This window comes from Hevea brasiliensis, chromosome 10 (assembly GCF_030052815.1).
Source record: "Hevea brasiliensis isolate MT/VB/25A 57/8 chromosome 10, ASM3005281v1, whole genome shotgun sequence".
NCBI lineage: Eukaryota > Viridiplantae > Streptophyta > Magnoliopsida > Malpighiales > Euphorbiaceae > Hevea > Hevea brasiliensis.
The window spans coordinates 93930425-94074290 of NC_079502.1; the positions used below are offsets into that span (position 1 = coordinate 93930425).

General features: G+C 33.1%; 11 protein-coding genes and 1 non-coding gene across 18 annotated transcripts in view; 10 read left to right on the forward strand and 2 right to left on the reverse strand.

The window, feature by feature from the left end:
* LOC110651278 (acyl-CoA-binding domain-containing protein 3) overlaps positions 1-1697 on the forward strand; it is a 2208-nt gene extending 511 nt beyond the window's left edge. Inside the window, exons 1-4 of one of the 4 annotated variants that reach the window (XR_009151823.1) lie at positions 1-390; positions 707-812; positions 921-1163; positions 1367-1697. The exon at positions 1-390 is cut by the window's left edge and continues 511 nt beyond it. Coding sequence is in view for 2 of the 4 variants with exons in the window: in XM_058154445.1 (XP_058010428.1) it covers positions 1-390; positions 707-812; positions 921-1021; positions 1393-1495 (700 nt within the window). In the remaining 2 variants the exon portion in view is untranslated. The remainder of the gene's footprint in view (positions 391-706; positions 813-920; positions 1164-1366) is intronic. The other 3 variants (XR_009151824.1, XM_058154446.1, XM_058154445.1) reach the window with 3 other exon arrangements.
* Positions 1698-30182: 28485 nt separating this feature from the next.
* Positions 30183-40614, forward strand: LOC110638486 (uncharacterized). Its single transcript, XM_058154447.1, has 10 exons — positions 30183-30621; positions 30723-30867; positions 31003-31171; positions 31412-31667; positions 32702-32790; positions 34057-34239; positions 34341-34426; positions 34523-34607; positions 35309-35564; positions 40428-40614. Exons 1-9 carry the CDS (start codon positions 30390-30392, stop codon positions 35441-35443), a joined length of 1380 nt encoding a protein of 459 aa, XP_058010430.1. The 5' UTR covers positions 30183-30389; the 3' UTR covers positions 35444-35564; positions 40428-40614.
* Positions 40615-42511: 1897 nt separating this feature from the next.
* On the reverse strand, positions 42512-46965 carry LOC110638505 (probable prolyl 4-hydroxylase 9). The gene is made up of 8 exons (XM_021789086.2): positions 46649-46965; positions 46445-46567; positions 46182-46339; positions 45794-45896; positions 44852-44947; positions 43523-43588; positions 43309-43428; positions 42512-42812 (listed from the first exon to the last, which is right to left on the reverse strand). Exons 1-8 carry the CDS (start codon positions 46766-46768, stop codon positions 42726-42728), a joined length of 873 nt encoding a protein of 290 aa, XP_021644778.2. The 5' UTR covers positions 46769-46965; the 3' UTR covers positions 42512-42725.
* A 488-nt stretch (positions 46966-47453) lies between these two features.
* LOC110638504 (protein CONSERVED IN THE GREEN LINEAGE AND DIATOMS 27, chloroplastic) lies at positions 47454-50262 on the forward strand. The gene is made up of 7 exons (XR_009140480.1): positions 47454-47895; positions 48199-48351; positions 48701-48778; positions 49143-49238; positions 49494-49529; positions 49669-49856; positions 49949-50262. It is a non-coding gene; the product is annotated as a protein CONSERVED IN THE GREEN LINEAGE AND DIATOMS 27, chloroplastic (transcript).
* Positions 50263-59424: 9162 nt separating this feature from the next.
* Positions 59425-62214, forward strand: LOC110638471 (subtilisin-like protease SBT1.7). The gene has a single exon (XM_021789035.2). It carries the CDS (start codon positions 59666-59668, stop codon positions 61943-61945), a length of 2280 nt encoding a protein of 759 aa, XP_021644727.1. The 5' UTR covers positions 59425-59665; the 3' UTR covers positions 61946-62214.
* A 5156-nt stretch (positions 62215-67370) lies between these two features.
* On the forward strand, positions 67371-69484 carry LOC110638480 (probable membrane-associated kinase regulator 1). Of its 2 annotated transcripts, none has more exons than XM_021789056.2 (2): positions 67371-67644; positions 68151-69484. In XM_021789056.2, exon 2 carries the CDS (start codon positions 68196-68198, stop codon positions 69312-69314), a length of 1119 nt encoding a protein of 372 aa, XP_021644748.2. In that variant the 5' UTR covers positions 67371-67644; positions 68151-68195; the 3' UTR covers positions 69315-69484. The 2 variants fall into 2 exon arrangements, with proteins under 2 accessions (XP_021644748.2, XP_021644746.2); XM_021789054.2 differs by lacking the exon at positions 67371-67644 and adding an exon at positions 67657-67931.
* A 4685-nt stretch (positions 69485-74169) lies between these two features.
* On the forward strand, positions 74170-78894 carry LOC110638481 (probable protein phosphatase 2C 63). Of its 2 annotated transcripts, none has more exons than XM_021789058.2 (4): positions 74170-74579; positions 76420-76781; positions 78027-78263; positions 78449-78894. In XM_021789058.2, exons 1-4 carry the CDS (start codon positions 74318-74320, stop codon positions 78698-78700), a joined length of 1113 nt encoding a protein of 370 aa, XP_021644750.2. In that variant the 5' UTR covers positions 74170-74317; the 3' UTR covers positions 78701-78894. The 2 variants fall into 2 exon arrangements, with proteins under 2 accessions (XP_021644750.2, XP_021644749.2); XM_021789057.2 differs by having other exon boundaries at positions 74173-74579; positions 76408-76781.
* Positions 78895-79981: 1087 nt separating this feature from the next.
* Positions 79982-81132, forward strand: LOC110638483 (probable esterase D14L). Its single transcript, XM_021789060.2, has 2 exons — positions 79982-80545; positions 80628-81132. The coding sequence occupies exons 1-2, from the start codon at positions 80178-80180 to the stop codon at positions 81067-81069; spliced, it is 810 nt and encodes a 269-aa protein (XP_021644752.1). The 5' UTR covers positions 79982-80177; the 3' UTR covers positions 81070-81132.
* A 6349-nt stretch (positions 81133-87481) lies between these two features.
* Positions 87482-88693, forward strand: LOC110637993 (probable esterase KAI2). Its single transcript, XM_021788381.2, has 2 exons — positions 87482-88143; positions 88249-88693. The coding sequence occupies exons 1-2, from the start codon at positions 87776-87778 to the stop codon at positions 88691-88693; spliced, it is 813 nt and encodes a 270-aa protein (XP_021644073.2). The 5' UTR covers positions 87482-87775.
* Positions 88694-113600: 24907 nt separating this feature from the next.
* LOC110637991 (probable esterase KAI2) lies at positions 113601-115431 on the forward strand. The gene is made up of 2 exons (XM_021788379.2): positions 113601-114193; positions 114728-115431. Exons 1-2 carry the CDS (start codon positions 113826-113828, stop codon positions 115170-115172), a joined length of 813 nt encoding a protein of 270 aa, XP_021644071.1. The 5' UTR covers positions 113601-113825; the 3' UTR covers positions 115173-115431.
* A 2424-nt stretch (positions 115432-117855) lies between these two features.
* On the reverse strand, positions 117856-120130 carry LOC110637989 (uncharacterized). 2 transcript variants are annotated; one of them, XM_058154449.1, is made up of 2 exons: positions 118249-120130; positions 117856-118171 (listed from the first exon to the last, which is right to left on the reverse strand). In XM_058154449.1, the coding sequence occupies exons 1-2, from the start codon at positions 120017-120019 to the stop codon at positions 118065-118067; spliced, it is 1878 nt and encodes a 625-aa protein (XP_058010432.1). In that variant the 5' UTR covers positions 120020-120130; the 3' UTR covers positions 117856-118064. The 2 variants fall into 2 exon arrangements, with proteins under 2 accessions (XP_058010432.1, XP_058010433.1); XM_058154450.1 differs by having other exon boundaries at positions 118268-120129.
* Positions 120131-127053: 6923 nt separating this feature from the next.
* Positions 127054-128850, forward strand: LOC110637990 (lysine-rich arabinogalactan protein 18). The gene is made up of 2 exons (XM_021788378.2): positions 127054-127770; positions 128452-128850. The coding sequence occupies exons 1-2, from the start codon at positions 127132-127134 to the stop codon at positions 128533-128535; spliced, it is 723 nt and encodes a 240-aa protein (XP_021644070.2). The 5' UTR covers positions 127054-127131; the 3' UTR covers positions 128536-128850.
* The last annotated feature ends 15016 nt before the right edge of the window (positions 128851-143866 follow it).

Below are 143866 nucleotides of genomic sequence, written 5' to 3' on the forward strand. Positions count from 1 at the left end.
TTTAACAGAGGAAGGTAGTGAAGATGGTGCTGCATGCAAATGCGAGTATTACCCGATTGATAAAAGTCAAAAGAGAGAGATCGAGATGGAATTGATAAACGAGGAATTGGGTGTGGACGAGGGTGAAGTTAATTGTGGGATTGGTGGTACAAAGGAGGGGTTGCTTGATGAGGAGGAGGATGATGATTGGGAAGGAGTAGAAGGAAGCGAGTTGGAGAGGCTTTTTGGTGCTGCTGTGGCGTATGTTGGTTCTATAGATAATGTTGATAATATATCGAGTCTTAGCACTGATTTGAAGCTGAAGTTTTATGGACTTTACCAGGTTGCAATTGAAGGACCTTGCCATGTGCCCCAACCCATGCCATTGAAGTTCTCTGCTCGCTCAAAGTGGTACTAATGAACTCCTCCATCTTTTAAGCCTTTTAATTTTTATTGCAGAGGTCTCAATTTTTATTTCTGCGAGTTTTTGGTAACTTTAGTGTATTTCCCAATTGAGATATTGACTTCTTTTAAGTTGATTTAAACTATCAAAATTATGAACAATAATGGAAAATTTAATTGTATGCCATTGAATATTATGCAAAAATTGATTGAAGGTGAGATTATTGAATTTGAAATTAAATTACCCTTTCCTTCTTGGATATAGCTTGATTAAATTTTTGACGGTTTCTTTCTTCAATTGATTGATGAATGGATCTTGTTCTAGGAATGCGTGGCAACAACTTGGGAACATGAGCCCTGAGGTGGCTATGGAGCAGTATATCAACCTCCTTTCAAGAAACTTTCCTGGATGGATGAAAGATGATTTTGGGGTAATTAGTTCTTACAGGATATCCCTTTTTAATTTCTAGTCTCATCGTTCATTGGTTTCAACAATGTAAGAATACAAAGATTACATCTTTTGCCCTTTTTTGTTACAGGAAGATGGTAAGCAGGGATTTGCAGATAATGAAGCAACAAGGAACCTAGCTTCTGATTTAAGGCCATCTCAAGGACATCAAAAAGGGGTTCTAGTTGAGAGGTAATCTCTAAATGAGTTATCTAACAATGACTTTAGTCTGTTGTTCATTACAAAGTTTTACTTCACACCTATAATGTGGAAAAATAGGAAAACGAAAAAAGGCTTGTGGCATCTTATCATTGGCTCGGATGAAGGTTTAAATGTGAGCCCACATTCTCAATTTTGTTATTCTCCGCATAGCACGCACACTATTATTATTATTGTTTTTCTAATGAATGCAATATTACGCTTAGTAATAAATTAGAAATATAATTTTCTAGTAAGTGCAACGTTGCACTCATTAGAACTTGTTCCTTCCCACTTGATCTACTTGCACAAAATAATTATGCTCTGTTCTGAATCCAGAACTAAGTGATCGTGTTTGTGCCTAGTGCCAAATGTTATAATCACCCAGGACCCTTGCAGCTTCCAACTGCTGATGAGGAGACCAGTCATAGCGTAATATTCTATGCCAGTGAAGAATTAACCATGTGAAATGTATGAGTAAATACATTTCCTCCTCATTCTTGACTCTTGTAAATTAGTGGTTAAAGAGCATAAGATTTCTGGTTTATATTTTGTTTCCTTGGAAAAGGAAAGAAAAGGTCTCTTTGTAGAGCTGCCTGACTTAGTAATTTTCATTAAGTTGGGTTTGTATTGATGAAGCATTATTATATATGTAAATATTACTTGTGGAGATGAGCATTAATTCTTTTCTTCCCACTCCTTCCCAACTACAACCACACAGTGCATGGGTATCGAGTGCCCTAACTTTCAAGCAAGAAACATAGTCAGACGTTCTATTGGTGTGCGATCTCCAGCCTACCTAATTCCTTTCTGTTAGGTAACACATCGGTGCAATTACTTGCAATTTACAAGAGCTACATTAACCCTAATACTTTGCCAAAAAAAAAAAACCTTAATACTCCATTTGTCCCACCATCACCATGTATTTTGAAAAATATAGTTAAAATAATAAATTTTGTTAAGTTTTTTTTTAATATATTATTCATTTATATTGTTTCATTAAAAATTAAATAATTTATATTACTAAATTATTCTTGAAATTAATGAATTATATTTTTTTAAAGCATATCAAATACGGATATATTAGTAAGTAAATAAATTAATATTTAAAATAGGATAACAAAAAAAAAACTCTATACTTTTCAAATTTTTATAATTTTATCTTACATTATAAAAATTACTAATTAAACCATAAACATTTTAATCTTTATTAATTATATCCCACTATTAAGAAAACTGTTATCTTATCAACGAAAACGCCATGTAAGCGCTACATAAAAATGTAACTTGAATAATTTATAGTACTTCTCATGTTAACATATTGAAATAATATGTTCTTGCCCTAAAATGCATGTTCTCAATCTCTTCAAATTTCCTAATCTCATATGCTCGTTTCGTATTTTAATATTAAAAAACTGTTTAAGTGCATGCTTGTCAATTATATATTAATGTAAAATACTTAAATTGAATTAAATATACTTTTTTTTCTTTTTATCTAAATGTATGCCTTTTTTCTTTTATGTTGACTGCAACTAAATCATATTTATATGATACTTATATGGTATCTTACATAGCGTCTCTATTAGTGAGATAACAGTTTTCTTAATAGTATGATAGAATTGGTGATTAAGGGTTAAAAAATTTAAGGCTTAATTGGTAATTTTCATAATATATGGTAGAATTGTAAAAATTTGAAAAGTATATTTTTTTTAGCAATTATCTCTTTTTAAATAGAGACAAATAAAAAAAAAGAAGAAAATATATTTTTGTGAATTGGGTAGAGGATTATTCATCTATAACTCTGTGACTAAAGATTCTTAGTTTGCCTTATTTTTTTTTTACTAATTTTGCGTTTGTTAATAACTCTACAATTAAGGAGTCCAAGTTCTTAACGAAATTAATTTTTGGGAATAATTTATTTTCTATTGTTTAATAGTGATGTTAAAAGGCACTTGAACATTATTTTTTAATGTTTGAAATATATCAAAAATAATATTTTAAAATTTATATATCATTTATCATTGAATATAAGAAAATACAAAAAAATTGATAAAATTATCGAACACTACCAAAAATTATTGGTGATAATTAATAGACTAATAAATATACTTATATCAAGCCTTAATTTATAAGTTTATTTTTCTTAATAATTTTATTAAATGATTTTCTTTTAAAAAATAATTTTTTGTTTGATAAAAAATATTTTTTATTGATGAAATTCACTCAACTTCTTAACATCACAAAATGATCTCCTAAAACTATTTTTTTTTGGCCCTCGTAGAAGCAGGGTCCTCTAACGCATCGTTTATGGGAAGTCTGTCGGGTTCGAGTTGAAAATTTTCAAAATTGAATCCAACTTTCTTTCATTAAAAGTATGTTTGGTTTACTTGACTTGATAGTTGAGAGCTTATTATAATTGATCACTGCTGACAGTCATTATGGATATCCAATGAAGATTTATGGTCATTGTCCTTAGGATCTTCCAGGATCAGGTTGACGTGATGATGACTATGATTGTAATGACAACTACTAGGAAAATGAATATGATCATCATCTTTCTGACAAAAATTAGAAGAAGCCGGAAAGAAGAAGCAAATCATCTTGTAAGACATATCATCCTCAGCATGATGACCATCCAGACTCTGGTCCCTGGATTGGTATACATAAAGAAACTCAAGCAAAAAAGCCACTTCCCATTTATGATCTAGCTCTTGATATTCTACACAAAGAAGGATATCCACCTCCTTGTCCTCCGGCTGAGACTCCACCTACCTTACCATTAGTCTAGCCATGTATGATGATTTCCCCATCATCATATAACTCAGATTTTCCACCCCTTACTACTCACCAAGATAAAGACACTGGCATTGCCTCTCGTCCTTTTATCAAATCTACAATAATCACCCCTGAGGGTCATCCAACTTCCTTGACACCTGTAGAAGAGGTGCTCAATTGGCAAACTAAAAATGCTGCTGCACAAAATCAGACTCTGCAATGTCTTGATTCAAAAATTGACAAAGTTCTCAGTCATACCTAGTCTGTTGATAAAAAGGTTGATTCCTTCTGTCTGTTTGTACAAAATATGTACAAGGACCTTCAGACCAAGATTTCACACCTTGATAGAGACTTTCGTGCCATGATCCAATAAAGGAGATTTGGGCTAGAATTCAACCAAAAAGAAGCCGAGATTCGGCGTCTTAAGAAAAAAATAGCCCAGATTGAAGCTGATATGTAAAAACCCTCTTATCCTCCTAATCCACAACCTTACAACCCATTCTCTTTCGCAAAAAACCAGAACCCCTTTTTGGCTGCACCAGCACCAGCCTATTCCCCATTTACATTTTCTGAACCTACTCCTCCCACATATTTTCCATCACCTTTCCTCTCTAGACCATAACCATCTCCTTTTAGACCAGAACCCAGTCTCTCCTCCTCTGATGAATCTTTACCAAGAGACCCTAACAAAGGAAAATCTCCTATGACTTCTGAACCACCACCACAACATATGGCTATCCAACCAACCTTTATCCATTCAACTACTCCTTTGGAGAACTCATCCTTTAATGAGATTCTGATGGATCCTTTTCCTCATAATCTGAAAGCGAAGATCAGCTGGCTGACCTCACTACTTTGCTTATGGCAGATCCTACAGGTCCTTCTCCTTCTGAAGGATCTCATACTGGAGCCACAGAAACCATAAAACCTGCAGCAGAGACTCCACATGTCCACTATCCTGTTGATGATATTGAAGAATTGTCTTTTGCTCCTCCCAACACTCAGCGATCCACAAAACTAGCCTCTGGACGTTGGTTCACTCTTGACGATATTCCTCTATCAAAATGGAGAGCCAGGCTTGCTGAATTCAAAGCATGGATGGATGTTCAGATGCTTAAAGATGATGCAGATTCTCATGTAGTTTTAAAAGAATTTGTCTCCAGAGCAGTCGGCACATTACAAGATTGGTTTAATTCCCTAGGGGATTACCATCTTGTTCAATTTTATCATGTCACCCCTTTGGCAGCTGTTAATGCAGTTTTCACTAAATTCCTTGGAGATGCCTCTCTCTACAACAAACAACTTCGGCAAGAGTTTTTTGACATGAAGTGTTGTTATCTAAAAAGGAGTGATATTAAGAAGCATTATCAGCGCATGATCTAGCAATACCATCTTCTCAATGGATTCCATGATGTCAATCTTTGTCACACTTGTATTGCGTCTCTCCCAGAGCAACTTCAGCTAGAGTTGCATCGTTCCCTCACTTCCATTTGTAGAGAGCTTAATAAAATTTCCATTGGAGAAATTCATCAGATTGTTCTAGCCTGTTTAGAAAAAATGTGTGACCAACAAATATTATTCCGAGACATTATTGACAACAGCAAGACTCTAAAACATGTTTGTTAAAAATCTCATATTTCCATTAAATGCAAAAAAAAGAACTGTGTTTGTAAGCCCAAAAAGAAGAAGCATCACCGCCAGTTCTTCCTCTCCAAACCTTCTTTAAAGCAAAGAGGCAAGAAAACTATCAGATATTTCAAAAGACAGAAGTGAGGGAAATATGTTCAAAAGTCTGATAGGTGTTATATCTGTGGAAACAAAGGGCATTATGCAAAAAATTGCCCCAAGAATCCCAATAAGGCAGCCAAACTCATTCAGCAGATCTAGCAAGTCAGTCAAATGTCTATTGAAGACAATGATGTAGAATCTCTATTCTCTGAACAAGATGAACTAGATGAGGATACAGTTTTTACACTTGAAGGATATGAGCCAGAATGGAATGATCTTCAACCCATTTCAGACACAACTTCTGACTTAGAACCTGAAAGTCCATTCCCTTTGCTCCATCTAGCCCAACAGGCCCAAGCCCAACAAGTTGCTCCTGTACCATTGGTTTCATTACAAATACTGCCAGGCAAGTATTCAAGGCCCATTTCAGCCATTGGGTTCCTTGACACAAGTGCTCATAAAAGCATGATGAATCCAACCATCTTGCCTCTAGAAGATTGGGTTCCACACTCAGAATACTTCAAGGCTGCTGATGGAAAAGTCTTTAGAACCAGCCTAATTTCTAAAGGGCCTATTGGTATACAGTTCTTTCCTGATTATAATGTATGGACCAAAGTTATCGGATCTGATGGTGGAGAGTGGCCATCATAGAAGAGGTAACTTGATCTGCTCCTGTAAGTTGGACTTGAACTTTCAAGGCTGTGCAGAGATGTGGATCTCTGACAGACATGTTGTAATTTGTAAAGAAGATAAGTACTACGCTTTCAGCATGGAGTGTGATAAGGCAGGTGCTAATTACAGCATGTTCAGACTGTAAAAATCTTGTGTCTATTAATGAGACTCTTGCAGTGATAAGTAACCCACGTTTTCCATGTAAAGTGAGTATGAGTCTAATAACACCAAAATGAAGGTGAGAATATCCTTCATTTCTCCATTTAGGAATCAAAGGAGGAGGTATCTCAAGAGTCACATACTATTCAGAGGAAGTAGCTTGAAGGCTACATTGGTCCATCAGTGATGCTTGAACGTACTCTTTAGGTAGTGGCCTCCTTGAATGTAAGGGATCTAATGCTCCAGGTAAAAGAGCCAGATCTCCTATAAATGTTATAAGGACTGAGAAGTGGAAGGAGAGATTCTCCGATCTGTGCATCTTTTGGAAGGGTTGAAACTTCTACTAGATTATCGATTCTAGAATACAAGGTTCTTCTGAGAGGATATCAAAAGGAAAGAGAATAAGTAAGGTTAATTATGTCAGAAGGGATAAGTTGTTGAACTACAGTTTCTACAGTAGGGTCGGTGTTTGACAACTCATGATGAAAGAAGTTCTCTTCTTACTCATCTGCGAAGTATATACTATTTTGAGTTAAACAGACTCTGATACCAGTAAGGGGTCGATAGCCTCATACTATACATAATTTGTCCATACTCATGCTCAATGTCGCTTCCCTCTCTTAGGTATCCAGGCTGGGAGCCTTTTTGTACTTTTAAATTATGTATAATATGAGGACCGTAGCTTACAAGATCATAACAGATGCATTTCTAATACACAGGATCCCCATATAGGGCAAGTGTAGAGCATACGTGCAACTGTTTAACAAGAAATAATATATGTTCTTAGACTTTCAGAAGAGAAAGGGAAAGATTTAGAAACTCATGTTGAGAGAAACACACTAAGGATTTTATTTCAAACTTTCAACTCTTGACTACAAATTGAGTGAGCCTTCTCTTATATAGAGGAGAGGCTGGAACAACATGACAAAGTACAATAATTGAAGTAAACAGAGTCTGAATAGATTACAGCTAAGAAAACATAAACATGATGCTAGTAGATAGGCTTTCTTAAAAGAAAATAAAGACTTTTGGCTAAAGAAGGACGAGGTAGGGCTAAGAGCTTCTTTCAAGGAGATGAGGATAGATTATAGTTCTTGTAGTCAAAGTCATCTGAGCTAAGATCTCTATAAAAAGATTGATACCATAGACCCCTCATCTCTGGTGACAGTGGGGCTATACTGGCTAAAGTTTCACATGCTTCACTGTCTTCTGTATCCATAGGGTCTTGTGAGTCTTGCCAGACTGGATTATGCCAGTCTATGAGGCCATCTGGAGTGGAGTGCAGTGGTCCAAGCAAAGTGCATGTGACTCTTTAGGAATCCGAGGCAGGATTGTAATTATTGATTTCACAGAGATGATTGCCAAGTTGTCTGCGAAGTGGTCCCATGAGAGCTTTGTTGGTGATAGTGCCAGTGTATGTTCTCCACTCATAGTAAGAATTTTGAGACCAAAGAAAACCATCAGGCTGTCGAAAGAAGGGCCTATGCATGATAAAAATAGATCTCACAGTTTGCTGTTATGTAGCTAGCCTATCTTCTATTTCGTGAGTATCTATTAGTCTTCTTAAGTTGTATCGCTATGCAGAAATGGGTTTGAACCATTCTAAGAATCTGAACAATAATGTCCTGGCCTCAGTATTCTGAACATACTGGTTGAGGGCCATAATAGGGAATTCTATGGCAGTGGAGTACAGAATTATCATGCACCATAAAAACCAAAGTTTTTCCAGGAGAAGATCTGTTTCTAGATGGAGGATAAAGCAAGTGAGGAAAGGACAGTAGGGTGAAAATGAGAAACTGGTGGGGTCACCATCCTGAGTGTGTTCATTGCACTCTAAAAATGGAATAAGTGATTCCGAGCATAATCTTGGATTTAAGAAAGAGACATGAAAGATGAACATCCTGGTGGGAAACTATCAGGAGAAGGAATGAGAAATCTAGGAGTGTTAGAGGAGCTGGCCATATAGATGAGGGGAAATGAGAATGATGAACTGATGAGGTGTATAGGAGTTGGTCTGGACAGTGGATCAGGGATGAGGTTATGTTGGATTGTGAATTTATACTTGGAGAACCATTCATTAAGCCTTAAAGGTTGTGGCTCCAGTAGAGTCTTATTTTTGAATTCCAGTATGCGAGGAAAAGAGGAACTGTCCATTAGGATAGTGAAATGATGACGAATCAAGTGTAATTCAAATTTCTTGATGCCGTATCTGACAGCAAGAATCTCTTTATATACCGAATGATAATGTTGTTCAGTTAGTTTGAATGCTCCACTTGCATGTCCACATATGTTCTTTTCACCATTGAGTGTTTCAAGGAGAATAGCACCCCAGTGCGTGTACTGGCATCAGTCTGCAGGGTTCTACTGTCTATACTTGGAATCTTGAGAGGTGGGGGATTTTGAGCTATTGCTTTTAAGGCTCGGACTGCTGCAGTCTATTCTGGTCCCCATGGGGAGCTTTCTTCTTTAGAATTTTTGAAAGTTGGCTGGTGTGAACAGCAACACATGGAAGGAATCGTCTGATATAATTGACTATCCCAAGGGACTGTTGGAGCTATTTATGGGTCAGATTTTTATCTAGGAACTTTAATAATTCAGCAGCAATATGCGGGCCAAGTTGGTATTTTCCTTACTTGAACTGCATACCAAGGAATTCTATTTCTGTGCGGGCTAGGTAGCTTTTCTTTTCTGAGAGCAAGATGCCATGGGTTTGGACTATGGACTGGAATTGGGCCAATAACTACTTATGGGCTTGGATATCCTTAGAGAAGAGGAGGATATCATCTATAAATTAAAGTACTGTGCAGGATTGGTTCAAAAATCCTGATCATGGCCTTTTAGAAAAGAGATGGGGCTGTCTTAAGTCCAAATGGCATAACGGTCCATTGGTATTGGGCTGTAGGAATATAGAATACTGTCTTTAGGCCTTTCTATGGGGTGAATCCCTAATTGCCAAAAACCTGCTTTAAGATTAAACTTGGAGAAGATATGGGCTTCATGCAATTGAGAAAATAAGAGATCTGTCTTTGGTAATGGGAATTTGTCATCTTATAGGAAGTGATTGAGAGGTTTATAATCAATGACCGGTCTCTTCTTATTTCTAAGTTTCTCAGCTCTTTTCTCAATGTAGAACGCTTGGCAAGCCCATGGAGAGCTTGTGGGCTCGATAAGGCCTTGTCTGAGGAGCTATCTACATTTTTCCTAGGCTAAAGCGAGGTCTAGAGGAGTCATGCCAGGATGTGAGGCTTTTGTTGGGTTGATATCTTCACTGAGCTTGAAAGGGAGATAGATGAAGAAATCCTCATTCTTCCACAGTGGATGTGGGTGTAAGAAATTAGCATGAGAGTCTGCACAAGAGCGAAGAAGTAACTCTTTTTGATCTTAAAACTCAGGAGGAGCTTCTATCGAAGAGAAGACTTTCGAGACGGTAGTGAATGGCTTGAAATGTCTCTCGTTATAACACCCATATTCGCATAGCCTGTTACATTTTACTGTTTCAGTGACTGGTGTCGATCTGGACAATTAAGGGGATTAGAACCACATCTAAGGCACTAAGATAAGCCTTGAATGAAAATAAATAGTGACTACCTGATAGGTAAGTATAAATAAGAAAAACAGAACATAAAAGGTTAAATGAGCCGGGAGTCACAGCGATGGGTGACCTTTTTGGAAAGTGACTACGAAGGCCATCGTAACTTGAATTTTGAACCAAAAAATGTGATGCCACGGTCCTTAGGACTATTGCGAACACAGTGAAAAAGAGAAAATCATAGAAAAGAATTGTTAGGCAGGTCAAATAATTAGGTCAGGGATTCGGAAGAAATATCAAATAACTTGCAAACCGGATCAGACCGGCGAGGGACAATTTAGTCAATTCACCTCTAGAGGTGACTCTTGACCTAACTGTCCAATAAAATCAGAGAAATGAAAATTTCAGAATCGAGAAGTAAATTAAAGAATTATTGAAAAATTAAGAAAATGGAAAAAGAAAAGAAAAAGTTTTATTGCATCATATGGATGACATCAATTGTGATGTCAAAAATTAATTTCATTTGCCCATATTTTTTGACCAAGTCAACAACACCTAATAAGACATAAAATAACCAAAAAAAGAAAAAAATTTCATTGTTGTCTTCCTCACTAATTCGGCAGCCCATGTTCTCATCTCTTTCCACCATTGTTTCACCTCCATTAAAGCTTATGTCAAGCTTTAAAACCCCCATTTAACCCTACTTTGCCCCCAAATTTCTTCATAAAAGCTTGTTAACCTCACTTGAGAAAGAGATTGAAGAAGAAAGTAAAGAGAGAAGTGAAGAAAATTTGGTATTTGGATATCAAGTTAGAGGTTAGTACTTAAATTTCAATTCTTGTTTAAATTTCTATGTTCTTAGCTAAGTTCACTTAGATTTCAACTTAAAAACCAAAAGAAAAAACCTATGGGGGATTAATTGGAATTTCGGTCAGCCTATGTGAGAGTTTGAACTGAATGAATTTAGTGAAATTGAATGGCTAGATTAGGTGAATTAGAGGTGTAGATCATGGATATATACTTTGATTTCATTAGATTTTAAATTTGTGTAATTATGGTTCTTGAACATTTTGAAAATTTGGAAAAAAATTTGGGGAATTAGTCAATAGATGCAATTGACCTTAATTGAGTGGAGAAATGGTCAATTGGGACCATTTGTGGTGTGTGTGAATTGGTAGAACCAAATTGTAATTCGGATTGGTTAGTGTTCATATTCTGGCAGCTTGACCTAGGTCCCTTTCAGAGACCAAAACTGAAAATTTACCAACCCAATTGGTATGAGGCCAATTAGAATGAAAAGAGACACATAATGACACATTTTTCATTCAGATACCATGCCCAGAAAATGACATTAGGATAGTGAACAATTAGGTCAAACTCGGGTGTAGTGCACTGCCACTGTACCAAAATGATCAAATGAACAGTTGGCCATAACTTGGGCTATACAGGTCCAAATGACCTAATTTTTATGGCATTGGAAAGGTATGAAATAGCACTACAACTTTCATGAAGAACACCAACCCAAATTCTGTCCATAACCCAGTTATTTTGCCACCCAAAGTTAATGGTCCAAAACTGCTAGAACCAAATTAGGTGCCCAGAAATTCTGGGTAGACCAATCCGGCCAGCCCTGTTCAAATGGCCATAACTTGGGCTACAAAACTCCAAATGGAGTGATTCAAAAAGGAAATTAAAGCTAAGACAATAAGGAACAAGTTTTATGAAGAACACTTTATCAAATTTTTACAGCAACATGACCAATTGAATAGTACAAAATAGGACATCAAATCTAGAAATTTTGAAATTGTACCTAAGAGACCTAAAATTTGAAGAAACAATTAAAACCAACAAATTAGGCACCTAAAATGTGGTATGTGGATGTAATTGAAATTCTCATACCTATTAAGCATAAAAAAGTCAATATTTTGATTTGAATAGTATCATGAACAGTAACCCCAAAATGAAAATTTTCAAGAGCGTTAGTTTAAGCTTATTGGGGCTAGAATTGAGCACATATATGAATTAATTATTGGATCTATTGTGAGATAAAGTACTGAAACACTATCAATTGTGTGTTTCAGCTGAAAAAGACCCGGAAGGGACAAAGAACTGAGTCAAGGCCTAGAAGCGACTCATATCAGGTCTGTGCACAATAATTCTTGTTTAAATATTTTATTCTTGAAAATTTGACTTCTGTGTTAATTATGAATTGTGTTGTCATTTTATGATCACAAATATGACTTTGGAAATTGATCAGATTATTCCTCATTATTCCTTCTCCATTTATGGGGTTGAGATCGTTTATTTTCCTCTCTCTCTGGCTTAGCAGTTGAGGTTGAGATCGGATAAGTACTCATTAGCTAGCTAGCCACCTCCCTCATTGATTTCGATTAGTAAGGTTGTAGATTGCTTTATCGTAGTGTACAACATGGCATTAATCAGAAATTTTGTGTCATGGCTTAAGTTGTGTATGGATTGACAACACTGTATTTATTAAATTGTTTAACCAAAATTTTGCCATAATGAGTTTTGAAAAATTGTGAAATATTTGAACTGTGAATTGATAACAAATGTTTTATATTATACATTTTATATTTTATTACTGAGTATTTTTATACTCAGCGATAGCTCCTTTTGCTGTCGCATATAGAAGCAAGGAAAAAGCAGCAGAGTGAGCTGCTGATTGTGGGGACTACCAAGAGACTTTTGTACGGGTATTTGATTATACCCTTGTAATTTCTTGATGTAAATAATTTTGTAGTCATATGTACTTTTGTAACTGAGCAGTTATATAATTAATATATAATACTATTGTCTTTTGAATTTTTATGTCTGTAAATCTAATTGCAAATATAAATTTCTTATTTTGAATGCATTGTGCATAGCTTAATTTGAACTGTTTGAGATAAAATTTTATTTTGAATTATGGAGAAGGATGAGAATTGTATTGATTTGAGTTTTGGTGGTTGAATTGGTGAAGTGTATTATTATTGAGAGTGTTTTTCTACACGTAAAATTTTCGATTTTTGCAAATACTGTCGGCACTCTGCTGAAATTTTTTCAAAATTTGCGAAAAAATAAAAATGGATAAAAATTTTAACTAGCTTTTAATCTTCAACTAAATGTTTTTAGTTCCTACAAAAATGCTTACCACTTCTAAAAGGTAAGTAAATTGTTTTAAAATTCCTTGTAGTGTACTTAGTGAGTTATCGGTAGATAAAGTTTGGTAGTTCATTAGGTATTCTACGGGATCATGTTATGCCTTACAGAGGGGTAAGGTGTGACACTCGTACTTCAAACCAGTAGGCAGAATTCTCAAATAATTTGCCTGCTGATATATGTCAAATCCAATGAGAATGTCTTTATCAGGGAGGTCAGATCCGATAACTTTGGTCCATACAATATAATCAGGAAAGAACTGTATACCAATAGGCCTTTTATAAATTAGGTTGGTTCTAAAGACTTTTCCATTAGCAGCCTTGAAGTATTCTGAGTGTGGAACCCAATCTTAAGGAGGCAAGATAGTTTGATTCATCATGCTTTTGTGAGCACCTGTGTCAAGAAATCCAATGGCTGAAATGGGCCTTGAATACTTACCTGGCAGTATTTGTAATGAAACCAATGGTACAGGAGTAACTTGTTAGGTTAGATGGAGCAAAGGGAATGAACTTTCAGGTTCTGTGTCAGAAGTTGTGTCTGAATTGTTGTCGTTAGCGATAATAAATGTAAATATTATATTATTTGTTTCGTTATTAAAATAAATATATAATATTAATTTATTATATATTATATATTATATATAATAATAATAAATATAATTTTTTATGTGTATATATATTTTATATATCAATATGATTAATTTAATTATTATTTAAAATATTTTTGCATTTATCAATTGTTTCTTACAATGATAAATAATTTATTTATATAAAAAAATTAATTTAGAAATACAAAAATTTTATGATCAATAAATTTTATAAGAAAAAAGCTTCAAAATGGGATGGAATGATTGACAATATTTAATTATCAGCAATTGATTCACTAAATTTATGTAAGATAGGAGTTGGATGAGAAATTAACTTTAAAATGAAGAGAGGAAAATATAAAAAAAGGAGAGGTAAAAAGTTCGCAAGAGAAAAATTGAAGCATTGATGCACAGAATTCTAAACCATCTGTATTGGGATACTAAATGGCTAATAAAATTTGGGATATTGTGGGCGGGGATTTATGTAAAGCAGTTAAGAGCTTTTTTCAATCAAGTTTTTTGTTGAAGGAGTTCAATAGAACTAATATTGTTCTTATCCCAAAGTGTAAAAGCCCCATTTCTATTCATCAATATAGACCAATTAGTCCGTGTAATTTTATTTACAAAGTTATCTCAAAGCTCATCGTTAATAGACTCAAATCATGGATGGATACTCTAATTTCTCAAGATCAAACTACTTTTATTCCTTTAAGAGTAATACAAGATAATATTATCATTTCACATGAAGTGTTTCATCATCTCTGATCTTCCAATAGCAAAATTCATCAAATGGCAGTGAAATTGGATATGCACAAAGCATATGACCAAGTGGAATGGTCTTTCTTGCAAAAAGCTCTACTCCATTTTGGTTTTGCTCTAACATGGGTTAATTGGGTGATGCAGTGCATAACAACAGTAAGATTCTCAATTCTTATAAATGGCCACCCGACAAAGCCTTTCTCTCCTGCTAGGGGTCTTCAGTAAGGAGATCCATTATCGCCTTACATGTTTTTATTCACTACTCAGGCACTCTCTTGCTTGATCTCCAAAGCTTTGCATACGAGAGCCATCAAGGGGATAACATTATCTAGACATACCCTGTGATCACGAATGTGCTATTTGCAAATGATACGCTTTTATTTGGGAGAGCATCTCGTAGTGAAGCTAAGGCCATCTTGAAAATCATCACTGATTATTCTACTGCCAGAGGTCAGAGTGTAAATTTCCACAAATCAAGTATTTTTTTCAATAAACGCACTCCTACCACCCTCAAGCAAAACATAATGTCTATGTTCAATATGAAAGAAATGAGTTCAGATGAAAAATATTTGGGTTTGCCTTCTTTTTGGGGTAGATAAAAAATTCAAGCTATGAACTTTATTAAAAAGAGAATTGAGGCAAAAACTCAAGCATGGAAGCAAAAACTCTTGTCCCAAGCGGGTAGAGAAATCCTTATCAAAGCTGTGTTTAGTGCCATTCCTACCTATTCAATGGCGATCCTTAAATATCCTCAGAGCTTTTGCAAAAACCTTAATGGTATTGTGTCTAATTTTTGGTGGGGAATAAAGGATAAGGAGAGAAAATTGCATTGGATTAGCTGGTCCAGAGCTTCGCATCCAAAATCAGAAGGTGGGATGGGGTTTAGAGACTTTAGACTCTTTAACTTGGCATATTTAGCCAAGCAGTGTTGGTGTATGCTCCAAAATCCTAATAGTTTATGGGTAAAGCTTGTAAAGGGTCTCTATTATCCACATTCTAATATGCTCCAAGCAACTCCTAATAGGAAAGGCTTCTGGATATGGCAGAGTCTGCAAACTGGTCTAGAAGTCCTAAGGGAAGGTTTGAGACAAAACATAGGAGATGGAAATAATACTCTCATTTGGTTTGACCCTTGGGTGCCATCAACTACTAATTTCAAAGTCCCTCGACTGGCAGATTGTCCTTTGTAGATCAACACAGTGGCAGACCTTATTGACCATGATCATTTGCAATGGAAAGATCACTTGGTGCATAATCTATTCTCCTCGGATACTGCAAAATCCATAAAATTAATTCCTATTGGCCCAATGGGTATGGAGGATTCTTTGATCTGGCATTTCGACAAATTAGGCAAATATTCAGTTCGATCAGGTTATCGAAAGCTGGCTGCTCAATCAAGAATATTTTGGTTGAACATTCTTCATCAGTCTAACCAAATTCAAGCTAAGACCTGGAACTCCATTTGGGACTTATCTATTCATTCGAAAATCAAAGTATTTATATGGAAGGCCATGCATAATTCTCTCCCTGTCAGAGAAAATTTGACTAGTCGAAGGATTCCTGTCAATCCTGGATGCCCCATTTGTAAGGCGGAGAGAGAAACAATTGAACATGCTCTTTTTTTGGTGCAACCATGCACGAGCAACTTGGTTTGCAACTCCTTGTTCTTATAAGCCAAATCCTGTGGGCTTTGGTTCTTTTTCGGCTTGGTGGGCTTCTATTTCTTCAGAATTCCGTAATGATGAGAACTTATTAAAGCTTATTGCCATTGCTTGCTGGTTAATTTGGAAAACGAGAAATGATGCTACCTTTGAAAATATCATCCCTGACCCTGTTTCAACTTCTCGAAAGATTGTTGTAGTATTCTTTGAGTTGAAACAAGTTCAGGATATGAACTCTGCTAAGATCCAAATGAATCAGAGGCACCATTCCTTTTGGTAACCTCCCTCCAATGGTTTTGTCAAAATCAATTGTGATATAACCTGGAAGGAAAATCTTTCTTTTGTAGCAGTTGTAGCAGTATCTAGAGATCATAAGGTTACTGTTATTAATGGTGTTACAAAGTGTATTTTTTCAGCCTCCCCCTTAGCAGGTGAAGCTAAACCTTTACTAGAAGCTATGCATATGGCAATTGCTATGGGATCCCCTCTTGTTATTTTGGAAACTGATTCTTTTATTCTACATGAAGCTATAGTGAACTTTGTTGAAAATTCCAGATGGGAAATTCAAGCTACAGTTGGAGCTATTAAAAGTTTGATGTCTTCCTATCCTCAGTTTTCTCTTGTAGCAATTCGGAGGTCAGCAAATCGGGTAGCAGATTTCATTGCTAAAAGTTTTCTTCAAGGAACTCTTCCCTTTGATTGGCTTGTATATCTCCCAACTGATATGATGAATCTTGTAACTTTTGATGCCCAAAGGGCCTTGTAATGCAAGTTCCCCGTTTGCATTTCAAATAAAAAAAATGGCTAATAAAAATTTTCATCGCTTGAATAATTGATACCTACTAAATATATATATCTTGAATTTTTAACTCACGAGTTAACTTTTGGATTAGACTCTATTGTCCCAAAATAGTCCAAGAGGGGGGTGAATTGGACTTTAACAATTTTTCGACCCTTGCTTGTAGCCTAATGAAAATTTGTGGTTTTGTTCAACTAGGTGCTCCTTTATATGTAATGAAAGTGATATGTGCTTCAATAATGTGTCCCTAATTGCAATTCAAGTTTTAATCAATATTTATAGCAATCTTTAACATAACATGCACCTCAATATATTCAACTAATTTCTCAACTTACTCAATATATCCTCAAGTATATCAACTCAATCTATTCAATCAACATTCAATATCATGTATAAAAATTAAATTGCACAAAAGTAAAGAGGTCAAGGTTAGAGAAATCAAACACAATGATTTTTATAGTGGTTCGGCTTAACTAGCCTACATCCACTCTCTCAAAGAACCCTCTTTGAGTCTTCTCTCCATTATTTGCTCTTTTAAAGGCAAGAGATCAAAAGCCCTTTACAACTTTTCAACACCAAGCTTTTACCAAAGTAGCTTGAATCCTTGACAAGTGCTATCTCAAGCACTTACACTCTCAAGCTTCAATAAGTGCTTGTACAACCTCTCTTAAATGCAACTTAATGTTTTAACACTCACTCTTACTCAATACAAAATCAAACTATAAAGAAGAGATGAGTTGATTTGCCAATGGTAGATCAAAGACTTTAAAGCTCTTGAATGAAAGTAATAAATGAAAAATCAAGGTTGGAGTTCAAATGTAAGCTTTCATCCAGTGTAAAATGAAGTAAAGAAAGTGTATTTATAGTCCAAAATCATTTTAAAACGTTTGAGACCTTTTTGGAACGTTATACACTTTGTTCTAGGCGAAATAGCCATTATTTTGTCTTTTTGTGCGAAGATAAGCAACTCTGATCATTTAGCAAACTAATGAAATTTTGGCAACAGTAGTAAACTAGTTAGTAAACTAATGTTTTAGCAAATACATTAGCAAACTAATATTTTAGCAAACAGGTTAGCACACTAATTTACCAGATGCCTGTTTCAAATTGTAATCTTTAAAAAATTTAATTTAGACCTTAAAAATATATATTCCAATAGCAATAACCAAGGTCATGATGAAAGAAAATTTTATAATGTAATTGAAAGAAAAATTTTAATTTTGAGCTCCATTTGACTAAACTTTTATCTATTCTTTTTACACAAGTCTTAAGACTTAATTTCTAACTCTATGACTTTCATACCTTTACTTTGAGTCTTGGCTTACATAATCTTGTTCTTCCTCATCTTGGATTTGTCTTGAGATACCTTTGAGTATTCTTCCTCCTTAGATGCAACTTTAAAGATTATTTATGAATAAGAGAAAGAATCTACACATCACTTTAAAGTTGGGTTAGATAGATTCTGTTTGAGTTTTGTTATCATCAAAATCAATGCTCATTTTGAGCTACACGGGGTCAACAATCTCCCTCTTTTTGATGATGACAAAACTCAATTGAATCATCAATCACGAATTAATAAAAGTGAGCGTAAGTTTATGTATATCCAAGTAAGTTAGTATGCAGAATATGCTCCCCCTAAATATATGCACATAATTTCCAAGAAATTTATCAGCTATACAAAAGCTCCCCCTGAATTTATGCTACAAAGCATGTTCATAAGATATTCACAATATTATCTCAATATGCAAAAAAAATTAATATGCACATAAACATACTTCCATTTTCAAAGTACTTCCATTTGTCAAAGTATAAACACATATCCATCCTATTTCTCCCCTTTTTTGTCATCATCCAAAAAGGAAATAGGAGATATTAATCCAAAAAGAATCAAGTTAGCCCAAACTTAAACTCAGTAAGGTAAACAGTAGCAAACTGAAAAATCAGTCAACAATAGTAGCAAACATACTAGTAAACTAAAAATGCAGATAGGAAACTAAAAATACAGATTATGTTCTAATCATTAAGTCTTTTGCTCCTTCGAGTAGCTTTGGAAGGCACCATCTTCTTCCTGAAAGGTTTAGCAGCAGGTGGCTGAGAACCTTGGTCAGCCAAATGCTCATGCTCTTGTGGCTTATCCTCATCAGATGGGGTTTAAAGGGCAGCAGCCAAAGACTGGTATGGATTAGACACAGTAGACTTAGATCTTTTTCTACCTTTCTTGGCTGGAGGTGCAGCAGCTGCAGAGGGTGGAGATGGAGCACTCTCTTGTGGATCCTTTAGATAGGCTTCCTTTTGCTGTTTAGAGTCAGCTGCAGGATCCATAATTTGTTCACTCTCAGGCTCAACAGCTGGCTCACTTTCAGGTTCTACAACCTATTCACTACCATGCTCAACAGGGGCATCAGCTACAGGTTCAACTTCAGATTCAACAACTTGTTCACTTTCATGTTCCACAGCAGCTGTAGACTCACCAAGCCCAGTACCTTCACACTCAACATTACCATGAGCAGAGACATGAGTAGCAGGAGAAGAGGCATCATTTGCAGGTACATCAGTCTCAACTTTGGTTGAGAAACTAGTTTCCCTTGCCTGTTGAAGATCTACAATCAGTTTTTTTTAATTCCTCATTTTGAGTAAGCAAATGACTCACTTTGTAATCAACCACATCCACAAATTTTCTCAGAAGTTCAATAGACTGATGTGTTGTACTAAATTGCTCATTAATAAAAGTTCTTAGCCCTTGAAGCTCACTCATAAACTCACTTTGAGAATCTGAATCAACTTTAGCTGAGGAAGAACCACCTTTTTCAAACCATTTCTTTCTTCCATCAGTATCGGAGTGAATTTCTCTAAGCACAATCAAATTTGTCCTAGAACTCTCCTTAGAGACATTTATATCCAACTCTTTAAACAAAGCAGTCAAGAGATGTGCATAAGGTAATTTTCCAATCCCATAAGCATTACACATGTTCTTGAAAATTAGATAAGCCAAATTCATTTTTACTCTGTTAACAATATGCCACATGATGCACATATCCAGATAACTCAAATAGCCATAGCTGCCAAACTTAGGACAAAAAATATAGTTCACCATACTGTGAATGATTTTAATATGTTGAAAAGCTTTTGTGCTAGTGGACTTTTCACTGGTGACAGTGTTGGCAGGAAAGACTTCATTTTCAAACTCAGCCAAGTTAAAGCCTGGAACTCTAGCAACATCTCTATGAGTAGAGATTTTATTTCCATCGTTAGGCAATTTTAAAGCCTTAGCAATCAACTCAACAGAAATAATATACGCACTATCATTCAAGGCAACTTCAAATTTGTCTTCTTCATCAACTATTCTTAGAGTTCTATAGAATTCTTGAACCAATCTAGGGTAATAGGCATTAGTGCACTCACAAACGTTCATCCATTCTTGAAATTCAAAGAGTTCTTTGAAGTGAAAATTTACCTGATCAAAATAATCTCATTTGATGAATTTACAATCAAGCAATGCTTTATCAATAGAACCCGAAGATTGTGCAGCACCCTTTTTGCGTTGAGTATCAATCCCGCGCATTTTTCTTCCCTTTTTCTTTTCTGGTGCTGATACAACAGGTTCGACTACCTTAGATGGGTCGGAGGATGCACTAGTCTATTCAGTTTCTAGTGTCTTCTTCTTTTCCTTTAATTTCTTCCTTAATGCGGCGACAGGGAGATCTTCAGATGGCGATGAGGACGACCAAGCAACAACAGCAGCGGGAGTTTTTCATTTAGTGCGAGCCATGGATGGGGAAATAGAGACGATGAAGAATGGAGAATACTAAAATGGATTTTGGTGCAGTGAGGAATGAAGGAGAAATTAGAGAGATAAGCATTCTGATGAAAATGGGTTAGATTTGCTGGCAAGAAAATTTGGAGGAGTAATGTCGTAAGCCAATGCAGAGGAGAGAGAGTCGAAAAAAAAATTGATGGGTGACAGTTTCGTGTAGCAGTGGTTTAAGTTTCTTGAGTCCCACGCTTTTCTATTCTAGTGTACCTTATCTGAACTTCATTTTTTTTTTTAATTTCAAATATGTCTATCTATCTCTATATGCATATATATATTTCTATATATCTGACACAGCAAGGAGAATGTGAATAGGTAAGTGCATTGTTTAACACACAGAGAGTTTCAAGCACAATCACTTTTTGGTTTGAAATTTGAACAGTACATGATACAGCAAACTAATTTTAGTCAAGCAACATTAGCATACAACTTAGTAAACTAATTTCTCGAGTACACAAATAAGTTAGCTAATGTTCTTTAGATTTTCTCAGCAAATTTATATCACAGCAAATTACTCACACATTGGATAATATGCATATATATTAAATTACTATGAATTAAATTTCAAGCAAGTGGTTTACTCATGCCAATTTCCCTTCTAATTTTACAAAAGGTTTCCTCATTAAGTGGTTTTGTAAAAATATCAGCAAGTTGATTTTCAGAGGCAACAAATTCTATTTTGATATTTTCATTTTGAACATGATCTCTAATAAAATGATGTCTGATCTCAATATGTTTTATTCTTGAATGTTGGACTGGATTTTTGATCAAGTTTATGGCACTTGTGTTGTCACACCTAATTGGAACAAGATTATATTTTAAACCAAATTCTTCCAATTATTGTTTCATCCATAAAATTTGAGCAACACAACTACCAGCAGCTATATATTCTGCCTCAGCTGTAGATAAAGCTACTGAAGTTTGTTTCTTACTGTGCCAATAAACTAGTGCAAGACCAAGAAATTGACAAGTACCTGAAGTACTTTTTCTATCCAATCTACTTCCAGCAAAATTGGAATCACTATAACCAACAAGATTAAATGATTCACATTTTGGATACCATAAACCAATTGAGTATGTACCAATGAGGTATCTGAAGATTCTTTTAACTGCACTTAGATGGGATTCTTTTGGACATGATTGAAATCTTGCACACAAGCAAACTGTAACACCTTAGGCAAATCCCACATCGACAAAACACGGGAGAGATGCTGGGTTCATAAGATGGAGGTTCCTAACCCCTATTGACGCGTTTTAAAACCGTGAGGGCTTCGTCCCAGAGCGGACAATATCACTAGTGGGTCGGGCCATTACATTTGTGGTATCAGAGCCAGGTTCGCGTGCAACCTTGAACGATGGTGGGGCAAACCTCAGCGAGGACGCTGAGTCCCATAAGGGGGGTGGATTGTAACACCCTAGGCAAATCCCACATCGACAAAACACGGGAGAGTTGCTGGGTTTATCCCTATTGACGCGTTTTAAAACCGTGAGGGCTTCAGCTCAGAGCGGACGATATCACTAGTGGGTCGGGCCATTACATTAAGAGTTACGAACCTCCATCTTATGAACCCAGCATCTCTCCCGTGTTTTGTCGATGTGGGATTTGCCTAAGGTGTTACACAAACACTAAAGTGTATGTCTGGTCTAGATGCAGTAAGGTACAAAAGAGAGCCAATAATACCTCTATAAAGCTTTGTATCTACTTCTTTACCTTTTTCATCATTGTCCATTTTAATTATTGAACTCATAGGAGTGTCCATGCTCTTCAAATCTTCCATTTTAAATTTCTTCAACATATCCTTGATGTACTTTGATTGATTTATGAAAATGCCATCTTTCATTTGCTTAATTTGAAGTCCAAGGAAGAATGTGAGCTCCCCCATCATGCTTATCTCAAATTCATTCTGCATAATCTTAGAAAATTTCTTGCAAAGAGATTTTTTAGTAGCACCAAAAATTATATCATCAACATAAATTTGCACAATGAGCATATCATTATGATGCTTCTTAACAAAAAGTGTTGTGTCCATTTTGCCTCTTTGGAAATCATTTTATAAAAGGAATTTACTAAGCCTTTCATACTATGCTCTAGGAGCTTGTTTTAAACCATATAAAGCTTTCGTAAGCTTATAAACATGATTTGGATACTCATGATTTTCAAAGCCTGGAGGTTGTGCAACATACACCTCCTCATCAATATAACCATTTAAAAATGCACTCTTGACATCCATTTGATAAAGCATAAAGTCCTTGTAACATGCAAAGGCACACAACATTCTAATAGCTTTAATTCTAGCAACTGGAGCAAAGGTTTCATCAAAATCAATCCCTTCCTCTTGGTTATAGCCTTGAGCCACTAGTTTAGCTTTGTTTCTAACAACATTGCCTTTTTCATCCATTTTGTTTCTAAAAATCCATTTAGTACCAATAATTGAATGATCTTTTGGTTTAGGCACCAAATTCCAAACTTTATTTCTCTCAAATTGATTTAGTTCTTCTTGCATGGCAAGAATCCAACTTTCATCATTTTGAGCATCTTCAAAACATTTAGGTTCAATTTGTGAAACAAAGGCAACATTACCAAAATATCTTCTCAATTGTTTTCTAGTCATCATCCTTTGAGATGGATCATCAATAATGTCTTCTTGGGGATGATTTCTATGAAATCTCCATTCTTTAGGTAAATCTTCATGTTGGGGCTCATTCACTTGTAATTCTTCCAAATTTGGCATTTCTTCATTGATTTGATCATTATTGGCATTATGGACATCTATTGTGGTATCTCCTTGAGTTTCTTCATCTTTGTCATCAATTTGTTCCATTTCTTGACTTGATATTTTATTTTCTTTTCCAAACACCTGCTCATTATTATCATCACAAACATTTTTCCTTCTAATATAAGGGTTAGCCTCATCAAACAAAACATGAATAGTTTCCTCAATAACTAAAGTTTTTCTATTGAACACTCTATAGGCTTTACTTTTTGTTGAATACCCAAGAAAGATTTCTTCATCGGATTTAGCATCAAATTTCTTTAAGTTATCCTTCTTATTATTTAAAATATAGCACTTACAACCAAATGTTTTGAAATATGAGATATTTGGTTTTCTTCCTTTCCACAGCTCATAGGGGGTCTTTTTCAAAATTGGTCTAATCAAAATTCTATTTAACACATAGCAAGATGTATTGATAGCTTCAGCCTAAAAGTACTTTGGCAAATTATTTTCATTCAACATAGTTCTAATCATTTCTTGCAAAGTCCTATTTTTCCTTTCTATAACCCCATTTTGTTGTGGTGTTCTAGGAGCTGAAAAATTATGGTTGATTCCATGTTTATCACAATATTTCTCAAATAAATGATTTTCAAATTCAGTTCCATGATCACTTCTTATAGATGTGATGCAAAACCCTTTTTCATTTTGAACCATTTTACTAAAAGAGGTGAATTTCTCAAAAGTCTCATCCTTGTGAGTAATGAAGAATGTCCATGTATATCTTGAATAGTCATCAACAATAACAAAAGCATATGTCTTCCCATCAAGACTAGTAAGAGATACAGGTCCAAATAAATCAAGATGAAGCAATTCTAACGGCCTAGTGGTAGATACAATATTTTTAGATTTAAAAGATGCTCTAGTATGCTTTCCTAGTGCACATGCTCTACATTGAAATTCATTTTCATAATTAATCTTAGGAAGACCATTAACAAGTTCTTTCTTAGACAATTTTGAAAGTGTATGCATGCTTGCATGACCCAGTCTTCTATGCCACAAATAACTAGAGTTATCAAAAGATACTAGACATGTACCATGATTAGTTTCAAAATTATTCATGTCAAGCAAGTAAACATTATTAGATCTATTGGCAATGAACAATGTGTCATTATCTAAGTTATTGATTGTACAAAGAGAAGAAGTGAACTTTACCTCAAAACCTTTATCACAAAGTTGGCTTATACTTAGCAAGTTATATTTCAAATCTTCAACAAGCGACACATCTTTCAATGCAAGGTTTGGTTCCAATTGTGCCATTTCTAATTATTTTTCCTTTCCCTTTATCTCCAAATTTTACATGTCCTCCATCTTCCATTGTGATTTTTGAAAACTTGTCCTTTTCACCGGTCATGTGCTTTGAACAACCACTATCTATATACCATTTTTCACTTTCCTTCATCCCTTTGAAACAAACCTGAAATTTAATCATTGAGCTTTAGGTACCCAAGCAACTTTGGGTCCTTGGGGGTTAGTGACCTTAGGTAAGGTTTCCTTTGGCACCCATACCTTCTTTACCTTAAGAAGATCCTTCCTAAGTGTACAAGAACTAATCATATGACCTCTTTTATTACAATAATAATATGTGATATTGGGCAAAGAGGATGTAGATGCTTTAATAAAATAATTCTTGTATTTGCCATAGTTCATGAAACCATCAAAACCAATTTCATATTTTTCATTTGAAATTCTTTGGTTTCCAAGAAGTACATAGAGAGTTTCTTTTCCTTTTGTAAATTTTCTCAAATCATTTGTCAAAGATTCTACTTTAGCTTCAAGAACTTTATTTTTCTCAATGAGCATTTCACAAGTTTCTTTTGAGATTTTCAACTCTAAATCTAGTTCTTTAAACAAGGCAATTTGTCCTTTGTAAAATTCATTTTCTTTATACACATTGGACATGGCAATATTTTGTGATCTCAATGATTCAATTTCTAAATTCATTTTAGTGCATTTTCTCTTGTAATTTCTATACTCATCATATACTTTAGCAAATGCAAGCTCAAGTTCTTCTACATTAGGAGATTCATAAGAGTTTACCTCATTGTCACTTTCTTTTTCCTTTTGTGAACTCTCGAATTTTTCTTAAAATGCCATCATACAAAGGTGAGCAGTCTCCTTGTCACTTGATTCATCATTTGAAGATTCTTCACTGTTGCTCCATACTACTTTCATAGCTTTCTTGCTCCTATCTTCTTTTCCTTTCTTCTTTTTGAGTAATGGACATTTGGGCTTGATATGTCCAGGTTTGTGACACTCATAACATACAACTTCTTCTTGTGAATCCCTGAAATGTTTATCCTTGGGAGTATACTTTTTCAATAATTTATTGTATTTATCCTCCCTTCTTGAAAGCTCTTTTGAATTTTCTTGCAAGCATAGCTATTTCATTATCATCATCACTTGAAGCACTTGAGTTGTCACTTGAGTCAACTTTAAGTACAACTCCTTTCTTCTTATCTTCATCCTTATTCGACTTGAGAGCAAATTTTTCTTCTTCTTTTGCTCATTTTCAACTTCATCTTTCTTGTATACCATCTCATGTGCAATGAGAGATCCAATGAGTTCATCATAGGTGAAAGTTTTAAAATCTTTGGTATCTTGGATAACTATAGTCTTTGCTTCCCAAGATTTTGGAAGTGATCTAAGAATTTTCTTCACAAGTTCAGCTTCCTCAAATCTTTTACTAAGTGCTTTGATAAGATTGACAAGATCGGCAAACCTTGTACTCATATCCGCAATTGACTCTCCCGGCTTCATTTCAAATAACTCATAATCTCGGATAAGGGGGTTTGCTTTGGATTCCTTGACAACATCCGTTCCTTCATAAGTTACTTCAAGCTTTTCCCAAATTTCCTTAGCAGATTGACATCCTGAAACACGATTGTATTCATTAAGGTCAAGTGAGCAATGCAAAATATTAATAGCTTTAGCATTTATAGAAATTTTCTTCCAATCATTGTCATCATATTCATCTTCAGGTTTTGGTACTTTTGTAGTTCCTTGACCATTCTTTTGAGAAACATGTGGACCATTTTTAATAATTCTCCATGCATTAATATCTACGGATTGTATGAAATTTCTCATTCTTACTTTCCAAAATGAATAATTAGTGCCATTGAAGAGTGGTGGTCTAGTAATTGAGTAGCCTTCAGCTAGTGGTGCGGGTATACCAGCAGTGTTGCTAGATGAACTAGCCATTATGGATCACTCCAATGTTGTAACACCCTAAGCAAGAGAGACAGGCTCTAATACCAATTTGTTGTCCCAAAATAGTCCAAGAGGGGGGTGCATTGGACTTTAACAATTTTTCGACCCTTGCTTGTAGCCTAATAAAAAATTGTGGCTTTGTTCAACTAGGTGCTCCTTTATATGTAATGAAAGTGATATGTGTTTCAATAATGTGTCCCTAAATTGCAATTCAAGCTTTAATCAATATTTATAGCAATCTTTAACATAACATGCACCTCAATGTATTCAACTAATTTCTTAACTTACTCAATATATCCTCAAGTATATCAACTCAATCTATTCAATCAACATTCAATATCATGTATAAAAATTAAATTGCACAAAAGTAAAGAGGTCAAGGTTAGAGAGATCAAACACAATAATTTTTATAGTGGTTCGGCTTAACTAGCCTACGTCTACTCTCTCAAAGAACACTCTTTGAGTCTTCTCTCCACTATTTGCTCTTTTAAAGGCAAGAGATCAAAAGCCCTTTACAACTTTTCAACACCAAGCTTTTACCAAGGTAGCTTGAATCCTTGACAAGTGCTATCTCAAGCACTTACACTCTCAAGCTTCAATAGGTGCTTGTACAATCTCTCTTAAATGCAACTTAATGTTTTAACACTCACTCTTACTCAATACAAATCAAACTATAAAGAAGAGATGAGTTGATTTGCCAATGGTAGCTCAAAGACTTTAAAGCTCTTGAATGAAAGCAATAACTAAAAAATCAAGGTTAGAGTTCAAATGTAAGCTTTCATCCAGTGTAAAATGAAGTAAAGAAAGTGTATTTATAGTCCCAAATCATTTTAAACCGTTTGAGACCTTTTTAGAACGTTATACACTATGTTCTAGGCGAAATAGCCGTTATTTTATCTTTTTGTGCGAAGATAAGCAACTCTGATCATTTAGCAAACTAATGAAATTTTAGCAAGAGTAGTAAACTAATTAGTAAACTAATGTTTTAGCAAACGCATTAGCAAACTAATATTTTAGCAAACAGGTTAGCACACTAATTTACCAGATGCCTGTTTCAAATTGTAATCTTTAAAAAATCTAATTTAGACCTTAAAAATATATATTCCAATAGCAATAACCAAGGTCATGATAAAAGAAAATTTTATAATGTAATTGAAAGAAAAATTTTAATTTTGAGCTCCATTTGACTAAACTTTCATCTATTCTTTTTACACAAGTCTTAAGACTCAATTTCTAACTCTATGACTTTCATACCTTTACTTTGAGTCTTGGCTTATATAATCTTGTTTTTTCTCATCTTGGATTTGTCTTGAGATGCCTTTGAGTATTCTTCCTCAGATGCAACTTCAAAGATTATTTATGAATAAGAGAAAGAATCTACACATCACTTTAAAGTTGGGTTAGATAGATTCTGTTTGAGTTTTGTTATCATCAAAATCAATGCTCATTTTGAGCTACACGGGGTCAACAGACTCAAATACCCAATGTGGTATTAAAACCTTGATTACTGGAGAGGGTGAAGTGCGTATGAAATAAAGTCCCATATTATTTGAATATCTGACGTCCACAAACTTATATATCCTATGTTGTTAAATAAGTCCAAATTTAAGTATTTGGTCAAATAAGCTCCTATGGTTTTTAATCAAAACCAAATAAGTTCATACATAATAATATATTATTTTTTAATAATAAAATATTATTATTTCTTAATTTTACATATTAAAAATTATTTATTAGTTTTAATTAAAATAAAATTTAAAAAATTGAAAAATATGTGAATAAAAATTATTTAATATTAAAATTATTATTTTTAATATTTTATTAGCAACTACTATTGTGCGCACAGTGGGAGGGGACACAAGAGATTTTCCGATCTCAATTGGATTACACCAAGGATCAGCTATAAACCCTTACCTTTTTACATTAGTTTTAAATGAATTGACGAAACATATACAAGAGAGTATTCCTTAGTGCATGATGTTTGCGGATGATATTGTTCTGATAGACGAGACGCGAGAAGGAGTCAATAGAAAGCTAGAGCTTTGGAGAAGTACTCTAGAGTCAAAGGGCTTTGAGTTAAGTAGAACAAAGACAGAATACATGCATTGCAAGTTCAGTGAAGGCCAAACTGGTGATAGGGAAGGAGTTAATTTGGATGGAGTGGTACTGTCCCAAAGTAATCACTTTAAATATCCCGGCTCAGTCCTTCAAGTAGATGGGGGATGTGAGGAGGATGTTAGTCATAGGATTAAAGGTGGATGGTTGAAGTGGAGACGTGCCACGGGAATTTTATGTGATCGCAAGATTCTCAATAAGTTAAAAGGAAAATTTTACCGTACAGCCATACAATCGGCTATGTTATATGGTAGTGAGTGTTGGGCATTGAAGGAGTCGTATACATCTAAGATAAGAGTTGCAGAGATGAGAATATTAAGGTGGATGAGTGGCCATACTAGACTAGATAAAGTCCGTAATGAGAGTATTAGAGAAAATATAGGAGTGGTACCAATTGAGGATAAGTTGAGAGAAGGGAGATTGAGGTGGTTTGGTCATGTGAAGCATAGACATACGGAGGCTCCAGTTAGACAAGTAGAGCACATTAGGTTAGAGGATAGAAAGAAAAAAAGGGTTAGACCTAAATTGACTTGGAGGAGAGTAGTACAACATGACCTAGAAGCATTACAAATTTATGAGGATTTAACCCAAAATCGTTTAGAGTGGAAAAAGTGAATCCATATAGTCGACCCCAAATTTTTGGGATAAAGGCTTAGTTGAGTTAAGTTGACTTGAGTTTATTTTTAATATTTTATTATTTAAAAATAGAGAAAATAGTATTTTATTATTAAAAATAATATTTTATTACTAATAGACCTATTAGACCTTAATTAAAAAATAGAGTTTATTTTGTTTAAAATTTAATTTCAGCTTATTTAACTCTTGATTAAAAATATAAAAACTTGTTTAATTTTTTTAATATTACATTGAAAATTTATAAAAATATATAAAATCAATTATTACTTTAATTTTTTTAATAATAAATTAAAATAGTAAAAAAATAAAGTGTCTTCTATGTTTATTTAGTTCCATACAAAATATAATTATTTTATTATAAAAAAAGATAATTTCATATAAATTTATAACTTATCTCATGAGATTTTTATAAAATGATTTTTTTTCATAAAGTAATTAATTACAAAAATTTTATTACTTTAACAAAAAAAGAGTTTCTTCATGTGAAACAATATATATAATATTTTCTAAAAAATTTAATAAAAAATATTTAATAAACCAAAACTTGTTCTTATAATTTTTTAATAAAATTTAGCATACATAATTTTCCTCTTAAATTTTTTTTTTAAATATTATATGTATTTTTCTATTTGAAAAGATTTTATTTTTTTAAATTAATAAAATTTTTATAATTAATTAATTTATAAAAAAAATCATAGACTTTTTTATAAAATAATAAATAAATATAATTTGATACGTTTTAATTTTTATAATAATAATAATAATAATTTTTTTTTTTCAGGGTTTGTTACTAGGTTTGGAACAAGAAGAATCGTGGACGCTCCTGGCACCTGGCCCTGTTCGTAATCGTAGGAACTGTGTACCAAGATTTGATTGGGTTAAGGATCAAACAGTTGAGTTGCTTGTTCAATGAGCTTGAAATGCACATCTTTACCCATCTAAGGTCAAAATCCTAAATTTCCAGATCTGGAAGTGGAAGCTAGCTCATAAAAATGACAGTGCTAATCGACTCCTCCATTTGGGAACCAAATCCCTCACTCTATTTCTTCATTTTCATCTCTTGCTTCTTCTCTATCGCTTTCTTCCCTCACTTTTCAAGAACCAACAAATCTCTATCTCCATCGCCCTTCGATCATGGCATCTCTTCTTCTTCTTCTTCTTCTTCTTCTTCTTCTTTACTTCGTTTCCAGCGAAAGTTTCTCTTTGTCTTCTCCCTCGCTTCAGGTCAGTCTCCTATGCTTACGCGTAATTTCACACACATTGGATTTGATTCCGTAGCTTATTTTTCTTTTTTTTTTTTTTTTTTGAATTATCGTTATTGGTAGTGATGGAAGGGCTCTGGTCGGTGTTTGGAGAGTTTGAATTGGCTCACTATGGAGTTAGCAAGGAGGAGATGGCAACGTCTCTTTGTGTTGGATATGGAGCTGCTCTTCTTGTCGGTACCTTCTTAGGGATGATCTCTGATTTAATGTAAGCAACTCTGAATCTTTGCTCTATATCTAATAGCTAGACTCAGTGCAATTTCTAGATCTTTTGCCCAGTAAGTTACTATGATTGGAAAAGAAAATTCTTATAGAAATTTCATCATTCTTGGATTCCATGTAGAGGACACAATAAAGCTTGTTTGATCTTTTGCATCCTACACCTCTGTGTTGGCATATGGAAGAGGATTATGCCACATCCTAGCATCTGGTTAGCAAGTATATGTTTGTCCCTTGCCTCCTCAATATTTTCATTCAGTTTCGAGGCATGGGTAGTTGTCGAAAATGAAAAGGTTTGTGTTAACAATTTTGTTTATTTCTTTCTCCCACATTTTATATTGCTTAAGGCCCTAGTCTGTACAAGTTCTCTCTCTGGTTTTTTTCCCCCATCACGTTGAGGATCCAGATTTAGATATAATTTTTATCTATTTGAATGATTTCCCTGATTGTTATTTGTCCTTTTAATATGAAAATTAGCACAATTTGCTGTTATGAATAAATAATGACTGTATTCTTACTGTTCCATGTTGCAGCAAGGACACGGACAAGATACTTTGAGTGACACATTTTGGTTAATGACTTTTTTTGAGTCAGCATCATTAATTGGAAGCCAGGTGCTTGCAAATTGGCTGTTAGGTAGTAATCCGGAAACAGGCATGGTATCTTCTTACACTGCAGCCATCTTTCTGGCAATGATAGGTATCATCTGTATCAGCAAAGCATGGAAAGAAACCACACAAAATGCTCCCATTAAAGATTATGGGATATCTTACACACTTATCTTTAGTGGTAAGACTTTATATTTTATCATGAAAGTTTCTGGTTTTAATTGATGCAAACAAATTAATTGTGTTTTCAACATTTAAATCTAAAAGTTATTCAGTAAGCCTGATTGGTGCATGCTTTCTACCATATTGAGGCACTGCAATTTTTTAGATTTAGACAATTGAATGTCTTTATTAAAAATAAATTACTGTGAAAACATCAACAAACTAAAGAAGGATTGTGCCCTTTGTTTTACTTAAAACTGCACTTTAAAAGCTATCATTGATGATCTAGCTTCTAATATTAGTTTTGGTTTTATCTACTTGCTGCTTTCCCCTGATGTGAAGGATCCTAAGTTATTGATTGCCTTTTCAATGGAGACCTTTTCTGTTATATACACTTTTTTCATGCAGCTCAATTAGAGCATGTCTTCCAATTGCTGCTTTGCAATCAGAGGTGAACTTCCAAGGGTTGACCATTTTTGCTTGTTTGTAGCGGAGTTTGGGCTTTTTAATTTTGACTGTGAAGGAAACATGGAGTCATGGACATTTTACTTGCAGTTCAAAGGATTGATTTGATTGGGACTTTACTCTAGTAGGATTGACAAGTAGTTATGCGTTAACAAGTTTATGTCACTTTTTAGTTTCAGTATTTTTTTTTATATCTAACAATTTGTATTTTTAGCGTCTGTTTTCTGGCTCTGTACTACTTTCCCCATTCTCATTGTTGTGCTGTAAGCTGTATGCTTAGCAAACTGCAAACTTGTATAATTGACCATAACCTGTGTCTTTTACTAAAAAATAAATAACTTTCAAACTTTGCACTGTTGGAACTACCTTGATAATTTTACGTTTGTACATGTTTCTTCAACATGGACACATTGATGGTCACATGTTCCCTGGAAATTTTCAAGATGTACAGTTATTGTTAAAGGTAGAGCAAAAGAAGGGAAGTTTACTTTAATATGCATTTGGTTTTGTTCTTGTCTTATGTAGTAAGAATATAATAGAAGCGTGATTTTCATCTCTCATCATTGGTAACCTCTTAATATCCACCAGATAAAAGAATGTGGCTGCTGGGATTTGCACATGCTTGCCTTCAGTTCTCTATTGCAGTCTTCTGGATTCTGTGGGCCCCAACATTGGTGGTATGTTCGCATGTTTGTTTATATAAAAGATTGTTATATGCTTTCACTATTGGCTTCTCGTATCTCAATTTCCTCCTTATAATCTTGGAATTTTGTTCTGTTCATCAATTGGCTTTCTGTTTACCTTCCTGATCTTTCATTGTCAATGCCAGTTAGCTATGGCAAAGAAACTTAGATGTAATGCTGATTTTAACATTGAAAAATATACAATTGACATATTAGTTTAGGCTTAAAGCTCAATTTCACCCCTGTACTCCTTGAGAAAGTTCAATTTAGTCTTACCCAAATTAACCTAGAAGTTTTAATTTAAGCTTAATTTAGTCAAAAATAAGAAAATTAAGAAATTGAGTTTTTTGATTTTTGGGCTTAAATCAAGAAATTTAATTCAAAAATCAAGAAATTGAACTTCTTATGTTTTATTTAATCAACAAATCAAGAAATTTAGCCCATAAATATTAATTTTTGGGCTAAATTGAATTTAAATTGGAACTTTTAGGTTAATTTAGGTAAAAATTGAAGACTAAACTGAACTTCTCCAATAAGTACAGGAATGAAATTGAACATTTTGCCTATTAGTTTAAGATATAATAAATTCCAGGTAAATGACACAAACAGGATGTGTAAAAAGCCACAACGTATAAAACCTTTTAATTGCATTATGACTTGCTAAAGAGGCAATATTCCATTCCTCATAAGCATAAGCAACAGTGCTTTATGATTGAAACAAAATACAAGACAAATATTTATAATATAAAATCACTTGTGTTGCACATGGATAAGAATAAAAATTTATATATATTTATAAAAACATAATATTGCCAATTTCAATTTACATTTTTACTTATTCAATTTAATTATAGTTAATTATAATGATATACAATATATTGATGAGTACAACATGACCTAGAAGCATTACATATTTCTGAGGATTTAACCCAAAATCTTTTAGAGTGGAGAAAACGAATCCATATAGCCGACCCCAAATTTTTGGTATAAAGGTTTAGTTGAGTTAAATTGAGTACAATATATTGATGACATCTGTTATATTTCATATAATAATAAAATAACGAATTAATGATATATTGTAAATGCACATTGGTAATTATATAAATCTTATGCTAAAGGATGAGTCTTTATTTCTCTTCTCCTAAGTTACTTCTTTTATGGGAAATCTTTAACGAGTTTGACTCAATAACATACAAGAAGATTTGCTAGAAACTGTTAATTTGCGTAACATCAGAGCGCATAATGATTTGTTGATTCTAGGCTGATGGACGAGCAGTGTATCTAGGGCTGATACATCCATGCTTGCTGGGAGCAAGAATGCTGGGAAGCACAGTATTTCCATGGTTGTTGAGTGGTCCATCATCTCTTAGAACTGAGGATTGCCTAGTGTACGCGTTCATTGTACTAGGGTTCACCTTGTCAATTGTGGCTTATGATTATCAGGTATCCTCGTGTTTAGATTTCTGGCAGATATTACTTATTTATTAATTTTGGTTCTTCTACTATATCTTCTTAAGTTCATGATGTTTATCTGTGAAATGCAGGAAATTGCAATTCTAGTATCACTGTTCTGCTTATTCCATGCTGTTGTAGGCCTGATTATACCTTCACTTGCAAGATTGAGGACCATGTATGCTGAAATGTGCTATTTTATTTATCTTATTGTAGCTGGTGGTGATTCATTATCAAGTGGATTTTAATCAAGTTTCCAATTCTTTATGTATAGGCATGTGCCAAATGAGTTGCGTGGAGGAATGATAAGCCTTTCTCTAGCTCCTGCAAATGCAGCTATTCTGTTTTTGCTGATGCAAGTACGTTTCTGTTACCCAGATTGCTAGCACATGGGATTTACGCATCTCCTCCATACGTAGCAATGAGCATTGGTCAGCATTGGCCATCATTGGTAGGCCAATGACGACTTGAATGAAGAAATTTTGACTGCAAATATCTTCATTAATGGAAGAAATGTTGATTGTAAATGCAGCAATGACATTGTTCATAATGTCATGCTTTTCTTCACCCTAGATTACTTGAGGATTTGAAAAAAGTGCTGCAATGTGGTTTTATGGGAGCCATAAATGGTGGGCCAATGATGACTCTCAGAAGTTGAAGGAGAAAAAGAAAAAGAAATAGAAATATAAATAGAGTTGACTAATTGTTGTTAGCTGGTCCAAGAGGACTTTGAGAGGATAAGTGTTTTCCCATTACACACATGATTTTTAAAACAATTAAAATAAGGAGCTGTTGGGACTGCTGCCTCTAGTTTGGCCCATTTCCTAGGTGCTGTTTCAAGGTCACACCTGGTTTTTGGACTTTTGTCCCCCACATCATTTTTGAAACTCATAACTGTTGGCAAACCTGTGAGTAATTATGTTGGCTTTTAATCTTGGCCATGCATTCATCTCATTGTTTGTTCAGTTGCACTTACCTGTTCTTGGTTTAAGTTCACGGTTGTCTTCATATGAATTACAGCTACATAATAGACTTGTAAGCAATCTTTTCCATATTTCAGAGAGGCTATTATCAGAAAATTGAGAATTCAACTATGATGGCGTTTGCTGCTCTTGGGCTTTTCTTAGCAGCTGGTTGCATGCATTTGTTGAAGCAATGGGGAAAGCAGCCATACCAGAACTGGCACGAGTTATGATTTCAACAACTCCATTATACACCAAGCTCAGCGCTACAATTGATATCATCTTAACTTAGATGGTAATTGAGGTGAAGGAGGAAATTGTGTGCCCTCGAGACATAGAGAGGCAGGCAAGAAGGTATTCATTTTTTGCACTTGATTTTCGAAATCTCATAACAAACATGTTATAACAAGCACGTAAATCTAAGGTACACACACAAGTCGCATAATCACACAGTATAGAAAAGAAAAAAAGAATAACTCAGGATTTAACATGGTTCGACTGTAAAGTCTACGTCCACGGGCAAGATAAGAGAAAAAGTTCCACTATAATAAAAAGAGTAAAATACAATCACTTAGAACTTTCAAACTCTAATCCCAATGTGTTTCTCGAATATCTCACAACTCTACTGCAAATGGTAAAATATTATAATATTTATACTGATTCATACCGTGGGGGCATTGCCCCCGCACCCCCAAATATCGACTCATGCCTTCACTCTTACCACAGATCTCACTTTTTAGCCCAATCGAGTCGTAGTGTGAAACTTTTGAGTTAAGCCATAATTTGGATCTTTGAAGATATTCAAAATTCAAGTCACATAAAAATAACAATTCTTTCCCTTGATTTGAATTCTCTCCATCATCAATAAAATAATCACAAAAAATACTTTGTCTTGCCATATGCTCTCAAAAGGGACTGCTGAGCACTACAAATATCAATCAAGTCTAGGTAATGCCTGAACTTGCTGACTGGAACTCCTTTGATTATCATATCTGCTGGATTATCATGTGTAGAGATTTTTTGTACAACTATAATTCCTTGAGATATAATGTCCCAAATGAAGTGATATCTGATATCAATGTGTTTAGTTCGCTTATGGTACATTTGATTCTTTATGAGATGTATTGCACTTTAATTGTCACAAAATACTGTTGGCTTGTTTTGTATCAATCCAAGATCACCTACTAAACCTTGTATTCATAAAGCTTCCTTTACTGCCTCTACTAAAACTATATATTTAGCCTCTGTGGTAGACAAAGCAAATGTAGCTTTCAATGTTGCCTTCCAACTGATAGCACTTCTAGAGAGAGTAAACAAATAACCTATCAGAGATCTCCTTTTATCTAAGTCCCTTGCAAAATCTGAATCCACATAGCAAATAACTGATTCACTCATCTTGCCCCTATCGAATGTCAAACCAACATCTATAGTACCTTTCAAGTACCTCAAAATCCATTTCACTGCCTGCCAATGCTCTTTCCCATGACACATCATATATTTACTCACAACACTAACTGTATGTGAAATGCTAGGTCAGGTATAAACCATAGTATATATAATGCTACCAACATCACTCGAATAGGGAACATTGGACATGTGTTTCATCTTCTCATTTGTTTTTGGTGACATGTCTATAGATAACTTGAAATGGACAGCAAACGGAATAGTTACAGGCTTAGCATTATTCATATTAAAACGCTTAAGCACTTTCTCGATATAGGCCTACTGAGACAAGAAAAGCTTCCAACACTTCTATCCCTATTAATTTCCATTTTCAAAATCTTCTTTGCAGTACCCAAATCCTTCATCTCAAACTCATCACTCAATTGCTTCTTCAGAATGTTAATTTGTGATATGCTTTTAGCAGCAATAAGCATGTCATCCACATATAACAGCAAATAGACAAAGGAATCATTTGAAAGCTTCCCATGATACACACAGCTATCATATAAACTATGAATAAAGTCATTACGAATCATAAATGTATCAAATCTTTTGTACCACTGCCTAGGGGACTGTTTCAAAGCATATAAAGACTTCTTAAGCAAACAAACATGGTTTTCTATACCTGGAACGACAAATCCTTCAGGATGACTCATATAAATTTTCTCTTCTAGCTTACCATGCAAAAATGTTGTCTTTACATTTAGTTGCTCAAGCTCTAGATCATTAAGAGGAACCATAGCAAGTAAGACCTTGATAGAATTGTGCTTCACAACTGGGGAAAACACTTCATTAAAGTCAATTCCTTCCCTCTGAGTAAAGCCTTTTGCTATCAACCGTGCCTTATATCGAGATGCTTTAACCCCTTGAGTGCTTTTCTTTTTCTTGAACACCCATTTGTAACCTACCACTTTCTATCCCTTAGGCAATGTTACAAGCTCTCAAGTCTGATTCTTGTGAAGAGACTCAATTTCTTCACTCATAGCACTGACCCACTGATCTGCATCTGAACAAGAAATAGCTTTTCTATAATTGTTGGGTTCATGCACATTAACTGTCTTAACAACTAACAAGTTAAACGCAACTAGATCTACATATGCATATCTCTACGAAGGTCTAATCTGTCTTCTCTCTCTACAAGTTGCAATGCTATATGGTTCATGTTGCTATTGCTCAAGTGCATCCTCTTGTTGATCAGAATCTTGCACCTTATCCTACAAATCACTAGACTGAACTGCTGAAGTATCAATCTCAAGCTTCACCTATTCTCTGACACCGTGATTTGATTCTGCTATTGACTTCTCCCTCTGACTATCCAATGAAGTAGACTCACGATTGTAAAATTTCAACCCATTATCAGTTCTAAGGCGCTTGACCTTTTTTTGTCTGTTTCTCAATCATCGTCTTCCACTTTACAAAGGTAAAAATGCTTAATCTTTTGTTTTCAAAAAATACACCCACACCATTTGAGAGTAATCATCAATCAAAGTCTTGTAGTACCTAGCACCACTCTTGCAAGGGATTCTGTTAGGACCCCATAGATCTGAGTGGATATAATCCACTGTTTCTCTGGTCTTTCACACTGCCTTTTATCGAACTTCACCCTGGTCTGTTTGCTAAGCACACAGTGTTCACAAAAGTTCATAGATTCTATTTTATGCCTGTCCAATAAATCTCGCTTGTTCAACACAAATAATCCTTTTTCGCTTATATGACTAAGATGCAAATGCCACAATTGAGTCTGATTCTGATTATTACATTCAGATGCTATTGCAGCTTCCCCTAAAACTGTACTGTCCCGAAAAAATACAATCCTGAAACCAAACCGCTCTTCATGAGTACCATAGAGCCTTTGCACACTTTGAGAACTCCATTATCTGCATGGTATCTGAATCCATGAGAGTCAAGTGTCTTAAGAGAAATCAGGTTTCTCTTTAGTCCTGGAATATGCCAACACTCTATAGGTTTGACAATGCTATCAAACATCCTCAATCTGATGTTACCAATGCATTCCACAAGTAACGCACAATCATTGCCCAAAAACACCTTACCACTCATCTGTTTGTAAGTGACAAATCAGTTTGTATCGACAGATGTTATAAGTAGCACCAGTATCAAGAATCCAGAAATTCATCTAGAATCAATAAAATTTCCCCAGTATCAAGAATCCATAAATTCTACCCATAATCTGAACTCATGGATAAAAATTTTCCAGTACTGTCATCACCATCAGAATCGATAAACCTGTTAACCACATTCGCAAAACTTTCTGGTTGCTTTCCCTTTTTATTTTTCAACTTGGGACAGTCTCTCCTGTAGTGACCTTGCTAATCGCACTCAAAACAGTTATCCTTTTTCATTATTGACTTAGATCTAGCCTTAGATTTCTTCCTGTTGGAAGAACCCTCCCTTGAATGTGTTCTTACTCTGCTCACCAAACCTTTCCCCTCAAATCTTTCTTTATTATTTGAAAAATTTTTTTTTCAACTCTTTCAATTTCAGAGAATTACTGACATAGTCTAGTGAAATACTGTGTTTTCCATACAATAGAGTATCAACAAAAGTCTTATAAGAGGGTGACAAAAAACATAACACAATAAGAGCTTGATCCTCACTATCAATATCAATATTAATATTTTTTAGATCCATAATGATTGAATTAAATTCATCCAGATATTCTTTAATGGGTGTACCTTTGCTCATTCTCATATTGTAAAGCCTTTTCTTTAGATACAGGTGATTGGTCAGCGATTTGGCAGAGTACAACCCCTCCAATTTCTTCCATGCCACAGACGTTGAGCTTTCACCAACAATCTCGCATAGGAAATTATCAGTTACGCTCATGAAAATCACATTCAAGGCTCTCTCCTTCAAATCAGCCTTCTCTATCTCTTTCATATCTTTTGGAAAGTTATCTTCGATTGCCTTCCATAGACATTGCAGGATCAAAGAAGATTTGATTTTAATCTTCCACAGACAGAAACTCGATCTGCCATCAAACTTCTTCATCTCATAGAAGACGACGCCATTCGTAAACCCTAGATTTCATACACAAAGCTCTAATACCAGTTTGTTATAATAGATACGCAAATCTAAGGCACACACACAAATTGCACAATCACACAGTAGAGAAAAGAAAAGAAAAATAATACAAGATTTAATGTGGTTTGACCGTAAGGTCTACGTACATGGGCAAGATAAGAGAAAAAGTTTGACTATGATGAAAAGAGTAAGATACAATTACTCAGAACTCTCAAACCCTAACCTCAGTGTGTAGAGCGAAGCTTTTGGGTTGGGTCATAATTTGGGTCCATAAAGCTATATCTAAAATTTAAGCCACATAAAAATAATAAAATAAATAGATAGAACATGACTATTAAAATTGAATGGTCTCAAAAATATCTGCTGGTAAGCTGGGAACAAGGAGTATTGGTATTTGGTAGGAGACTTTAGGTACTTGAGGTTTCAGTACTAAAATATATTTTATGTTTATGGGAATCAATACCTATTAACTGTGCTGGATAATTGAGAGGAAGTTTTTTAATGTGTATATGAGTGACTTATTTGGAAGCAGGGTCTTTAGGAAGGTAAGTTTTTAGAGGTTTCAAAACCTCCAAAATCTTCACTTTTTTAACCCATTGAATTGGTAGGTTGAAGAATGAAGAGGTTTTGATACCTTATCTTATAAAAACCTCTTTACACTCCTAACAAATTGTAGCTATAAGGTAAGGGGTCAAGAGGCCATAGATCAATTGTTCTACTCTATATGTGCAGGTCCAATGTCATATATATTGCCAGTTAAGGGAGGGTGCAGCCATTCCAAGCTGAATACACATTATGAGCTAGCCGAGAGCAACTTACATTGGAGATTTTTTATTCGATGTTCATTCATGCAAAGTGTACTTAGCGCAGTTGAATCTTGGATTTTTCAGCTCCCCTAATATTTAGTTATTTATTTATTATTCTTTTAAATCTTTGTCCTTTTAAGGGTTTTTTTTTTTTTTTTTTTTTTTTAAACGGTGATCAAGATTTCAGTACAATTTTTTTAACGAGTAACAGCCTCAATGTTTGGGTTTGACTTCAACTTTAGGAGACAACCACCATTCGCATTGCATGCTGCGGCAAAGTTGCTGTACCTATATTGGCTTAAAATTGACATTGATACAGTGAAGTGATTAGTAAATGAGCTTAATAATCATTGAGTTGAATATTTATATTCACATATGTGCATTTAATATATATTTTAGTTAATTTTGCATAAATTTAAATATAAATATTTAATTTAAAAATTATTAAATTTATTTTCATATAAGATCGAGTTTATATTAAATGCATATAGATTTGTATTACTAGGAATATATATGAGTACGTTTGGATAAGCTCACTTTATTTTGTCAAATTAAACTGACAAAATCGATTTTAATAGTATTTATATTGAAATCTGTAAATTAAATTATAAAATTCTCATTTCATTTGAATAATTATTACTACTTTTAACACTTTTCAAATTTTTATGATTAACCTCTTACTAAATTTTTTTATATGCATATTAGATACTAAACGAAAAACAAATATTAATTTTAAATATATTATTTTAAAAAATAAATAAAAATAAAAAATAAATAAGGTTATCACATATATATAAAAGAAGTTTGATGGAGAAATATAGAGATGGGAAGAAAGATTTACAATAGTTTTTATTGATTTAGAAAAAGTTTATTATAGTGTTTTAAGATACGTCTTATAGAGAGTGTTAGAACAAAAGAGAATATCTATTAGGTATATACAAGTGTTGAAAAATATGTATGAAAGAGCGACTACTATTGTGCGTACAGTGAGAGGGGACACAAGATTTTCCTATCTCAGTTGGATTACACCAAGGTTCAGCTGTAAGCCCTTACCTTTTTACATTAGTTTTAGATGAATTAATGAAACATATACAAGAGAATATCCCTTGGTGCATGATGTTTGCGAATGATATAGACGCGAGAAGAAGTCAATAAAAAGCTAGAGCTTTGGAAAAGTACTCTAGAGTCAAAAGGATTTAAGTTAAATAGAACGAAAACAGAATACATGCATTGTAAGTTCAGTGAATGCCAAACTGGTGATAGAGAATGAGTTAGTTTGCACAGAGTGATACTATCTCAAAGTAATCACTTTAACTATCTTGGCTCAATCCTTCAAGTAAATGGAGGATGTGAGGAGGACGTTAGTCATAGGATTAAAGCCGGATGGTTGAAGTGGAGTGTCACAGGAGTTTTATGTGATCGCAAGATTCTCAATAAGTTGAAAAAAATTTTATCGTACAGCCATACGACCGGCCATGTTATATGGTAGTTAGTGTTGGACACTAAATGAGTCGTATGTATTTAAGCTAAGAATTGCAGAAATGAGAATGTTAAGGTGGATGAGTGGTCGTATTAAACTAGATAAAGTCCGTAATGAGAGTATTAGAGAAAATGTAAGAGTGGTGATAATTGAAGATAAATTGAGAAAAGGGAGATTGAGGTTATTTGGTCATGTGAAGCGTAGACATATGAATGCTCCAATTAGATAAGTAGAACACATTAGGTTAGAGGATGGAAAAAAAAAAAAGAGTAAGCCTAAACTAACTTGAAGGAGAGTAGTACAACATAATCTAAAAGTATTATACATTTCCGAGAATTTAATCCAAAATCATTTAAAGTGAAAAAAGAGAATCCATATAGCCAACCCCAAATTTTTGGAATAAAGGTTTAGCTGAGTTGATTTAAGTATATACTTTGTTTGAGTTTAGTTTTGGATTAAACTTTTATTATGTTAATCAGAAACTCAAATCGAAAATTAAATTTATAATTACTTTCAAATCATAATCAATATTTAAATGCAAAAAACTACTAATTTCGATTTGGATTTATACTAATTGATTGGATTAATCGGTTTGACAGTTTTTTTATACACTCCTATACATTACTATAAAAATTAACTTAACAAAAAGACATGAATAACTGCTTGAAAGTTTCTTATTTTTCTTTGTCGACATCCAATCAAAAGCAACATAAAACATTGGCAATGCAGGCATGTGCTAGTATTCTATTCGTATTGTCCTTCATCTCTAATCCACTTTGTAGCCACCCATTTCTCCCCTTTGATTACTGGACAGCTTCCATGCAGCGATGTCTGCCAAAGCATCCAAAAACACAAAACCATTATAACCATAAAGAAAATCAATAGGAAACAATACATTTCCATGCAATAATGAATGTCAAAAACAATGCCATTTTGCAATTGCCCAACAGCTTATAAACTGTTGTTCATCAAATAGGCTCTTTAAACGTAACATAGCCCACAAATCCAACTGACCAAAATCTATGCTATAAAATAAAGGGGGGAAAGTTACTGGTGATCTGCATCTTGGGGAAATTACTATTGGTCTTTGTTTTTGGGGACTCCTTTCAATCAGAGGAGAGAAAGCAACAGAGAATCTCGCACCTAATCAGCACTGGACTCTTTCCGAACCTAAATACCAATCTTCCACTTCTCCACCCTTTGAGAATGATACTAATTCTTAATCCTAATACCTTTTTAATTTGGACTTAATATGCAGTTGATGGCTTTGATGTACGCTATGCGTTGTGGTATTCAGCTTAAACTTACAGAATTGACAAATACTTACCGGATCAATTGTATTATTTGGGAATAGCGAATAGAATAGAAGTCCATCCCCTTGGCGTGGTTTTACTTGCAAACCGATACACTTTTCAAAGTCATAACTTTCATCAATGTCCATGCCATTCTGCAAAACAAAGTTTAGTTAAATGTCTATATCTATAAAGCTTAAGCAATATGACCAACAAAAGAGGAAGAGGACAAAGAGCTCTTGATTTCACCTCCAATGGAAACGTGGTCTCCCCACCTTCTTCTACATCAGACAAATATAACAGGAAAGAAGCAACCTGCATAAAAGTCAATTAAAAAGGTTTATAATTATTTAAAGCTATAGTGATCACAATCAAGAATTTAAGTATGAAAAGTTTGCTCTAATTACAGATGTTGCGTTATTTAACAAACAATAGGAGATCATTAAGGCTCTCAAGATCTCACGTCTCATATCACTTGATTTTTTCAAATTATGCAGCTATTTTGGGGGCTTACAGATGATATTTCTTGATAGAAAATAAAGTAATTGCTGAAATGTCTGAATATGACAGAATTTTATTATAAATTTACTTTCACTTGTTTTTCTTTTTCAAACAATGCAAAAAGATGACCACTTTTTTTTTCAGAGATGACTATATGCATTTAGTAATATTCCATTAGGATTTGTCCAAGGGGACATCAAGTAGTTAAATGTTGGAATTTCCATTCAAAGCTTCAGATTCATATCTTGCTAGGACCAGAATTGGGTTGGGTGGAGGAGAGCAGGGTTATAGGAAGGGGAAGCTCTTCCGATGAATAGCTCACAGATGAACCATAAAAAATGAACAAGTAATGTAGACATTTGATTTTAACGATTTGGAATCAAATATAATAACTTGATAAGAATAATAGAATAGTAATTTGTCATTATAGCCTAACTTGGAGAGTGGGTGTTTCACTCTTCATAATGTCCATATGATACATGACAGCATGGGGTTTCCCATCAGTATGTTAATAAAACATGACCACATAATTAGCATCCGTAATGCCATGAGATAATTGAAAGAACAAACTTTCAACACAGAAGTGCATCATTTATTCATTTTCCTTTCAAAATGGATTACCTTAATGCATTGTATGCATGCATTATGCAACCATCATTATGTTGCAGAAATCACATATGGGAATCATATGAGCAAACTGTGACTTAAAAAGACCACTGGGGATGGTTAGATATCAACAGGATTGGCAAATGGTAAGACATTGAATTGAGAATTTTACAATTCCACGCAAATAAAAGGGTTTCATGTTTTATGATATATGTTTCTTGAGGATGAAGTGAAACAATTTAACAGCTAATTGACCTGGTTTGACAACAATAAGATGTAATTATTTCCAACTGATTTAAAGACTAGAGATTTATCATCTCTATATCAAACCAAGTTATTGAGAAATAAAGGAAAGTGAAGTAATGAGATTGCGTGCGGACGTTATTCACACGCATGTATTATGCAAAAGTACACATTATTTGTTGAATAAAGTAAGAAATGAACATATATATTTTTCTCCATGAGATTTACCCGTTGGCTTCTCTGCGGGCCATACTCTGTAGGATTGAATGCATCATAATGAGAATTATACTTTTGCCCAATCTCATAGCGCAAGACATTGAATGCCTGAAACAGGGTGCAATCCCCAGACAATTTTAAAATTGCCCTGAAATAAAAGGTTCACTAATTCAACGCAAAAGAAAAACAAATAATTTAATAAAATAATTATTTGAGACGTGAAATTGTTTGGAAGCTTAAAAGGGTGGATAATTGCATGTTATAACTCTTTAACATGAATAGAAATATGAAGAGGATTTATTCTTTAGAAGGGTTTGAACAATGAATGCCTGGGGAAAGCAACAACAGCAGAAATCATGAACATAAAGATTAAAACATAGAATATGTGTTAAATTGAGGTTGCAAAACAACTGCTTTACTGCAATGGTAAACTATAAATTATAAAAGTTGACGTGGGATAATGTATCTCTTCTCTCACCCCTACCTTTTCCATATCTCACTCCTTATGCATTGCTGACAACTTTAATTTTGTTATAGACAAAGCCCAGAAAAGGATCAGGAAAAAAAGGCAAGAGACAAATTTGACAAAATATATCAGGAGTTTAAAGAAAAGTCAAAATCAACTACCCTGCATGGATAAGCAAATTGTACATATAAACTACACACATACATACACACAGATAAATTGGAGAATTCAAGTAGACTATACTTCAGGAGAAGACTTAGCTATTTAGAAATTGTCAATTTCTCTTGTTTGGACCATAAATGACAGGCTTCTTTCAGGGCTCTTAGAGAGGCACCTGATGTGTTATTTCCAAATGGTAATATCCAATTCTACCATCAGGAGATGGGAAGAATAACAATGTGAACGTGTATTGAAAGAAAATGTATGCAAATATCAGGGTGAAGAAAAAGGGAGATTTTCACTACGAGAAATTTTACTGTGAACTATACCTCTCCATTGGCCCTGGGAAGCATTGTGGCTCTAGCAATTTTTTCCTCAATAGCATCCAACACCCCAGTTTTGTCTTCAGAAGCACTAATAAACATGCCAGAGCTGTTTCAAAAAGGAAAGATAAGTAATCAGCTACCAATATAAAATGTAACAACAAAAATTAATCTTTCTGAGAATCATTAGCATGCAAAGATATTGATCCACGAACAACATTGCAATATAATTTTAATCCTTTTTGGGTACATTCAACACGAACATGGCTAAAACAGGGATAATTAAATAGCATTATAAGGATATGCAGGAAGATCAAGTCTTTAAAAGACTCCATCAATCTATTCAATTCCTAATTCAAATGCTATTTACTGTTTTTGTGTTTAAAATAAAAACCTGGTTCTGATTCCTTTTGTGTTCTCTTCTGTTTCTCCCTTCCGTAAAGCTAAAGTGGAGGGCTTAAGGGTTGGCTTTGCCATATTAATTACGCTTTGACATTGCTCTGCAGTAGCAAAATTAGGAAAATACAAAGCACGCGGTTTCCAGCTCAAAACCTTCAAAGTAATAAGAACACAAGATTCTCAACACGATTTCTGCTACACAATTATATATAAAAAAAGTAACAGAATTTCTCTGAAAAAAAAAAAAGGAAGAGGAACCTGAAAAGGGATCACAGTAATAGAATCGTCTCCAGTCTTTCCTGGAGGCAATAAATCATAGTCGATAATCTCCTCTTTCACCGATTGGAGCTGCCTTGGTATCTGCCTAGCTCCAGATAAATCCTGCCATGGAAAAGAATATAAACCAGAAATCAAGCACAAAAAATTCAAAAATTAATTCCAAAAAAAAAAGTGATTTAAAACCTGAGAGATGAGATTGGAAGCAAAAAGACCGGCGAGGAAGAAGGAGGAAGAGAGAAAGACAACAGTCAACCCTAGCTTAGGGTTGAACCTCCATTTTCCTTTACTGGTTTTGGGATTCATTGGTGTCGGTGGGAGGGAGGAGAGGAAGAAGGAGAAGCCAAATGGGAGATCGCACGAGTAGAGCGGGAATTTTATGAGATACTGAAGGTGGGGATCGAGAATTTAGATGTTTGCGGATTGGTTATTATTGGCTCAGGACAGGACAGGACATAACAGGACGGACAGGAGTGTACGGATTTTTAGCTGCCAACTGGCGATTGTGTTCTTGTCTGCACTACTTCATTGCTTTCTCTGTCATACAGCTTTTTTTTTTTTTAATGAATTTACTAATTATTTTGATTTTGGATATAATTTTTTTATATAAATTTAAATGCAAATTATAATTGATTCTCAAATTAATCATTAATTTTATTAATAATTTGAATTTAAATTATTTTAAAATAAGTGTACGTTAACTGTGAATAGTCTTAGTGTCTTAAAATTTTTTAAATAAACATGAGGTTTAGTCCTTTTTCTCTTCACCACCTTAATCAAGGACATGGACTAATAGTTACTGCACTAAAGATCCTGTTGCAGTGGAATAGTGTCAAAGGCGACAACCCATATCTCTCTCATCTCCTGCCCGTGGAAACCTGATAAGTACACGCATAATTGCGTGGAAGGTAACAATTGCCAAGCTAGTCCTCTCTCCAACCACATAAGAAGGCCTTAAATTAGGATAATCTCAATGGCTCATCAAGTGACATAGGGAAGAGTTTCTTGTCTTAAGAATCCTCTCCTTCTAAGATATAAATAGAACGATGTATCCATTGTTTTCCTCCACGTAAATACATGGTCACAGACAAAGACGTAGCCATCAGATCAACTAGAGAACTCCAAGTCTCGACCAGAAACTCATAGCTGGGAAATTTGGTCAGCATTCGGTTGCTGTTGCAGCAAGTTATAATTCAACTGTTAATTAAATGCTCAGGTTAAATGTCTATTGCTCTTTAATCCCTTGTCCAAGGCAAATCAAACAAGGAAGCAGCTACAGATCATGGATCATAAAGTACCATCTAGCTCAGAAACCATTTTCTTCGGTTTCTGTCAAGGCCTTGAAGGATGAGACAGAACGGGGTACAAGCAGCTTTCCAGGCCGAAGATGGGATCCTGGCTTGGAAATTGAGGTCCCTTTTGATCAAAGACCGGTATGTCCACTGCTCCCCATCTGCTCTATTACCGTATACATATGCAGGTATTGTGTGCACACAGTACACATGTAAGAGCACACAGACACAAGTAGAAACATGTAATTCGCTCCATAACAGTTACATGAGTTCCACTCAAATCTGCACATGAAGGAAAACGTATAGAAAAATGAAAATCAATAGTGGATTAAGGGCATTATACCTGAACAGATTCTAGTGGATTCAGTTGTATTTCAACATATAGATTCATAGGTAATTGTGTTCATACTTACATTAATTCATTAGTGTGACTGTAATACATAGGAGAACGAGTATGAATCTCTGAAAGATGGAGCCTTGTAGTCTTGGGTTGAACTGGGTCCACAATCACTTTTTCTTCGTCTTGGAGGTCTCTGGTTAGTAACCTTCACAGTTCTTGGATTGCCAATTGCGGCTGCAAGTTTCAATCCTGCAAGGGTAAACGCTCAAAATAGAGACCTCCTTTTAGAATAAATATATTGTCAACTGAAACACCGTATGGATTAGAACAGAACTGGTTTACCTCATAATCGATCTTAAAAATTGTCTTCATTATTGCAATTTACAAGTTCTCTAATAAATGCAATGATTGCAATGAGACAGTTATATATCTCCAAGCTCTCACCTCTGGAACTAGGCTTCAAGCTTTGGAAAATCAATGACCGAGAATCACATAGCAGAGAAACTAACATGTGAAGGATCAATATGATGCTAGGCATATTTCAAGAATAAATAGATTTTAACTGCTATCTATATGACAAACTTATTACGTGTTCTAAATTTGCAGGAGCCTTTAAGATTTGTGCTGGCTGCTAGAACTGGAACTTTACTCCTTGTGTCATTGATAGTCCTAAGAATTTATCTGGTAGGAGCATTATCATCATCCAAATCTTCTTACTTTTCATGAACTTCATTCAATTAATAGAAAGTATAACTTAGCCATGAACTCACCAGTTAAAGATAATTTTCCCTACATAAAAATACCTTCGAAAACCATTTATGTGCATGAGATAATGAGCACCTTGCCCAAGATTTCAAATGGATACTATGTATACAAAGGAATAAAACCATTTTGTATCTATCATATATTATTATTAGAACTACTTATTCTATCAAATTGACGTACCTTTATATTGGTGATTTCCCTTTTAAATTTCAGTTGGCCACAAATTCATAATATTCCCATGGATGATTGAAAGCATTAACTCATTTCCACATGCACATTGAAGGGATGGAGTTATGCTGGAGATAGACTTCTATCAGCAGTGATTCCCCATGAAGAGAGTGGATGGTATCATGGACAAACGCGGGTGAAGCCACCTGAGGTTATAGCACCCTCTCTCTCTCTAAGCATACATTTTCCTTAGCTAGAAACTATCATGAGCTATTAGTTAATTGATAACCTGGAGATGGCTAGATGCAATGACTAAAGCAACCAAGGAAAACATATGAACTTTCATTATGCTTTTCAAGTTCACAATAACAAATTTATTAGTTATCATAAGCTATTAGTTAATTCTATATCTGCACATTATACTGATATCAGAAACTAATAACAAATCTCACTTTGCCTTAGGCAGGTCCTGGCTCGTGACAGATTGTTGGGCTCTTGCAAGGTAAGAATGCACTTTGTGCTTTTAATTTAGACTATAGATAATTTGCTTATCAAGTCTTTCCAAATTCCAAAGCAGCATAAAATAAAGTTCAGAGCTTCTTTAGTACAAATGGATTCAAAAGTAAATTTCATGCCTCCAGGTTAAACCAGTCATCAAATTGCTGAAACAAACACTAGTAGGAACAGTTGCATTGCTCGTTACAGCAGTATTACTATTTATCTTTGACGCACCCATGGAGAATTTCTTTCAAAACAATTTTGCCACAAAAGAGAGCCCATCAAATGATCCAACTTCAAATATCAACACAAAGAATAATATCAGGTATGAGTACAAATATAAAGATTCCAATTCCCATTTACGCACGTGGTTTACACCCTTGCATTTTCTATTACATATTTTTGAAAAAAGTGTTTGCTGAGTTTGCCGGTGGAGGTTATGGCTGAGGATGATTTGGCAGCAGCTGCTGCCAAGGCTGCTTTTGGAAGACCAGTCCACTGCAGAGATAGATATTATCGTGCGTTAGCAGGTGGGCAGTACTCCAAATGGGAAGATCATGTTAAATAATGGGAAAGAAAGAGGCGCGGTTAACCTTGTTTTCATAAATTTGTAACTTGTGCCCACTGGAGTACAACTTTATCTTTAAAGTTTTGTCCCTTTATTTTTAAAGAACCAATTAGGTTTAAAAAAATAAGAACAGACAAGAAACTACAAAAGAAAGAAACAAGAATGGTATTCTGGGGAGATCGGATCAAGTAAACCAACATCTTGATCAACTTCAAGGAACAAAACATGCCAGTTTCCTAGCCTATACAGGAGCAAAAGAATACAGAAAATATAGCAAAGCTTTCAATTGGTCCTGCAGCTTGTTCTGACAAGAAATACACAAGTGACATATTAAGCAGTAAAAACAGAAACATGAGTGCAATTGAATTGTTCTTAAGATACCATCAATTCCATCCCTAATAAGCCATTTTCTCTAATTTTTTGCTTCCCAATTTGAAATGAACTACCAAGTAACATACATTAGCAAACTTTGAGATTCAGGAATATCACCTCTCCCTTCCACGCCTCATGAACAATTTCTGAGGATGAGGATAACTTCAAGAACATCTGGTGCAGAAGTCTGCAAAAAGATATGCTCTTTAATTAGATTAGATGGCAGATACAACAGAAAAGGTGAGCCCCTGAACATCAATGAGTCTTCTTTGTAGATCTAGTTTTAGAATTGAAGGTAAACCATCTTTTTGCACACGACTAAAGTCATCCAGAATAGCAGGATTCACTATGGTAGATTGTGAAGAAATTGTTTGCAATTAATATGATCTTGATAAATTGATACTGAAGCAAATTATTAGGTTATTCTTCCACCTTGGAAAAAGAAATCATTTCAATATGCCAGATTCAAAGCACTTATAGTATCAGATATTTAACATCCGAAGTGGTTCCCCTTCAGAACACATTTCCTGCACCAAGAATTCCGAAGAATAATTCTTTCAATATTGCAAGAATCATCTTGCAGAAAGTTTGTTACTTGCTAGTGCAATCTCCTTGGCCAATTAAATGCTAATGCACAACCACTTCAGAAACAAGTGTTTTCCTATACCAGCGAGTTAAACCAGATATTGCATCTTTAAGGCCCTGGTGGTCGCTCCTAAACAAGTTTCTTGCACCAATGGAAGATCTTCAACAAAATTCCTGAATGTTCATTTTCTCCTTTTTGCATCGTCAAGGTCTAGTGTTCTATATGCAAGAGCAAGTAAATGCATCCACAACGGGCGCTGCAACAATACAAGGAAAGTTAGGGGGAGGGAACGTCCTTGCATAAATGTATTACTGCACGTTCTTCCTTTCTGTGCTTCCTTTTGTTCCATTACCTGCCAAGAATCATTATCCAAACCACAAACAAATAAATTTCGATCTTTGACAGGATCATTTCAAATATTCATTGATGATAAAGCAAATTAAGTTTCGGGGAAGATTAGATAAGGTGAAAATACTCTCCTTACAGCAATTAAAATCCAACATCAGAAGTCAATATGTTACAACAAGCACGTAAATCTAAGGTACAAATACAAATTGCATAATTACACAGTGCTGCATAAGGTCTATGTCCACTGACAAAACAAAAAAAAAATATTTTACTACATGATGAAAAGAGCAAAATACAATCAATGTGTTTCCGAATATCTCACAAAGGATAAAATATTACAAGACCGCGGGGCAACCCCGCAGTGAAGAAATCAGTGGTGGGCTTCAGACCTAGGCCTATCGGCCCATGCTCTCCGCTACCACTACAAATATCACTTTTTATCCTAATTCAGATCGAATTACAATTCAAATTCATGAAAAAATATATTCAAAATTCAAATCACAAAAATAACACAATCAATGACCCATATGGAATACAGCTCAGTAACCCGATAAATATATGAATAAGTTTTCCAGGACGAATAATTTGTTTGACTAACTTTCACAAAAGCGCGCATGGTAGAACACTTGAACTGGCAGATTCTGATTCTGCATCAAGAAAAAGCCCATGTGTCAGAACCTGTTGCTAAGATTTTAGACAATTATGTCTGTAATTTTAAGTTTCAATTTGCAAGACAATCGTATTAATTAGGGTTAATTACACCAATTGTCATTGAATTTTAGAAGTATTTTTATTTTCATCTCTAAACTTCAATTTATTAAAATAAAATCACTCAACTTAAGTTTTATTTCAAGAAATGTCACTCAAGTTTCATTTCAAGAAAAGTCACTCATCATTGATGGAAAAGACTTTAAAAGGAAAGTTTCAATGTTGAGTGGAAAATACAGGTGAAAGTGACTTTTTTTGAAATAAAATTTAAGTTGAGTGATTTTATTTTAAAAATTTGAAGTTTAAGGACAAAAATGAAAAGGCCCCTAAGTTTAAGGACGATTGATGCAATTAACCCTATTAATTATCAAAGCTAACTACAGGCCTGTTTGATATTATTATTAAAATTATTGTTAAAAAAATTACTTTTTTAAATATACAAGTTAGAGAATGTTAAAAAGTAATTAAAAATTAAATTTAATCTATTTTAGTTATAAAAACATTAAAATAATAAAATAATTTTTTCTAAATTATTTTTCTTAACGGTATCTAAAATTATATTTTTATTCAAAAAAATAATTTTAAACTCTGAAATTCAATGCCAAACAGACCTACGTGCTCGGAAAACAGGTGCATCCAAGTGATATCAACTCAGGGCACTAGATCATTGAAACTGTTGACACAACCTTAACACTTAACAGTAACTTGTGTTGAATCCCTTCCATGCCTGGGAAAGATCAGATGCCCATATATTAGAAATAATTTTATATAATTAATTAAATATCAAATAACTAATTACTTATATAAAAAATTTTAATGTTGAGACTATTTTGCTAATAAAATGAAATTTTAATAACTTTTTAATTAATAAAATAAAACTTAAGAATTAAATTATTTTAAATTAAAAATAGTTGACAAAGCTAATCATCAATCTAGACAACGGTGACTAATTTGTTAATAAAATTAAAATTTAATGATTAAATTATTACAAAAAAAACATATTAGTAACTAATATATGAATTTTAATATATCTTAGAGACTTAATTGTAAATTACCTTAATAAACTTTTGCCTATAAGAAAATAAATCCACATTTCATCCTTCATTTTTAGAGTTGGTTATATTTTCGTCTCTTATCTTTATTTTGTTATCGTAAATTTCTTAAATTAAAAAAAAAATATTACATAAAGTTCTTCAACTTAGAAAACGTTACATAAAAGTCTCCCATGCTAATTTCATCGGCTTATGGGCCTTTTATCAATATTATAAGTATCTATGATCCTTCTAAAACCATATTGTCATACAGTTATGGGCTTGAACTATTCAATAAATCTTAACAGAAGAGTCTTGTGATCAGTGTTGAGGGTGTATTGGTAAAGAGCTAGTTGACTAATTTAATATGTGCCACATTGTAAAATGAAAAGGAAAATATTTTTTTTTTATGCAAAAAATATAGGGTTAATATGTTAGGTGGGTTTTCTAAATTTTAAGCTAGATTTTTTTGGGTTGAGCTATTTATTATACTAAATATACTTCTTTTATGTGATTAGGTATGAAATTGTAAAATTTCTATGAGTATTTCGAGTGGTATAATGAATCGCAAATATTATAGGGGACAAACTAAAATAAATTTTATATATGGCACTTTAATTTTTTTTTAATTTCTTTTTATTTTATAATATGGCACCTCTACATATTAAATTTGCCAAAGATATAATGAAATTTGGGCATTAGGGAATTTTATATGATATTTTTTAAAGTTGAAAACTCTATGACAACAAAATAAAAATAGGACAAAAGATATAACAAACTTCAAAATTGAGAAATAAAAGCTAAAAATTAACTTTTTTTCCAAATTCCATTACTCATAATTTAGCCATTAAATTAATAGTTTAGCCATTAAAATGCTTATTTTATAATATAAAAGTTAAAAATTTAAATATTAATAATTTTATTCACTTTAATAATTTTATTTGAAATGTAATAATTTTTATTTCCTTTAATATATATATATATATATATATATAAACCATAATTTACACATGCCTTGACAATTATTAAAATAATAATATAGCTAGCGATGACAAATTTCTAACTTAAACGTTTTCTGAACGAATAGAATTATGGTGATTGAAGTGCCAGCCCGTCTGTCTTTTTCAATATATAAATTAATTCGCCTTTTTATATTTTAAATATTAATTTAACTTTAATAAAATAATACTTTATATTGTATTTTATTAATATTTTAAAAATAAATATTATAACACTATTAATTTGATTAGCATTGCAGTGTAAGTGCAGTAAAATATTATTTTTTTAGAATACCTTAGATCTTATGAATTATATGAAAATAAAAAATTAAAAAAAAGTAATAATTTTTAATAAGATTAAAATATTATTTTATTAATTATATAATATTATTATTTTTAAATGTTAACTAAATAAAATTTAAATATCATTATTATAAAGAGCAATATTATTAAATTCAGTCTGTACATTAACTCGATAAAAGATACGAGTGAATGGATCATAATTCAATTGATGGGTCAATGATTCAAATAACGAGTCATAAAAATATTAAATAAATATTTATTATTAAATTTTATTAATTTAAAATAATAATGAATAATTTTCAATCTAATTAGAGATTGTAAATATGATTAACATAAAATTAAAAGTATTAAAATAGTAATACAAGCCAAATTAATTTATAATTAAGTTCTAAATCAAAATTCAGTAATAGACAAAAATAATAAAATTGAGTTAAAAAGAAAAAAAATAGATTAATATTGTATAATTTTTTATTTCCTAATTATGCTTTGTGAGTATGCATGAAAGAAAGATCATTGGATATGTGTAAATGAAGAAAGAATACTGAATGATGATAATGGAAGAGCTTGCAAGGTACAGAAAATGCATCATTTTGGCCGAACTGGTCCGAGTCGAGTGGCTCAGTGCAGGTCAAGTGGTTAAGGCCGGGTCAGACGGTTCTTTCCGATTCTCTTTCTTAAATAGTTCAAAAGTAACTCAGACCACTTTTATGTTCGGTTCGAGTTGAATAACACTAATTAGAAGGCCGAAAAGCCTTATAAAGATGAACTTTACTATATTAAAATCAAATCTAATATAATTAATAAATTTAATTCAATGATATTCAAATTTGTTAAATCTCGGATTCATGGGAGAAGACCCTAAGCCCAACCAACATAAAGCCCTAAAAACTAACCCACCAGCAAAGCAACCTTCAGTGGGGAGGGCGCTCTCCCCTGCTTAAAGGCAAAAGTATGGGCATTGAAACAAAAAGCTGAACCGAAAAATTTGAAAGAGAGAAGTAGGGAAACTTCCCCACTAGCTTTTACATGCCTTTTTTATAATTTACCCTGAATTCCTTTATTTTTCCCCATGAAATAAAGACTGATAATACAAAAGAGTCCAAACTGACATCAAGTTGAGGTGTGACAGTGACAAGTGCTTCACTGAAAAAAGAGAACTACAAGTACGTAAATTTCATTTAATTTTTTAAACAAGATTGATTGTATGAATTAAAAACCGCATGATAAAATTACTAAGATATTTCCGTTTCTTAAGATCTAAAGAAACTAAAAATGGCAAAGACTATTCATCAATTTGGTGGTGGGATATGTAGGAATGGGCAAGAACAAACAAAATGAATATTTCTTCAACACAGCTTGAGTTATTAAACAGAGAATCATATGGGGTTGGAAAGTAATAGTTGGGTCATGTAGGCAGCATTTTATCATAAATATATGCCTACCAGAAACCAAAACACCTTGAAATTTAATGCCAATGCCGAATGCCATGCTCATGCACTGCCTCTCTATCTACTGCCATGACTAAAGCTTTCCCAAGTTTCCACATTTAACAAATAATTAAGTTGGAATCCAAATTCCCCTGGAATTTACAATCATTTTCCCATAAATCCTTGCCACCTTGTAATTAGTACTTTAGGGATACTGCTAGTATGGTAATAGTTTTTTAGTGCATCTAATTTAATATTACAACTGTAAATTTTTATTTATCATTTAATTTTTTTTACAATAATTAAGAAAGCAATTAAATTACATAAATTATAATAAAATATTTTTTAATTTTATAAAATTACTCTTTATCTCATTTAATTAAAAAAGAGGCAAGGAGATATTATAATAAATTTTAAGAAATTACATAAGTAGTTGTTGTATTTAGCAGAGAGATAAGAGTAAAATTAGAAAAAAAAAAATTAATACTCTTTAATCTCCTTAAAAAGAAAGATAATTATGAATAAAATAATTAAAAAAATGGATAAAAGTGAATAGAGAAGATATAAACTTGACTTCATACAAAAATAATCTAAATAATAATATTAAATTATATATTTAATTTGTATTGAAATTTTCATAATCAATTTAAATATATACAATAAATATATAAATATGAACAATAAATATTTAATCTAAAAATTATTAAATTTATTCTTCTTGTTGTATGTCTCTTATAAATACATATTTCAAACATGAGATCTAATATTTTAAACATGAAATTTGATAATATGAATAACAATATTAAAATTATATTTAAAATTGTATAATATAAGCATCTGGGACTTGTGGATATCAAGGCATGTTGATTCTAGCAAAATTGTTGAAAAAGGGTGAACAGAAAAATCATGCTTTCTTGCAAATTGTCAAAAAAGAAGAAAATATCTCAGCCACAAGTATGGGAACTTAATGAATTAAGGCCATTTTTGTTGAATGCACAGCTGTAGCATTAAATTAATAATACGTATTAAATAAATAAAAATCATTTTCTTTCGCATGATATAAAAATTTATTTTATTTTATTTTAATACTAATTTAAAATAAAAATTTTGTATTAAATATAAAATTTGAGTAACTCTTAGAGGTGAATAATCGGTTCAAATCGAACTAAACCGAATCGAATCGAATTAATTTATAAAAACTGAACCGTCAATTTTAGAAACCGAATCGAATTAAAATTGATGAAAAATTGAATCGAACCGAATCGTTTTATTTCGATTCGATTTGATTTAAACCGATCGATTTGATTTTTGATTGATTTTTTAATTTAGACTTGATTTTCAAGTTATTTGATCTAATTTTAACTTTGGTTTGAACCTAATAACCATTAATCAATGAAATTAAACAATTAATATATATAAAATTAAATATAATTCATAAATTTTTCATAAAAATAAATTAATTCAAAAATCGATTCGGTTCGATTTGATTATATAAATCACTATTCAATTCGATTCGATTTAACTGATTTTTTTCTTTAAAATCGAACCGAAATAACCGAAATTTTTATAAATTAAAACCGAATCAAACTGATTAAATTTTAAAATCGAACCGATTAAACTGAATTGACTCGATTCGATTTTTCAATTTGAACTGAATTCTGATCGGTAGGGGTGAACAATCGGTTCAAACGGAACAGAACCGAATCGAACCAAATTAAATTATAAAAATCGAACCGTTAGTTTTAGAAACCGAACCGAAATTGGTGAAAATCGAATCGAACCGAATCGCTTTATTTCGGTTCGATTCGATTTAAACCGTTCGGTTTGATTTTTGATTAATAACCATTGATCAATGAAATTAAACAATTAATATATGTAAAATTAAATACAATTCATAAATTTTTCATAAAAATAAATTTATTAAAAAAAATCGATTCAGTTTGACTTATATATATATCTATTTTTTATCGTTTTTTTTTTTTTTTTTTTTTTTTTTTTTGAAATCGAAATAAAATAAAAAAATTTTAAAAAAATCAAAAAAAAATTAAATTTATTTTTAAATAAAAAATTGATTGAACTTTAATTAACGATTTTCGATTTTTTTTTTTTTTTTTTTTTTTATTTTCAGCCCTCCCCCCCCCCTATTAGTAACTCTACTCTTCTTATCTGGCTTTTGAGGTGTGATGTGATTCCAGGTAAAAAGCTTTTATATAGAATGGAGGTAGAGAATGGCAGGCGGGAAATGGGAAATTGCAGAGAAACACTAATAATTAGGGGACGTGTCGTGGCAGGTTGGAACCCCATCTTTCTGCCCAACCAACTGGAGACAGTTGAGAATATTATTTTTCATGCTAATGCACCATTAATTAACAACTATTTAATTCAACATCCAGATAATAATCCACATCTTTCTGTTTCTATTATAACATATAAATTAATTACTGAGATTTTATCTATGCATGTTAGCTCAATTGAATGAAATCTGAGAATATGTATATATATTAGTTAAACAAACTCAAATTACTGGAAATCAAATGATTAAAATGAAACAATTTCTGCGTTGAAAATTAGACAATTTTGAAGGACAGCGAAAATGTGCAATTTGTTCAACTGCAAAAGGCAATAAATCAATGGGTAGGTAAGTACTTCCATCCAATTACCCATCAAAATGATGTGATTTGATGCTATCATAAATTCTTAAGATGGAGAATAATCTCGTGAATATTAATTAGCTATTTAATCAAACTCTATTACACCATCCGATGTGTGCATGTGACCCCAGGGACCACAATCCCACAACTCCATAGCCAAGATCCAAATTTTTATTAATTATAAATTCGTTTAATTTTAATATTTATAAATTAAGTTAAACAGATTAATTAAGACAGAAAAAGAAATTAAAAAGGGGAGTTGGTTGGCGGGTAAACATCCAGATTACCATTCAACAACCAAAGGTGAGAAATTATAAAACAAAAGCAATAGCATAGGGTAAGACGAGTGCCCGTGAACCACAACGCGTAAGATTGAAGATTTCATCATCTCGGCACGTGGGATTTGTGTACTGTAAACCCAAGATTGGGCAAGCAAGACCCACTGATGAGATTGGAATCTCATAATTAGCTGTAAAGAATTTGGATTATCATCTTCTTGGTCGGCTTCTGGTTCTGAGTTATAAAAGAAAAAAGAAAAAGAAACCTGAAAGGATTGAAAAAAGACAAGTAACAGGAGAGGCATCAGGCATCGACAAAAGCTGAAACGTACACGTAATGGCGGATTTAGAAATTTTTTTATTCAATAATATATAATAAAATATTATAAATAAATATTAGAAATATAAATTTAATACCTTGAATTATAAATTTACATATTTATTAGATTTATATTCTCTTTGTAAAATAATTATTTATTAATTAATCTTACACAAAATTATATAATTTTATCTCAATAAATTTTATTATTAAAAATAATTACAGTAAAAATCTATATATATGTATAAAATATAAAGGGTCAATGGACCCATTTATTGAGGTACATCGTCCGCTGCGTGCACGTGATAACCAGTGAACTCTTTTGCTCTCCCATGGCCAGATAAGCTGTATTCACACACACACACTAATCACACCAGCTCTAGCCTTTTTTTGTCTCAAAGCAATCATTCAAAGAAAAAGAAACAGACAACTACTCACCGTCTCGTCTCGCGCTCATCATCTTGTATTAAACCGAAGGGTTGGCTGCTAAAGCCTTTCAATCTCCAATTTCCTTGTAGTTCCTCTCTCTCAATTCCGGAGTAGGAAAAAAAATGAAGACATTCACGTCTTTCATCGTTGTTTTCCTTCTGGGTATTTGCCATGTGTCCATGGCAGCACCGGAGAAGGTGGAGAAGAAGACTTACATTGTTCACATGTCTAAATCCGAGATGCCGGCCAGTTTCGAGCACCATACTCATTGGTATGACTCGTCTCTCAAATCAGTTTCTGGTTCAGCTCAAATGCTTTATTCATATGACAATGCGATTCATGGGTTTTCCACCCGGTTAACCCCTGAAGAAGCCGAGTTACTTCAGAGCCAACCCGGGATTCTCTCCGTGTTGCCTGAGCTGAGGTACGAGTTACACACAACTCGTACACCTGAGTTTCTTGGACTTGATAAAGCCGCTGATATGTTCCCTGAGTCTAACTCTGTCAGCGATGTGATTATTGGTGTCCTAGACACCGGTGTTTGGCCGGAGAGCAAGAGCTTTGTCGATATTGGAATGGGTCCGGTGCCAAGTAGTTGGAAAGGCCAGTGTGAATCAGGTACCAACTTCACATCTGCCAATTGCAACCGCAAGTTAATTGGCGCGAGGTTCTTCGCTAAAGGTTATGAGGCCATGTTAGGCTCCATCGATGAATCCAAGGAGTCCAAATCCCCGAGAGACGATGATGGCCATGGCACACACACTGCATCGACGGCAGGTGGATCAGTGGTGGAAGGCGCCAGCCTTTTTGGGTATGCTGCCGGGACAGCCCGTGGGATGGCTACGCGCGCCAGGGTCGCTGTATACAAGGTGTGCTGGATTGGTGGTTGCTTTAGCTCTGATATCTTGGCGGCGATGGATAAGGCCATTGAGGATGGTGTCAACATTCTTTCCATGTCGCTTGGTGGTGGCATGTCTGATTATTATAAAGATAGTGTAGCCATTGGAGCTTTTGCAGCTATGGAGAAGGGAATACTGGTCTCTTGCTCAGCTGGAAACGCAGGCCCAACATCATATAGCTTATCAAATGTGGCCCCATGGATAACTACCGTTGGAGCTGGCACATTAGATCGTGATTTCCCTGCTTTTGTTAGTCTGGGCAATGGGCGAAATTACTCTGGAGTTTCTTTATACCGAGGAAGCACTTTACCGGGAAAGCTTTTGCCTTTTGTGTATGCTGGTAATGCTAGTAATTCCACAAATGGGAATTTATGTATGATGGATTCTTTGATACCAGAAAAAGTTGCTGGAAAAGTAGTGATGTGTGATCGTGGAATGAACGCCAGAGTTCAGAAGGGAGCTATAGTGAAGGCAGCTGGTGGTCTGGGGATGGTTTTAGCCAACACAGCAGCCAACGGTGAAGAATTGGTAGCTGATGCTCACATGCTGCCAGCTACATCAGTGGGTGAAAAAAATGGTGATGGAATTAGAAGATATTTGTTGGACGATCCAAACCCGACAGTTACAATTCTTTTTGAAGGCACCAAAGTTGGGATTCAACCATCGCCGGTGGTTGCAGCTTTCAGCTCAAGAGGGCCTAATTCGATCACATCACAGGTCCTGAAGCCGGACTTGATCGCACCAGGTGTTAACATCATAGCAGGATGGGCAGGTTCAGTTGGTCCTACTGGGCTGTCAACAGATTCCAGGCGCGTCTACTTCAACATTATTTCAGGCACCTCAATGTCCTGCCCTCATGTGAGCGGCCTCGCAGCACTACTCAAGGCTGCCCACCCAGACTGGAGCCCTGCAGCTATAAGATCAGCGCTAATGACCACAGCATATGTAGCTTACAAGAACGGGCAGAAGCTGCAAGATATTGCTACTGGGAAAGACTCCACCCCATTTGATCATGGTGCAGGACATGTAGACCCTGTATCAGCTCTCAATCCAGGGCTTGTGTACGATCTAACAGTCGAAGATTACTTAGGCTTCCTCTGCGCCTTAAACTATACCGCCGCACAAATAAGCAGCCTCGCAAGAAGAACATTCACTTGCGATGCGAGTAAGAAATATAGTTTGAACGATCTCAACTATCCTTCTTTCGCTGTCAACTTCGACACCACACAGAATGGTGGCGCTGGTGTGGTTAAATATTCGCGAACTCTTACCAATGTTGGCGCTGCAGGGACCTATAAGGCATCCATTTCAGGTCAATCTCAAGGAGTAAAAATCTCTGTAGAGCCTCAAATGTTGAGTTTCAGCCAAGAAAACGAGAAGAAATCTTATACTGTTACGTTCACCGGAAGTTCAACGCCGGTCAATACTAATGTCTTCGCTCGTCTGGAGTGGTCCGACGGGAAACACATTGTTGGGACTCCAATAGCTGTTAGCTGGACTTAGAAGTTGAAGAACAATGGGGAGATAGTAGAAAGATGGGTTCTTTACTCTGTCTCGAAGAGAGGAGTGCAATTGCGTATTACGGATGTTATATTGTTTATTGAAGGCTGGATTAGTGTTTGAAGAATGTTCTCTGAGAGAGAGGACATGGAAATCCACAAAAAAAACAAAAAATGTGGGGATATTTTCTCCTCTCAGTGTACAGTGTTATTGATCTGTACTATGTATTGCAGGCCTGGTGGATTTCTCAATTAAAGACTTAATTATCAACATTGATGATCTTCTCCCATACTTTTCTCTTTCATGAAAAATTCTTATCTAAATTCAACACAAATTATAATATCAAATTTTGTTTTAGAAAAAAAATTCTCTCATTGATATAAATTATTTTTTTGAAAAACATATTGAAATTATTTGTGTAATATTTGACTGTAGTTGACATTTGTTTGGAAAAATGGCTCTGTCCCTTGGTTGGGAATGAAAGAAAAAATGGCATCAATATGAAGGCCCAAACAAAGTCAAGAATAGTTTAGCCATTTCGACAAAAACATGCTGGAGCATAAAGAGTTGAAGCCCAACAATCTAATGCTGGAAGAGATTGAAGCCCAAAGTCCACACTCATTAGGCCCAATTTAATAAAATAAAATAAAAATGATGTAAGAACATTTAAATTTTAAAGTTATAGAGATTCTGTGTTGGCTTACCCATTTGAGAACTCTAAAAATTTGAAGAAGCCGATGTAGAGAAGAAGAATGAGCGGGATATAAAGATAAAAAGAGTAAATTCAGGCCCATATAAAACAAGTGATAACTGATCTAAACTCAGCTGTACTTGGTGGGAGTGCTGAAAACTGGCTTTTTTCCACATCAAGTTGCGGGGCGGGCGCGGTGTGGTGGGGGACTATGAATGAGCTCATCAAAGAAAAAAATGGCTTTGCCATTTTGACAACGAGCTGAGCCTATAATTAAAGCCCAATTGTGAAGTCCATGTAGAGAATGAGGAGAACCCAGGTCCAGATTTTTAAGGAACTAGTCCAGAAAAAATAACATAAGCACCCAAGGTTGGAGAAAAAGCTAAGAGTGTGAAGAAAACCAAAGAACTTAGGGGTTCATAAATTGAAGAAAAAGGTTAACAAGGGTATTATTTTCTTTATAATTTATAATTTTTTATTAATATTATTTAACTACTTAAAAAAATTAAATTAACTTTTTATTTTATTAATATTTATATTTATTAAAAAGTTAAATATTAACTTTGAAATATTAGGTTAATAATTACTTTTTTTTTAAGATTAAAACTTATAACGTAATGTTAATATTTTATTTTTTTAATTTTCTACTAAATACATCTTTACATGAAATTGAAATCTAATAATACGGTCCTTTTCTATTCAATAACTGAGATTTATTCAAGTTTTTTAAAAAAGGAAAATATGATTTCAATCTAAAATCAAACCAGTCGATTGTAGTCAATCCGGTTATGATCAATTCTAGGTTTGAATAGGCCTAAGTCGAACCAACACCTGGCTGTGGCGCAGCAGCCATTAATGCTGTCGCTTTCTCCAATGGCTGTGTCTCTCATTTGGTACTAATTGAAGATGTTGTAATTAAGGTTGAGCATTAGAGATTTAGAAATTAAATCAAAATATTAAAAAATAAGCCCATCAAAATTTTAATTTAATTCCATTCAATTCGTTTAGTTATGATATTTTTAGCCTATATTTTATGTTTTTCAAAATAAAAAATTTTAATTAAATTGCCTTTCATTTGAGCTTGCATGTAAACTAGGTTTGCTAGTTTAACACCAAAATTCACAAATTAATTCATAAATCATTATTCAATTCACAAGTTAATGAAATTCTGTCTTTGAAAAGATTATTTATTTTTTTATTTGATTAAAAATCACTAACTCATTTCTTGAGTTCTTTAAAAAATATAAAAATATATTTTTTATAATACAAAAGGACCCTTAAATACAAAAATTTTGTATCTTTTTTATATATTAAGATTATAACAGAACAAAATAAAAAAAAATTATAATAAAAAACAAAATAATGAAACTGCTTAGAATTTAGGCTTTGTTTAGAATAAATAATTTATAAAGAAAGAATTTTAATACAATTATATTTGATTCACACACTAAAACGGTTGACTAGAATTTTGGATTTGACCTGGGCTGATCCTTCACAGTTTGAATTAGGGGTGAGCATTTGGTTCGAACCGAATTAAATTAAATTATAAAAAGTGAATTTTAAATTTTAGAAACCGAATCGAATTGAAATGGATGAAAAATCGAATCGAATCGAACCACTCTATTTCGGTTTGATTTGATTTAAATTAATCGATTTTGATTTTTGATTGATTTTTTAATTTAGCCTTGATTTTCAAGTTATTTGGTCTAATTCTGACTTTGATTTGAACCTAATAACCATTAATCAATGAAATTAAAGAATGAATATATATAATTAAATATAATTCATAAATTTTCCATAAAAATAAATCAATTCAAAAATAGATTCGGTTCGATTTAGTTCAATCTGAATATATAAATTACTATTTGATTTGGTTCGATTTAACTAATTTTTTTCTCTTCAAAAATCGAACCAAACCGAAATAACTGAAATATTTATAATGTAAAACCGAACCAAACTAATTAAATTTTAAAATCCAACCAATTAAACCAAATTGATTCAGTTCGGTTTGATTTTTCAGTTTGAACCGAATTCTGCTCAGCCCTAGTTTGAATTGGCCTGGGACTGGATCTATATTGAAATTAATTTTATATTATATTTAAAATTTTAATATAAATTTAAAATAATATTTAAAATTTTTACGTTACATTTGGATTCTAAGAATTAAATTTGAAATTTAGAATTTTAATTTCATGAATTTAAAAATCTTTTATTTGACTAATAAAAAAAATTTTATAAAAATACCTAAAAATTATGATATTATGTAAACTTAATTCATTTGATTATAGTGTGTGAATTTGAAATAACAAAGTAAAAGTAATTATTTAAAATTTTCAATTTTTAAGCTTGTCATCAAATTTGGCTCAAATATAAATCTATTTTTATTCTAAATTTAAACCTCTCGATTCAAACGTAACATTAAATAATTTTAAATCACTAGATAATATCAAATAAACAAACTGAAATAAAAGTCGTTTTCTACTTATTTATTTATTTTGAAATTAAATACATGGTGTTTGAAAAAATATATATATATATATATATATATATATATATATATATATATATATATATATATATGAGTGGATCTACATGTATGTATAACCAAGACTCAAAAATTGATAATTATTTTATAATATTTTAAAAAATAATAAATATATATGTCTAATTATTATTGGATTGTAATTTTATATTAAATATTAACATTAAAATATAGTTTTATGATATAATTTCTTCAATTGGTGATGGGGATATTAATTAATGAAGATGGTGTCACAGATGAAATGATTGGGCAGCAGCCCTTAAATTGATATGAGAAGGTCATAATCTCACACAAATAATAAAACTGGTTTCCAATTACGTATAAATCAATCCAAAATTGAATATTCATAATCTCAACTTCATGCATGAAGTGCTTGCAAATCAGGATTAACTCTAATTTTATCCTTGGGTAGGTATACTACTATTCCTGTCCAAATGCATGTCATTCTCTTGTCCTCTCTCCCTGGCTTTTTACTTTTTATATATTAAAAAACATTTCAATCCTAGAGTTGAAATCTTGACTATATATTTGAAGGATGAAAACCCAACCTTTTCAAAGCTTGCTTTGCTTGTATGCAGGATGAAGGATGCTTTCTGTTTGTAATTTGCAGAGGAAAATGGCAGAGCAGAGGATGCATTTGGGGTGATGGTATTGGTGGTCCAACCCAGGTCAATTTCCAGGGTCCAGCAGCAGTTCCTGTGTAGACAAGTTTTGAGGCCTTGTTCTATCATCAGCTTCATCAACTTATCCATTACCTTCCTTATCCTCAAAGGTTTGAATTCCTTCTTAAGCAAAATTATTATTTAATTCTTTTATTTAAATAAAATTAACTATTTAATTTTTTATTTTAAAAAATATATCAATTAGTTCTTATATTTTCATTCTATTTATTATTTAGTTCTTTCCTTCAGTTTAAATTAAAGTTTTTTAGTCAATGTATTCCAAAAAAAAAATAGGCTAAACATTTTAAATTCTAAAAAATAGATAAAATATATAAAAATAATTTTCTATTTATAGAATGAAATTTACATAAACGCCTAAAATGAATAGAAAAACTAAAAATTAAGTGAAATAAAAATATAAAAATTAATTAACATAATTTTCAAAATAAATAAATAATATTATTAGAATATAAAAATTAAATAATAATTTTCTCATACTTTCTTTATTTATGTACATCGTTGTAGATGCCATCATTTTCAATAGGCTGTTTGAAACTTTCCCTCGTCGCAAAATATCAAAGTTATATATCTAAAATTAATTTTAATTGAAACAAAAATTAATTTTATGTTAATTTTTCTTTAAATATTAATTCTCTTGAAAATTAATTTTAAATTGAATTAAAATGGATTGATGAAATTTTTGAATTAAAATTATTTTTTTAAAATAATAGTAAAATTTAATTGAAAATAAATTGAATTTAATCGAATTAAACTCGAAAGAAAAGATTTTAATTCTTTTTAAACTTTGAATCAAAACTATCTATTTTGATAAGATCGAATCAATGGCCACCCCATGTTTATGGACCACTGGTGTAAGCTTTTCTCGTTGGAGTCCTACAGTCAATCAAACTTCATTTTTCTCATCGCTTAACAGTGATCTTTGCATGTTTATAAAATATCATATTTTATACTTGAACTGACAACTAATTTGCAAAAACAATAGAAAAAATGTGAATTTGGGATAAAATATATTTTTATATTTTTTGATGAATTCTTCGAAACACCTTTATAATTATTATTTGTGATGTTGTCCTCAAGTTACTTGAAAATAAAAAATAAATAAGGGCCGATGATTAGTAAATAGCTATTCTGATATTTAAATCAGTAAAAAAAATTGACTAAGAGAATAAGAGAATATAATTGATTTTATAAAGAATTTATTAACGTATCTTATCTGGTGCTTTAGATTCATTTATACAACCATATGAAGAGTAATTACTCAAAATTTCAATTGAATTTTTACCTTTTTTATTTATGATCGACTCAAATACGATGAAACTCTTTTGAATTATTGCTAAATTGAGTTTTGGTAGTAAATCAAATTCAAGCAAGAATAGTTGTTTCCAGCTTTTATTCCTTTTCTACATGGACCCCTAAAGCCAAAACGTCCTTTCTATAAGAAAGCAAAATTAAAGACAAGCCCTTTAGTCGCATTCCATCTCAATAATCACAATTCACAAGCGGTCCATGACATAGCATTCAAAATCTTCATTGCACCCAATTCCACCACAAATATCACCCACTAGTAATTAAAATGTTTTCATTTTCACACCAACCCACCAAAAAAACAAGAAAATCTCCAAATAAAAACCCCACCAACCCTATTCTCTCCCTATTTCCCATCTCTCAAGAATGCCTCTGTGTTATGCAATTAGAGGAGAGTAAAGAAATAGTGATAGTGATCTTGGATTCCAAATAAAACCACCATACTTTGGATTCAGGAAATGAATATGCTAAGCGTATAGAGGTAAACAAAAGCTCTCTGTGATGGTGTGACACTATCATATGAGTTCAATTCCATGTTTGCAAGAAAACCCACAAAATAAAAAGTGTTACTGTTGTGTACAATTTTTTTTTTTTCTGCATGCTAAAATCTGTCACTGTCTGGCTATTCCAAGCCTCGCTTGAGCACCTTCCTTCGAATACATGCGAAAAGGAGTATTTGTAGACAAAGGATCAGGCAATGGCCGGCCCTGTAGATTAACTTTTACAGTTTTGTTCTGTCCCAAACAAAGAAAGACAAAGAACATTTGGGTAGCCTGCACTGACTTCTCCATTTCTATTCTTTTCTTTAGTTCTTTTCTTGCAGTGGCTTTATTTCTTTATGTTCCACTTGTCTCTGCCTTTTTCTCTCTCTCTAATTCTTTCTCTTAGAAGAACATATTCAAATCTCTGTTTCTTTCTCATATTTAATTACTTTCTTCTTCTTTGGATATAAATCTCAGGCTCTTTATCCTTTGTTTTTCTTCACAGGAGGGTCCCCAACAGTATTCTGGACAAAAATTTCTGCTTCTAAAAATGGAAAGAAATTCTGCTGAAGAGACATGGGAATATTCTAACTTCCATAAGGAGGAAGAGGAAGAGGAAGAAGAAGCATTATCGCTTTGTGATTTGCCAGTAAATTTGATCAAAGCAGAGACCCAATCAAGTAAAGATGGTGCTCAAGAAACTGAGGCTAGTCAAGAAGATTTCGATTTCGTCCCCTGGGGTGGCTCTCTTTCTACAAGTTCAGAAATGTGCGCAGCTGATGATATATTCTTTCAGGGCCAAATTCTCCCATTTCGTCTATCAGTCAGTTCTGAAAGTGGTCTTAACAAGTTAAGGCAGGACAGCTTGAACCCAAGCCGAAGCTTATCAAGGTCAGAATCCATGGACCGCGGTTCAATAGGAGGGTTCACAAGTTTCAGCAGCAGAAGCAGTAGCAGCAGAAGCCAATTCTCATCAAGTAGCACCAGCTCTCTCACTACCAGCACAAGAATTTCAAAGCCAAGAATCCAAAATCAGTTACACACCCACCCAAGTCCCAAGCCCCAAATCAGACTTTCCAGCACCTCACTGGGAAATGCTGGCAGTAACAGGAACAGAAAATCAACAATATGGGATTTTTTTAGATTGGGTTTGGTCCGTACACCAGAAATTGAATTGCAAGATCTCAAGGTTCGTACATCCGTTAGTAGAAACAGCAGTTCAAGTAGCAGTAACAGCAACTCCAGCATCAGAATTAGTAGTAACAGTAGAGGCAGAATCAGTAGCAGCAAAAGCCAAAGCCAAGGGGAGAACATGGAGAAACAGAGAAAACAGAGTTTCTTGGAGAAAAGATCAGGAGGGTTATTAAGTGGGTGTAGTTGTACAGCTAGCGCAGTGAAATCAGTTCCATTAAACATAATCATCATTAAAAGCAGTAATAGTGGCGGAAATAGCAATAACGACAAAAGCAAAGAAAAAGACTCAGCAGAGGATATGCCACAAGAATTAAAGATAAAGTATAAGAACAAAGTGGTGGAAAAGCAGCAGCAGCAGAAGCTAAAACAGCAGGGAAAGCAAGCAATGTCAAGTCGTCGAACGTTTGAGTGGATAAAGGAGCTTTCACATGCGAGCTTTCTTGTTGATCATGAGGAGGAGGGCCTAGACTCGTGAATAATGAACAATCTCTCCGCATGCTTTGTATTCTTTTTTTTTTATTACCATTATCTTGTTTTTTCTTGCACCCTCTTTCTTTTCTTATTCTTTTTTGAGTTCTTTTTCCTCGTCAATTTGAATCAAGTAATTTGATATTATAATAATGTTATAATCACTGATTTCCAGAACTAGAAGTTTTTCTTTATCTTTCTTGACATATTGAGGTTTGTGGGTATTTTTTAAAGTGAATATGTATCTAGTAAAGTTAAAACTACTAATTTAAGATTCAGGCTTGGCTATTATACTGTGTTTTAGGATTAGGAGTGTAAAGATAAAGGCACCCGTGATGGGTGGGAATGATGGAGGAGGTGGCAGTGGAGGTGGAGGTGGCTGTCATGATTAAAGTGTGAGAATTCCTGCTCTATGCAATGTGGGGTGTGAAAATGGCAGTTCGTGACTGCTGCCTCAAAAGAGAGAGAGCCGACAGGAACAAGTTGAAGAAATGCATTGAAGCTGGAAAATAATAATTGGAAGCAAGGAATTATCCAATCGTCAAGGAATTATCCAATCTTTTCTTTTGATGAATTTATGATTAGCAATTGAAGGAGGTGTGACATTAATTGCTTTTTGTGTCTCATGTGCATAATACTCTTTCATTATCTGCTAAAAAAGTTGAACTGCTTATTAGGAATCCAATAATAGTTTCTGTTTCTTTTTTCTTGGACTCATTGTGTTTGTCCATTTTATTAGGTATAAGTTCAAGTATTTAGCCTAACTCATGAAATTTAATTTATAAAAATTAGTTTATAAGTATAAGTTAGCTTATAAATATTTAAAATTTTAAAATATTCTGTTGTTAAAACATTTATAAATTATTGATAAGTAGTTGACACATTTAATAAAATGTAATTTATAAATGTATTTATAATTAAAATGACTAAAAATCATATTAAATTATTTTCTCAAATAATAAATTATATTAACTAAATTTTTTATTATAATATTATTAAAATATATTTCAATTATATTACAACATAATTTAATTTTAAATTAAATAAACAAGTATTTTATTAAAATTAATAAAAAATAATTTTTAAATTTATCCAAATTTATATAAATAATTTATTTAAATTATTGCAGGAAAATAAATTTTTAACTTAAATATGAGAATAAATATAATAATAATATATAAGTAGAATTATAAGCACTCAATTTATAAACATCAAAATAAAAAGCTCATTTCCCTTAATTTTTTTTTATTTATAAATACAATTCACAAGTTTTAAAAATATTTTAAACAAATAGATCAACTTAAAATTATTGCTTTAATGAACTTATAACACTTTCTTATATACACCACTCCATACATTAATTCAATTTATAATACTATAATTATGATGAATTCTATTTAAAAATATGATAAATTTTACTTAAAATTATCATATGCTAATTTTATTTAAGAAAATTTTAATTTAATTTTATTTATTATATATTTAAAATATAAATATATAAGTCTCATTATTTTACATTAGTTGAATATAAATAAAAAATTTTCATTATATTAATTAAATATATAAATTAAAATGCATATAAAAGTTTATCAATAATTTATATTGCAAACCCTTTAAAATTCCAAGGAATTTTTGTACATGTGCTAACAAATGGACTACTCTAAATTGCTGTTTTGGCTCATATAGGAGTTTATCTTTTCACATGGTACCAAAGAAAAAAATATATACAGTAATGCAGGAAAAAGACAGGATAAAGAGTTTTGATTTTTGAAACTGGCACATATTGTTGGTTCTTGAGCATACATTTGCAGGTTCTTAAAAGAATGGACAACTTTCAGGGTTTAGGAGCCCAAAGTAATTGTCAATGAATTCTTAGGATATACTCAAGTTCATGATAAATTTCACAGCTGCAACGTCAGACAAATGCATGCTAAGATACCCTATTTTCAAATTTTTGATTTAATATAATTTAATTGCAATTCAGTCTAATTAAGCATAAGGTTTATAATTTTTAAGTATATGAAATATTTTTATTATTTGCAAATTATTTAGAAATATAAATACTTAAAACTTCACGTGTGTGTGTGTGAAGAACAACAATTAATTATGGTTACCTAAGGCATTGTCGACCCCCAAAAATTTTAATTTAATAATATTTAAATTATTATAAACTCTGAGCCATTCTGGGCGTCCTTGCCTGCTGGGCATTGTTCGGCCGGTTGGAGCCCAAATGAGAAAGGCCTACAGGAAATGAGAAATCAACACCAATAATGCTAAGATTAAAGCACAAATCACAAGTGGCTATGAGACTGGCAACTTGCATAAGAACTTGAATCTTCAATATCCAAATATGGATTATCATTTCAACAAATTTTGATTATTAATTAATTAAGTTGATGGATTATACAAATCCACCGATTTGTATTTTTGCATTAAATGAATTTTTTTTTATTTATCGGGTGTCATAAAGTGATATAATCCTTTTTTCACGTATAAATAAATAGTAAATATTAAGATTTCAATTGAATCGTGTGAATGTACCTTTCTAACTTCTAACATAACGATTATGTAGTGAAAAATAAATGACTTAATTTTCTTATAATTCTTTAACTCCAATAAGATATGCTTCGTCAAAATTATTTACAGTTTCGCAGTTTTTTTAGTTTAAGAGTTAATTAATTGCTAGAATGTAAATTTAGTGCTTTTACAGAGAAATAATAAAAAAATAAAAACGTGTTTGAACGAGAAAGCATAAATCAACTTGGTAATATGAGGACGAAGAAACTTTTCACACTGAATAAGTTTGCATTTTCTAAGAAGATGATTTCAATTTCAATTTTGAATGGTTTGATTTAATTCACTGATCCCATACATATAAGGTTCAAAGTCGTTTCAGGCTTGATTTGGGTCGATTCTAAATTTAACTGAGATTAATCCCAATCTAATTTAAGGACTAAACTGGCCCTAACCAAATCTACATTTTAGCTATAAATTATAAGATAATTACATTTTCATACTTCCATTTTTGGCAAACAAACCCTCTTGTTACTTGAATTAAGTAATTGATTCCAATCACTAACAGTGGTAAAGTGTGGGTTGCGCGAGAGAGCCCATTGGTGAGAGTTTCTCGCCTACCATACTTTTTCAAATTCTCCGGCTTTCAATCAAGTGGTGAATGTCTATTTTTTGATTATGTATGTTATAATCTTTGTCTCACAAAACAACCTTAGATGAAAAGGTTATTGACTAAGAAGGTCTCTACTTCTACAATAAAACCCTCCAAAAGTAACCTGAATTCTGCCATTTTCATCATTTGTAAGCCATTCAACTTTCCTTCTTCGCCATGTATCTCTTGATCGATTGTTTAGTGCTGAAAATTTTGACACGATACAATTATACGACACGTGATTAAATGGGTTTGAATCAATCTATTTATGATCTGTTAAAATAAGAATTTAATCGAATTGACTTGCTTAATCTAATAAGATATGTAATAATTCATATATTTAATCGGGTCAACAAATTCACCTATTTGGATATAATTCATTTAAACTTATTTTTAACCTTTTTATTTATAATTAAAAATATAATTTTATTTTTTGTATTTTATAATTTCTCTTGAATATTGTTAATATTTGAAAATAAAATTTTATTTATTTTTAAAAATAAAATTAAAGGAAAAAGTTTAATGAAAATTTATTATTAATTAAAACATAATTTCTGTAAACACAATAACAAAATAAATTATTGATATTATTAATTATTCATTTATTTTAACATAATTAATAATTTAATACATGTATATGTGAAGAATAATATACAATGTCAAGGTGTAGTATAGTTGGTAACTAATTGTATGAGCATTTGATAGACCCAAATTCAAGTTTATTCTCTTGTAATTTTCAAAAATATTTATAAGTACGTTGTATGGGTCATTAGATGAATTAGATGAGTCTTGTCATTTAACCTATTTAATGACCTATTTATTAGTCATATTGTATAACTTATTTAGCTAATCCATTTATTAAACGGGTTACACGATTCGTGTTGTGTAGCTATTTAATAAATATATTGTATTCTGGTCAATAATTTATAATATGATTAATAATCATATTCAAGACAAGTATAATTGTATTATGTCAAAATGAGACACAACATAACACAAATCGCCACCTTTACCATTGTTATGGTTCGGTGCCAATGTGTGCCAAGTTGTAAAGAAGGCTATGATGTAGAAGATATAGATAGTGTTTACTGAAATCCTTAGATAAAGTTTGGCTTTAACAATTAAGTCTTATAAAAAGCTTTTTTGATGATGGAAATTTATACAAGGGAGCCTTAGAGTATACCATTAGTTTCATAGAGCGAATATATTGAAGCGTACAGATTTTCTATTAAAAGAAATGATTGGTAAGTCATAAATTTTTAATTTAATAAAAATTTAATTAACTCTAATCGATTATAAGAAAATTTAAATTAATGATTATTTTTTTCAAATAATACAATAATTATTTAATTAGTTAATTTAAATATAATAAAAAATACTAAATTGACAAAAATTGAAGTGTAAAAAAGAGATTTATTACATAAAATTGAAGGGTTAAATTAGGCATTTGCCAAAAAATTATTAAGAAAGTCATGGCAACGGAGCTGTTACATCAAATAATAGGAGACAACGCACGGCAAAGCAAAAACATGGTAAAAAAGTCAGTCAAAGAGTCCAAATTTCCAAAACCCAAACCCCAATCTCACTCCAACAAAAACAGTCAAGCCAAGGAATTGCATTCTGAAAGCCTTTGTCCGTCAACGTCAACGCCCTTTTGAAAAAACTACTCACCTTCTTCTCAACCGTTTATTTTGAACCATTCCAAACCTCCAATCATCCCTCAACTCCCTCACTTTCTGTTCTTTCCAAGAAAATCCCCACTTTTTTTTTTTCTTGTTTAACTATCTCTACCAAACGCATTAGCCAAAGATTTTTTTTTTCTTTTTGCTTTTTAGTTCAGGGTGATGGTGCTGGAGATGCTTGCATGGCCTCTAAAGAGTTGTTTTGGAGATGGAGATGGTGGGGATAAGCTGTTATGGCATGTGGACTTGAAGCCTCATGCTTCAGGGGATTATTCAATTGCTGTCGTACAAGCTAACTCCTTGCTAGAAGACCAAGGGCAGGTCTTCACTTCTTCTTCTGCCACTTATGTCGGTGTCTATGATGGCCATGGTGGCCCCGAGGCTTCTCGGTTTATTGCTGATAATCTATTCTCTTTTATCCACAGTGAGTTTCCCTTTTTTTTTTAATTATTTTTCCGGTTTTTAGAGTTCTTTAGTCTGTTTGGTTGATGGGAGACTGAGAGGAAGGAAAGAGAGAAGACTGGGGAGGGGGTAGTTGTGATGTTGGGCTCTGTTTAATCTGTTTATTTTTATTGTTTGTTTTTAAATTTTTGATCGTTTAATTTTGGAGAATTCAGACAAGAAAAGCCATTAGAAAAAAAATGATATCAGCTTAAGGTTTTAGACCAAATAGCTGTTACTGATATAGTTCACAATAATAAGTTTTTAATAAAATTATGTATAATTGTTGTTATTAATATATAAAATAATTAATAAAAAAATATATAATATGTTTATTTATTATTAAAATAAATTTAATATTATTAATTTATTATATAATTTAGTTTATTATTAAATAAATATATAATTATTAATTTATCATATTATATTATTTATTTTGTTTTTAAGATAGATAAAAATAATAAATTAAATGTATGAAAAGTTAATTTAAATAACACACAATTAATAACAATTAAAAAAATTATATACATGATGTTTTTTTTTCTTTAAAATTCCTTAAACACTCTTGAAAATTCATCCAACACTACAAGTCTTGAATGTGTGTTGTAAATGCAACGTTGCAATGTTAGTGCAATGTAGAGGATGCTATTCATGAGTAGGTATATTTTGTAGGTACATCTGATGATGATCGATGAATATTTAAATAGGTAAATAAAATTATCGAATAACCTTTAAAAAAATAAAATCGATAGGTAATAAATAACTGATATGGTATTTATTAATTGCAGTTTGTATTAATTTTATTTTTTTAGAATTATTTCTCATCAATTGATAATTGATGATTAATTTTATTTTATTTTTTATTTGAGTTATATTATCTTTTTTCATATAACTTAAAAATCAATATTATTAATATTTTTCTTCTATTTTTTTATTTATAATTTTAATACCTTAATTAGTGTATTGCAATTTTATTAAAATATTTTTTATCAATAACATAAAATATAAAATACTTATTTATTATGTAAAAATATGTTTTTATTCTAAAAACTTAAAATTATAAGATTTTTTTATCAATAATAATTATTATTTTATTATTATATAACTAAATTTTTAAAATTATTTAATTATTTTTTAAGGAATTTAATTATTTTTTATTTTAATAATAAAATAAATAATAAGATATAATAAATTAATAATTATATTTATTTAATAATAGAATAAATAATATAATAAATTTATAATTTTATGTTTATTTTAATAATAAAATAAATTATATGATATAACCCCTTATAAGTTATTCTACATATTAACAGTAATAGTTAAATATAATTTTACCAAACACTTAACATAAATCAGTTACTAGCTATCAGCTATCAACAAACAATAACAACTATCGGTTGACAGTTATTTGCTACATCGAATAGTTAAATCTAACAGACCTTGAGAGCTCATGCAAGTAGATAGGTATTCTACTAGCTGTCCATCAACTATTAGTCATGAATTTTAATTTTACCAAATACCTTAGTTTTGGTGTTTGAATACCCATAGCCTATCAGTTGCATCCAACAAATAAACTAAATACCCTTTTAGTTTTCATTTTAATCTCTTGGTCTTAGCTCAGCAATTAAATGGTGAATTGCTTGAAAAGTATGTGTTTGAGGATTGAGAAAGTGTAGGAAAAGAAAAGAAACTGATTATTATGATTAAAAATTTGTAAAACTACATTGAAATTACTGTAATAATAATTCGGAACCTTTGTTAAGGAAAAAAATTGTTCTTTTTTCTAATGTGATGGTTTATACTGTTAGAGTTCGCAACAGAGCAAGGTGGACTATCAGTAGATGTGATAAGGAAGGCATTTGATGCCACAGAAGAGGAATTCTTGGAATTGGTAAAGCGAACATGGATGGCTAAGCCTCAGATTGTTTCAGTGGGTTCTTGTTGCCTTGTTGGGGCAATGTCAAATGGTGTTTTGTATGTGGCAAATCTTGGGGACTCGAGGGCAGTGCTTGGCAAGAAAGTGTCTGAAGGCAACACAAGTAGTGTAGTGGCTGAACGCTTGTCTACTGATCATAACGTTTGCGATGAGGAGGTGAGGAAAGAGGTGGCTGCACTCCATCCTGATGATTCACACGTTGTGGTTTACACTCAAGGAGTTTGGCGGATAAAGGGCATAATTCAGGTATCAATTTTCTTGGCCTCTTTTCCTTCCTGGAATTTCTATGAAGTGTTCTTAGTATTATTGAAAATCCCTAGGGATTTATTGAGCAAAATACCACTTTCCTGAGTTCTGAATGCTTCATAAAGGTGTCAATTATATATTACCAATTAGCATTCTTGATAATTCTTTCGTCAGTGATTCAAACTGAAATCGAATGAACTGATTAAATATTTTGCTCAATCCCTGCTCCCTTTTCTGCACAAGCATGTAATTTGATTGCTTCATTACATATTTGCTCTTTTCAATTGTGCTTTTCTCAATCTTCTCGCTTTGTGATGGTTTTAATCTCTCATTTGCATCTAGGAACAAGGTACATATGTTGATATATAATTTAGAAAAAATTACTTAGAATGGTTGAGTTCTTGAAAAGCCAAGGATTTTTACATGTAAGGATTCCATTTAGAAATAGTAACCATGCAGCTGCTTTGCCGTTCTTAATCTTTTCCTCAGCATCAACTCCTGCAGTATTGTGCTTTATTTGGCACCAATTTGTAAATATGTCGAAACTCTGTTTCTTTGGGATTTATGTTACTTATGAGACATTATCAAGTTAAAATTGACCTTGGTAATAAAGCTTAATCTTCATCAACTATATGACAGAAAACAGAATCTTTATTCTGTGAATGCCACCTCAAGTGTCTAGTTTGTCAGATCATACCCTGAAGATTGCTTTTGAATTTTCAATGTTTAAAGACATACTTGTTACCACAGCATGAAAAATAATCCTTGAAGTGCTTGTCTGAACTTTTTTGAACTTGATCAGTGACGGTTTCAGTTATACATATATATGTTCTTTTTAAAAGGGTTGAAAAATTCTTTATTTCTGTTGTTATCCTTGTAAGAATGATTCGTGACTCGTGACTCGTGAGGTTTGTGTTAAGACATTAAAAAGTTTTGTACTGTGACAACCACCATAAAGATGGCTAAACAAATTATCCGTAGGGTAAACTGCAAGTGATCCATGCATGTGACCATTGCTCGTGATACAAGTTCTGTGGCTTAAATGAAAACGACCCTATGGTCCACATGACTGTGGACCACCTTTAATTTTAAGTTTCATATGGTATCTGAATAAATAACTTCGCAACTGCTAAGGTGCATACACTTGATTTTGTTGCTTGAAGTCAGCATCATTAGTATTGACTTTTCTAGTCATGATCTGGAGCATGTGATGCTCTGGGCTTTCTCTAACACCTTTTCTTGCAGGTTTCAAGATCAATTGGAGATGTCCATCTAAAGAAACCTGAGTTCTATGGAGGTCCTCTTTTTCAGCAGTTTGGATTGCCTGTTCCATTTAAAAGGCCCGTGATGACAGCTGAACCCTCAATATTGGTTCGACAGTTAAATCCACAGGACCTATTCTTGATATTTGCTTCAGATGGTCTTTGGGAGCAACTGAGTGATGAAACAGTTGTAGATATAGTTTTGAAGAGTCCTCGAGCCGTAAGCCCCCACTTTGTAATCTGTTTGTCTGCGAGTTTCAACTTGTAATTTTGTTTATGCAGACTTCATATTTATGATTTCTATCACTGTCAGCATTTGATCAAACATCATATGATTTAAGCACTGAAACAAAATGACTTGGTTTCTGGTGACAAGGAATGAAACAAGTATGTTCACTTTTGTAGGGGATAGCAAGGCGATTGGTGCAGGCTGCGCTGCGGGAGGCTGCAAGGAAAAGAGAAACGAGATATGACGACTTAAAAAGGATTGATAAAGGAGTGAGACGCCATTTCCACGATGATATTACCGTCATTGTTCTGTACCTAGATCATCCGCTAGGTTCTTCGACTGGTAGATTCAACAATCATAGGGTTGATGACTGCACGAATACCCCTACTGATATCTTCTCATTAGTTGTAGATGAAGGACAATGTTAGCTTCATGCTTCTCTCTGAGCAGAGCAGAGACTACAGGCTGGTGAATACTGAATAGAGATAATAAATTATGGTTACATGATGTACTTGAAATAATAGCCACAGGAGGAGGGTTTGTATATAGATTGCTCGCAAATGGATGAAAATGGATGCCTCACTGATATAGCTGCTTATAAAGTTCTCAGTTTTGCTTTGAAGAGTGCCATTGATGGAATGCAATTGAATTGAAAACTCTGAAACTTAAGATGATGTTTTGCATTACAAGACAAACACTTAAGATGGTGTTTAATCTAATCTTCATTAATTTTATAATAAAATGTAATAATATTTATAATTTTATATATTTTTAAGATAAATAATATCAAATAAAAAGATAAGTTAAAAGAATAATAAAATAAATGTGCTTAGGTCTTTTTAATTTTTATTTCGTGAGATTGATATGCATATAATAATTTAATAATAATCGTTAATTATAACAGAATTTACAAGTGACATATAATAATTAATCGTTATAAAAAAATTAATTTAATATTAATTATTAATTATAATGAAATTTAAATTAAACTTATTATAATCAATCATTGTAATGAAATTATTATACATATATTTATGTAATTATATCAATTTTTCCTCTTGAAATGTGCAGAGTGTCCTCTGTCAATGTAGTTTTGGCACCGGCATTTAGTTGGTTGGGTGACGTTGAAAGCAAGAAAATGTTATTCAGGCTGAGACATTTGCTGTCTTCGCTTGTGATTTTAATGGTCGTTAGGTGGGCGTTTATTGTAACTTGGGTTCCTGTGATGTCTGTTCGGGAGTTGCTCATGGTTTACAATTTTCTTGGGGGGCATTAATTATATTTTATTCAACTATTTATGAAATTGGGTTTGATGTCCAACAGAATTAAATAGAAAAAAAAATTATACATCTAATTCCAACTAATTTGGAATAAGACTTAAATATATTTAATATTATTATAGAAACTGTATCTAAAAATTATTTTTTTAAATATATTAATTAGAGAATATTAAATTATAATTTAAAATTTTGATAATTTAATTAGATATCTCACAAAATTATAAGTAAGAAAATATGTGGTATGAAATATGTAATTTTGTTATTGTGAACTACACAGAAAAGAAAAAAAAAATATATATATATATACTTTTCATTTCAAAATTTCAGTCACAATCCCATAATTTTTGAATGGGATAAGCAGAAAATGACTGACATTTTAGAAATTTGATTTATGGCCACCCTTAAGTTGACCTATTGAGCTCCATTGCCCATGCTTCCTGGACGATATGGGTCGCAAAATGTACGTCGGCATCGTAGCTTATCTCGTGTTTTATGACCCAAAGAAAAATCTTCACGTCACGTCACTTTGAACAGAGTTCCTTGCCGTTTATCCACGCACCTAAATCAAAATTAAATCCACCAAGTACTTTGTATATGCAAGCAAACTCCAGAGACGCAAGTGAAAATGGGAATAGTTGAAGAAGCACACAACGTCAGGATTTTGGGTTCAGGAGACCAAGTCATAGTTCTGGCTCATGGCTTCGGCACCGATCAATCCGTGTGGAAGTACCTGGTGCCACACCTTGAAGGAGATTATCGTGTTATTTTGTATGATAATATGGGTGCTGGTACCACTAATCCTGAATTTTATGACTTCTCAAGGTATTCAAGTATTGATGGTTTTGTTTATGATTTGCTTGCAATATTGGAGGAATTACAAGTCAAGTCTTGTATCTTTATTGGTCACTCCTTTTCGGGTATGGTTGGTGCCATTGCCTCGCTTTCTCGCCCTGATCTCTTCTCTAAACTCATCATGCTCTCTGCCACTCCAAGGTAATTAAAAATTCTGAGATCTGATTTCTTGCCTTAATTGTCTTAATCACCTCCTGAAAATTTCTTGTTGGCTTTGGGCTAGGCTACTGAATGGTGAGAATTACTATGGAGGGTTCGAGCAAGAAGACGTAGAAGAAATATTTGAAGGTGTGAGGTCGAATTACAAAGCCTGGTGCTCAGGGTTCGCACCGATGGTGGTGGGTGGAGACATGGAGTCGTTAGCTGTGCAAGAATTCACTCGAACTCTATTCAACATGAGACCTGATATAGCCCTGAGTTTAGCCGAGGTTGTATTCCTGACAGACATGAGACATATTCTTCCATCAGTGACAGTCCCTTGCCACATTCTGCAAACCGCCAAGGACATGGCTGTGCCTATGGCGGTATCGGAGTATCTGCATCAACATATCGGAGGCCAATCCATTATTGAGATCATGCCTACCAGTGGTCATTTGCCGCAATTGAGCTCTCCAGATATTGTGATTCCAATGATTCTCAAGCACATTCACTACGTTATCGAGTGATTTTTTTTCTTAATGTTCAATTTTATCCTACTTATTGCAATGTTCAATATAACTTATTTTTAACTTTTTTTTTTCAAATTAATTTAGATGTTTTAATTTAAATTTAATTTAATAAAAAAAAATTACATAATTGAAATTCAACCTTTTTTTTTTTTTTTTACTTTCATCTATTCCTTGTTTTAAAGGTTAAGGTTGTAATACTAGGTCTTGGCAAAAATAACTCCTTATATTCAGTGACTTCCCCCTAATTAATTAGTTATTCGTGTACCAGCATCGTAATATAGTCCAAAGGGCAAAATAGGATGGAAAGATCTGAAAAACATGTGCCGACAAAGGCATTGAGAATTAACAAAGTTTTGAAACTTTTAAGATAATAGGGTTAGAATATTCGAGGCTGATATTTTAACATCTACAATTTGTTTGACGATGTTGAAAGTTAATGTTTTTATTTTTCTTTTTAACTTGCGGTCAAATATTTAAAAAATGAAAATAAAAAAACTAAATTGAGAGCTCTTTTCTATATTATGTTACTTCATTTTTTTTTTTTATCTCAGAAAGCCATCCTTTATCTGATTGTCATTCATCAATTCCCTATGCCCTGTCTAGACAAAGAGAGCTTCCTCCATGGGTTATATTTTCTTGATATAGCCTACAACCAAAAGAGTCGAGCTTGGTGAGTTTGATATACCAAGGTCCAAGCACCGATTCCATTTCAAAAATCGAATCAAAAAAAGCAAGGCAATCTCTATCAAAGATCGGATTTAACAAATGTAACATCCCGTGCGGAAAGGGAAGGTTTTGGCTGGAGCGGTCCTTTAGGAGGAGGGCAAGGCTCGTTGGAGCCCTTGTCTAAATGGGGGGCATGAATGAACTGAATCATACATTAAAATGGGGGAAACTAATCACTAGATGCGCCTTTTAGTAGTATAGCTTGGAGAGTTGGAAGAACTCTAGCGTTAAGGGTGCTCGCTTGAGAAAAATCTTAGGATGGGTGACCTCCTGGGAAGTTCTCCATTGCATGGGACAAAACCGTGAGACTCAGGATAGGGTGGGCCAAAGCGGACAATTCCTCTAGTGGTTGGAGCCGATGCATTATAACAAACACTGTTGAAGCAACACCTTAGAGATTAGAACAATTGAGGATCACGCCAGAGATTGTGGCTGAGATCAAGCATTCTAATCAATGTGTATAACCTTGGCTGGGATTCAAGGTAATTACTGTTTGTCCCTACATATAAATAGGTTTCAAAATATTATATAAGGTATGTTCTGAACAAACTAAATAGACTATATACCTTTTTTAGAGAAATTATTAGGTGCATCCAGTATACATACACCTTCTCTCACAATCATATAGGACTCATTTCCTATATAATAGGAAGGAACCACTTTCTGTGAGAGAGGGAGCACTATTTTTTAGTGCTTCTGGTGTATCTAATAATTAGCCCCTTTTTTAATCTTTTGATAAACTCTATTACTGACTTAAGCGTCGAAGTAATTACCAGATAACCATTGAATCTCACCTTTACTCTTGCCTTTAGGTCATCCAAGGTTTAGCCATCATACACCAACTAAGTATCCAAAATTCCATAGTAACACCACCTCTCTTCCTTTAAATAAGGTTTTGTCTATAAACAAGGATTTTGGGTGCAGTTTTTTGGTGGTAGACAATGGTGAACACCCTTTTATATTGATTTGATCTATTGATAATTTTTAAATAATTTTAAAATATTTTTCAATAAAATTAAATTGTAATCGATAAAAAAATAACTTTTTTTACTAATTGAATGTAATATCAATAAAATTTAATTTTATAATATTAAAATTGCGTTTAAAATTATAAAATTTAGAGTTTGAACTCTAGACAAAATTAAATGAAAAAAAAAAGTCTGTTAATGTAAAAGATATTCAAAATTTCCATTAGTCTTACAACCGATAAGGAATGGGCCAATACAAAATGATCCAATAAAAAAGTCCACTAACATTAATTGCTGTCTTTTTTTTCCTTGACCGTCACATCAAACTCTCTGTCCCTTAGTCTATGAGAAATGTTTTCTTAACCAATGGAGGGGTTGGGCATGAATGCTATGTTTGGATAAATTATAGGTGGGGAAAGAAAATAAAAGGAGGAATTTTTTTTTTAATCTTTTATTTTTTCTCTTGTGTTTTTTCTTGTGAAGGAGTGAAATAAAATAATTAAAATTATTATCTTATCTTTTCTTATAAATTATTTTTTTATGTGAATAAAGATTTTAATTTAATAAACACTATATTAAATATATAATTATGAAAAGGAAGCTCATAAAATATTACTCAACTATTTTATCATTAATGTCTAAAATATTAAAAAAAAGGGATAATATGTAAATAACTAGAAGACATAAATGAAAATAAAAATAAAAAGATTATTATATAATTTTATAAGTTAAAAAGGTAAGTTTACCTCACACTGTTTCTTTTCTCTCCTAATCGGAGAGAACGAGCTCGAGAAAAAATATGACATATTTTTCTTTCGGTCCTTATTTTTTCTCTATTTTTTAGATAAAAAAAAATATCATATCATAATTATTTTTTTTAATTTATTTTTCTTTCTTTCCTTTTTTTCTCCAATCCAGGCGGTAAACGATGGTGACACATTTACGGTATATTTGGAAAGAAGCTTTTGAGAGAGATGTGTTTTTAAAATAATAAAGGGTAGACTATAATGTGGTATAGGAGGTTTGATAAAATTATAATTTAGTTTTTGTATTTTTAAATTAAATAATTTAATTTTTAAAATTTAATAAAAATTATAATTTAGTTTTTTTATCTAATTTTTCATTTAATTTATCATTAATTATAGTCAAAATGATTATAATGCCCTTGATTTTATATATTTTCTAATTTAAATAATTTAGCCCTTATAATTTTGTATTATAAATAAAATAATTTAAATTAATAAAATATTTTGTTTATAAAGTTTAAATAAAGAGATTATTTTATTTATAATACAAAATATTAAAGACTAAATTATTTCAATTAAGGGCATTTTCATTAATTTTTTTATATAATTTACAATCAATTAGATGAAAAATTAGATGAAGAAACTAATTGTACGTTTTTTTAAATTTCAGAAATTAAATTATTTAATTTTAAAAATATAGTGACTATATTATAAGTTTTGTCAAACGTTAAAGACTAAATTACTCCAATAATAAATGTATTTGAGAGTAAATTTTTTTTTAAAATAATGTTTTAGTTTTTAATCATTAAATTGGTGGTTAGAAGGAATTTTGATAACTTACCTTTTATTAACTTGCATATTATACCTTGAAAAACCCTCTCATTCCATCCAAATGTATCGTTAAAGTTATTTATATATATATAAAAGAGTCAATTTCCTATAATTTCCCTTATACATGTAATTCATTCAATAATAATCTTATTGATAATATTTACAAAATCAATTAGACTTGTTCACAATTTAATAGAGATTTCACTGAAAAATCATTAAAATCAATAAAAAAAGTATTTATATAATTAACATAAGAATAGAAAGATATTAAAATAGTATAATAATCCAAGATAGTTCTGTGGCTTTGCGTCAAATCTGGGCAATTGTTCTATAGTTAAAGCAGAGCTTTGGGCAATCGATCAAGGTGTCGCGGCCTCCAGGTCCTAGTAGTGGCTGTGCTTTTCTTATTAGGTCCATTCACCAATTGCTTAGAGAGTTTACTCAAGTGCATATTGTTTATATTTTCCGCGAAGTCAGATTGGCTGGTTTCCTTTGTTAGGGACTTTCTTCCAGATACCCCCCTTATTCAAGCTCCTCCTGATGGGATTAATTATTGGCTCCTCCATGATAGGGTCGGAGTGATGCATTTCAGGTAGTTTTTGGTTGTTTGTTTGCTCTTCCCTTCTTACCAAAAAAATAGTATAATAATTTTATAATTTATAGTAACTGCAATTAATGATTTATATCCAACGTTTTTATAATTATAAACATTTTGAATTTAAATTTTAATAAAATTAATTAAATAAAAAAGATAGATAATAAAAGTACGAAGCTTATCATAATATTTGGAAGGGCCGGTGAATAAAATTAAAAAAATAATTTATTAATTTATTTATATTCATCCATGATTAAAACATATTTTATAGTTATATATACTTAAAATATATTTTGTAAAATTATTTGCATTCTAAACTATTACATTTGAATAATAACAATAAATTTATAAAATTGTTAATTTAATCTACTTTATTCATTAATCAACTAAAAAAAGTCAATTAAATATTTTTATTTTAAATTAAAAATAATTGATGGATAATTAACTAAATTAATATGAAATAATAAAAAATATTTAATTGCGATTTATATTTACTATTTGCATTCATAATTTCTAATAAATAAATTAATTATTATGTATTATATAAATATTTATATTTTAAAAATTTGTGTGTGGGGGCGCATAGCCGACTTCCCATGAAGCTTTGCCCCTGAAAATAGAGTAATATTATATATACAATACAACTAATTTAAATAAAAAAGTCATACAAATTAGTTACACAAAAAATTTTTATTTAATTATAATTATTATCCTTTTGAAAATAAAATTTTAAAATATTACTTTTTTATTTAATTTATTTAAAAACATTTTGTTTAAATTAATGGTATTGTATATAACAGCCGCACAATCCAGACGATGGCATTTATAATCAGTTAAACCATATTTCACAGAATAAGAAATTGGCATTTTCATCTGAAGAAAGAACAATTTGTAACTGAATCTAGCATAATCCTTTTGCATTGCTTGGCTGACATTCCCCTCCATAAACTACAGTTCATTACATTAACAATTTTGCTCAAGAAATGTAGCCCCTCCATTCGAAGTATTCCTCCAGAAGAATAACGTTAGGGACCACTTTGTTTTCTCAAAGCTAAAAATTTCACATAAGACCAAGGCAAGTTTGCCAAGTAAAAATCTGGGGAATCTGAGGAACGAGAATAATCACTCATTGCACCAAAATTAGTCAGCAAAATAACTTATACAACAATCAAAGTGTTCAAGCATTCCACATTAGGAATTCAATCTCTGCTGAAAGATATGTATGAAAGAGCAACTACTATTGTGCGCACAGTGGAGGATACATAAGAGATTTTTCTATCTCAGTTGAATTATACCAAGGTTCAGCTCTAAGCCCTTACCTTTTTACATTAATTTTAGATGAATTGACGAAGCATATACAAGAAAGTATCTTTTGGTGCATGATGTTTGCGGATGATATAGTTCTATTAGATGAGACGCGAGAATAAGTCAATAGAAAGTTAGAGCTTTAGAGAAGTACTCTAGAGTTAAAGAGCTTTAAGTTAAGTAGAACGAAGACAGAATACATGCATTGCAAATTCAGTGAAGGCCAAACTGGTGATAGAGAAGGTGTTAATTAGTTTGAATGGAGTGGTACTGCCTCAAAGTAATCACTTTAAATATCTCGGCTCAATCCTTCAAGTAGATGGGGGATATGAGGAGGATGTTAGTCATAGGATTAAAGCCGGATGGTTACCGTACAGCTATACGACCGGTCATGTTATATGATAGTGAATGTTGGGCACTGAAGGAGAGATGAGAATGTTAAGGTGGATGAGTAGCTATACTAGACTATATAAAGTCTGTAATGAGAGTATTAGAGAAAAGGTAGGAGTGGTGCCAATTGAAAATAAGTTGAGAGAAGGGAGATTGAGGTGGTTTGGTCATGTGAAGCGTAGACATACAGAGACTCCAGTTAGACAAATAGAGCACATTAAGTTAGAAGATAGAAAGAAAAGAAAGAGTAGACCTAAACTGACTTAGAGGAGAGTAGAACTAAAAACATTACACATTTCCTATGATTTAACCCAAAACCTTTTAGAGTGGAGAAAGAAAATTCATATAGCCGACCCAAATTTTTTGAATAAAGGCTCAGCTAAGTTGAGTTGAGTTAAATGGTATTGTATATTACCACTCTAAACATAATTATACCTTACAATTAGACACTTAAAAGAAAAGAAAAAAAAAAATCTGCCTACAGCAACAGCAACGACGAAGAAGGAATTCTCTAGCAACATGGTACGTGGCCTCTCACCATGCAAGGCAACTTACTGTAACCTCAAGCTGATAAACTGGTATATTACAAATTCAACACACAATATATATGTGAAATTTAAATATTGGTTAGTGCTTTCCCAAAGAGTACAGCCACAACTCCAATGCGTCTACCGCTACTCCACATAGCAACACGTATCTCTACTAGGACACTACAATCCTGCAAATACCAAAGGAAAACCCTCTCGTATGCATGCAAGGCAGGCTGCAGCAATTGGAAGCCGAAGATGTCTCCTCCACAATATCGAAATTCAAAATATTTTTAATTTGTATATATTTAGAAGTGAAGAAATTAAGATGAATCTATTCGATCAGATGACAAAGTTGGGGCATATATAATTTTATGGACCTTTCACATTCAAGTCGGGCCATCCAACCCAACTCCAATGTGTTGCTTCCCAAGACGAGAAGGCAAAATTTGTTCTTTCTGTAACTAGGCTAAATTCGTGCTTTCATGGCCCGTCTTTTACACCAAATGCCAATCCTCTTCATGTGATTTCTGAACTGGGTTATGTTTATGCATGCACCTGAAGCTAAATAAATACATGATGGATGCTGCTAAATGAAAGGCGAGTTAAGCAAAAATGGGAATTGTTGAAGAAGCACACAACGTGAAGGTTTTGGGCTCGAGAGAGCAAGTTTTAGTCCTGTCTCATGGCTTTGGCACTGATCAATCTGTGTGGAAGTACCTGGTGCCACACCTGCTTGAAGATTATCGTGTTATTATATGCGATAATATGGGTGCTGGTTCCACTAATCCAGATTATTATGACTTCGAAAGATGCTTAGCCATTGACGGGTTTGTTTATGATTTGCTTGCCATATTAGACGAATTAGAGGTGAAGTCGTGTATTTTTGTTGGTCACTCAGTTTTGAGCATGGTTGGTGCCATTGCCTCTATGTCTCGCCCTGATCTCTTCTCTAAACTCGTCATGCTCTCTGCTGCTCCAAGGTACGTAAAATCTCTCATTGGAAAACATTAACTTCATAATTTTATTGCATACTTAGTTGGTGTACACAATAGATAATTCATGAAGCTTTTGCATGTTCAAACTAGGCTATTGAATGATAAAGACCACCATGGAGGATTCGAACGAGAAGACCTTGACCAAATGTTCGAGGGAATGCGTTCCAATTACAAAGCTTGGCGCTCAGGGTTCGCACCAATGGTGGTAGGTGGCGACATAGACTCTGTGGCAGTGCAAGAATTCTGCCGAACCCTATTCAACATGAGACCTGACATAGCCTTAAGTTTAGCCCAGGTCAAATTCCTATCTGATATGAGAGATGTTTTGCCTTTGGTTAAAGTCCCTTGCCACACACTGCAGAGCACCATGGACATGGCGGTGCCAGTGGAGGTGTCTGAATATCTGCATCAAAATCTTGGAGGTCCATCTATTGTCGAGGTTATGCCTACGGGTGGTCACTTGCCGCAGTTGAGCTCTCCATATATGGTCATCCCAGTTGTTCTCAGGCACATTCGCCTCGATATAACTGAATGATCCATATATAATTTGTTTGTTTTGTTTTCCATGTCAATATATCTCCAAATAATGACTTTTTATATATTTTTATTTGCAATAATAATAAGAGTAAAAGCTATACTATTTTGATTTTCTTTTTCTAATTAGCATGGTCACTGCCTCATTTCTTTAATGAAACAAAAAAATTTTTTATACAATATATCTTCACTGACGTAGTTTATAAAATACCCAAATATAATTAAATATAATAAACACTATTTATGTCTTATCGGCTAAGTACTAGGCTCCGAATCTCATTCTTAAGCCTCTTAAAAAAGAAAAAAATATTTATACGCTAAAAAAAAATACTGTATTTTCATAAAAAAAGAAAAAAAAAAATCTTCTCACTGTCTTGCCTTTCTTAGAATGAATTTGCAAGTTTTAAATTGGGCTAGGCCCAATGTACTTCGTCTCAAGTCATTTTTATTCTTTTTATTAATGCAATGGAAGTCAAATTAAATTGTTGTTACAAAAAGTTAATTAACGTCAATTTTCTACAAATTATGGTAATCATTTTATGGTGGAAATCACAAGAATGATTTAATATTATTAAATTAAAATTTATTTATTGTTTATAATAAAATAATATCATAAAATAATATTTATTCATGATTGAAATGAAAACAATCATATGGTCACAATAAATTTATACACAAAATATTACTAATTAAATTGAACAATATCCTTAAGAAAGGAAGTGGATTAAATTTTAAAATTAACAAAATTATATGCTTATATAAAGAGTACAACATTGAATTAAGTAGCATCATATCGATAAAGCAAATTAAAAATTTATTTACGAAATTGTAAATATTTTTAGTATTATATATATATAAATAATAATTACGATGGTATTTGTGTCTTTTTTTATATTACATAATACTGCACATGATGGCATTTATTGTCCAAAAAATTTCAATGATAATGCCAGCAAAAAGTTGATTTATACTATAAATGATTTAAGTAAATTTTCAAGCGGCGATGAGAATTTAATTTGAGTCTCATTGACAATAATTTGGCGTCTGAAATATATATATTTTTCTTTTTTGTTCAGGTTTCATATATATATATATATATATATATATATATATATATATATTACATGTATATTCTCCTCGTAATCTAGTTTAGACATTGAAGATTTTTAACAAATTAAATTGAATCAAATTGAATTAATTTAAATCGGATAAATTAATTAAAACTTTAACAAATTAACTCTAATCAAATCAAATGAAAAAAAAAAATGAATTGAATCGTATTAAACCGATTATATATGAAGATCCTTATTAAGTGTGTAAAAATTAGAGTTATGATCTTCATGAACCGAACCAAACAATTGAAACTTTTATCTTTTTAACAATTAGGCAAACACTTATCATTGGACTATTAGGCTAATGATGGTAAATGCTTCAAGTATTTTTAATGTTATTCTCCTCTTTTGTGTGTTTGGATTATGAATTTTGGATCTGTAATACAACATAAAGCACACCTATAGATTGGTGGGCAGCCTCTTCAATACTTAAATCAATATAGAAACTGATAAGAGATTAATGGAATTAAGTTAAGTAATGCATACTTAATAAACTGCTTTTCTTTGGTCATGGCTTGATCTTCATATATATATTTTGTACTTTGAGGAATAATTTGAAGCCAGACATCAGTGTTTCCTCATTTTCTATGGCTTGATACTTGATACTATTTTTTAGGGAAACTTTTTTGAGTTGGTATTTAAATATTTATGCACTTGGAAAATTACTATTTAGTTTCATGATTTTCGGCGTGTTCATTTATTTTTGAAGAGACTATTTGTTGTAAATATGAGAGTTGTAAGCAAAGTGTGTTAATTTTTAGTTTGAATGCTTCTTTGTCAATGCATCGCCCAATGTACTTTGTTTAATGCTTTTGCATTTGTCTTGTACTTGTATATTCATTTTTTCATATTGGTCATGCTATTTTCAAATATTCTACTTGTCTTTGTGTTTGGATTTCACTGCTTTAGCATGAAGTTGTGTCATGGTTGAAATCTACGCTTGGCTTTTACAGTCTTATCATATTGAGTTATTGAGGCAAGTGCTGTCCTTTGGTATTAATTGGATTTTTCTTGCCTAGACTTGATCTAGTGTCATGAACTCAAAATACACGATGTATGATGGGATCTACCTATTAAATATACAAGCCTCACATATTTATATCTTGAATTTATAGTAGACCAAGTCTAAATAAGAATTTCCCTAACTTTACCTCTTATTAGTATGTCTTTTGACCATTCATCTATATTTTGTCTTCGTAATATGTCAAGCATTGTTTCACTTGATATCACTTGCTCCTGGGCATGTATCCTAATTGAGTTTTGCGGTTTGGCGTCCTTTGTCTTGTAGGCATGCTTGATTTTGTAGTCAAGTCTTGCACTAGACTTTATTTGTTGTGTGGACATGTTGATGTTAAAGGCAATTCTTCCACTCAAATATGTGTTCATGGACTTACTTTAGTGATTGAGCCTTGTATTCGTGTTGTGTTTATGTACTTTATTTAAGTATTGTAATGCATATGTGCTAGAAAAATAACAATAACAATAAGCTTTGATTGTGGAATCACTCTCCTTAAGGGAATTATGCCCCCCACTATATTGCTATCATGTAGTTTGAGCAGATCCCTCTAGGATAACAAAGCCAAAATAAAATTCTAGATAGCAATTTTAGAATTCTCCCAAGAACAAATTAAAGAATAATAATGTTGATTGTAAGTAGAAGTGAAGAGATGAGATAGAAGAGAAAGAGTTAGTAGATTTCTGTTCAAAACTACTGCTATTTATAAAGCATTTGTACCTTACTTTGTATCTATTATAAGAATTACATCTGTTCACTTGTACCTTTTAGAACAGATACAACTGTGACATCCTCGCTTTAGATAGTCCATACGTTCTACTATTCTGGTGACCAATATCCATCTGGACAGTCAAAATATCAAGAAAAATTAAGGAAAAATTTAGAAAATGAAATGCAAAGAAGTTAAACTAGCCGGAGCTACAACGATGGGTGACCTAACGGGAAGCTACTGTGAAGACAGTTAGCAGCCCTAGACCTGTGAGAAACTCTGTGAAATAATTTTTGAGACTCTAGTGAATTATTAAGACTTAGATGACAATAGAATGCTAAGAAAATTTTGTAAATCAGTACAGAAAATTTTAGCTCATTAAACAAAATGAAGAGCATTTTGGTCATTTCACCTTCAGAGATGATTTTTGACCAACTTGTCCATTTAAATAAGTGAGATCTATGTCCTAAATATGAATAAATAATGCTAAAAAAATTTAATTAAAAACGCTAAAAGCAAGAAGAAAAGAAAAGAAAATCATATGAAAAATTAAATCTAATTATGACATCATGAATGATGTAATTAAAAATTTCTAGCCAATTATAATTAGACACGCATAATTAGAAGGGATAAAAGCAAGCTAAAAGAGACAAATTTGACTAGAAGTAACTCATCTTCTTCCTTTCCCATATGTTGGCCGAACCATACCCATTACCCTTCCACCATTTTCTTCTTCATTTCAAGCTTGATTCTCTTCAATTCTCACCATAAAAACCCTAGCCCTCAAAACAAAAACTTAATTTTAGACCTAGCTTAAGAGATTAGTGGCAAAAAGAAGGAGAAAAATTGAAGATTTTGTGAGAAGAAAATTTTTCACAAAAGGTTAGTGCTATAATCAAGTTCGTGCTGATTCAGTTCGTATAGATTAACAAGTTAATTTTTTTACTGCAGGATTATCTGAGGCGATTCGTTTGGATATGGAGATGAAAAATCTGCCCAATTTAGGGACTGCAATGAACTTGGCAAGGGCCTTTGAGCAGAAGCAGCAACTAGCAAGTGTGAGCAACAGCTAACGCAACTTCTAGAATAATTCCAGAATTACTGCACCTACTCAATCTGTAACAAAACCAACAGGTTTAAGAGGGAATATCGCACCAGCTTCTAGGGGGGAAAGTGTAACCACACCCTTCATCAAAAGGCTATCCAGAACCAAAATGGCTAATTGGAGGGCAAAGGGACTTTGTTATAATTGTGATGAGCCATACACATTCAGCCATCAATGCAAAAAGTTGTTTTGGCTTAAATTGGAAAAGGGAGTAATAACCGAGACAGAGGAAAGTGAGAATGTCACAGTTGCAGAACCAGCCATCTCCCTGGATGCCATCACCGGCCTCCAGCATTCCTGGACTATGCAATTAATAGCCAACATCAGAGATTATTTAGTCATAGTATTAATCGATTCAGGTAGCACCCATAACTTCATCAACAAAATTTGGTACAAAAATTGGGAGCAACCCTGGATTTTCAAAATGCTTTACAAGTGGCAGTGGCAAATGGAGAAAATATTCCTAGTATGGGCACGTGCAAGGAGACTATTCAAGTATCAGGTGAACACTTTCCTGTCAAATTATATGTTATCCCACTACATGGATTTGATGTGGTTTTAGGTGTACGATGGCTGATGACATTGGGCCCTATCTGGTGGAATTTTTCAACTCTCACTATGTGTTTCGAATTGGGAAATAGATAGGTCACCTTACAGGGGCTCCAACCTGAACATAGACCAAGACTACAACTTCTGAATGAACAACAAACAGAAGGATTGGAGGGGATTCTTAAACAATTTACTGATTTGTTTCAAGAACCCAAGGGGCTGCCTCCCATTCATTCATGTGATCACCATATGTTCTTATTTCCAGGTTCAGCATCTGTGGTAGTCCGGCCTTGCCAATATCCTCATTTTCAGAAAGAAGAAATCGAGAAGCAGTGTGAGGAAATGCTTAGCCAAGGAATCATCCACCCTAGTCCTTCCCCTTGCTCATCACCAATTTTGCTTGTTAAAAAACGGGAGGGCACATGGTGTTTCTGTGTCGATTACATGGTGCATGAGTTATTGGATGAACTCCATGGCGCTCGGTACTTCACCAAATTAGATTTGAAATCAGGATATTTTTAGGTTCGTTTGGTGGCTGAAGATATAGAGAAAACAACCTTTCGCACTAATCATGGGCACTTCGAATTTCTGGTTATGCTGTTCGGCCTTACCAATGCTCCATTCACCTTCCAAGCATTAATGAATGAGGTATTTCAGCCTTACTTACACAAGTTCGTTCTGGTTTTCTTTGATGATACTTTAATTTACAGTAAAACGTGAGAAGACCATTTGCAACATGTCTGTATAGTGTTTCAGTTACTTCGCTCTCACCAATTATTCCTTAAAATATCCAAATGTTCCTTTGGTGAAGAGCAAGTGGCCTATCTTGGTCATGTCATTAGTGTTGCTGGGGTTGCAGTTGATGTTAGTAGTATGCCCTAGAGCATATCATTTAGTATGTATCTTGTAGATATTTTATTAATAAAAGGCATTTCCACTTTTCCGTTTACATAATATATTTATGTGTAATAGAAAAGGTCCATTGATATTTTGTTAGAAATATTATTCTTAAGTTGTTAAGAATATGAGTGACAATATTTCTAGCACAAAGTATCATAAATAGGTTCACAATCGAGGATACTTCATAATAAGGACATGACTTATCCAGAAAGATTGTATTCATGTTTGTTCCCAAGTTATTTATATGAGATATAAATAAGATGGAATGGTGAGTCTCATGCCATATAACAAATATGATAGGCACTTATAAATGATAAGTAGGCCGAACCAGTGACACTTATGACAAGCACATGGAGTTTACTCTTGTCAATGTTTTGTCATAAATCATATCAGTGCATATAATCTTTAGACCTGAGATAGCACAGTTATCTTGTATATAGGTAGTTTGAGTTTGATACTGCTTTCATACTTGTACTATGTATGGGTATATGGGCATGTGTTGGCTCCTGCTAGTTATATATGGAGGTAGGTGTTGATCAAGAAGGAATCTGTTCCTCTAAGTAAATAGAGATAAAATCCTATGTTCATTTAATTGTTCTTGATGTTTCAAGTTCATGGCCAGGACAGATAGATTTATTCGTAAAAGAGTTTCGATGAGAAAAATCTTTTAATCAAGAACTGGAATTAAAAGAGAACATAATATTCATAGCAAATGGAGTTTGACATAAACCATGACTCGGCTTGAGTTGGGATTTTGTAATGAGAGAGATTCTAGTGCATGGTAACATATGATTATAGGTTCATTTAAGGTAAATCTTATTACTAATTGGGTGGCCATGGCATGCTATGCTAGGTGTTAACCATGGTCTATGAGGTTCATAAAATGATTTAGAGAAATCATTTATGGTAAGAAAGAGTTCTGATGATATTAAGAGTTGATATCATGTCTCATTGCCAATTAGTGATGAGCCTAGTAAGTCACACACATACACAAGTTATCACCTATTTAAATATGATTTAATTAATTAATTAAAGAGTTTAATTGATTAATTAAATAGATTTGGTTTGCAATAAAATTGCAAAGTCCCTAGCATGACTTGAAACCAAATCTAGATTATTGGATGTGTAGTATAAATTAAATTTATATTTAAAGTGTTTAAATATGAATTTAATTGATGAGAAATTAATTAATAGAGATTAATTAATTAATTTATATTTGATATAAATTAATTAGAAGAAGAAAATAATTATTTTGGGTTAAGAACTCAAAATTAAGACACAGGGCATTTTGATCATTTCACGATTGTGACACGTGGCACCATGAGATGGTGACACATGGCATAACACATAAGCTTACAAATATTTTTAATCATGTAAGATGATTAAAATCAAGATTAAATATAGGTTTGACACTTGGCACAATGTGATTGGGTCACTTAAACCTAGAGCTAATCAAAAGGTGACATGTGGCTAGGGTTTAATGTGTTAACCTAGCTATTTAAGTGGGGTTATGAAAAGAAAACATAACCAGCAGCCTCTCCTCTCATATGTCACGCCACTTTGAGCCTCTCAAGCTATTTCTCTTCATCTCTCATCAATTCAAAGAGATTAGCCATCAATCTCTTGAATTAAGAACACTAGAAATTGTTTCTAGTGTCCTGTTTACATCTCTAATCTCTTAAAAGGCAGAACTTGAATTTCTAATTAATAGAAAAGGCTTTAGAAGCTATTCAAGGGCTGCCATAGGTGTTCTTGATGTGGACAAGCTAGAGGGACAACATCTGGTGTCCTGAAGACGAATCTCAAAGGCGCAGACACGCTGCAGCACATCAAGAGGTTAGTGTAATCGTTCTTGATTTAATCTAGGGTTCTAAAATTAATCTGATTAATTTTAAAATCTTAAATGGCAAATACAGATCCAAAAACATATTAAAAGAGTTTTAATATGTTGTTTATCATTGAAATTAAATAGATAAAAATAAATCTTGCATGGTGCATGTGACCCTAGGTGAAAATTTTTGAATTCAATGGTATAATCTTGTGTTTTCACGCCTGCCTTCAATTGGTATCAGAGCCACTATATTTGCCATTTAGATTGTTGATTATATAATTTAATTGTGTGTTTGATCATGAGATCAAGAGATTCATTGCTGGTTGGATCATGAGATGTGGCGTCATACATGGTGAAGCCACCAATCGTGGCGGCAACAATGGTTCCATGGGTGATTCAAGGTTTGGCTTTTAATTCTGCAATTGTTGTATGATCTAAGGCCTATTCTTTGACTAATTAAAGTGTTTAATTAGTTGTTTTAATCACACAATTAAATTATGATTCAAATCAGAATTTTAAAAAAATGTTTGAATGTGATTCAAATCTGAATTTTAAAAGTTGTTTGAATGTGATTCAAATCTGAATTTTTAAAGTTGTTTGAATCATATTTAAATCTGATTTTTTAAAATTGATTCAATAAAATTCAGATCTGATTTTTTAAAAAATATTTGAATGTGATTCAAATCTGATTTTTTAAAAAATATTTGAATGTGATTCAAATCTGAATTTTTAAAGTTGTTTGAATGTGATTCAAATCTGAATTTTTAAATTTGTTTGAATGAGATTCAAATCTGAATTTTTAAATTTATTTGAATCATATTCAAATCTGGATTTTTAAGTTGAATATGAGATATTCAATTTAATATAAGTATGTATGTTTTATTTAATTGTTAAATAGTGATATGCATGATGGATGATCATGGACTATAAAAGACCAATGTGATTGGATTTATTTCTTTTATGTTTCTTTGGGATTGTAAATTAATTTATTTTAATTTATTTTGGGCATATATTATTAAGTTTGTAATATTTTGGGTTGTAATTTCATTTATTTAAGTTCTTGTAAATTCGCCTTGGTATGCCAAGGATTACTATGTAATATTGGATTGCAAGAAGTTCAAGGAGGTCAAGAGCATTGGTGGGACCAGTGGGAGGAATTCAATATCAAGTGTTGATTATGTACTCCTTCAGCAACTCTTGTAAAATGAATGAATGAAATGCACCTAGGAATGCCCTGATTCAATTCTTGGTGGCTCAATTGAATCCCTTAGAAAGTCCATGATCATACCATATTTATCGCTGATCCATGAATGCATGAGATGTATGGGAATGTATGCAATTATATGATATATGCATGCTAAATGGATAATGTGCAAAGTGAGACCTTAATAGTAATTAGGATGGCTATAAAATCTTCCAAACAAATGATTAAGTTGGAAATGCTATAATTAAAGTAATTATAACATAAGCCCTCCATTGGGACAATTATTTTAAGAAATTTTAAATAGTTGCATGAGATGCAATTAATTTAAGAGATTTTCTTAAGAATAATTGTTAAGCATGAGATGTTGTAAATATGTAAATGGTTTGGTGGCCAATATTGGATGTACCTGAGGACATTAAAATTATTTGCATAATTATCGCTCAATGGGATCAACTTAACTAATGCAAGATAAGTCAATATTGGATGTACCGAGATTTTGAGCATTAGGGGCTAGTAAAAGGATTGAACCTCACATGAGATGTGATGGGCAAGGAGTTGCTCACTTATAGTTTATTGTAATTCCAATAATGGATGTACCTGAGGATGATCAATAGAATTATAAGAATTCAATCACCCACTAGAAATCCATCCAACTAGGATTTCCGTTTTCTACTTTGGAAGTGTAGGATTCGCTAAGTTAGTGGGAGGACCAATTTGATTAAAAGACCATAATCATTTTGGTTAATTACATGATACATTTACTAATTAATCTGGTTATTTTCTGCAGTTAATTTTCTCGATAATAATGAGCACGTAACAACCACCACCATCCAATATCCTTGCAAGCATACTTGATCGCAATAGGTTGGACAGACCTAATCATCTGATTGGCTAAGAAATTTGAAACTTGTCTGAACCTTGAACATATAGGATATGTTCTATATTCAAATGTTCTGGTCCCTTACCTCCGAGGCCACACAAGAGGAACATGATACTTTGGACAAGTGGAAGGAGCATGATATGAGAGCTAAGTGTTACATGCTTGCTTCCATGAGTAATGAGTTACAGAAGCAACATGAGAACATGCAGAGTGCTAGTGAGATCCTCCTTCACCTACAAGAGTTGTATGGTGAGCACAGCAGGAATGCTAGGTATGAGATATCTAGGCATTGCCCGCATGAAGATCTCTGAGGGACGTAATGTTGGGGATCATGTCCACAAGATGATTCGTGATTGAGCTTTGGAATATCTTGACTTCAACATGGATTTCCAACTACAAACGGATTTGATCCTTCAGTCCCTTCCTGAGTCTTTTGGGAATTTTGTGACAAATTTCCATATGACTAAACAGGAATGCACCTTAGCTGAATTACTCAACATGCTAGTTATTGCCCAAAAGAATATGCCAGGCAATAAAGGAAAAGAGGTAGCTTTGGTTGCATTTTCATCTGCTGGAAAGTCCAACAAGAAGAAGGGCAATAAGAAAAAGAAACCTCAGATTCCTGGTCCTTCTAAGAAAATAGCTAAACAGAAAAGGAAGACTAAAGCTGATGAAGGCAAAGGAAAGTGTTTCCATTGCCAACAGGAAAGTGTTTCCACTGCCAACAGGAAAGTGTTTCCATTGCCAATAGGAAAGTGTTTCCATTGCCAGTAAGAAAGTGTTTCCACTGGCCAGAGTATAGCAATCTAAAAGAATACAATGCCATGGTGAAAACCAACTCAAGTTCAAAATATATTTGGCACTTAAGGCTATGTCATGTTGCAGAAGATAGGATTGCAAAATTGGAGAAAATGGGGATTTTATCCTCATTGGGCTCTGAGCCTACTCCAACTTGTGAATCTTGCCTTCAAGGAAAAATGACTAGATCACCCTTTGTTGGACAAGGGCTAAGAGCTGAAAATATTTTGGAGCTAATACATAGTGATGTATGTGGTCCATTTAAAGAAATGGCTAGAGGGGGCTTTCATTATTTTATTACCTTTACTGATGATAAATCAAGGTTTGGGTATTTGTATTTGGTGAAATACAAACATGAATCTTTTGAAAAGTTCAAAGAATTTAAATCTGAAGTAGAAAATCAAACAGGAAAGAGTATTAAAGCTCTTCGATCAGATCGTGGAGGTAAATATTTGAGTACTGAATTTGATGAATACTTGAGAGAGCATGGCATTGTTTCTCACCGACTCCTCCAGAACGCCACAATGAATGGTGTATCTGAAAGGAGAAATCGTACCCTATTGGATATGGTACGTAGTATGATGAGCTATACTGATATGTCAATCTTCTTTTGGGGATTTGCATTAGAATCAGCTTTATATATTCTGAATAGGATTCCATCAAAATCAGTTTCTTCCACACCTTATGAGATATGGCATGGAAGAAAACCAAGTCTTAAGTATGTTAAGATTTGGGGTTGTCCAGCTTATATCAAAAAGCTGAACACTGATAAATTGGAGACCAGATCAGAAAAAGGTCGATTTGTTGGATATCCAAAAGATAGTTTTGGATATTATTTTTATTTGCCTACTTCACAAAAGGTTGTGATAAGTAGAGATGCCACATTTCTTGAACAACAGTTTGTTCAAGAAGGAGGCAAAGGAAGGCAAATAGAGTTAGAATTGGAGAATTCTGACCAACCAACAGATAAGATGGATATAGATCCATCTAGTCAACCTATATCCATTGATGAAACATCTACAGCTGTTCCTCGTAGAACAACCAGGGTATCTCACCCACCAGTGAGATATAGTTTTCTTCATAAAGAAGAACAAGAGTTGTCTACTCATGAAGAAGTAGATCATGGGGATGATCCACTTACCTATGAAGAAGCTATATCAGATATAGACTCTTCAAAATGGATTGATGCTATGAAATTCGAGATTGATTCCATGTATAAGAATCAAGTTTGGGATCTTGTTGACCCACCTGAAGGTATTGTACCTATAGGAAACAAATGGGTTTTCAAGAAGAAAATTGGTTCTGATGGAAAGGTAGAGACCTATAAGGCAAGGCTAGTAGCGAAAGGGTTTCGCCAAAGGCAAGAAATAGACTATGAGGAGACTTTCTACTTTGTTGCCATGCTTAAATCAATTAGGATTTTATTAGCAATAGTGCATACTATGATTATGAGATTTGGCGGATGGATGTCAAAACGACTTTTCTTAATGGATACATTGAAGAAAACATTTTCATGGAACAACCTAAGGGATTTGAATCCCAAGATGGTTCCAAGGTATGCAAGCTAAAGCGATCCATTTATGGGTTGAAACAAGCTTGAGGAGTTGGAACATCCGCTTTGATGAAGCCATTAAATCTTTTGGTTTTATCAAAAATGAGGATGAGCCATGTGTATATAAGAAGGTTAGTGACAGTACTATCACTTTCCTTGTCTTATATGTGGATGACATCGTTGATGGGTAATGATACAGTATGTTGGCGACTATAAAGGTATGGTTGTCAAATACATTCTCCATGAAAGACTTAGGGGAGGCAACCTATATTCTTGGGATTTGCATCTATAGAGATAGAGCGAAAAGAATAATTGGTTTATTCCAAAGTCTATACTTGGAAAAGGTGTTAAAGAGGTTTAACATGCTTGATTCCAAGAGAGGATTGTTACCATGAGACATGGTATCTACCTTTCTAAAGAGATGTCTCCAAAGACACCAAGAAAGAGATAAGATGGCCAGGATTCCATATGCTTGGCTATTGGAAGTTTAATGTATGCAATGTTGTGTACTAGGCGGATATCGCGTATGTTGTTAGTTTGACTAGCGGTATCAATCCAATCCAGTTTGGAACATCGATAGTCACAAGAATATCCTTAAGTACTTGAGAAGAACTAAGGATTTATTCTTGATTTATGGAGGTGGAGACTTGCAATTGGATGGTTATCACGATTCGATTTCCAATCGGATATCGATGATAGAAAGTCTACCTCTGGATATGTGTTCATTTGTAATGGAGGTGCGATCGGTTGGAAGAGTTCCAAAGCGAGCACGCATTGCAGATTCCACTCATCGAGGTGAGTATATTGCTGCATCGATCTTTGCAAAGGAAGTCGTTGGATAAAGAAGTTAAATGAGAACTTACGATAGTTCCTTCCATTGAGTCGCCAGGTTCCATTACACCGTGACAACAATGGAGCGATCATGCAGCTAAGGAACTAAGGTCTCACCCAAAATCCAAACACATAGAAAGGCACTACCACATTATCGAGATATAGTTGGGCAAGGCGATATAGCCATGCGAGAAAAAATAACATCAGCTGAAAAACCAGTTGATCCATTCACTAAGCCTTTGTCACAAGCTCAGTTAGACTGACATCTTGAGAAGATGGGTCTAAGGTATTGTAATGAATGGCTCTAGTGCTAGTGGGAGATTGTTAGTAGTATGCCCTAGAGCATATCATTTAGTATGTATCTTGTAGATATTTTATTAATAAAAGGCATTTCCACTTTTCCGTTTACATAATATATTTATGTGTAATAGAAAAGGTCCATTGATATTTTGTTAGAAATATTATTCTTAAGTTGTTAAGAATATGAGTGACAATATTTCTAGCACAAAGTATCATAAATAGGTTCACAATCGAGGATACTTCATAATAAGGACATGACTTATCCAGAAAGATTGTATTCATGTTTGTTCCCAAGTTATTTATATGAGATATAAATAAGATGGAATGGTGAGTCTCATGCCATATAACAAATATGATAGGCACTTATAAATGATAAGTAGGCCAAACCAGTGACACTTATGACAAGCACATGGAGTTTACTCTTGTCAATGTTTTGTCATAAATCATATCGATGCATATAATCTTTAGACACGAGATAGCACAGATTATCTTGTATATAGGTAGTTTGAGTTTGATCGCTTTCATACTTGTACTATGTATGGGTATATGGGCATGTGTTGGCTCATGCTAGTTATATATGGAGGTAGGTGTTGATCAAGAAGGAATCTGTTCCTCTAAGTAAATAGAGATAAAATCCTATGTTCATTTAATTGTTCTTGATGTTTCAAGTTCCTGGCCAGGACAGATAGATTTATTCAGAAAAGAGTTTCTGATGAGAAAAATCTTTTAATCAAGAACTGGAATTAAAAGAGAACATAATATTCATAGCAAATGGAGTTTGACATAAACCAGGACTCGGCTTGAGTTGGGATTTTGTAATGAGAGATTCTAGTGCATGGTAACATATGATTATAGGTTCATTTAAGGTAAATCTTATTACTAATTGGGTGGCCATGGCATGCTATGCTAGGTGTTAACCATGGTCTATGAGGTTCATAAAATGATTTAGAGAAATCATTTATGGTAAGCAAGAGTTCGTATGAGATTAAGAGTTGATATCATGTCTCATTGCCAATTAGTGATGAGCCTAGTAAGTCACACACATACACAAGTTATCACCTATTTAAATATGATTTAATTAATTAATTAAAGAGTTTAATTGATTAATTAAATAGATTTGGTTTGCAATAAAATTGCAAAGTCCCTAGCATGACTTGAAACCAAATCTAGATTATTGGATGTGTAGTATAAATTAAATTTATATTTAAAGTGTTTAAATATGAATTTAATTAATGAGAAATTAATTAATAGAGATTAATTAATTAATTTATATTTGATATAAATTAATTAGAAGAAGAAAATAATTATTTTGGGTTAAGAACTCAAAATTAAGACACGAGGGCATTTTGGTCATTTCACGATTGTGACACGTGGCACCATGAGATGGTGACACATGGCATAACACATAAGCTTGCCAAATATTTTTAATCATGTCAGATGATTAAAATCAAGATTAAATATAGGTTTGACACTTGGCACAATGTGATTGGGTCACTTAAACCTAGAGCTAATCAAAAGGTGACATGTGGCTAGGGTTTAATGTGTTAACCTAGCTATTTAAGTGGGGTTATGAAAAGAAAACATAACCAGCAGCCTCTCCTCTCATATGTCACGCCACTTTGAGCCTCTCCAGCTATTTCTCTTCATCTCTCATCAATTCAAAGAGATTAGCCATCAATCTCTTGAATTAAGAACACTAGAAATTGTTTCTAGTGTCCTGTTTACATCTCTAATCTCTTAAAAGGCAGAACTTGAATTTCTAATTAATAGAAAAGGCTTTAGAAGCTATTCAAGTGCTGCCATAGGTGTTCTTGGTGTGGACAAGCTAGAGGACAACATCTGGTGTCCGAAGACGAATCTCAAAGCGCGACATGCGGCACATCAAGAGGTTAGTGTAATCGTTCTTGATTTAATCTAGGGTTCTAAAATTAATCTGATTAATTTTAAAATCTTAAATGGCAAATACAGATCCAAAAACATATTAAAAGAGTTTTAATATGTTGTTTATCATTGAAATTAAATAGATAAAAATAAATCTTGCATGGTGCATGTGACCCTAGGTGAAAATTTTTGAATTCAATGGTATAATCTTGTGTTTTTCACGCTTCCGTTCCTTCAGTTGACACTCCCAAGATCTCAGCCATCCTGGACTGGCCACCGCCTACTTCTATTAAGGCACTGCGAGGGTTTCTTGGGCTAGCAAGATATTACCAAAAATTTATTTGTAATTATGGACAGCTCACTAACCCATTGATGAGTTTGTTAACAAAGAATAGCTTTCACTGGACTGCTAAGGCTGCCACTTCCTTTTATGCACTTAAAACTGCATTATCGCAAGCCCCTGTTCTTCAACTCCCTAATTTTGATGATGACTTTATAGCCGAATATGATGCCTTGGGTGTAGGAATCGGTGCAGTTCTTCAACAGAACAGCCACCCCATTGCTTTTTTTATTCGCAAATTGGCTAACCAACACCATAAACTGGCTGCATATGAGCAAGAATTCATTGGTTTGGCCAAAGCGATGGTTCATTGGTGCCCTTATTTGTGGGGAAGGCAGTTTCTTATCCGAACTGATCATTATAGCTTGAAATATTTGCTTTCGCAACGACTTACTACCTCGCAACAGCAGCATTGGCTCAGCAGATTACTTGGTTTTGATTTTCAAATTGAGTATACAGCTGGGTAACAAAATATCGTGGCTGATGCACTATCTCGGCGAGATGAAGAACAATGCACTTTAATGGCTATTTCGCAACCAATAATGTCATTGTTGGAAGCTATCCGAGCTGAAATTAACACCACTGACTCTCTTAGTCAGTTACGATGCCAAGTTGAAGATGGTGAGCTCAGTTCAGAGTGGTCGGTATCCAATGGTCTCATTCATTATAATCAACGGGTTTTCCTTCCATCAACTTCTCCACTAATTCCTACTATCATTGCAGAAATACATAATAGTACCCATGAAGGCATCCAGAAAATGTTGCATCACATTCACAGTGAATTTTATTGGCGTGGCATGAAATCTACTAACCGAGACTTTATTGAATCTTGCATAATTTGTCAACAACAGAAGTCATCCAATTTGCATTCGGCTCAGTTGTGACAGCCCTTAGCTCTTCCATCTCAGATATGGTCTTATATATCGATGGATTTTGTGGAGGGTTTACCCAATACAAAAGGCAAGTCTGTTTTGTTCGTTGTAGTTGATCGCTTTTCTAAATTTGCCCATTTCATACCACTTTCGCATCCCTATAATTCTGTAACTGTAGCCCATGCTTTCTTTTCACATGTTTTTCGTTTACATGGATTACCCGAGTCCATTGTTAACGACCGTGATGCTGTGTTTACCAGTAATTTTTAGCACGAATTGTTTCGATTGAGTGGAGCCGAGCTGAATTTCTCTTCTGCCTATCATCCTCAAACAGATGGGCAAACAAAGGTTGTTAATCGCACTATAGAAATGTATCTCTGGTGTTTTGTGGGTGACAAACCAACCAGTTGGGTGGATTGGCTTCCTTGGGTCGAATACTATTACAACACTTCCTTTCATTCAGCTTTACACACTACTCCTTTCCAAGTGGTGTATAGGCGAGAGCCACTAAAATTGTTGACTTATGATTCGGGCTCTTCTCATGTAGATGTAGTGGATAAAGCCCTATTGGACCGAGATTCTATCCTTGCAAACATTCGTCAATGTCTTCAGTAGGCTCAGCAACGCATGAAAATATATTATGATAAGGGTCATTGTGATGTTCAGTTTGCAGCTGGTGATTTGGTTTGGTTACGTCTTCTTCCCTATAGACGTCTTTCCCTTACCAACACCCCTTATCATAAGCTCTCACCCAAGTTTTATAGTCCCTACAAGATTTTACAATGCATCATTGAAGTTGCATATCAGTTAGAGCTTCTTCCTTCAAGCCAGATTCATGAGGTATTCCATGTTTCTCTCCTCAAACCATTTAAAGGTGAACCTCTAGTTCAGGTTCCACTCCTTCCTCCTATTATCGAAGGCTGGGTGGTACCCACTCCAGCTTCTGTCCTTCACACCAGATTGAACAGAGGCATTTGGGAGATGCTAATGCAATGGGCACATTTACCAACTTCAGAAGCAACTTGGGAAGACCTTGACCAATTTTGCCATGCCTATCCAAACTTCGAGCTTGAGGATAAGCTCCCTTCTCAAGGGGGGAGTGATGTTGTGGACGCCTTTGTGGGACAGCACTACTGCAGACATGGACATGGAACCAGCAGCACCAAGGAAATTTGATTGCAGCAGAATTCTTTGGCATCCGGTGTCTTTATTTATTTCAGTTGTTATTTTTCTATGCATAAATTAGGGGATTAGCTTTAGTGACCAATTTCCTTGATATTAGTAATTTCCTTTATATTATGATGATTTTATTTCCTATTTAACAGAAACTTATTTATGGAATTTCTTTATGCCATGTAAAGCCTATATAACAAGCTGAGTATTATGAAATAAAGCAAGTAAAAAATTTATCTCAATTGTTCTGTGAGGTTTGAGACTCTCTCTTAACGAGTCTTGAGGTCTTGGGCTCTCTCCGACGAGTCCTGTTTTTCTTTTCTGTCATCATAGGTCGATCAAGAGGGAGAAATCGCAACAAGGGGAAGGCTACAAGTTTTGGAGAAGACTTCATAGTTCATCGTCTCATGACTCAATCCCTGATCCGTGAACATAACAGGGTGTGACAAAACAAATCATACAACCTATCAAAAAGAGAATTTAGAATAAATTCTCTGCATTGAACTTCATCTTCTTCATGTTTCTTTCGAGATATTATGACTGTTGCATCCTCACTATCAGATGGTTTAGGAATTTTGAGCAAATTTTCACTTAGAAAATATGCAACACCCAATTGAATAAGCAAAAATGATAATTTGTCCTTATAGCGAGTGAAGTTGGTTCCATCAAAATGCTCCAGTTTGCAAACATCAGGACTGATAATTTTGTTGAAAACATACTAAGAAACACCAATAGTAGAAGCCTCTAATGTTGTATAATTCCCTTAAGATTGATAGAAAAATAATAATAATAATAATAATAACAATAGGCTTGGATCGTGTAATTACTCTCCTTAAGGGAATTATGCCCCCAGCTATGTTGCTGTCGGGTAGTTTGAGCAAATCCCTCCAGGATAATAAAGCTAAAATAGAATTTTAGACAGTAATTTTAGAATTCTCCTAAGAAAAAATTAAATAATAATAATGTTAATAGTGAGTAGCAGTGAAGAGAGGAGATAGAAGAGAAAGAGTTAATAGATTTCGATTCAAAACTACTGCTATTTATAAAGCATTTGCACCTCACTTTGTATCTATAGAATAATTACATCTGTTCACTTGTAATTTTTAGAACAGATACAATAGTTCACTTTATATCTCTTAGAACACCTCTTAGAATATATACAACTGTTGGTAATAAACAATTCGTTTTTTATGCCTTTTAAAGAACAGACATTATTCCTTCAATATGGAACAACTTTTCCTATCACTAACTATTTCTAACAATATAGATCTCTCTTATGTTACGTTTGGTAGAGCATAATATAGTACAATGTAATCAATTATGTAATGCAATCAAAATTATATTGTAATATAATGTAATTATCATTGCATTTTTCTGTTTGGTTACAAAATGAAAATAAAAGTAGCATAATGTAATGATAATTGTAACACCCTCATATTGAGTAGCCTATACATTATACTGTTCCGGTGACTAGTGTCTGTCTGAACAGTCAGGATGTTTAGAACCATACCTACACCATCTAGAAAAGTCATAAATAAAAATTAACAGAAATCATATGAAGGTGAAATAAAAATAAGAAAAACAAATTATAATCGGTTAAATGAGCCGAAGGTCCCGGCGATGGGTGACCAACCCAGGAAGCGACTGTGAGCTTAGTTACTACCATAATTTTATGTGGGACCCCATGACACCCTAGACCAAGGGATAATTGCGAAACTTAAGGAAGTGTGAAAACCACAAAAAAGAAAAAAAAAAAACATGTCCAAATAATGAAATCAGCATTCAATGAATTCTCTGGCATTATTAGAAAATGGATTTTAATCGATGGGAGGCATTTTGGTCAATTCACCCATAGAGGTGACTCTTGACCTAAATGTCTATTAAAATGTAGAAAATTAAAATATTAAAAAATAATTAAAAATAAAAAAGTGTAGGGAAAGTAAGGAAGAAAGAAATGAAAAATTTAATAATATAATTGAATCATGACATCATGTATGACATAATTAAATTTTAAATTAAATTAATTAATTTTGGTATAATTATCCCTTATAAATAGAGACAAAAGAGAAAGAAAAAGCCAAATAAAAAAAAATCTATCTTCTTTTTTGTTCCATGGCTGACACACCTCTTCCTTCACTCTCCCTCCATTTTTGCTTACCATAAGCTCTAGAAACCTTGTTTTTCTACCTTATTTTCTATGGTTACTTGAGAGAAAGTTGTAAATTACACCTTTGGTTGAAGATTAAAAGTGAAAGAAAGGAGAAATTTGCAAAGCTTTGGGAGATTAGAAGAACTCCATTGAGGTAAGCTTTCTTTTAAGTTAATTTGATTGTGTATGCATGGAAGTAAACTTGAAGATGAGGATTTAACCTTAGAAATCATAAAAATTATGCATGTATAGGGGAAACATAGAATTCGATCAGCCATGGTTAGGGTAGGGTTTGATGGTGTTTATTTGAATTGAACATGAATTTGAGACTATATGGAGTAGTACACATGATTAAGTTGTTAAAATTGTATAAGTTACATAAATTGTGAAATTGGGAGAATTAGGGTTTATGGAAATTCGGGTTTTGATGAAATGTTGATCAATTGGTGTTATTATGTCTAATTGTGGTCATTTTGGTGTATATTGAGTTGAGAATTAACATGAATTGATGAATGGAATTGAGAGAAGTGGTGGTTATTGAATTACTGAATTCTGGACCAATGAGTCTAGCAAGGTTAAATGGCCATAAGTAGAGTTGTGTTACTCCAATTGGTATGAGGATAATGCCATATTTTTCATGAAAGAACCTTACCCAAAAAATGACCATAAGTTGGTCTAAAATTGGCTTGAATCCGGGTGACCTAATGCTGGACCTGGAAAAATGACCAAATGAATAGTAAATGTTCAAATGGCCATAACATACTCTAGGAATGTCAGAATGACCTGATTCTTGAACCATTGGAAATGTTAGACATAAGAGCACATTTTTTATGATGGACTTAGAGCCCAGTTCTGACCTTAACCTAACCAATTTGCTAGACCAAGTTGGGTCAGCAAAACTGCCAGAACCAGAACCTGACTAGAAAACTTGGACATTAATCTATTTGACCAGTTGTAGTAAAAATGTCATAACATAGTCCATAAAACTGCACATGCAGTGAAACCAAATTCAAAACTTCTATAAGACCTAGAACTATAATTTTGGTATTTTGACCAAAACACAAAACCCAATGGAACTTGGTTAATTTGCTAGGACAAGTTAGCATGCCAAAACCTAGAATTGGACCAAATAACCACTTGACCCCAGAACAGTATTTATGTCATATCTTCTACTAGAAAACTTCAATTAGGATGAGCCAAGCTGTTCTAGAAACCTAAGAAACAGGGCTACAATCTTGATTCAGAGACCTTACCCAAATTCTAAGGATAAAGACCTCAAACGTGAGATGCAAGACACTGCCCTAAACTTAAAATCCTGATACACAGATTTTATGAGTCTATAGTAGTTAAATTGCCATAACTCATCGGAAATAACTTTAAAAATTATGATTTTGAACCTATGTGACCAAGACACATAGAAGAACAACTTATATGAAGAACATTAGGCCTAAAAATGACTGTACCATGCCCAAATAACTAGACAAAATTTAACTTCAGAATGAATTGGAAAATGAAACTAAGACATAAAGAAACAATTTTCATGAAGAACACTTCACCAAATTGTGACTGAAACTAGGTTAAAATTGGGGTTGAAATGTCAGAGTCCAAAACTGTCCTGGACCCAAAATACATTGAAATTTCAATGTTTACTTAGGGATGCATTAAACATTTATTTGATTAGCTATTGGAGATAATTAGAACGAGTATTAAGGTTTGGTAATTGTGTAATTTCAGTGGAAAAAGGAGCCTCCTAAGGAAGGAAAGGATTAAGTCAAGAATAGAGAAGTCAAATAAGATTTGTGCATAACTAACTCTTTTAATTGTTTTCCACTTTGAAATGAATTTAAATAAGTTTATATGAATGTTTTATGATTCTTATGGTATTTAGAACTTTAAATTGTTGAATGAAATTGTATGAATCAAATATGATTTTCCTATACATCTAAAGAATTACTTATATTGTTTTGAAAGTTTAAATTGTCAAATGACTCTGTATTATGGAAAGGCGGATATTGGCCCTTGATTTCATTGTAATAAGGGGGTAGGTCGGTATTTGAATGTCTTTAAAAGTATTTTGCGAACTTGATGTATTGCCAAATTTGTGCATGAATTTACTGTAATTGAATGTGTTTATTGATTTTATAAATATATTTTATGAATGAAATTTCTTTAAATATATTTTGAAACCACAGTTGACATGGCAGTATACTTTGTGTTTCTTATTAGTTTGTCTAGTGAGATATCTCCTCCATTTATTAGGGTTGAGTTCCTTCTTCTCTGGCTTACCAGTTGAGGAAGAGTTTGGATGAGTACTCATATCTACTAGTTAGTCTTTGTTCCTCCCTTTAGCCTCAGTTATTGGGAGAGTTTGCTTTTTCATTGTGTACAATACAGTATTGATCGTGAAATTTTGTGTCATGGGTCTAATTGTGCGAATTGTTGGCAACACCCTTAAATTATGCATACTTTGATAAAATGTGATCGGAATAATTAATTGTTAATGGTTGAAAAATACTATATTGTTTTCATCCTTCAAGAGAAATGTGATTAAATTATTATTACTTGACCAAAATGTCATTCAAAAGAATGATTTGCATGATTGAAAATATTAATCTTGATTTTATAAATTTTGAAAAATTTAGAGATTCCAAGCTGTTTGTTGTGATTTGTCAAAGCATGTCTTGTATTAAGTTTTTTTTTTTTAAATTATTAGTTGTGTATCACTGAGTTCACTGCTAACGATAGCTTTGTATGCTGTCGCTGGTGAAAGAAAATATAGAACAGCTGAATGAAATCACTTGAGATTGTGACTTGAAGACGTGTTGAGACTATCTTCGGAAATATTATAGGTATACCTTTGTACATTAAGTTTTAGTGTAATCATATAATTATATGTACATAACCACATTTAAGCAGTTATACAGAAACACTTGTAATATTATTTGGAATTGTAATCAAATGTAAATTTTGTAATGTTAATTTTGTCATCTCAATGAATGCAACCATTTAAATTTCTTCATGAGTATTATAAATAATGAATTATTTTCTTTAAATGAGAATTATTGAGAATGAGTTGATTGAGTTCCCAATTAGACATGATATATTTTTGTAAATCATTTTTCAACAAATTATGAAGACTATTTTTGTATAATTTTAGCCATATCCACGCAAAATTTTTGTAAAATTTTAAAAATACCTAATTATTTTCGAATAAGTCTTATAACACATACTCGAATTGAAAACATTTAAATTAAATTTTTATCACCACTCCAAACCTTAAATTGAAATTTGTTTTGCCAAAATCCCTTATAGTATATTTAATAGATTATCGGTAAACGAAGTTCGGTAGTTTATTAAGTATAGTATGGGATCATGCCACATCTTACGGAAGAGTAAGGTGTGACAGTAATTTTTATTTTAATATTTAATTTATTTATAATGTTAATAATAACTGGTAATAGTTGTTGCGATTAGTAGTCAGTGGCAGTGGTGGAGACAGCGAAAGTTAAATGGTGATGATGGTGACAAGGTGAGGCAGTGTTAGTGGTAGTGGCCAGGTGGTGGTAGATGTCACAATAATTAAGTGATAATAACGATGGTCAAGTGATGGTAGTAACGAGATTGTAGCGATAGTGGTAACAAGATGGTAGCGGTAGTGGTGGTGATGGTGACATAGTATGAGTAGTGATGGTAGTTGCAGTGGTAGTAAGAATATTGACAATAAATAAAAAAATCAAACAAAGTAATCATGATTATATTTATTTTTATATGTAATGACCACTACGTTACTTTAAATATAATTAATTACATTACGTAATTATCATTTCATTATATCAAATTATTTTGTGTTATCAAATATTGTAATCAAACATGTATTTTAATCATAATTACATTACAATTTTAATTACGTCTTACTAAATATAACCTTAGTTCCTATTAAGTATGGCCTAGTATTGTACTCTATGGACATTGCTCGTCCTTTTCATATAGCAGCACCATATCCTGTAAGTTGTGGGCATTACTCCATACTATAAGTTGTTGACCTATATTTTTTTTTTTGACCCCACAAAATGGTTGTACGTAAAATTAATATGGAGGATCCTATCTTATTTTTCCTCTAATTTACTTGCTCGTAAAATTAATATTGATTTTATTAGTTATACTGCAAGTGAGAAAAATATTTTTTTTATGAAATTTGTAGTTGATTATGTAATTGAATAAGCAATCAATTAGTTACATTGAAAATATGTATTTAATAATATCGATAATAAAATAATTATTTAAGATTTTTAAAATATGAATTTTTTTATAAGATTATATATGTATTTTTATTTAAATGAAATCGACCCTACTAACTTAAGCTTTTGGCTTCATCATTGTTGGCACGTAATCGTGCATTTCACTGACACATATTACTGTATTGCATATAATTAATTAATATAAAATTATATTTAATTATTATGAATTTATAAATTTATAATGTAATAAAATTTCTTAAAAATTTAAGAATATAATAAGTTAAAATGGCAAGTTGAATGGCTTAATTGACTTCAATTATAATTGAGACACTAAAGCTCAGTATGAAATTGACCTTTAGATATATTTTTTTTTTAATAAGAAAATTCAACTTCCCCTTACTAAAGGGAAGAGGTGGCCGCAAGAAGGCGAGCAATGGCGCATGCGTGCTTTGTTTTGGATAAGTCCGCATTAATGGAAGGTGGGCTTAATGTACCTCCACTTCAACCGACCCCCATATTATCTATTCCCTTTTCCTCCAAATTTCTTTTCCAAAGTATTAGTTGAGCTTCCTTTGATAAGGATTCAAATGAGAAGTCACAATCCATCCATTTAATTCATTTCACTCCAAGTCATCAACTTCTCTTTTCTGTTTCTGAAATTCAACAAAATTTTATTAAAATTAAACTATATATATATATATATATATATATATATATATATATATATATATATATATTTCATTAACCAACACATTAAAATTAATTAATAAATATTTATGTTTTTTTTTATTTTTAACAATAAATAAAAATATTTTTTTAATGTTATATATTGAGAAAATTTTAATATTTTTTTAATTTAATATGCTCTAAATGTTAAAATTTTTAATTAATTTTTTTATATTATAACTAAATATCAAGAAATAGATTATTTCACTAAAAATATTTTTCTCCATAAATAAATTATTCTATGCAAATTTATCCTAAAATATATACTCTATATATGCAAAATAAATCGAGTCTTTTTTAAAATTTATTTCCAAGGGAATTTATATTTTCAGAGCACTCTTATAAAAATAAAATTTTAATTATTCTTTAAAGCATGAATCATTTTTTTAAATAATAAAATGAGAAAAAATTATTTAATACACTATGAGTATTAAATTTAAACTTTTTTTATTTATTTTTTTATAAATTATGAAAAACAAATCCCATATTTATGTGAGCGAGAAATCACATGGTCCCAATTTATTGTAAATTTTGCCCTAATCGAGATTCACGCCAACAACACTAAAAGCCGATAAATATAAATAAAAAAAAAATTACTTTCTTTTATAAGTTGACGTCAGAGTTGACAATGGTAGAAAAAGTGCTTGATAATTGGATACTTCGAAGTAAGTTCCATGTGAATACTGTTTGCAACTACTGCATCACATTAGCACGATCACGAATCAACACCGTCAATGCAGGTACAACGGCAAACGAAGACACAAAACTATCCAATATCGGCATATAGAAAATCAAAACCCAATAATCTTATCAAGAAAATATCAATCACATGCGGCCCCTGTTATCCCCAGTCGGCACCTATCCATGTTCACACGTATAAAAAAAGGTCCAAACTTCGCACCCGGTGACTTGCCAACCCACGACCTTTCTTCCAAACCAGAGCCGAAGAAAGAGGCCAAAAAAAGGACATGGGTATAGTAGAAGAAGCTCATAATGTGAAGGTCCTGGGCACAGGAGAGCAGGTGCTAGTTCTGGCTCATGGATTTGGCACCGATCAATCTGTTTGGAAGCACCTTGTCCCTCATCTTCTTGACGATTTCAAAGTTATTTTGTATGATAATATGGGTGCTGGTACTACAAATCCTGATTACTTCGATTTTGATAGATATTCCAGTCTCGAAGGCTATGCTTATGATTTGCTTGCCATTTTGGAGGAATTTCAAGTCGAATCTTGTATTTTAGTTGGCCACTCTGTTTCTGGTATGATTGGCGCTATTGCCTCCCTTAGCCGCCCAGATCTCTTCTCTAAAATCGTTATGATCTCTGCTTCTCCAAGGTAAATCTTCATTTTTAGCCCAATGATTTGTTTCTATACAAAATCATGGTTGAGTTTTACCACCCAATTGTGTTGCTGCAATGTGCATAGAGTAGGACAAGCATAAAACTTTGTGAAAAAAAAAAAAATCATGGCGAACTTTTCGAAGTGGCTAAAATAGAAGTTGATTATTGACTTTTATATTAAAATTGATACATCATGGCTAAGTTTGTGGTGGGTACTTAGAATTATATTATTTTTTAATTAGAGATTAATTAATTTTATGCTTAAAGATGCCTGTTGAAACTTGCTATTCATTGTTTAATATGATTTTATAATAGTATTACTTGGATCTTTGCTTATTTGGATCTTTGCATTTGTGGATTATCAGCCAGCCACCCTCCACTCGGTATCTTTGCATTTGTTTCTTTCGTAATTGGCTTGTTTCACGTGGGTTCATTAGAATAATGACATTATAACTTAAATAAAACTTAAGTAAAATCTTTTGGTGATTGTGTTAAACTTAAAACCTACCCTGTTCTATCACTTGCATAGGTATTTGAATGATGTGGACTACTATGGAGGATTTGAGCAAGACGATCTAAACCAACTATTTGAAGCAATGCAATCCAATTACAAGGCATGGTGCTCAGGGTTCGCCCCCCTAGCCGTGGGTGGAGACATGGACTCGGTGGCAGTTCAAGAATTTAGCCGCACCCTCTTCAACATGAGGCCAGACATAGCCCTAAGTGTAGCACAAAACATATTCCAAAGTGACATGAGACAAATTTTACATTTGGTCACTGTGCCTTGTCGCATCTTGCAAAGCATGAAGGACTTGGCTGTACCAGTGGTTGTGTCTGAATACTTGCATCAACACATTAGCGGTGAGTCGATCGTTGAAGTCATGCCATCAGATGGTCATTTGCCTCAACTGAGCTCGCCGGACGTTGTGATTCCAGTGCTTCTTAGGCATATTCGTTCTGATATTGCTGCCTAATTAAAATCTTTTATATATATGTACTCTTCATGTCTTTGTTATAATGGATTTTTGTGTTTGCTTAGGTTTTTAATTTCTTGTTGATGGAACTACTTTGATCGTTAATTAGTTTCCTGGAAAGGAAGTTGGCAAATGGATATGCCTTGATCGTAAGGTCCCCTGTATTTGTCTTGAAAAATTGTCATGGCTTGATGGTAAGGTGGCCTGTGTTTGTCTTTTTAAAGACTTTATAATAAAATGTGATATGTAAGGTGGTGTATTTTTATTGTTATTTTTTTATAATTATTTAATTAGATTCATACTCGAGATTTTATATTTTTTTAATGATTTTAAATTCTAATTCTATTGAGTTATAGTCTTTTTTATAATTAATAAATTTAATATTGAAAATATTAGCTAAGTTTGAGTTTGAATCAGGAGATTTTTATAGATATCTTACTAGTAGAATGAATTTAAATTAAAATTAATGATTTTAAATATTTAAAGATTGATTATGATTTGAAAATAATTATAAATTAAATTTTCGATTTAAAATTTAGTTTTAACATAGTAAAAATTTAATCCAAATGAATCCAAATTAAATGTGTATATATATATAAAAGAAAAATGTGAATAATCTTATCTTATTTTTTTATTTTTTTTTTATTTTGATTGAATAATATATTTTGATTTAATATTTATTTTTTAATTAGTGAATAATAATATATATATATATATGTAAAAAATTTATTAAGAGTTGAATCAAGGACGGAATTAAAATTTTAATTTTAGGGGTCAAAAATAAATATTAAAAAGAAATTAAATGAAATCTTAATGAAAATTATAGTACTTGGGCTTTGAACTTGGTTTAATTTCTAATAGAATCTCTTAAACTAAACTCTTCAAATTTCACAATGCCCGTCATCTCCTTTTTCTTGGTATGCCTTTGATCCAAATTTGTGAATGGTAAAATTCAATTGATTACTTTTTAAATATAAATTAATTATCATTTTGGTATGCTTTTGAAAAAGAACTTGCATTAACTTCAGAATTGGACAAGTTCTTTTTGCAACATCTATTCTTTTGATTTTTTTTTTATTAATTATAATTCATTTTTGGAGGACATTTATGGTGATAACAATTATAAGAACATCACCAATGGCAATCAGTGGTGGAAAAGGGCCGGGCTGTTGCCACTGCAATGGGTGTCACCGTTAACGTGTCGGTGGATGGTTGCAATGTTCGCAAATATATCTATTTTATCATGACTACTTATTGGATATATTAAAAATATTAAAAAATAATATTTTTTTTATAAAAAAAATTTATATAATTATAAAAAATAATATAAAAATATCGAGTGTATTTAATAATTTATCTTTAATTTTTATCATTAATTTTTCTTGAGCCTTCTAATTGTGTGATTGCAACAATGACAAGTGTTAAATATTGTTTAAACCAATTAAAGTTAGACCCTGAGGTTATAAAATAAAACAGCGTTTTTTTTTAATATTAATAAAAAATTATTAAAATTTTTTTTATTATTTTAAAATTTTTATGATAATAATATTATTAAACTTAATTTTAAATCAAATTTTAATACTTTTTAATTTATATATTTAAAAAAATATATTTTTTTTAATAACAATTTTAATGATAATATCAAACAGTCCCTTAACCGATACATCAATGATGCTATGCTAATTAGTGTCTAATTCTTTGTTACAACTTACATGTTTTTCCTTTTGTGTATATCAAGCATTATTGAGGACTCGCTGATCCAGCTAAGACTTGCGCGTCTCCTGCGATTCGCTCGGCTAGTAAATCCCCGATGTCAGTATATTAGAGATGTCGGTCCGCGGCACCTCTGCTATGTGATTCGGGTTCTTCTTGCCTGGCAAAGGTTTTTTGGAATTGGGCTTTGAGCCTTTCGATGTGCTGGGTTCATAAGATCCTTGTTTTGAGTTTGGGCAAAATTAATATCTGGGTTTGATCTTCATCTGTATGTGCCTGTTGATCAGGCTTGTTTTTTAAGCCTTTGTAAATTGGGCTCTAACCTTTGTACAGCTGCTCTCATTTTAATGAATATTACTATTTTTAGATAAATAAAAAAAAAAAAGCATTTTTGTGTTCTATGTAAACTATTGCATTTTTTCTTTTTTTTAATATATATATTGTTTGTTTCAGGTTTTTTTGGGTGGGGAACTATACAAACTATTGGGGCTTACACTATGGGTTTTTTTGGGATTTGTTTCAGGTATAATTTTAGTGCTTTGACATTAGGTTTAGAGGTCTAAAATTACTTTTCTAAATAAAAATATATTTTAAATGTTACTAAAAAAATAATTTTAAAAAAATAATTTTATTATTTTAATATTTTAATAATTAAAATTTATTAAATTTAATTTTAAATTTTTTTTTAATATTCTTTAATTAATATATATAAAAAAGTGATTTTATCGACAACAACGCTAAACAGGACTAGTCGGTTCTGCTGGTATTGGGACAATTCTCATATGGACCAGCTGGAAGCAATAGCCGTGCGTATTTGTATGTGATGTGAGATTTCTCTTATCTTCTAAATAGTCTGGAAAACACCTACTGTAAATATTACTTTATGTAAATTGCTGGATTTTAACATTAATTTATTGATAATGCCCTCTATTAGTGAGTTTGGTACGATGTGATACATGTAAAATCTAGATTAGGTATTATAATCTTTTGATCCTCATTAGATTACGGGTCATAAACTGTAACCCAGCTAATCAGCTAAATCATGCTTAAGAGGGAACAATCTTAGACTTTAAATCCTTAATTAACTCTGGAAAATTATACATTAATCGTAGATTATCATCAAGTATGGTCTCCTGATGCTCCGTTCTCAATTCTCATCTCATTTTCACACGTGCCAAATCAGAAGTGATACCTCCAGCTTCTCTCCTGCGTTTCGCCCTGTCTTGCTTGCTTGCTTCTCCCCCACCTCTTTCCGCCCAGTGATTCTTCTAGAATAGTGGGCATGCCTGCCAAAAAGCAAAAGCAAGTAAATGTGAATAAATAAATGAATGAAAATGCGGGTGTTAAATATGCATAGACCAACCAAGAATGCCTTTGATCACCATTGTCGTCATTTTGTCCTCTCCATTGGATTTGTCTACTTTTTCTTCAAATTTGTTTTTTGACTTCACACCTGCGAAAAGCCACGTGGCATTCATTTGCTTGTTGATCATGTGAGCTGCGTAGTATGGGATCTTAACATGCTTGGCTTGTTCAGACATCGTGTGACCATTGATGAACGTTAAACAATCCATCAAACTCTCCTTAGCCATCCCTTTCATGTCGTAAGCTTGTGATCTTCTCCATAGGCTCTTACTGTGAGGACTTTCGGCACTCGATAGGCTCAAAGCTCTAGTGGCGTCACTAATGGCTTCTTCTGGTTTTTTAAGCAACAAGTAACACTGAGCTCTGTTACTATAAAGAACTATCCTCTCTTTTCTCATCTTTAGTGGGCACAAATCCATAGCTTTCGTGTACTTGATGACAGCATTTTCAATGTAGCCAGACCAGAACAAATTGTTCCCTTCTTGTTTTAATGTGCGGACAAAATCTTTTCTCACTTTCAATTCCTGTTCAGAAATTAGCTCCTCTCTCTTTCTTCTTTCTACCTTCAATTCCCATGTCTCCTTTAATGCTTCCTCTGCACTTTGGCTCTTCAAACTCAATCCCCCATATTTGATCTTATGGTAATCTTGTAAAAGTGTCTGCGCGATTGCTTCTCCAATTTTGGTTCTTTCATTTAAGCTTCTTAGCTCTACCAAGTCAACCAGAAATGAAGCGGCGATGTCGAGGACTTTATATCTGGTATCTATGTCATTGAGCAGTAAGATAAGAGAATCTATAGCCATGTACTGCCAATCATCAGAAGATCTTGAAGTGTTGCAGAGACTCATTTTCACTTCTTCTAAATTTGCTATACTTTCTCTTCCAGTTTTGGTGTTGCATAAACTTCTTATGAGTCCAATCCCACCAGGTGATGTTCGATTCCCTAAGCCACCCCACATGCCACACAGATCCTTCAAGAAGTGTTTCTTGCAGATGAGACTAAGAGATCTTTCTTTACATGCAAAGCAGTTTAAGAGATACAGAGACCAGCACTGTAACTGGCTAGCCCATTCCTCTGCCTTTCTGTTCTCTAACTCTATCCCTCCAAGTCCTCTTGTGAGCAGGTCACGGTGGTACTCGAGTCTCTTGATATCCTTTACACCAAGAAATTTTTTATAGATTGTTTTAAGGCAATTGCAAGCTAACTCTTTGGCCAATTCTACGATCTCGTCTTCATGATCAGCAATGGCTTCAAAGGTCCTTTCATGGCTAGCCAGGTGACCTAGTGCTCGGACTGCAACTCTTTGCTCTACCCATGTGATCTTTCCTCTAAGAAGCTCCATCAGGGGCAAAACCGCGCCTGAGTTAACCGCTTTCTCTGCAAATTCAGCCTTGTTCATTGTGTAGGAACCAATGATATGAGCTGCATAGTAGGGAATATAGATATTTTGGTCTCTAAGAAGCCATTCTTTATCTTTGATGCCTCTGTATATCAGTTTCTTCATGCACTCAAAGATGCCAAGAGATGGGAATTCAGGGTCGTCAGGTTGAGTCATGGCAATGTTCCAGAGCCCACTTAAGACCAAGACATGTTCTTGGTCATCTCTGAGAGGCATTTCTTTGAAACACTGAGCCATTTTGGTTTTTCTGAGAGGTGGGTCTGGCTCATTCATGGTGCAAAAGAAGCAAAAAGGGTTGGTGCATATTGGGTCCGTGAGCATCTGTGATGACGAGCACTTGAGTGAATTATTTTGGTGTTCTGAATCCATTCAAGGTCCCAAAAATGGAGTTGGTACTCTAATCTAATTAAGGTTTTGGAATGATAATGGGCAACCAAAGATGCCAAGGTTGGTTTAAATTCTCTAGCACTGGAGTGACTGTCACAGACCACTAGTATAAGACTATGTTGATAGTTAATATAAATTTTTATAAAAAAATAAAGTGACCAGCAGCAGCTGCTAATGAATAAAGAAACAAACAAAATAACTGTGCTAAATCATAGCCACTGCTGGGGTAGACTGAAAGATTTTTAGCATAAATGCTAATTGAGATCCAGTTGGAATTAAAAATTACTTAGAAAATTGTGATTTCAAATACCAGTTCTTTCAGAGGAACATTCCAATGCAAGCAAAGTCAATTGGGCTAAAAATAGTTGATGGACCACAATCCTTTTATGGGACAATGCACATTATCAACTCATGAGCACTAAGGTGAAGAACCCATGAAAAGCACAAAGTTCAAGAACTTGCATATGGTATGGAATTTGAATTGCAGAGCTATAGGATATAGAATTATGTACAAACCAGTCGTGATGCTCTCCATTTCTTAGATACCTTCAGAGCTAAGAAACTTTATTAGTTATCGTCGTTGGTCCCCTCCATATGAAGCCAATCAAATAGCCTTGTATTGAAATGTACACCAACTCTCTGTGTGTGTATATATATATATTAACAATTTCACTGGAATATGAAGATTAAAGCCACTTTTCGGTTTGTTTACAACTAAAAGCTAAGTAGAAATCCCAAAATATATGATTTTTCAAGTACAAAGTGTGTTGGTCTCAAGAAAATACGGCCATTGTCATTACTCAAATTATGGGCCGGATCGGCATTAGGATTTAGATCAGCATAATACCCCCGAAATCCGTAATAAGTCAAACTAAACTCTAACCCATCATTAAGCCCATATTGAGCCCAATTTCAAGAAAACAACTGAACATAGTCCGACTATAAAATAGACCATCCAACGGAGAGTTTACAGCTCACCTGACCTATAATATCAAAACAATCCAATTGGGGAGCTCAGCTCATCCATCAATCATCCACAGTCCAAAATAAAATCAATGGGAGCTCAGCTCTCTCATCCATCATAGGTATCCAACCACGCGATTACACATGTATAAAGTTTATAAATTTCAATCCCAAATTAATAAATATTATAGTCCCAAATTAAATGATATGTTTCTACACATGCGGAGAACTAGAATTTATATTTTGATAGTATAAAATATAAAAATAATAACAAGTAGACCTGCGAAGAATGAAAGTAGGTTAAACACAAAGAAAAAACTATCTTGTAACTTGAAAAAATAGTGAACAGGAGTGAGTGTTCGACTCAGAGAGTAAATATTTATTTTATATATAATTTCTATAACTATTTAATTCTAATGCATTTTTAGAAATGAAATGCATCATCTTCATACAAGTTATATAAACTAAGTCATGTCACATCAAAGATAATCTGGAGTACGCTTGCACCTGTGTCAAATCCATAATCACACATACATATATAGGGAGCTGATCTCCCTACCCAGCTCTCTTAGTTCTAATATCTGTCAATAAGATCAACTCAAAGCTGGACTTTCTCTTATTATCCAAATACGGGGGCCAGCGAGATCAACTCAAAGTCGTGCCTACCCCAACTTATCCATAATAAGGATCGAGTCCTAGCGAGTCTGGCTCTCTACCCGTCCTACCCATATCTATATACACCACATACACACCAACTCATACACATAACTCCAAATTATCAAAATACAGCAACCAAAGTAATATCTTCAAGTATAAATGTAAAACAGGGTATGTCTACTATTTAACTACATAAATATAAGTATAAGTGATACATGAGCATGCTAGAAATATAATAGTATTGAAATTATAAATAAAATAAATATCTACTCATAACACTTTAAATGTCACTGCGGTGGCTGGGCGGAGGAATAAGACTATTCTGGCTCACCTAAATAATATATTAAAATTTATCAATAAACAACTTGAAACAAAGCTGTGGAGAATCAAAAGACAGCCCTAAGATTTTGCTGAAAATCCGACAGAGTTTCTCCCATACCTAGGACCTATCTAACCCTGTAAATTAATCCAAGTAACACTTCTAAGTCACACATCCCACATCAATGTCATATCCACGTCATATGGCCCCTCCTGTCCTCTCCAAAACAATAAATGCTCACAATTGAGAACATTACATTTTAGTCCCTGAAACTAACTCTTTTGCAAAAATTATCCAAACGAGCTCTAAAAATTTTAAAATTTTGCCTCGCAGTCCTTAGCAATGTTATCAAACTAATGCAAAAGGAATTATAATTTTCTGACCTATCACAAATATTTTATGTATTTTTAATATAATTCAGGCACTAGGTAATTAAAAAAACTTAGGGTTCGGGTTTACCTACTCCAATTCCGACACTTGGGACGCGTCCAGAGCACTTGAAAATGATAAAGTAGCCTATAACCTCGATTCGGTTCTGAAATATTTCTGGCAGCTTGTTTGTCTGGCCTGAAATTGCAAACTCAAACAACTGTCGAATTTTCAAGAAACGAAAGTATCTACGTGAAGCCCACAGCACCAAGAGTTAGAAAAAATTATTTACAGAATTAATTAAGCTCATTTAAAGCTCAAAAAATCACAGTAAAATCCACCAAAATTTTGGTGTCAGAAAATTTTGAAATTTATATCCTCGCGAAGCTCTCGTCATGTAGAGCATGCCGGTACTCTCTGATTTCCCGTAGGATTTTCAACTTGAGAGAAATTTAGCCCAAAAGTTAAAATGGGCTAAAACTTATCGAGCAAAAATTAAACAATCTACTTGATGAAAATTAGTGTTTTTGGTGTCTATGGAAAGTTTTCGATGAGTAGAAGGTGTTTGAAATAAAACTTGATCCGATTGGTTGACTGGATTGACTGGATTTTGGCCGGAAAAGTTGGGTGTCGCACTGCGCCCATAAGGACTTTTGGGGGCGTTTTTCCAGCGTTTCAAGTGGCAACCAACGACGGAGAAGGGTGAAGGTGGTGCACTGGCGTATGGGGGAGGGCTGGGTGGCGACGGTCGGTTGTAAGGAGTAGAGAGGAGAGAGAAATTGTGAAGGGAAGTGAGGAAGAGGAGACGCGAAGCGGGAGAAAGGAGGAGAAAAAGGGAGATCCAATTCGACCAATCCGACTCTGTCTGGTTCGGTTCAATTCGGACTATCCTATTCTGGAAACCCAAAATTAAATTTTTACTCTATCCTGTGATAAAAAACGAGGCTCAAAATTTTGGAAAAAATTTCAAAAATCTTAGAAAAATTTTTAGAATCCAAATATATTTTTACTTTTGTCACGTGATCTTTAAATTAGTTTTTAAAAATTAACAAAGTTTATCGACTTTGAAAAATCAAATTCAATTTATAAAATTTCAAAAAACTTCAAATAAATTCTTAAAATTTTAATCAAATAAAATATTAATATTTACACATAAAATAAGTATTTTTTTAAAAAAAATTAAGGGTGATACAGCCACTATATGCAATCTCTATAACTACATCAAAAGCATGATTAGTCCCATATTTTAAACTATTGGAAGTTAATTGGAACTTAGTTTAATAATTATTAAAGCGCACTCTTTTAATGTGTCATTGTGATCATAAGCAACACATAGTTTATACATAGTTCACATCTTGACATGTGTACATGCCAAAAAACCAATATGCTATATATATATAATGGTGGATATATCAAATTTAAAAAAAAAAATACAATATAACTTTGGACAAAAAAAAATGTTTCAAATTAAAGCAGTTAACATGGAATAATTTATTAATTAGAATTTAAATTTAAAAATTAAATTATTATTAAAAATAAATTAAAATTTAATATATAAATGTAATTATGTTTTAAGGACTTAATTATAAATTATCCTATTTTCATTATGGGAAAGTGAAGATTTCACCATGGGTTTCAAGTCTGGCCTCTTGGGCTTGGCTCTTCCTGTAAATGTAAATATTGAGCTTGGATTTAGTAGCTTCTATAAAGAACTTGGAAAATGGTCCTTTTATATAATAGTAGGCAGAAAATGGTCTTTATGAATGAATAAGTAAATTAATAATATTTAGGATAAGAAAAAATAAGAGATAAAAGAAATGTAACTTGGCAGTTTAAAAATGGATGGTAAAATAATCTTTTTATTTTCTTTTTTTTATATTTTTCTTAAAAATAGTAAAAGTGTTGTCTCTTTTAATATAAGTATAATTTTTACGAATAATTTTTATAACTTATCTTTAGCTTCGTTTTACTTTTGTGTTTTCATTTTAATTTATTACTAAAAAATTCTTGAATTTTAATTTTGTTTCAGATGAATCCCTCTCACATGCTATAGGTATTCGAATTTAAAAAAAAAAAAAGAAATTGTCTTTTTACTTCATTTCCTCTCATACTTAAAAACACCTGACATTTTAACCATTATCTGAACTTATCACAAAAACATTAATACCATCATAATGATTTGCTCTTAAAAGAAGAAAAATTTATCATTCATCGAAAAGTGATGAAATTACATTTGTAGATGTCATATTGTAACTTATGATGATTTTTTTTTTTTAACTGAAAACCTACTATTTTAGGTTAGGAATATTTTGCTGTGAAATAAAATTAAAATTTAAGAATTTTTTAATAATAAATTGAAGTTAAAGGATAGAAGCGAAATACAAAATAAAGTTCGTGCATTAACGGTAAAATTATCCTAATTTTTAGAATTTATAAACCATTGAGACTAGGGCCAAAATTGGGCCAGGCTTCAGCCCAATATTATTTGACCCATAAGCTTCAACTCAGCCCAAATTTCACAAGCTTCAACCTTAATCAATGGTGAAGATTATAAATAAATAAACCATCAAGCAATTGCAATTAAAAAAAAATGGTTACCCACCTAATGCAAAGCATATCAAAAGAAAAGATATATCAGATATTCAATCTTATTTAATTTAAAGATAAATTATGGATTTTTTTTTTAAATAAGGAAACATACAGAGTGTTAAGTAGATTTAAGACAGGAACAAGTTGGCATTCAAATAGGATAAATTTTTGGGAATATCTTATTTGTTGGCATTCAAAGTGGCCTGACACTGGTTGTTACTCACATGAAAATTGAGTTGGAGCCTTGGAATTGGACCCATTTAAATCATATAATTATGCAATTGCTTCCCAACAACTCCTACATGGAGGACACACTACCCTCTATTTGGAATTTCATTTTAACTTATCTATTTTTTTTTAAATATTATTTACGATAATATTTAAAAAAAATTATGTAATTATTTAAAATTTTATAATTAATATATAATAAATATAATTTAAAACTGATTTTACTAAAAAAATATTGATTCTTTATTGATTAAATTAAAATTGATCACCACTACATATCAATGGAATTAAAGTGGAGTGTAACCTTGTAATTGCCAAATTGTTGAAACTTCTTTTTAAACAAAGTGAACCAAATGAAGCTATAATCTCTTGCAAGAAATTAATTATTGTTCCTCAGATCTGAAAGGCGATAAGATTCAAAGCAGGAGTTGTCTCAGTTCAAAACTGGGTCATCCCCACAACCTGAAAGTTGACGTCCGTGATATATCTGAAAAATACAAACATCTGGGAGCACTCTCTAGAGCCTAATTTGCAGTGAGAGAGACCTCTCCCTGACCCCTGCTTGTTGGCTGTTCCTAGCCATAAAAGCTCTCGTAACTTTCTTTTATGGGTTGAGAAAGTGTATTGATTATAATCAATAAATTAGTATTATTATTTTTATATTTAATAATTATTTTTATTAAATATATTTATTTTAATTATTTATAAAAAATTAATTATTAATAATTAATAAAATAAAATTCTCAAAAAAAAATAAAAAGTAAATAAAATAAAATTCATTTTCTCTTAATTATTTTTTTAACTGCAACAACCATTGCATCAAACAGTCCCAAAGGCATAAAAAATGCAAACAGGATCTAAGATCCTGAGGAACCAGAACAATCCAATTACGGGGAAGATCGCCTCTTAAACTATCTGCTACTCTAATAGCCTTCCCTCTAACTAACTAAAGAAAAAGAAAGCTGATTGCGCTAAAAGAAGCTTGAATCTCCCATCTTGGCTCATGATGAGAATTGTCTACCAGCGAATGCAGTATAGAGAATCAGTTTCAATGATCACCGACGAAACTGCCTCCCTTGGATCTAGCCAATTTGAAGAGAAATTAAGAGAAAAATAAATAAAACTACTTTTTTTATCGTATAATGATTTATTTTAATTTTAAATAAAAAGGATTAAAGAGATATTTTATTATTTAAAAAATTATTTTTTTGTCTCTTATTTTTTTTTAATATCTAAATAAAAATAAATTTCCATTCTTATTCGTTTTTCTATTTTCTTTCTCCATAATAAAGTTTTCAATCATAAACCAAATAAAAGAAAATAAATAAATAAAAACAAAAAAAATGGGTAAGTACTGGCACGCTTATCGAGACAGCTTTCCAGGAGGCCCCATTTTTATGACGGTGGAGCCAAAATCCAACTAAAGTTACCATACTTCCACTACAATTATTGTCAATTACCCACATGGCCTTCCATTATTGGTTTGTGAAAATGGCATCGTCCCCACCAAAAATCATCACAGCTGTATCAATTCTCCTTGAGCCAAAAAACACCACACCCATCAGAGGGAATCCTTTTGACGCCATTGTGTGTAATAAAGCCACGGCCAAAGCAGATTACTAACGTGTCTTCTCTAACCAAATTACTTCTTAATCACATGCACTTAAGGGACCATATGTGGGCCCCCTCCATACTGTGTCGAGCGCCACGTTACTAAGCTTCTACGTGTTCGATGCCATTTTACGTGGGGTCCATTTGTTTTGGTCCGTCTGTTTATGAGTTAATCAAACGGCTATTAGTGTGGTGGGTCCCTTCTTTTTAAACCATCTCGATCAATCTAAACTTGTCCGTTACTCTTTTTTTAAAACTAAAAAAGGGGCTTTTAAATATACGTTCTTGTCAGTGGTGGTGGGTGTTGCTTTTCGATTCGCACTCCCTTAGTTTCTTCTTTCTTGTTCTCTCTCTGAAAATGGATCGCAAAAGCGTGTTTACTGTGGCATTAATGTGCGTTATCGTCGCTAGTGTCGGTGGCCAAGCTCCGACGTCGGCTCCTACTGCTACTCCGGTGACTCCGGCAGCCCCTGTGGCTACTCCGGTAACTCCTGCAGCGCCCGTGACCGCACCAGCTAAGGCTCCTGCAAAACCTAAATCGCCTGCTCCAGTATCTTCACCACCCGCTGCTTCTCCGTCTAAACAGACTGTGCCAGCTCCGGTTCAGACTCCATTGGCTACGCCACCACCTGCCGTCACTCCGGTTAGCTCACCACCTGCTGTCACTCCGGTCAGCTCACCACCTGCTGTCACTCCGGTTAGCTCTCCACCTGCTCCAGTTCCAGTGAGCTCTCCACCAGCTAAATCTCCTGCCAAATCTCCTCCAGCACCTGCGCCAGTGACTTCACCAACAAGTTCTCCTCCGGAAAACGCTCCTCCTGCTCCAGTGGTTTCACCAACGGCAGAGGTTCCTGCGCCGACTACCAGCAAGAAGAAGCCTAAGAAGCACATTGCTCCAGCTCCTGGTCCTGACTTGTCGAGCCCACCTGCTCCGCCAACTGAGGCACCTGGACCGAGCGCTGAAGCCAACTCACCTGGACCCTCTGTGGCTGATGAGGTACGTTCTAGTGCCTTTCTTAATTGTTTACGACTTAGGTTACTGTCTAACATGCACTGGAGCGCAATGCACTCCCAGATCTAAAACTTTAAAAGATCCGCGGTCCACCATTGGTTTTTCCCTCCATCACTAGAAAAAGATCTTCGCATAGCTACTGTTTGCAATAGCGAAAACTGACTAAGTTTTCTAAATGAGCCGATCATTGTGATTCGAGTGAAGCCACTGTTGAAAGGTTAAACGGTCGGTGGGTGCTACTTCGTAACTGAGAAGTGTGAAGCAAGCTTGGTGCTTCTTAATTACCGGTTCTGGTTTGTTTCTAACGAGAGGGTTGACGAACGCGGCATTTCAGCGCGTGAGATGCTCGCTCTAGTAATGAGTTGTGAACCAGAGTCAATTCTGTTTTCAGTAGTGGATCTGGATGATATGAAGTATGAACACGGGTCTACTAAGTTCTATCATTTACACGATTGCACAAGATGACTGATGCGAATTCCGCTTATGAAACATGTTGGACCGTTCAGACTGATGACTGTGATTAGTATTTTCCTAATTTAATTGATTTGGTACGAGTAGATTACTACTGAGGCCTGAATAACAAATTAGAAATTTAGATAAAGCTTAATTTCGATTGATTTTTAGTTTGTGAAAAGTGAAATGTTGAATTTGTTGAACCAATCGCAGAGCGGAGCAGAGACGATAAAGAGCCTGCAGAAGATGGTTGGAGGGCTGGCAGTGGGATGGGCAATCTGCACTTTGGTCTTCTAGAGAGAGAAGTTTATCATGTGACACTGCAGCTGCTGCTGCTTCCCCTGTTATATTATTTTAATTGTTTGCCCCCATTTTCTCTTATTTATTACGGGACACACATTTGATATATTTTTTATTTTATTTTACCATTGTTTGGTTAAATTATTATTGTCATCGTAGTGGCCACTGGTTTTGGTGATTTCTGCCTGGGGATTACCACATTTGCTTTTGTATTCAGTATTCTTTGAGAGAGATTTGTGGGGGAAACTCTGTATTTTTGAAGTTCTCTATTCACCGTCATTTTGGATCCTTCCAATAGGACCCTTCTCTTTCTCTTGTGTTTGCTTTTTTGCTTTGATCTTTCTTTTCTTGACAACCTCTTATCTTTACGCGTTTCGCTTTCTTCTTCCTCAGGTTGTCTTTATTCCTTGATTGTTTCACAATTATGAATAAGTGTACTATTTTTCCCACCACTCATAAAAGAAAAGCAACCACAAAGAAATTTTTATTCAACACATCGCGTTTGAAATTTATGATTTTTATAGAATGCAAAATACTATTGAATTTACATAAGAAATGATTTTAAACTTAAAATAAATCTAATCAAAATTAATGAGATTTTGCAAGAAATGAATTCAAATTAAGTCTTGAATGACCTTTGAAAATTATAAGTCTATTTATTTTTTGCCACGTGGATAAAAACTTCTTGAAATTTATAGAAATCTGTAATCCAATGACACTGTGGTCAACACTACTGGCTGAGGTGCATTCACGTGTTCTCGTCTCAAAGTTCACGATTTAAGCTTATTTTTAGATTAAATTTTATTAAAAATTCATCATATTGTTTTTATTAATTTTGGAACAATCCAAGAGGTTCATCTTAATTTATATTATTGCTTTACTTAAACGTTAAAAAATTCAGATTTTTATGATAATTTTTCAATATTTTTACAATAATAATAATTATTCAGAATTTCTTTAAAATTCAGATTTTAAATAATAATAATAATAATAATATCAATAATGATTTTGTATAAAATATTTTTAATGTGATAAAAATAGTTGTTATTCATAAGCATAAATGTTAATATTTAACTTAAAAGATAATTAAAGGTAATAAAAATTAAATTAATTTAAATTCATTATTGATTTATTCCAAATAAAAGAATTCTATTATCAATAGAAATAAATTGATTTCTATTTTAAAAAAAAAAAAGACAATTAGCTTCGATGGACATAGGGGTGTGCAAACGGTCGGTTTGGTTTCGAACCGAATCGAACCGATAAAATTAAAAATAAGAAATTTTAAAAATAGAATCAAATCGATTAATAAGAGAAAATTAAATCGAACCAAACCAATAAATATCGGTTCGGTTTGATTTTAAACCGATTAAATTGAAATTTATAAATTAAGCATTTGATTTTCAACTGGATTCGGTTCGATTTTAAACAGATCAAACCTAAATCTTAGGGTTCGGTTCGGTTTTCTTTAATTTCTTTGACATATATATTAATAATTTTGGTTCGATTTGATTTTTTTTTTTTAATTTTTTATGAAAATAACCTAACGGAACTAATTAACCAAAATTATTAAAAATTATATCAAACAGAATCGATTAATTTTAAAACTGAACTGATTAAATCAAATTGGCTAAATTCGATTCAATTTTTCAATTTAAACCGAAAACTGCTTTTACCGAATTGGACAAGTAGCATCTTACATTATCATAAGGACTTTCCTGTCATAGTGATTTTTCCATTTTTATGGATATTATTAGAATTGCCCTTTTAAAGTCTTTTCTTTTGAATGAATTAAAATAAAAATTTCAATAAAACAATAAAGGGCATGAGATCCAGTTCCACGAGACAAACACCGTCCTTGACTACAGCTTGCTCCCGCTCGATGTTATGCTTGTTTCCAATCAATTCTCATTAGTCTCCTCAATCATCTCCAATAACAATGATAGGGTTGAATAATTCCTTAACCTTCCCTTGATTTTTGAAAATTCTTTGTCCCTATATTCTTATTCTCTCTTTATCATCTTACAGACTCTAGAAAATTAGAAATGAATAAAATTTTGTAATCCCTGACCATGAGGTTAGCCTTGTTTGTTTGGTATTGTACAACTTTCTTGACCCATGCAAACTTGAATCATGGAGAACGCAATGGGACGTTATGCTCTTAGAGAATGTGCTATACCCGAAATATTAGGAGCATGTTATTTTTGTGGCTTTTGAATTTTAGATATATTTTTTATGGATTCAAATTGTGACCCGACTCGAAAGTTTCGCACTATAATTCGATTGGGATATAAAAAGTAAAATATGGTTTGAGAGTTCTCATTAATTGTATCTTACTCTTTTCTTTTCATGATAGTAAAACTTTTTCTCTTATCTTACTCGTGAACATAGACTTTACGGTTAAATCACGTTAAATTCTGTATTTTTTTTTTTCATTTCAATACTTTGATTGTGCGATTTGTGTATGTCTTAAATTTACGTACTTGTTATAACGGTGTCTTTTCTTTTTCTCTAGTATGAGAGTTTCGTTCTGAGGCTAGGCCTTGATATTCTGTTGTTTCCTCTGCCCCTCCAGGTTGAGGGAGATCACCTCTCCCTCCCCAATTAGTGGGTCTCCCTCCCTATCAGTGGGTAGGGTTATAAATAATTTTTGACGATAGGGGTAACAAGTGGTGAGTAGTGAGGAATTCTTTTACACTGCCCTGTGTTTTAGTCCTGTGTTTTCGATTATTTGTTTTTGCTTTATTTGGGTTTTTTTTTTTTTTTTTTGGTGTTAGTATTATAGGTTTTATGGCACATGAGGGATGATTTTTGCAAATCTGCTAAGTTTGTGAGGTTCAGAGTCTTCATCACTCTTTGCATAGGTATATGTTTCGTTTTTTATCCATTATGGCATGGAACAATCGTCTGGCGTGACAACTTGCGGATTGTGATACAGCAGATCGGTTTGAAAGGTGCGAATGTGACACAGAAGAGACTCATCATTAATGTTCTATGCTTTATTGTGGTGTCGAGGCAAAACTTTGTTATGAGGCCTGCATGTCGCTTCTCATGTTTTATCGACCCGAGGTTATGCAAGCTTCTTTTGTTTTTTGGACCCCTGTAATCTGTGCTAAAGAACTCTTAGTTTTTGAATCTGTGCTGCCTTCTTGTGTTGTTGGAAAGTCCTTCTCTTGGCTGGAGCTATGCTGTCAAGGTCCACTTTAACTCTGCATCTGCGACATTGGTTCAAGTTGGCAGCTAGATCTTTGATTCGAGTCATCCTTGCCTGTTTAAGTATGCTGCCCTGGTTTTTAGTCAATTTTGCTTGGGCCTTTTTAGAAATCGGATCCTTTATATAATAGTTAGGTTTTTTGGCCTTTGACCCTTTTATCTATTTATAATCTTGAGTCTTTTTAGATAATTATAACTCTTTATATTAGCTTTATTTGGAAAGAATTATTTACAAGAATATGGCCATGGCAATGGCTATATCTTCACCATAAGCAATGCCAAAAATATGGATATAAGCGCTTCAAGGAACTCAATTGTGGAACATCCCTAATGCAGGGCAAACCTATGAAGAATTTTAGGACTACAAAGAAAAAAATTTAAGACTTAAAAATATTTTAGGTGTTTTGGTTTTCTATTAGATTTAAGGTTTCCTGTTTTGTGATAGGATTTGATGCTTACATAAATCAACCTAATTTTCTCTTGATATTAGGCTATATTGTGATTGATCCAATGAGTAAGATTACTTTGAAATAAATTTGTGTGTTTTAGTACATTGCCAACAGATCGTTGAGGCTCTGGAAACAAGTTACTTTTCATTGATACTGTTTCTACTTTATACCAATTGGGCTAGCCTGGAAACCATGCTTGGATTAGGCCTAATATGATTGGGTATTGTAATGGCCTTTAAAGGAACAAATCCAAACCAATTTACACAAGCCCAAAATTCCCACAAATATTTTTTAATATTCAACTTAACATGTAAAAAAAAAAAAAAAATTATATAATATACTTTCAGTCCCTTAATCAGAACAGGCCATTGACGTATGCTCCTAGATTTTGCTAGCACTTATCTAAAGCACGGCATCAATATTCAATCATGGAAATTTTGAAGTTACGTACGCACTTAATTAAAAAGGACAATGATTAAATGAGTAACGTTTTAAATAATAGCACATTGTCTGAGTAAAAGACTAAACTAGGTCTTAAATAGAGGCATTGGCTAAATATTTTATTTTATTTTCTTAATTACTTGTTAATTATGGTATTTACTAATTCAACTCTTAATTTTAAGCCATCACACAACCCCAATTATCATTTGTCAAACGAAATTGTTTTTCTATAGACTTGGCAAACCCAGTTTCTTTTGTCACGACCCAACCTATGGGCCGGACCGGCACTAGGACCTGGGCCAGCCTAAAGCCCCCGAGGCCCGTAGTAAGCCTAACTGTTCATTAACCCAACTCTAAGGCCCATTTGGGCCCAATTTCAAGAAACCAAACGGACAGAGTCCGGCCATAAAATGGACTTTCCAACGGGGAGTTTTCGACTCACCCGACCTGTAAACATAATAAATACTCAATTGGGAGCTCACCCTCCACATACTCATATCCTCATAAAATAAATGGGAGCTCGGCTCCTCATCCAATCCATCAAACATACATATCATTATATGTTTACAGTCCAACATGATAATAATATTACGACCATAATCAAATTAATACTTCTAACACTTGCGGAAATTCTAGGAGTATATAAAATTACACATATCTTGATAAACTACCTGCGAAGGAGAAAAGCAGGTTAACCAAAAATAAAATCCTCCTGTAGCCTGAAAAAAAATATTGAACAGGAGTGAGCGTTCGACTCAGAGAGTAAAATATCAATTTTAACCATAATCTCTATAACTTTCTAAATCTAATGCACCCTGTAGAGTGAAATGCAACATCCACATCATTTTCACATCATAACATCAAAAAGGTAATTTGGAGCACTCACGCACCCTGTAACATCAATCATAATATATGGGCCGATCCCTATACACTCTCTTAAATCCAACTCGTGCCGTGAAGAACTCATTTCGGACTTCCACTTAAATACCAAATCGGGTCCCAATGAAGAACTCAAGCGTGTCTACCCAAGGACCGGTCCCAGAAGAACTCAAGCCGTGACTGCCCCGTCCTATCCATAGTCCACACCACATCACACGCACGCCAACGCACGCACACTGCTCCAAATTACCACAACAACATACATGGCACTTTAACATTTATCAATGCATCAAAAATCGTGCCTAGAGTTTAACTACATAAATATATGCATATAAGTGATGCATGGGCATGAACCGAATATAATAATATCGAAATTACAATTAAAATTAATATTCTACTCACAGCACTTGACGGTGGTCACCGAGGCGGTGGCGGAGGAAGAAAGGCATCTGGCTCACGACAATTTTATTACAATCATTTAATAAATTTGACTCCATACAAACAAGGAAAAAGACCAAATACGTCCTAATTCGTGCCGAAAATCCGGCAGAGTCTCCCCTATACCTAGGACCTACCCAACCTGCAAAAGGGCTTAAAACACACTTCTATATCCACATATCCACAACTCAATCACGTCACACAGCCCCTCCTGGGCCCATTAAATCAATCATTCATCACAATATGTAAAATTTCAATTTAGTCCTTATAATTGATCATTTTTGCAAAAACTGCTCAAATAAGCTCTAAAAATTATAAAACTCTGCCTCGCGGTCCTTAGAAATATTACTAAGCTATTGCAAAAAGAATCGTAATTTTCTAAGCTACCACGAATATTTTATGGATTTTTAATCCTATTTAAGCACTAGAAAATTACGAAAAAGCAAGGTTCGGGTTTACCTTTGCCGATTCCGATTTCAGGAACGCGCTCGGGATGCCTGACAATGGTGGGGTAGCCAAAACCTCGATCCAATTCGGAGACTTTTCCGGTAGCTGGTCTGTCTGGCCGGAAATTCACAGATCCGGACAACTGTCGAATTTCCGCGAATTGAGGATACCTACACGAAGCCCAATAATAATATATAAAAAATCAGGGGTGTTACATTCTCCCCCCCTTACAAAAAATTCGTCCTCGAATTTTACACAAGGCAGAATAAAGTACATGATTACACATTGAACAGATAAGGGTACTTGCTACGCATGTCCCGTTCTGACTCCCAGGTGCACTCTTCCACTGACTGGCTCCTCCACAAAACCTTAACCATAAGGATCTGTTTTGATCTTAGCTGTCTCACTTGGTAGTCCACTATGGCTACAGGTTGCTCCTCAAATGTCAAGTTCTCCTTTAGTTCTATTACATCCGACTGTAGTACATGAGAAGGATCGGGAATGTATTTCCTGAGCATAGAGATGTGAAACACGGGATGAACGTGAGAAAGGTTGGGTGGTAGCTCCAACCGGTAGGCAACTGCTCCAACTCTATCCGTAACCTCAAAAGGTCCAATATACCGAGGTGCCAACTTGCCCTTCTTTCCAAATCTCATGACTCCCTTCATTGGAAAAACCTTCAGGAATACATAGTCGCCCACTGCAAACTCCACATCCCTCCGTCTGGGGTCTACATAACTCTTACGCCTCGAAAAAGTTTGATCGTTCTCGATTAAAGGAACTATCTCAAGTGTACCGCACTAGGTCTACATCATGCACCTTCGCTTCCCCATTTCCGTCCTACAGGAGAGACCTATACTTTCTTCCATATAGTGCCTCATAGGGTGGCATCCCTATCGGAGTGATAATCGTTGTTGTAGGCAAACTCCACCAAAGCTAGCTGCTCATCCCATTGAACTCCAAAATCCAAAACACTCATGAAAAGCATGTCTTCCAGTGTTTTGATTGTCCTTTAGTAATGTCCGTCTGGCGGAGGGTGGAAAGCCGTACTGAAGTTCAACTGTGTGCCAAGTGCCTCTGCAACTTTCTCCAAAACCGAGAAGTGAATCGGGCCCTCTCGAGATATTATGGAAGCGGAACTCCATGCAATCTGACTATTTCTCGAATGTAGAGCCGGGCGTACTGTGCCACAGAATATGTAATCTTCACAGGCAAGAAGTGAGCTGATTTGGTCAAGCGGTCTACAATTACCCATATCGAGTCATATCCTCGCGTGGTACGAGGCAACCCAGTCACAAAATCCATAGAAATCATTTCCCACTTCCATTCTGGGATAGGGAGCTCTTGCAACTTCCCTGACGGTCTCTGGTGTTCAAACTTCACCTTCTGACAAGTCAAGCACTTGGACACAAAGTCTGCTATGTCTCTCTTCATGCCATTCCACCAATAGCTATCTTTCACATCATAGTACATCTTGGTGGAACCTGAGTGGACATTGTACAGTGTATAGTGTGCCTCTCGCATGATTTCATCTCTGAGATTGTCCACATCGGGCACACATATCCTAGAACCTTGCACTAGGGCACCATCATTGGCAAATCCAAACTCACCACCTTCACCTTGTTGTACTCTTTCTATGATCTTCATTAATTGTTGGTCTCTGTGTTGGGAAACTCTAACTCTATCTCGCAAGTCTGGCCTCACTGAAAAATGAGCCAACAAGACCCCCTCATCTGAAAGATCTAGGATTAAACCTTGATCCATCAACTCATGTACTTTTTGAATCAACGGTCTCTTCTCTGCTGAAATGTGCGCCAAATCGCTGTAAGATTTTTACGCTAAAGCATCTGCTACTACATTAGCCTTCCCAGGGTGGTACTGGATGGTGCAATCATAGTCTTCCAGAAGCTCCATCCATCTCCTCTGTCTCAAGTTTAAATCCCTCTGTTGGAAGATGTACTTCAAACTCTTATAGTCGGTGTATATCTCGCACATTTCACCATACAGGTAGTGTCTCCAGATTTTTAGTGCAAAGACTACAGCCGCCATTTCCAAATCATGGGTGGAATAGTTCTGCTCATGCCTCTTCAGCTGCCTTGAAGCATAAGCCACTACTTTTCCATTCCGCATCAAAACACACCTAGGCCAACTCAAGGCGTCCACGACACCGGTGTATCCTTCACCGCTCATAGGTAGTGTTAACACAGGCGATGGTTAGACACTCCTTATCCTCGTCATTATAACCGACTCTATCGAGCTCTCTTCCTCCTTTGCATCTTATCCACTTCCCTTTTCCTATTTTTGGTATTGTTGGTATCTTTTCAACCTGCTGTACTTATTCCTTAATTTTAGTCATATCTCATCCTTACACCTTTTCCTTAAAAGACGTCTATCACATCATCAACTTTAACTTTCTTTTTATTTCTTAGTCTTATCTTGATTACTAGTTCCATTACTTCGAAAATTCTAACCTTACGGCTTACTCCTGCCAGCATATTCTTCACCTTTTGTAACACTTATAATTAACCATAGAAAATTCGTTTTTGTAACCCCTTTCCCAACTTAACTATCAGAACATTATCATTCCCTACCAGCCTTAGTAGGAAATTGCTCATCTTGGATGAATATGAGCCCCATAAACTATAAGTTCCATCTGAACTAACACGGCTGTAGGAAATATGTGTCATGCCTTAATTCCAAACAAGATACTTCACGTGTTCATTCTCCTTAATATAATCATATATACTGCCCATAGCTTTCTAAACTTCAACCTCAAATTACCCATCAGCAACAATTTCATCTATTGAAACTCATCCATAAATAGTACTTCATCTAGCTCATAGTTTAAAACAGTCGCAAGCCTTAGTAGCTAACTCAATTTAACTCCTGTCATTACTCTGTTCGTCCTTTCATACTTAATACTAGGTATGCACTTACTGTCATTCTCATATAAGGAAATTATGTATGAATTTGTGCCTACTAAACTCTCAATAACTAGGTCTCCTTGACTCAGTTTCTGTTCCTTATATAACCTTCTAGAACCAAAAGCACAAGCTAAACTTGAAAAGAAAGAAAATATCCTCTTATATTCAACTACACCCGATTGTCATATTATAACGTTTCACCTAAGTTTCTTGGTCTTTCTCTCCAAATTTCATCATCTCCTAGCACAATTATGCTCTACTTATAAGGTATCATCTACATGAACCCTTTACCGTACCATTTTCCTTCTTGACATAATATTTTATAATTTATTAACTTTACTTATACTCGACCTATGATTCATATCTATCATCGTTTTTATTGTGCCCTTAACTTTTGTTGATTCCTGAAAGATTTCTCTCACTAATAAATTCTTCCAACACTAATTCCACCCTTATCTAGGGTCATTAATTTGATCCTTGAACTTTCTAGTGATTTATAACCATCCAGACTTGTCACTTTTCGTTCTACCCCTACTATTGTCCTGTCGTTATTGCTTCACTACAAAGTGATTCTGTTGATCACACTAAAAATGTTTGCCTGACATTCATAACGAACCTCTAACTACCTTCTCACTATCTCAAAAGTCTAACCTAAAACCTATGTGTCATTATCTATCATTCTTTTCCTCTCATCATACCTATTTGATCCCTTAGACTGACTTTTATTCAACTTACTGCTTACTAACTTCTCTTTCTCTACCTATTTAGGTAGTCCGCAATACCATCGCACACCTTCTAACATTTACTCATTATTATTGTATTCCATACCTCCATCACTTTTCTCACTAATGTGGTCCCATTTTGGGTTTTCCATCCTTGTCATTCTCCTTGCCAAGAATAACGCTTAGCCTATCCTATATCTTAACTTTGTTCCTTTTATTATGCGCTCTTTAGGTTGTCCTTTCATTTATTTCCTTTGTCTTACCCAAAATAGAACTTGACTATTCTATCCCTGGTTTCATTTCTTTTCCTAACATAATAGCAGTACTTGCTAACTATATCTTTCAGAGTCTCTATCGCGTTATCATATGTCTGTGCTACTCAGATTTGGTCCTTTGACCACTCTAGCTAGTACTTCCACTAGCATTTAGATTATATTGCATATGCAATCAATTGTCCAAACTTTTATTCTGCACTTTCTTTATCCATTGGCCTTCTGTGATTTATCTTCGCTAATTTATTACTCTTAACACTATTATAATTATTATTTTCCATGTTTACTCAACTAGCCAAAACTTAAGATTCCGGGCACCCAAACCTGTCATCCAATTCAAAGGACTTACATCCATCATGATCTGATTATATATGATTCCTATAATGGAACTTGTATCCTCTCCGTGATACCCAGCCAACTACTCTCTACCACACTCTACAATCCCATCCGGGACACTATTCCATAAGTCATCATTATCGTAATAACCTTCGATCCATTCGAAAAGATAGGACTATATCCTAACTTCGCAACAATGGTACTACATCTACCACCTTGCCAGAACCATGTCAAGTTAATGACTCTTTTATCATATCATAGCTCTATAAATCATCAATTCATAGTTTCGACCTTCCCTAGGTAGTAGGGTTGCACTTTACATCTTGCTAATACACACAAGGTATCCTATTCTCACTAAGTTCTAAGCAAAACGTCTGTCATTCTGCAAAAATCATCCAAAATTCCATACCGAAGACTAGATGGTCTCACTCTATAGGTGTCACTTTTTACTTTGCAACTAGTCTGAAACCTCTGGTCTGTTGGCAACTCTTGATGTAACTCTAGCTCATGCTGGGGTAACTGAGTCACTGACTCTAGTTATCACCCAACTGTGACCTTTCAATATTCTAACTCTAGACTCTTAACCAAGAGTTCCCAACTCCTCTGCAAATACAGAACTCATTGCAGCATAAGCATACCAAAGCAAGCCATCTCAAACACCCTCATTATGGAGCACCATGGGGATGCACGCTCTACACAATAATCTCATGTCGATGCATGTCTGCGACTACAGAGCAGACATCGAGAACATTGTATAGTTACTACGATACGTCCTGACAGACTAGGTCTCCTAATTTCTTATCTCTCATGAATCTTCTATTATCACAAACTTATTCTGACTGGGTCATCTACTGATGACTGCCAGTAGTGGTATCCTCATCCTTATCTAGGGCAACTGTACTTTTAAGACTCACTTTTATGTACTCGTGCCTTACACGAAATGGGCACACCATTTAAACCCATACTGACAAAAATATAACATTTCTTGGAGTACGTATCCTCATGATAGACCTCACACGTCTACTAACTCTATTTCACATTTCTATGTACTCCACGAAAATCAAGACACTAACTGAGGTAATCTTATATTTCCCGAGGTATAACGTAGAATCTAGAAACAAAGAATTACAGGAAAAGACGAAACAGAATCCTATACTCCGCATGTGACTCGTAGTAGACTCTTCCCAACACTTAGATGATTTTTCCCTATGAATCTGGAGCCTAAGCTCTGATACCACATTTGTCACGACCCAACCTATGGGCCGGACCGGCACTAGGACCTGGGCCAGCCTAAAGCCCCCGAGGCCCGTAGTAAGCCTAACTGTTCATTAACCCAACTCTAAGGCCCATTTGGGCCCAATTTCAAGAAACCAAACGGACAGAGTCCGGCCATAAAATGGACTTTCCAACGGGGAGTTTTCGACTCACCCGACCTGTAAACATAATAAATACTCAATTGGGGAGCTCAGCTCACCCTCCACATACTCATATCCTCATAAAAATAAATGGGAGCTCAGCTCCCTCATCCAATCCATCAAACATACATATCATTATATGTTTACAGGTCCAACATGATAATAATATTACAGACCATAATCAAATAAATACTTCTAACACATGCGGAAATTCTAGGAGTAAATAAAATTACACAAATATTGATAAACAACCTGCGAAGGAGAAAAGCAAGTTAACCAAAAATAAAATCCTCCTGTAGCACGAAAAAATATTGAGCAGAGTGAGCGTTCGACTCAGAGTAAAATATCAATTTTAACCATAATCTCTATAACTTTCTAAATCTAATGCACCCTGTAGAGTGAAATGCAACATCCACATCATTTTCACATCATAACATCAAAAAGGTAATTTGGAGCACTCACGCACCCTGTAACATCAATCATAATATATGGGGCCGATCCCTATACACTCTCTTAAATCCAACTGGTGCCCAAGAACTCACTCGGACTTCCACTTAAATACCAAATCGGGGTCCCAGAAGAACTCAAGCCGTGTCTACCCGAAGGACCGGTCCCAGAAGAACTCAAGCCGTGTCTACCCGTCCTATCCATAGTCCACACCACATCACACGCACGCCAACGCACGCACCGCTCCAAATTACCACAACAACATACATGGCACTTTAACATTTATCAATGCATCAAAAATCGTGCCTAGAGTTTAACTACATAAATATATGCATATAAGTGATGCATGGGCATGCTGAACATATAATAATATCGAAATTACAATTAAAATTAATATTCTACTCACAGACTTGTGGTGGTCACCGGTAGGCGGAGGAAGAAAGGCTGTCGGCTCACGACAATTTTATTACAATCATTTAATAAATTTGACTCCATACAAACAAGGAAAAGACCAAATACGTCCTAATTAGGTAGAAAATCCTACAGAGTCTCCCTATACCTAGGACCTACCCAACTCGCAAAAGGGCTTAAAACACACTTCTATATCCACATATCCACAACTCAATCACGTCCACAGCCCCTCCCGCCCATTAAATCAATCATTCATCACAATATGTAAAATTTCAATTTAGTCCTTATAATTGATCATTTTTGCAAAAACTGCTCAAATAAGCTCTAAAAATTATAAAACTCTGCCTCGCGGTCCTTAGAAATATTACTAAGCTATTGCAAAAAGAATCGTAATTTTCTAAGCTACCACGAATATTTTATAGATTTTTAATCCTATTTAAGCACTAGAAAATTACGAAAAAGCAAGGTTCGGGTTTACCTTTGCCGATTCCGATTTCAGGAACGCGCTCGGGATGCCTGACAATGGTGGGGTAGCCAAAACCTCGATCCAATTCGGAGACTTTTCCGAGTGGTCTGTGCATCGGAAATTCACAGATCCGGACAACTGTCGAATTTCCGCGAATTGAGGATACCTACACGAAGCCCAATAATAATATATAAAAAATCAGGGGTGTTACATCTTTCTTGTGGTGCACGTGATTCACAATTTTTCATTTTGTTATCTTTATATACACATAAATTTAAAATAAATTATTATTTACTATGATAGATGTTAGAAGAATAAATTATTATTTAATCGATGAGAAATTAATTATTTGATTTGATTTTATAATGTCACTAAATTTTTATTTGATCTTTTTATTTTAGTGAAATTAATTAATTAATTAATTTATGTATTTAAAAATATAGTATTGTGAAAAATATATTCTTACGTAAAAATAAAATTGACAGAGGGACTAAACTATTTAACAAAAGTAAAATACATAAATTGAATAGTTTTTTTAAAATCTAATGACCAAATAATTATTTTATTAAAATGTAAAGAATAAATAATAATTTTTTTCATATTAAAATTAATAGTAAAAAATTTTACAATAACATTATTTTTGTTATCTATAGAGACAATATATAATAGCAACATGAACGATTATAACTAATAATACATAAAAAGATATATATCAATAATTTATTTTTATAATTAAATTTTTTTTAGTAATTACAAATTTTTTATAAAATATTTTCGACCATAATTTTATAACAGCAATATACAACAAATTATATATGGCAGAGATAAATATATGGTAATAAATTTTATAATTTTAGCAGTAATTTTTTTTTTGTTAAATCTAATATTTGATTTAATTTTTAGAATTTAATGAAATAAATAATTAAATTCTTATACTATTAAATTAAAATAATTAATTTATAATATTTAATTTCTTTTATATTTTAATTTTTCGTTCACTTATTGAACTTTTTCTTTAAGTCAAAGAAGTTAAATATTTAAAATATTATAAAATTTCATAAATACACTCCATTAATAAATTTTTAAAAAATATTTTTTTCCAATAATTATTTAAAAAACACTTTTCGAAGAAAAATTCAAAAAACATCTTTTTCAATAAAAAATTTTCCATTAAAAATTTCAAGAAATATTTGTTTGGGCAGAAAAAAAAATTAATAATACAAAATCTTAACTCTCTTTTAAATATGCATGTTTAACGGTGATGAAACTGTTAAATACTAATTTTCTTTTAAAATTTCTTGAAAAAATTTATTATTTAAAATAATAAAAATATTTTTATTTGAAAAATGATTTTTAAAAATAGATTTTAAAATAATAACTTATTTATTAATTTTGTTAAATTTTACAAATTAAATAATAATTTAATTAAGAGTAATAATAATTTTTTGTATGTACAGTTAAAGAAAAAGATATGTATTTTTAGATAAAATGACTAATTCATTTGCGAATTTCAAATGTAAAAATTGACTCATTAATTATATCAAATTATAGAAATTAAATTACAATTCACTCATAAATTTATCTTTTTCACTCTATTATTTGGAGAAATTATATTATACATCAATTATTCCATATAAAATAATCTACATAAAATGATAAATCAATAATAAATAAATATATATACATAAAGAGTCTAAAAAAAATTATAACCACTAAATAATTATTTTTTTCTTAATTTTAATAACTATATTCATATATTTATTTATTTTTTATTATTATACTATTTTATATAAAGTACTGAAGTAGTATCACTACTTAACTATATAATTTTTTCTGATATAAATAAAAATTTTTCAATACATAAATGAGTTGATAACCTAATTAGCTAGATGACAATAATTGCAAAATAAAATTAGATTGTGGTTTTTGTTTATTATATTAATCAATAATGGTTCACAAGGCCTTCATGTGTTTCCATCCATCTTGGGAGGCACCATTTAAGGATTTGACCAAATGGGCAAACATGTTTAATTTTATCTTTTGGGTGTCCTTGTTAATTCATGTGCTCAAAATCTTGAATTTGTCCCCACTAAATAAATAAAATATTCAAATTGATAGCAATTGATTGCATTTAATTTTAAAAAAAGAGGAATTTCAAATCCCATCCTTCAATTATTGGTAAAATTTCATTGTCAACCACCATTAATTATTGCACCACCAATCATTTCTACTGCCTTAAAAATACTTCAACCAATCTTTAAAAAAAAAAAAAAAAAACACTTTCAACTAATCTTATCTCTCTCTCTATATCTACTCATCAACCACTCAACTGGATAAAGACACTCCACAAATATAAGGAATGAATTACCCCCATAAAAAGAATTAAGGAACAAAATCTGGTGAGATAATCCTTAAATGGACTTTACTTGTAAGGTTGGACTCCATAAAATAATTTTACCTCTAATAAT

Bases quoted from the DNA above. Each gene is read 5' to 3' on its own strand.
- LOC110638481 (XM_021789057.2), top strand. From the start codon at position 74,318: ATGGTGCTGGAGATGCTTGCATGGCCTCTAAAGAGTTGTTTTGGAGAT. The intron at 74,580-76,407 runs GTGAGTTTCCCT...TTATACTGTTAG, and splicing joins TCTATTCTCTTTTATCCACA to AGTTCGCAACAGAGCAAGGT. The intron at 76,782-78,026 runs GTATCAATTTTC...CTTTTCTTGCAG, and splicing joins GGATAAAGGGCATAATTCAG to GTTTCAAGATCAATTGGAGA.
- LOC110637989 (XM_058154449.1), bottom strand. From the start codon at position 120,019: ATGGATTCAGAACACCAAAATAATTCACTCAAGTGCTCGTCATCACAG. The intron at 118,172-118,248 runs GTTGGTCTATGC...GCTTTTTGGCAG, and splicing joins GGTGATCAAAGGCATTCTTG to GCATGCCCACTATTCTAGAA.
- LOC110637991 (XM_021788379.2), top strand. From the start codon at position 113,826: ATGGGTATAGTAGAAGAAGCTCATAATGTGAAGGTCCTGGGCACAGGA. The intron at 114,194-114,727 runs GTAAATCTTCAT...TCACTTGCATAG, and splicing joins ATGATCTCTGCTTCTCCAAG to GTATTTGAATGATGTGGACT.
- LOC110638483 (XM_021789060.2), top strand. From the start codon at position 80,178: ATGGGAATAGTTGAAGAAGCACACAACGTCAGGATTTTGGGTTCAGGA. The intron at 80,546-80,627 runs GTAATTAAAAAT...GCTTTGGGCTAG, and splicing joins ATGCTCTCTGCCACTCCAAG to GCTACTGAATGGTGAGAATT.
- LOC110638486 (XM_058154447.1), top strand. From the start codon at position 30,390: ATGACAGTGCTAATCGACTCCTCCATTTGGGAACCAAATCCCTCACTC. The intron at 30,622-30,722 runs GTCAGTCTCCTA...CGTTATTGGTAG, and splicing joins TGTCTTCTCCCTCGCTTCAG to TGATGGAAGGGCTCTGGTCG. The intron at 31,668-32,701 runs GTAAGACTTTAT...AATATCCACCAG, and splicing joins TTACACACTTATCTTTAGTG to ATAAAAGAATGTGGCTGCTG.
- LOC110637990 (XM_021788378.2), top strand. From the start codon at position 127,132: ATGGATCGCAAAAGCGTGTTTACTGTGGCATTAATGTGCGTTATCGTC. The intron at 127,771-128,451 runs GTACGTTCTAGT...AACCAATCGCAG, and splicing joins GACCCTCTGTGGCTGATGAG to AGCGGAGCAGAGACGATAAA.
- LOC110637993 (XM_021788381.2), top strand. From the start codon at position 87,776: ATGGGAATTGTTGAAGAAGCACACAACGTGAAGGTTTTGGGCTCGAGA. The intron at 88,144-88,248 runs GTACGTAAAATC...TGTTCAAACTAG, and splicing joins ATGCTCTCTGCTGCTCCAAG to GCTATTGAATGATAAAGACC.
- LOC110638480 (XM_021789054.2), top strand. From the start codon at position 67,824: ATGCGAAAAGGAGTATTTGTAGACAAAGGATCAGGCAATGGCCGGCCC. The intron at 67,932-68,150 runs GTAGCCTGCACT...TTTTCTTCACAG, and splicing joins GAAAGACAAAGAACATTTGG to GAGGGTCCCCAACAGTATTC.
- LOC110638505 (XM_021789086.2), bottom strand. From the start codon at position 46,768: ATGAATCCCAAAACCAGTAAAGGAAAATGGAGGTTCAACCCTAAGCTA. The intron at 46,568-46,648 runs GTTTTAAATCAC...TTTCCATGGCAG, and splicing joins CTTCCAATCTCATCTCTCAG to GATTTATCTGGAGCTAGGCA. The intron at 44,948-45,793 runs GTATAGTTCACA...ACCCTGTTTCAG, and splicing joins TTCCCAGGGCCAATGGAGAG to GCATTCAATGTCTTGCGCTA.
- LOC110638471 (XM_021789035.2), top strand. From the start codon at position 59,666: ATGAAGACATTCACGTCTTTCATCGTTGTTTTCCTTCTGGGTATTTGC.